At 34.7% G+C, this 134,083-nt stretch overlaps 1 long non-coding RNA gene across 1 annotated transcript; it reads left to right on the top strand.

Annotated features, from left to right (window-relative positions):
- The first annotated feature begins 73,096 nt into the window (after positions 1–73,096).
- LOC147822788 (uncharacterized) lies at positions 73,097–120,677 on the top strand. The gene is made up of 3 exons (XR_015444971.1): positions 73,097–73,442; positions 75,123–75,575; positions 119,007–120,677. It is a non-coding gene; the product is annotated as an uncharacterized LOC147822788 (long non-coding RNA).
- The last annotated feature ends 13,406 nt before the right edge of the window (positions 120,678–134,083 follow it).

The raw sequence follows: 134,083 nt of genomic DNA, 5'->3' as shown, positions 1-134,083 counted from the left end.
ACTAGTCGCACTGTGTAAATTTCTGTCCTATCATATTTGGTAGTAATCAAGCCTAATTGCAAGTTCTGTTAGCAAATCATTTAATGAATGAAAACGAGATATTTTCCTGCTTCATTGTAATAAGTTCCTCAGAGCCTTGTCCATAAATCAAAAGCACTTTGGTTACAAGCCCCTTCCAGGTATCTTCTCAGCGAGAAAACACCTAATCACCATTCAATAGCCAAAGAGAACAAAAGCTGGTTGGGGGAGGAAAAGGTCACATGTTAGAGGAAGGGTGCACATACACATAAGCACAAAAACACACTAAAAGAAAACCAATATATAGACTAATTTCTATAGACGACCATGTAAAATCTAGTTTGCAAAGCAAGTGCTGTATTGGAATCAAGGAAATTTCTCATGAACAGAGTAAGACATGAGCTGGATCCTTAAGGCATATACATATCACTCAACTCCAACCAAGTTCCTGAAGGTTTTCTAGATGATACCTCACAACTGAAAGCCAGAGAATTATATCCTTAACAATGGAAGAGAGTCCGTAGCAAAGCCAGCCTGGTTCTTTCTCCATATGATATTGCCAGGCACCCTGCAATAACCCACAATTGCAGAAGTTTCTGGTCAAATAGTCAATACTACATTTACAAAGTTTGCTTCAACAGTTAACTCACGATATAGTTTCTTACTTTTGAATGCAATTCAGGAGAAATCTCACTGACTCAAGATGCACCTCCATTTTAAGATGCACACATTTTAGCACAAAGAAGCCAAATGAATAGTAAGGGAGTTTCAGTTTGGTGTCTTGAAACACACTAGTGTTTTCCTCTATCGGACAATGAGTTTAGTACTTTAAAAAAGAAAATTAACACCTAAAAAATATTGACTAAACAGCCAATTCAATTTTTTAAATTTTTTCCTACAAAAATAATCCTCCAACTAACAGAGCCTCAGCAGCTGTCTATATAAGGTGCCATATATTTCACATTTCTCCATAGGAACATAATTTGTACCCTCCCTTTAAAACAGTAAAGCTCTTTATCCATTCATCCATCCTAATCATTGTATTTAAAATGTACGCTACCCTCATAACACTCTTAGGGACAAATTTTTGAGGGACTCTCTCTCAGAATTCCGAGATTTATTCAAATTTATTTTGCCAATTTGAATATATTCTGTATATAGATATATTGGATGAAATTTGATTAAATTAATGTGATAACTAGAATTTTAAACAGATACTTTTTCCTTTTACTCTACCCCCCAGTGATATGAAGGTACTTATTCCAATCTAAATCCACTGATTACTACCTTGAATACTATACTGGGAGTTAATTAGATGTCTCCTACTTTCAACTATGGAAAAAATACATACCCAAAAGCTTTAAGATACCTGCTAACTCCTCAATCCAAAGCATTCCTAAGAAGAGAAAAAAGAATAAAAGTACCTAGATCTTCTTTTTGTGTCAGGGTAGGTTGCAAATAAAATTACATGAAAATAACAATTGAATGAAAGCTTTGAAACTTGATAATGATTATTAAGAAGGAACCATTATAAGTAAGAAGCCATATAAACTTTGTACATTGAATCTATTCCATGTCGCCCATCACCATCTCTTCCTTTCTAATTTGTTCAGTATAAGCAACAGGAGGAAGTGCCCTTTTGAGAAGCTCAGCATACATTCAGCAGTTATGAAACTATGCATTTGTACTATTTCTTTACCAGTTTATTGACAACTGAGCTATACATAAAATATCAAGTGAGTACAAAGGAAAGTATAATTAACACTACCCTATGAACTAGGTCTTGAAACATGACTATGAAGGAAATATTAAGGGAATTTTGGTGACAAATACTTGTTCTTACACGTTAGTTTTAGTAGATTATTTTTATTATGGTTCAAAAATAATAGGCAAGATTTTCTTCCTCATACACATAATGACCCATCATAACTCCTTAAAGCAGTCATTCTTTTCTCTAGGTGGCATTTCAGGGACCTGGAACTCTCTTAACTTCAGGTTCTGTACATTTCCAGAGCTTTGGGCTAAGGTTAAGATGAATCCAGAAGTTAAGAATCCTGAGTCAGCTTTCCGTGTTGTTTGTAGTCATGATTAAACCTTTAAGTCAAGTCTGAGTTTTAATTATCCCATTATAAAATAATTTTTAATTGCTAAAGCATATATTTTAGCTTCTGAGAAATCAGGTGATAAGATAGATCACATTTTATTCCAGAAAGTTTCTTAAAAACTAAAAAGATCGATTTTTTCAGCTAGGGTCATGATCTTACAAATAAATTTTCAAGTACCGTACTTCTATAAGAGAGAAATGTTAAAATATATTAGATTTATTTTTATTTTTTTCACTCTTAAATACATTCACATTATTCCTTTTTCCCCAGTTCTTGTGCTGCTCATTTTAGGTTCAGCATCCTTGTGAAAGTCATTAGCTAGGCAATCTTGAACTTTTCTCATTTAATAAAAAATATCTGTCCTAATTTCCATAAATTCTTTGCTTCTTTGAATTGTTCTGGTGTAACTAAAATATAAACTAATAAAATGATTCCAAATGTATGTTCTTGATTAGTATCTTTTTAATAGTCTATACATCAACATATACATCTTGTAGTTTCATTTACTGTATAGACTTCCATACCTTAAACTCTAGACAGCTATATAGTCGAAAGGAGGTTTCATTTTGGACCATTTGTCACTCAGAAAAATTACATCATGAAGAAAAGTTACTAATCTAACTCTCTGTAGAGTTTTCTTGCTCTTATTGGCCAGCAGTTATGAAATGATAGATACCTGAGTGACTAAGATGTATGTTACATAATAAGTACATTGATTTTTTTCAATGACATTATTTATAGAATGCAATTCAATTAACTTTATAGTCTTTGCAAACTTTGGTGTATTACTTAATCCAGTTTAGAATGTTTAATTTTATATTTCTTATTTCACTTAGAGAATTGAGAGGGTTTTCTTACAGTGAGAATACCACGGAAATATTGCTAACAGAATCTCAAGAACAGGAGTGTTATTTGTGTACATTATTATTCATAACTATGTTTGTATATAGCTTCTAAAGTACTTATTTTAAAAATATTTCTAAAAATATTGCTATTCAATTTTCCTTCATAAAATTTCAAAGTTTGTCCCACAAAACCCTCAGGATTTACTCATTTAAATAGGTTAGAGTTTGTTCTAATTCCATGCAATTGCATTTCTCACTTAATAAAGGGAAAAATTATGAGAAAAGAAAAAAAATGGAAACAAAGTCTATGTAAATAGGGAAGGGTGGAGGGGGTAAAGGGCACACAGGTAATGGGAAAAAAAATAAGAACCAAGATACATCATGTACAGGTACAATCACCCAATGATAAATGTAAATGTGGTTTTTACCTAAAATGTACCAATAAAAGAAGTTAAGGGGAAAAAAAGGTAATGTAATTTTATACTTTGAAGTTGAAAAGTGTAAATGAAACTGTTGACCTTTAATCTGAGTTGTTTACCCAATAATCAAAAGGGATGATTGCTTACCTACATGTTTTAAAAACATGCCCTTCATTCTCAGACTCATCCCTAAAACCTTCAAGCGCATTTTTTTAGTCACTTTCTCTTTTGCTGAGACACAATATCTAACACCCACAAATTGAAGGAAGAGAGATATCTTTGCATTCATGGTGTTTAGAGATTGCAGTCTACACTCAGTTGGGTCCAAGGCAGAAGAGAAAGACAATGGTGGAAGGATACTGCCTCACCTCACGGTTGGTAGGAAGCAGAGTAAGAAGGCAGGAGCTAGAGAAGGAGACATCCTCCCACCCAGATCATGCCCCCCAGGCACCTGCATAATCTAATCATCTCCAGCAAGCCCCATTGCTCAGCATCTGTGTATTTGCGGGCCAGTCTGGATCCAAACCACAGCCCAAATTATTGCTACAAAACCAAGGGTGATAAAAGTTTCTTCATTATCGCTCAAACGTCCTGGTATTGCCTCTCCATGACCTATTTGCTAGACTTTAATCAAATATCTTTCACTGAATAAGTCTTTGTGGCCACAGGAATGGGGTAAATTTACACCCCACGCTTAAGCTTTAGATGAGTAACAAGTAGTTCTACTAGAAAAAGATTGTGAGTGGGCCTGGGTTTAGGTGGACACTGGACAGAAATTGTTGTAACACTTAAGTAAAAAGAGAGATTTTATGGTGGAAAAAAAAAATTAGCACATATCCCAAATAACTTATTAGCTAGATATTGAGATATGGTAGAACATATAATGTTCTTTTTTTATCACTGTGGTCTGAATAACAAAGCTGCAAACTAATGAAGCATGGTAATAATGGGAAAGATATAACTACCTCCTCCAATAAGTTGCAGCTATGATTTAAAAGAAGCCAAAAGACAAAAATAGCAAACAGTAAAACCCCCATCTTATACTACTTTCATATACTGAGCTTTCCTTCATAAGATACTGTGGCACCAAATCTGGGTCTACTATTATATTTCCTAATTAAAGAAAAAAGATTCTATTTGACATGGTAGACATAATGAAAACCAGCCTCATGCTTTGATAAAGGAGTGGAAATGTATCTGTTCTGCTCATATTATGACTGAACAACTGAACACATTCATTTATCTCTGTTGACACCTTCCTTTTACCCCACTCCAATGACTTTGTGTCACAAAGCAAATATTTTTTGCAAGGAAAATATATTCTTTATTCACAAAATTATAACTGATGAAAAATGAGGACTCCAATCGATATTCCTTTTCAATTTATTAATACCATGCTTTTTTTGGTACCGGGGATTGAACTCAGGATCTTGCACTTGCAAGGCAGGTGCTGGCACCACTGAGCTAAATCCCCAGCCCTATTAATACCATTTATAACTGAAATTGCTAAGTTGTTGTCCACATGGCAATTTGGAAATGGAAAAAAAACAGCTGTGCAAATTTACAGTGAAATTCTAACGAAAGTAACAGGAATTCTAAAGGAGAACATGTGATTGTAAATATGTCTTTCATGTATTTTTAATACCCCTGTACTTACTGTATAATAATCTTATAATTGGACAGAAAGATAATATTGCTAATGTTAACTGTCTGAGAAGAATAAAAGGAAGTAATAGACTAGCAAGTAGAGAATAAAATGCCATGTATATATATATGTTTATATGATCTTTTATTTAAGAACAGTATCCAATGGTATTGCACAGGCTGGTCTTAAACTTCTGGGCTCAACTGGACCTCCTGTCAGCCTCTCAGGTACTTGAGACTGTAGACATGCATCCCCAGGTTCAGGCATGGTAATGTTATAGTCAGAGAAGACTTCAAATAAGTAAGCACATTTGAGCAAAATTAACTAGATTAACTGTTTGCCTAATAGAAACAAACTCCCACATCTAGCACAGGGCCAAGGACCACACAATGCAGACTGTCTCTGAGCTACCTCCTGGCCCGTTGAATGCTAACATCTCACAGATGTTTCTCATATCTGGTACCTCGGTGTATTTTTAAACCAATTTCCACTCGAAAGTCAGATATGTGAGTCAAAAGGCCTGTGTGTGCTGTGCCAGGGATGGAGCATCAGTGAGGTTGGTGCACAGGACTTTGAGTTGCATAATTCAGCCCACAGGCCCGGAATGGTGATGGCTCTGGGGTATTTCCCAGCTTGTGTTTTTCTGCTTGACTTTCCTGTAAATGTAAATCAGAATTAAGAAGGAGGGAGAACATTACCTTCAATGTTTACACCAATTTGTAGCATAAGATGCATTTTTAAAGAGAGTAGGGCAAACCTCAAATGATGTGAGGTTTACATTAGTGTGCCAAGGCAGGCAAGGCTATCAGTTGGAACCTTTTGCAAATTCAGGAACTTTCAGATGCAAAGCCTCTCTGGAAATCTCAAGAGTGTAGGTTTTCTTGCCGCCTCTTTGTAATTTCCTATTTCAGCTCTCGCCTGGAAATGACCCAAGAATAGTTTCACTGCTGTTCCTGTACATCTATTTTTCTGTTTTTATCTGGAATCAGAATCCATGGAAACTAATTTATGGAAAAAGAAAAATCAAAATCATAACGATTATTCAGTGCAAAAACTTCAATTGTGCATATGTTTCATCTATTGTTTATCTTTTTAAGAGTTGAGACCTGAGCACATTCACAGAGCTTGTTTATGTCGAGTCCTAGCTGTGATGTTTAGTCTGGTTTGATCACTGTGTTGTTTCTTTATAAAAGAAAAATTTCAAATTCCTATACTTTAAAATCACACTGCAGTACAGGATTCCTCTGGCTTCACTGCAGTAAGGCAGTGTATCTTTAACCCTGGTCTGCACAGTCATAGTGCAGATACCCTTTACAGGCCAGGGCTCCTATAGTTCAGGTTATGACAGGGAGAAACTAGAATTCTTTTCTGCACCTGTTTGCCTATGGCTTTGCTATGGAAATTAAACTAGGAATGCATTCTATAAGTCTGGAAGCTAAAGTTTAAGTTTGTTCAATTTTGAAAATGTACAAAGAGTATAAAGATTTTGCCAATTTTCCCTTGACTAAAAGTTTTTATTACTTCTGACTAATGGCATTGTTGTCCTCAGGGGAAATGCTATTATGAACCTCTTTGAGACCTGTCAGGGAAACACACTGGAAAAAATTTATTGATGGATTACCCAGTATGCACTGAGGTTCCTTTGTTCCCATTCTTGTAAAGATGGTGAAGATGAGGGTGTGGAAGGGGGTGAAGGAGGGTGGAGGGTGAGAATGGAGAACAAGTTAGAAGTGGCATAGTAAATGGACAGAGGACATCATGCAATTCTCAATGATGATTTTATAAGAATTCCATTTATGGTATAAAATGAAAATTGAGAGGAGAGAGAGAGAGAGAGAGAGAGAGAGATGAGAGAGATAATTGCCATCAATCACATTACCTCTAAGGCTGTAAGGCTGGGATCTCTCCAGGAAATAAACCCTTAGAAAGGTGTTAGCAAGAGGTAGTTTATTTCGGGAGTCTCTAAGGTACAGAGTTTGAGGACTTGAAAGTATCAGACAAGGATGGAGCAAAGCCAATCCAAAGGTATTTTACTGAGCTACTTCCCTGCTGTGGGGAGCCTGGATTTAATATTTCTGAGGCACTGTGAGATCTAAGTAAAATATGTACTTCAGAATTGTCACTGGAAAAGAAGCAGGGAATATTGATTCACCAGCTCCTGGCTCGTTTTGGTCAGAGATCTCTCTCCTTCTTTACTTCTGAGCATGTTCATGCATCAGAACGGCTAGATGGTTTCCTACAGTTCTTCTTCTATACAGGGAAGACCAGAGCTCAGGACTTCAAAGAGGAAAACAGGTAGTGAAACTGTTGCGAGCTGAAGTGAGGATAGCCTAGTGTATCCCATTGCCTCACCAATGAAGTGAAAGTGTGACTTTCACATTAGAAGACACAAGAACCAAAGGAGTCTCATTCAGAGTCTTCCTAAACAATGAACAGTGTAAATAGGTTATAGGAATTTGAAAATCTTCCATTTAGAAAGAGCTGATATAGAAGGACCACAGGGATATAGCAATAAAGACTACTGAGTAACCACTGAATACATACTCCTTGAGATGTGTTGGGTGAGAGAATGCAGGCAGCAAGAGATGAGTAGGTTCTGCTTTTTCTAGAGAAGCAATGGATTTCCAACAAGAGTCATAGACAGTAGCCTTCATTGTTAGGAGGAGAATGAGGAATAAATATCTCTCTGGTGACTCTCAGTGGTTTGACAGGGATTTCTTATTCATAGAAACTGCTGACCAAGACAGCTTGAGAATGATTGATGTTGTCTTTTCAATATGTCATCCCTCTGAAGGAGATAGCAGGAAGACTAAACTCAGAGAATCAAACAAAGCTTTCTAGAGCAATAATTTCATAAACATATTTGAATGAATATTGTATACCAATCTTTTTTGGGGTGGGTATTGGGGATCAAACTCAGGACTTTGCTCTTGCAAGGCAGATGCGGTGGCACTGTGCTAAATCCTCAGCCCTCAAATACCAATCTTGAGTAATATTGACCAATTCTACAGAATACAACTCTGCTGGAGATAAAGCACAACTTTAAAGTCTTGTTTGAGAAATCTTTCATCTTTCATCATTAAAGAAAACTGGAAATTTGGTTAATAAAAAAGTTTTGCCAAAATAAAAAGAAAAAATCACCCCTAAAACTACATTTCAGAAATAATCACTGCAATTGAAGTTTTTGTGCATTGATATAAGAATGCTTGGTTAATTACATCAAATATTGTAAACATTACATCATGCTAATTGACTAAATATTAATTGTTTATATCAGTAAATAATTTTCAGAGTATGATTTTTAACATATTGTTCAATTTATGATTTTTACTTTTGCTCATTTAGGTTAATTCTAATCTTTCCCTATTTGTTAATTAATAAATTTAATTGGTATTTATTTTGTACTCAGGGAAAAATAATTTCCTTCACTGATGCTAAACCCTAGTGAGAGAGAAAATAAAGAGATAAATTGATCCATATGTTATATTGTAAAACTTTGGTTATTTTGTAAGCTAGGAGAAATATTAATGCAGAATAAGAGGGTAGAGTCGGGTAACAGTGACTCTCCGAGCAGTACCTTTTTCAACTCAGACATGACTTGGGTTGGTCCTCAGCATTTGGAGTTTCAGCCTTTATGGGTTCAACAAATCAAGGATCAAAATTGTGCCTGTACTTTGCATGTAGAGACCTTTCTCCTTGTCACAATTTCCTAAATGATATGCTATAACAACTACTTACATAGCATTTATATTTTGATAGGTACTATAAGTAATGTGCATCCTTTATGTGTGAATACTACATTATTTCTAGGAGGACATGAGCATCTGTATATTTTGATATTCATGACTACTGGAACCAACTCCTAGGGATACAGAGACAGTGAGGTATAGGTGTATAGAGGGGATTGATGCTGGAGACTGAGAGAAGAATGGTAACAATTACTCTAAATTTGTGCTCACAAGTCTGGAAGAGGACCACTGGGCTGGTGTGTCAGGAACAAAGAAGTCAATGGAAATGAAGTTAATGTAATACACAGAAGAAATTCAGGACTGAATAGTGTAGATCCTTGTTATTAGACTAAAAATTGAGATATACTAAAGATTAACTGTGCCATTGTGTGATTTTGAATACAGGAATAATATGACCTGGATTCCACTTATTAAAGATTGATCTCTTTCTAGATGGAGTAGAAGAGGACTAGCACTAGTAAAATTGTAATTACTGGCATCAGATATCTTCCTATATAAAATTCTAATGCAATCCTATTCATGAACTTGAGGCAGAATCTCCAAACAAAGGAAACTGACCATGAATGAAATGTTGTTCCCCAAAGCAATAAAAGTTAGGCTACTATTTCCAAGATATAAGACACTATGGCTGTAGATTTAGAAAATGGCAAAATACTCTAAGAAATCACTAAAGGCATTAAAGGATTTTTAAAAGAAAAGTTGTATAAAAGAACAAACCTAAGCAAATGCATAAGGATAAAACATCTGAAAAACTGAGGACTATGAAGAATTAAACTGTCAGAAATATTCTGGAATTGCCAATGGATTTCTTTGGTCTCACTGTCAATGAAATTTTGAGCTTCAAGAATAATTATTTGAATATCAAGAATTATAGCATTTTTCAGATAATATCTGTGTTCCTGATAATGATATTTTTTAACTGGTTCAAGTCCATTAACAGCCCTATAATTTATGTAGTATTTTTTTTTCTTATATCAGAAGGCTTAGGTCAGTAATTGAAAAGCTAAAAAGGACATACATATGCCTATTAAAAAAGAAAATTTCAAAATGTTTAAACATGTGTAACTGATTTAAGTTACACATGTCCTTTTATCTACTATGCTTTTAAACTTTGAATAAGTAAAAGAATATTCTTAAAAAGAAATTGAAATCAAGCATATAAAACAGGAACATTCCTTCAGGGTATGATCCGGTGCTACTAGTACTATATATATGGTATTTCCCTCTAATTCCTAGTGAGATGTACCCTATAATTCATTAAACAGCTATGAATATTTAATAAGTGATCCAACATTCAGTGTATATCATTGTTTTACAAGAAATTTAAAACTGAGTCAACATGGATAAAATAAAGGTTTACAGCATAGTTTGTTTTACCAAGTGATGGAACTGTGTCTGTGTGCACATGAACATGTGTGCTTATTTTATTTCTATTTTCATTTGATAGTCATGCAAAATGAAGATATGTAAAAGTCATGTCTGTTCACTGAAATTTAAAACAGCTACATAGAAAGACACAAATGTAATGTATAAGTGAATTTTGTTTGTAGAACCCAGGTCTACACTAATTCATAATAGAAAAGCAAATAGCAAACCTAGAACTGTGCCATCCTCTTCTCTACTTTTTGAAGTCAGGAAACTAAAGCTCTACTTTTTATGGCCTACATCTCTCTTTCTCTTTTCAGATCCTTCTGGAGCACATTTCCACATCTTAAGAAGAACCATTTATTACATTTTCTAAGAAATCATTTAAAAACGGTTCCTAGAATACCAAGCCACATTTTATTTCAAAGATGGTGACTGTCTAACCAAAACAAGAGCATTTCTGTTTTTGTAGTCCAAATCTAACACTCTTATAGAAGCTTATCATTCAAGGAGAAAACTGTTACAGAATGTTTCAGAGAATATAAACATCCTTCTTGATTTATGGGATGTGGAAGATATTTGTCTCAATCATTTGAAATACTGGAGTGTTTTGGTTGTTCTCTTGAAAAAACAAATGTCCACTCTGTTTAAAATAAGAACACTTCAACAAAGTTAAAGCACTTCTTAATTTTCTGCACAATTATGAAATTATCTTACTTCCCAGCCACAGGAATCCTTGTTTTTACATTATATGCTTCTATCTACATATAATACTTTGCAGTTTCTCAGTCCAAGCTGATATTCTTTCACACCAAACTTATATAAGCTTTTCTACTTTTACTAAAAATAAAGCAGATTTAAAATGAGTATTTTGGGGCTGCCATTCAGCCCAGTGTTAGAAAACTCGCATGACATGTATGGGGTCCTGGTGTCCTTTTGATGTAAAAGCAGAAAGGAAATAAAGATGCCTGAACTCTAGTCCTCATTTCATCATGCTCCTTAAATAGGCACCACTCCCTCTCCTACTGTGAAGAAAATCACTGGAAAATGGAAAAGAACACAGTAATCAGAGAAGGAAAGGGAATGGAAGAAGAAAAAGGGAGAAGAAGAAGTGTGGCACAAATGTTCTCCTTGTCTCGGATTTGATTTCAGTGCAGCAATAGGCTGAGTGTGGACCGAGGCTCTGACTAGAGGATAGATTCCCTGTGGCCCACACTGAACAATAACTTAAATTACTTCCCTTCTGCTGGTACTTTTGATGGGTTAATGTGAGGCAAATGACCTAAGTCTCTAAAATTCAGTTTACCAATCCAATAGTATTTTTCCTAAATTGAGGGTTATTTACAGCAATATTTCCAATTTTTTGAATGTACGTGACCCAGGAGGCCCTGCAGCCACTTTGTGGATTAATGAAATAATGCCATGTGTTCCATGTACTGACACTTGGTAAACTCTCACTAAACGAATAGAGAGCATCTTGCCATTGCTTTGGTTCAGTGTTTCTACCAGCTGACGAGTCCCAGAACTGACCTTCCTTCATTGTAGGTACAGTATCACTGGCTCACAGGTTATTTTACAGCTGGTGGAAAGAACAATTTCTCCTCAGCCCCTCATCTCATATTTTTCATTTTTCTGATAATTCATCTTTGGTTGGGATCTAGAAAGGAAGCTATCAAAACAGATGACTGAAATGTTGCATAGTTGATTCCTCTACTTAGCATTGTCCCAAGGATAACAGAAACTATCCAGCAAGCCTAGAATATGTATGTTGGGTACAGGAACTTTCTCCAGGCAAAAATATGTTGCTGGACACCATGAAAACTGAAACTGTGCTATTGCCTCTCCTTAAACCAAGCCAGGAGGAGAGTTGAAGCCAGAGGTGGCTTGATTGGTTAGAGATAAGGAGGAAAAAATGGTGACATCATCATGGAGGAAACATATTCTGAGGGTGAGAGCTGGTAGATGGAATGACAGTTGTATTCATTCCTGCTCTCCAGTGCTATGAATCTCATTTAAAAAGGCATAGCATTGGGTTACATCAGAAAGTTTATTTTTTAGTCTTGTCTAACACAGGCTAGGAGAGATGTCTACAGCTCATCATTAAGCAAGTAAAAGGTCATGGATGAGACTGAATGAAAATCCAGAGATGAATCTGTCTGAGAACCAACCTCATTACTCCAAATTACATAAATATACCACATACCAGGCACATCCAGTGACAATATCAACTGCAGAAAAACAGCAGAGTGCCTGGCGATAAGCACAACTTTTTTCCTTGTTTTGTTTGTTTGGTTGGTTTCTTTAGTCCTGGGGATTAAACTCAAGGTCTTCATGTTAGACTATATCCTTAGCTCTTCTTTATTTCTTAAATTTTGAGAAGGCCTCATTAATTTGCTAAGTTGCCCTGGATGTATTCAAACTTGCAGTCCTCCTGCTTCCATTTCCCAGAGTGCTTGGATTAGAGGCCTGCTCAGCATCTCTCTTCTTTCTTATTTAAAATATGTAGCACATTGGGATGTGATGATAGAAATTGCTCTTGGTGGGAGACTATGATATTCCCACCCTGCCACTAGATAGACACTTACCTTCCTTCCCTTCTTCCTTCCTTCCTTCCTTCCTTCATCTTTCCTTTTCTCATTCCCTCGGACTGTCCTCTGTCTCCCTCCATTCTTGTCCCATACTTTTTTTTTTTTTTTCACTAAAACAACTTTCTTCTGACATTGTGGTTAGCTTAAATGCTGGGAATCCGAAGCCAGACTACACAGATAGAAGAGAGATGTTTCCCCCGAAATCTCTGAAATCACTCGTTTTCCTTGGCAGATACTAAGCTCATAGCTCTCTAAAAGAGATGAAAGTCATGGTAATAATCATAAGAGAGGAAATCAAAGACTACATAAAGTTGGTTTCACATATAGCTCTATTGCATTCTTTTAGGGAAATTTGCTTAGAGACAGACAGGATATTGTTGATTTAGATGTTATGGGAAGGTCACATGTTTAATTGTTTCTCCCACACATTAAAGTACATACAAGAAAATATCTTGTTCAATTTCATTTCCCAATACCTCAGAAAGTCTGATCTCCTTACTTCTTCAGTCTCTTGTCATATTCTTAGTACCTCAACAGCCACCAAAAAGCAACAGCTGCTTTAAATGAAATTCACAGACAGCTGCCTGGGATAGTTTTCAACCACGAAGTAATGTAAGTTGAAAAGTTCACAACAGTTTTTCTTATTCTCAAAAAGGGAAGCTGTAGTACTTACAATTGTAATTGAAATCTTTAGCCCTTTTTAACTGGACTATTTGCTTTTTTGTTTAGTTTTTTTTTTTTTTTTTAGCTCCTTGTCTACTCCTGATTCTAATTCTTTGTTGGGTAAATACTTTTTTCCCATCTTGCAGCTTTGCTCTGAGTTCTGTGGGTTGTTTCCTTGGTTATGCCGAAGCTTGCTACTTTGATATAATACCATTTGTCTATTTTTGTTTTTGTCATTTGTGCTTTGGGAGTTTTAGACAAAAAATATTTGCTTATGCCAATGTCTTGAAGTGTTTCCCCTATGTCTCATTGAGGTAATTTCATAAATTCAGGCCTTTCATTTAGGTCTTTTATTTATTTTGAGTCATCAGATAAAACTGATATTGACAGCATTGTGTGTTTACATGTTTTTTCAATTTAAGTTTTTTCTTGATTGTATCTTTAAAAATATATTAAATGTAGCTGTATGGTATGTCAAAAGTTTGAGGAATAGCTTATAAAGTTTAAGAAGATTCAAGGTCTTTTTATTGAAATAATAGAATTCAAAAAAGATTTATCTAAAAAAATATCATACAAGGTTGAGATCACCAGATATGGACAAATTTCTTTGAAAGTGGGAATACCTAGTTGTCAAGTACCAAATTACCACATTTTTGATATAATGTGACACTTTGGTTTATGAACTTAATTTGTTTTACAGTTTTGGTAAAGATGGCCACATATGTATTTGTGTGGAAAAGATGGCTGTGTTTGTTACCTGATTCAGAATTTGCAAACAAAAACAAAACTTTGCCAAATGTTTCTGTTGGCCATCCAAATGGTTTGCAGTCAAAAGTGTTCATGAACGGAGGTACCACTGTACATTGCTCAGTTGTGGTGAAGCTACTGCTGTGAGAAATATAAATAGGAACATTTATTTTTTCTTTCTTATTTTCTTCAGAAAGTACTTTTGAGACAGGGTCTCATTATGTAGTTCAGGCTGGCCTTGAATTCACTACATAGCCCAGGCTGGCCTTAAACTCAAGGTGATTCTCCTGCCTCAGCCTACCAAGTGCTGGGATTACAGGGATGTGCCAGCCTACAGGCAAGAATATTCTTAAATTTAAAAATATTTAGATAAGTAGAAAATTGAAAAAAAAAATCCTGTAATAATACTTAAAGTTTTGTGTATAGATAGGTTAAATTCTGTGTAGTCATAGATACAATATTATAAAATAATGTTTGAAGATTCTAATAATAATTAGATTCATGATATTAAATATTCATAATATTAAATAAAAATTCATAGTATTAAATAAAATAGTTTATAAAATATACAAAAATTACATTTTGTAAACACACCCATACACACATATGTGGATTTTCTTTTTTACTTGCTTGTATTTTTGTTTTGTTTAGTTTTGTTTCAGTGCCAGGGCTCGAACTCAGGATCTTGGGCTTGCATGGCAGGCAGAGGAACTACTGAGCTAAATCCTTAGCTCTTCTTGCTTGTATTTTTAAAAACTACAATGGCATCAAAACACTTATATTCAAAAGAAAATATCAATGCAAGACACAGGAAAGGTATATCTGAAACCAAGGGTAGAGGTGAATGTTTCTGATTCCTGTGGAATCTTGAGATTTAAGGTTCATGGAGATTTAAGATGAGGTGAGTGACAATTATACAAGTTATTGGTGTAGTTTTACTCCTTATGAGTGGAAGTAGGACATTTAGAAGAGAAGGAAGGACAATCAACAAAAGGGAGAATTAAAGACTGGAACAAAGGTCAATCTGACCCCCTCATCAGGTTGTCCCCCTTCCAGCTGCTCAAACTGGAGTCTCTTTCTATTTTTCTTACTCTTCTTTCCTGAAGGCCAGCCCAGTCTTTGTCACTTTTCAAGCTAAAGTCCCTTACCATTTTCTGTTACTCTAATTAAAACGTTTTCCTGTAAATTTGTGTTTTAGTTTTATTACTAAAAGCAAGGACCTGTGCTAGCCAGCAACATATTTTGTAACCCAAGTTGGGGCTGTTGTAGCCTGCTACAGGATTCACCTAGATCCCATAATCTACTGAGCACTCACAATACTGGGCACTGTGGATGTGGAAGCAGAGCTCCACATGCCTGAAATCAGCATGAATTGAGATGATCATTTCACAGCAATGGAGCTTTCTTCCAGCCATGAGGATACTAGCATTATCAGACCAGGACTAAGATAATGATCAACAGGACCCCAACCTACCAGCTCCTGCTTTTGTACGTGGTCCAATTCAATCCCCTTCATCAAAGTGTGTCTCAGTCCAGATGCTGAAGCTAGAATCCTTTTCTATTTTTCTTACTCTTCTTTGCTAAGGGCTGGCCTTATCTGTCAGCTCCCCATGCTAAATCTCTATTTTCTTTTAGGTTCTAATTAAAGTTTTTTCCAATAAGATAGATGATAGATAGATAGATAGAGTCATTATTTTAAATAAACAGTGTTCTATCCATTATGGAAACTTTGAGAACCTGTGATAAATGTACATTGACAAATTGCTCCAGGAGAGGTGAGGATGCTGGGTACCTCTCCAACAACTGCTGCCCCTCATTAGTTCATGCCAAGATGTGAACATTCATTTCCAGTCTGTGCTGCAGAGAATGTCCACAGATGACTGACAAGCAGAGTGTATGGGGCACTAATCCTCTACAAAACCTGGTGGAATGCCTGCATTTACATGCGAATATATTACAAAGCAGGGGTAAATATTCCTGCATCAGACTACTGTACTGGGGGAAGCACAGAAAGTAAATTTTAGGTTTCAATTCTTCTCATTGGAAGAGAACCCCTTGTGGGCTTTAGCAAGAACTGAACATCCTTGGATCTTAATGACCTCCTTTTTGACATATTACAACACTGGCCACCATCTTACCCTATAATGATACCAAATACAACTGTGTTTTGGGAAAATGAAAATGAACTATAGCCTGCCTTGTGTTTTCAATTCCATTTTCCAAGTAGGATTAGAAAATATAGACCACAAATTTAAAATGAAATTTAAAATGTGTGACTGGGACAGAATCTGAATCCGTACAGTGTCCTCAAATGTCTTTGAACTTCCTAATTTCACATTCTCTGACAGCGAGAGGAGATTATTACTTCTGATCCTAGATATTGGTGTTCTGTTCTCAGCAGAGTCCTTAAATTTACAATCACTGTTGTATCTGAGGTTTACAAAACTGAAATCCTTATTAATTTTTTTATGATTAATATAGCTCTATCTCTTCTTTAAATAATAATAAAAAAACTATTCCAAAAGGCTGATATTTCTATGATGGTTATACCTATTCAAAAATATTAGTTCCATTTGTTTCCAGCAGGGGGAGAATGTAACTGTCCCAGGTCTTCAGAAACCCAGCCAGCTGCCTTCTCCTGGGAAGCTCTGAACATGCAACCTCTCCCACCTCACCCCCAAGCTCCCCGGTGCACGAGCAGACACACTCACCACATTGGGGTTCAGTTCATCTTTCAAGCCTGGAAGACTGCCAATGCTGCTTTGAAGTGTGGAAAATCTGAGAAGTGCTTGATAGCTTTTTATACAGCTTGGTTTGATACCAATAACTCTTGAGTGTGAATGTCAAGGTAACAAAGCTGCAGCTCACAGAGAAAGAAAAATAATAAAAAAAGAAATCCCTGCAGATTAGAAGTACATAATCTGTGAAATGCTCAGAAGAATTTTCCTTTTGTTTCTCAGCGTGTTGCTGGGAGGGTCTTGTTAATTAAGGTTTGGGACCGAGAAGCCAATCTGTCAACACCTCTCCTTTCCTCTTGCCTGCATAACAAATTGCTCACATAACTGTCCCCAGATTTCTTCATCTCTCACTTTCCTCCTCCAGGAACTTTAAAGAGTTGCACTGTTATAATAGCATGCAGTTACAGAATGTGAGAAAGACAATTTGGCTTTAGCTCCAATTTTCAAATATTTATGAAAGCAAGATTTGGGGCAAGATGAAATGGTACCAGTGAATATACATTTTGACTCAATAGCTTTAGTCTAGAATGAGGTTAGAGGAGCAGAGAGATAGGTGAGGAAGAGGCGGGAACACTGACTCCCTCCAGGCATATACATTAAATTGGCATCTATTGTTATTAAAAAATTTCTTGACAGAAACTGCCAGGACAGAGGTGCTGGATCTTGGGCTTAGCTCACATATCTTCTGAAATCACAGCCTTTACAACAGGCCCAGCATTTTCTTCCCCCAAAGGACCCCAAAGAAAAGCATAGATGAAGATTAAATAAGTGGAACAATGGCAAAGAATTCAGCATAGCCATTTGTCTTTGGTACTTAGAGCAAGGAAAGGAGTTCTTGGAGTCAACTTTACATGGTGCAGAACAATGTCAATTCCAAATAATTGGAATTTATTACCATAAACTAAATAAAATAGAAAAGTGCTCTCTTACTCTCTCCTAAGCTTTACTTTTGTTTTAGTTAATCCTTGCAAAGCATAAAAGAAAATCTATGTATTACTAAATTGAGAAGCATCTTGGGGTCATTTTGCAAACTGTATTCAACCACAAATACATGGGGTTTTAGAAATTTTTCCCCGCGATTGCTCACCTGGACTCTTTTCTCATCATTAAGGTTGTTTTTGGTTCATCCTGCTGATACTTTTCTATGCTTCCCTGTCTTTCTTAGCTACAAGGTGTGGCAGTGGGGGAACTGAGTAGTCAATTCAGCTATGTGAGTTTTCACAGTATTCTGGGCTGAATTGTGTCTCCACATAATTTGTATGTTTAAGTCATGACTCTCCCTTAACTTTATAAAGAGAACTTATTTGGAAGTAGGATATTTACAGAGGTAATTGAGTGAAAATGAGGTCATTTAATTGAACCCTAAGCAGTCTGACAGAGGGCCTTACAAAAGGGGGAAATTTGGATATAGGCAGGAAGATTGTCACTCCAATGTGAAGACAGCCGTACAAAAGCCATGGAGGGGCCTGGAATGGATCCTTCCCCCCAGAAGTGTGAACAATAAGAAGCTGTTATCTAAGCCCCTCAATTTGTTGTCCTGTGTTATAGCAGCCATGGAAATCTAAAGCCTACAACTATCAGTTAATTCCTATGTAACCTGGGCCACGCCATATTTTTTGCCTTCTCGCCTTTGTATATTAAATATAGTACAACAACAATTATGCTGCTTCAACTACTTTAACAATAATAGGAAAATTCAAGTGAGACAATGATTATTTATTCTATTGTGTATACTACTTGAGGTGTGTATCATAACTAGATATTAGGGATAAACTGTATGATGTTCAAAATGATCATCTTACTACTTAAGTATCTTGCATTTTTAATGTTTTTATGGTCTGGAGACTTCATTAAACTACAAATGAGAGAGAGAGAGAGAAAATGTAAAGAGGGAAGAAGGGAAGAGAAAGAGGAGGGGAAGGAAACCAAAGGGAAAGGAATAAAGGAAGGGGAAAGGAAAGGCAGCAACATTGATGAGAAGGAAGGAAAGAAGCAAGGATTATGTAAACTCAATAGTAAGATGGATTTCCTTGGGTTCATGTCTCCACTGAAGGTATACTGGTTTCTTCCTCAAGCCTCAATAATTATTTTGAGTCTCCCTAAAATGCAGTCATGGATTCTTCCTAACAAGAAGTTTTAGATAGGAAGACTAACATTTTCTTGCTCAGATTTTTTGAATACGCGCACATTCACTGGTGCTTGGTGTGTTGTATAATTTTTCAAAAGGAGATAATATTGCATATCCTCAAGGGTTTTAAAAAAAGTAATCATCACTGTATTTATGAGAAAATGCTCATAAATGAAAAATAGAGTAGTACAATTATATGTATTTTGAGCAGCACAATGATTTCATTAATGAACACCGAGGTGCACAACACTGTCCTTCTGAACCATTGCCTTGGGAAGCAGCATGCTGGCATAATTGCAGACCTGGAGGGCCAAACTCACTGTGGGAGGGTGTTCTAGGGCACACAGTTGTAGGTGAGGAAGCTGGATGAAGATGCTGGGTAGAGAACAGAAGAACCAGGTGATGCTCAAAGCTTTCCTTTAAGCTTGATGAGAGTAGCATTAGAGAAGACTAGGATGGTAGGGACGTTTATGCATGATGGATAAAGTGCCGAAGCTCATTACTGGTCCTTCCCTCTCTGGTTTAATTCATTTCCTACACTGATAAATGCTGATTTTGGTACTAAACCTGCTTGCCAATGCTGAAATAGCGTGGATGCTTTCAACTGTCATGTTAACTCAGCCAAACTGTCATTTGCAGAAACCTTTGCAAATTCACTTTGTATTGAGCTGGTAACATCTGACTAATTTCTACTAATACTGCATAACAGCTATAACCACTTTTGCAGAGCACATTAGCCTTGTTTAACTGGCATCATAAATAATAAATTCAAACTGCTGGGAATTGGCTTATATTCTGAGTTGCTTTTTGACGTGCTTTTGGAGTCAGGTACATTATTTCACACTAATGATTCTGCTAAACCCAGAGGCTTTTGACTGTTATTCTTACATCTCTATGAAATTTATTTTTTATGTGATGCATCAGATGCTCTTCTATCATATTTTCACTCTTCCAAACTTATCTGCAGAAAGTAAAAATGTGTAATTATCCAGCAGTTCTTCAGCTGATTGTGTGAATTGATCCCTGGGCTAATTTTTCAAACTCTATCGGCCCACCCTCACCCTACCTCTTTTTTCTGGGTTAGAAGTGCAGGTTTGGTGTTCAGGTCTAGAGAGTTCTCAGTGTTGTATCAAAGAAATCAAACGAAGGCAGTGGGGAAGAGATATGAGAGAAATAAATCACTTCCAACAGAAGAGGTGAATCCCATCTACCAACTAACACTTGGAGGGGAAGCTTTCTGACTTCTGCTCTTAGTGGCTGCATGCTGGGAGTAACCCTGATTTGCACATTGCCCTTAAGGAGAGGAGGAAGAAATGAGGAAAAGGATTCATCACAGGTTTGATTAATTAACATTCAAACATGGGCTACAGCTACATGAGAGGTTGGAATCCATAGTGTAGAGGCTTTAAATGACAGACAATGAATGTGAACATGCATCCAAATAAAAATAATTTCGAAGTGGGCCGCCTTCATTAATTTACTGACTATACTAATTCTCCCTAATGTTTGACCACAGTATCCACTATGGTAATTCTTTATATGATGCTTTTACATGGGGCCTTGCTGATTCAGGAGTGAGTGCTTCTCTCTGTTCCTTCAGCCAATCCATAGAGATAACAAAGCACTCCCTTGTAAACATGCCTTTGATATGCTAAGAAACAATGTAGAGACCATAGCCCCATTCCTAGCCACCTGCTTTATCTTGGTGTTTTACACTTGTGAGACACTAATTCCATTGATTCATCACCCTGGACCCAATCATAAAGAAACTATAGCCAGTTCTTACAGACTGGAGGCCTAAATAATTACAGTAAGTCCCCAACTTAGTAACATTTAGGTTGAAAACTTTCACAGATATTACCTCGCGTTATGAAGATTCTTAGATGTGAACAAATCATGGAAGTAGTTCACGTGTCTGCCAGACAATGTAACAGTTGTGCTGCTGTGTGCTTACTGTACAATGCCATAGTGTACAGTAGTACAGTGCTCAGTGAGAGCCCAGGATATCCAGAAGCAAAAGGAAAAGCAGCAATGACATGAAAGGGACTGCTAGGAAGCATAAAGCAATAAGCTTGGAAACAAAAGTGAAAATAATTGAGAGATTGGACCGAGGCAAAAAAAAGGTAGACCTTGCTCATTATTTTTGTGTGTTTTGTTTTTATTTTATGCTTGACATTTTATATTTGTGTCAAAGATATATAAGATTCACTTTGTTGGACTTGAGAAAAAAATCCAACTTAAGGACATTTTTTCGGAATGGAACTTGTTGGTAAGTCAGGGACTTACTGTTTTCAAACTAAACTATCCTTTGCCCATCCTCTTTAACTTCTGCTGCCTGTTTCTTCCCTGCAAAATCCCAAGAAGGCGCTCTGATCTTCCTCCTTTCTCTCTTTTACTGCTATGGTCAATCTTGGTATTGTGTTCTGTGGCTCTGCATAAACAGCATTCCTTCTTTAACGACAATCATCTTCAGTTCTGTGGCCTTCACCATGAGTGAATAAAACCAACATTTCAGGTACATTTTTAAAACAGTAAGTCTTATGTTTTTGTCATCCGAAAATACCAACTACTAGGTAAAGAATGACACTTTTTAATATTATTAAGTAAAAGGGCAAAAAGAGAAGAATAGGAAATAAAGGTAACTGTCTCTTCCTCTAAATTACTCCTGGGGATGAGACAGGAGAGATTGTTGTCTATAGATCTGAATTTCACTGCCTCTCCAGTTGTTCAGTTTCATTTGGGTCCCTTTGAGTTCATGTTTTTGTCGTTTGAATTTATCTCACAAGAGGGAACTCTCAGGGTTGAACTGGTCATAAAGCATCATAGCAGCTCCACTGTCTGCCAGTGGGATAACCTCACTAAATTATAAGCCACCATGCCATGCTCTTTCCCTCTCAGCTCCTGGTCTTTAGAGAAGATCTTTAATTTTTTTTTAAGAGTTAATCATTGAAAAAATGAAAATTTTATCTAGATACATAAACTTACTTAGACTAGATGTAGTAATTCCAATTAGACTATGTTTTGAATTTTTTGGTGTAATTTCCCACTGACTTCTGCAGATGATAGATTGTGTATGAAAATTTTGGTGTGTCTGTATAAACGTTGGGACACTAAGTTGGAGAATTAAGGGTTCTGAATACAGAGCGTCCCATTTTCCTTTGTCAGTTGACTTACTTTTAGGTTAAATAAATGTGAGTGAGTATAAATTGGAAGGAGAAAGTTTTTCTTCCACATCTTATTCATCTTTTTTTCCACCTTCATGATGTCTCTAAAAGTGGCTGGCTGCATAAACTCCAAGGAGTGGGCTTCCTTTCCAGATCTCAGTGCTACAGATGGTGGCATTGAAGGAAAGGAGGACCATTTTCTACTGCCCCTTTTTCTTGTTTCCACCACTTTCTGCCTTTGGTTCTCTGGTCTTCCTGGAATTAGTAATCTTTATTTTACCTCCCTCTGCCTGATTTGATCTTTAAGTTTTGTCCCATCCATACAATCAATCTTTGTACTACCTCACTTTTTTGGGATATTCTGTAATCAATAATTGTCCTATAACACATTTATTTGAGGCATTCTAATCTTTGTTTTTTTGACTAGACCTTGATTAGTGCAAGGAATAAGATAAAGGAGGAAAAAAACCTAGGGGAATATCTGTTTTGTTCATGCATGAGGATGATGTGCACAGTGGAAAATATGAGGTATCATGTAAAATAGAGAGCCCATTTTAATCTTGCTATCAAAACTTCCATAACATTTTTGACTGGTCAGTACTTATATTGCAAAATAATTTCATTGCTGAAATAATAAAATAATCAATACATACAAATAGCAAAAGACATGTAAATATCAGAGTATAACGAAAGAAAACTCTATCCATTACCCTTATTAGGATGCAGAATAATGTTCAAGTTCATCATATTCTTCTAATAGCAAATCACTATGTCAAATTTCATTTATCATTATCTTTTATGAATATACTACATGTTGGTCAGATATTTATATATTATGGGTTTGTTCATTATACAAGTAATATGATTCAAAAAATTTTCATGTGTTTCTTACTTATATTCAAAGATTTTTTGGAATTACACATTACTATGTTTAGCTGTAGTTCTAGTGCGTGTTTTCCAGTGCACAAGTACAAAAATTTCTCCTAAGTATACACCAAGGAATCGTATTTTTAGTCGTGGTTTGGAAGGCATATGTCCCTCCAATGTTCAGTTTGGAATCTAAATTCCATAGAATGGAGTAGGAGATGAGGTCCTTAGGAGATAATCAAGTCTTAAGGGCAGAACCATCATGAATGGGATTACCCAAGAGGCTTACCCAAGAGTCTTCAGAGAGCTGTTGGGCCTTTGGTCCTCCATTTCCCTGCTATGTGAGGATGCCCTGTTAAATTCCTTATTTGTTTTTTCCCTTCCACTATGTGAACATGCTGCCCTCCTCAGAAAGCCAACTCGTCAGTTTCTCGATCTTCAACTTCACAACCTCCAGTATTGGAAGAAATAAAATGCTATACTTTATAAATTCCTCAGTGTAAAGTATTTTGTTTTAGCAACACAAAGAGAATAAGACATGCATCTTACATTTTACTAGACATTACCCATCCCAATGTAGTGGTAAATATTTGTTTCCCTTCTACAAGTGTACATGTGTTCTGATTTCTTCATTAATCCACATTATTTCCATAATTTTATATAGTCAGATTTTATTGTCAATTAGATAAGTGAAAAATGATACTTCATTATTTTATGTTGTTTTCATTACTTTAATTTCTTGCTAATGAAGTGAAGGATTTCATATTTGTGGGCCCTGAGAGATTTTTTTTCTGTTTAGTACTTGTTTATCTGTTTTAACCATTTGTCTATTATCATCTAATCATTTAATGTTTTTAAATGATTTTCTTAGGTTATAATAAAAATTCATTATATATGTTGAAAGTATTTACTTCCAGTATGTATTTAGTGTTATCACCTTGTAGAATCTAGTGAGAAATAAACTAATTGCTAACTTTAAAGAAGCTGGATTTATCATTTCCTTTATTATGAGTACTTTTTGCCTTTAAGTATGTTTGTCTTTTCCATATAATTACAAAAATGTAATGGTGTTGATCTATTCTTTTTTCGTAACAGTTTAAATTTCTACATGCTTGTTCAATATTTGGAGTTTGTGTGCATATACAAAGTAATGCTTTCTATTTTATAAACAATGATATTCTATACCACTGGCTCATTTCCTGTCCTATTCATGACTCCCTTCCTGTCTTATTTCATTCCTATTAATTTACAGTGATATCATATGGCACACGAAGTCTATCACCACTTTGGCCTTCAGAATTATATTAGCTATATTTGCTCCTTTGTTCTCCCCGTAAATTTCATAATCCATTTTAAAGTCCATGAATTTTTTAAAAAATTTTGACTGAGAATACACTGATTAGTGTGGAGATAGCTAATATCTACGGTAGATATGAGAACTAGATATATTCAATTTCTGCTCTAATCTTTTTTGAAAGTGAATTTTTTGCTCACACCTAAACTGTGCTTCACAAAGAAATGATATTGCCTGAAATTGTGTGCAGTCATTACCCTGGGCATAACTCAGTGTTGTCCATAAGATAGTCATGGCCAGATTAAATTTGAAACTAATTTATTGGGAGGAAAAGCAGCTTACAGGAAACATGCGTATCAGTGGTGTGGAGTTCACAGGCATGTGTGGCACTGGAATCCATAAATCTGTAAGCTGCTGCTTAACCTTTGATTCAGAGCTGAGAAACTGTAACCTTCAGTCAATACCCATGACTCTGGCTTCTTCATGCCTCAGCTTTCTTGATGGAGCAGTTCAGCACTTCACTAGGACAGTGCTGAATGCTATTTAGAGAGTAGTTCCCCAAAGCTTATCTGGAGATAATCAGCTTTTCTTATAATGGCATAAACATCAAAATCCTTGCTTTAAATGTCCTTCTCCTTTGCTGAGGTCCTATTCTGAGCTCCAGTGTAGAACCTTTTTAAATCTGAGACTGGGTCAAGATAACAAGACATGAAAATAAGGAGAGGTCCTCTTTGGGGCCCAAGTTATGTCCGAAAACTGAGAGTGGAGTTTCTAAGACAGAGCCACACACCAAGCAGAAGGCTTTGTCAAGATCATTTAAATCCTGAAGTGTAGTGAGAGATACATAGGTGGAGAAATTGCAAGCCAGCTCCACACAGGAGGTTGACTCTGACACCCCACAGTAACTACCCTAGAAGGAGGGGCTTCATTTCCATGTGTGACTTTCTTCTTTGCTGCAAGATACTTAGCACACACAAAAACATATTAAATGTATTAGGTGGTAAGAAGAAAATATAAAAATTGAATGAGAGCAGATAAAGGTTTCTTTAGTAGTGTAGACATCAAAGAGTAACTGGTTACCACTTCAGGAAAGCATTTACTTAGGATTCTATTCTAGACAAGAGTTAGGAAGACTTAGGACAAGACTTCCAAAACTTATAAGCTGTAAGTTGGGCCAACCCATTGAGAAAACACTGTCCCTGCCACCAAGAAAAAAAGATTTACTTAAGACTAAAACTAGATCAGGAAACTGAAGGATCACTTTGTCCACCAGGCTAGATAAGCAATAGTTGTCCAAATCTGGGTAAAGCACACACATGGAAAGAGAACTGTATGACTGAACTCCAGCAGTGAATGAAACATGAAGGATGGAGCAGGAACACTGAGGAAACCCCCAGATACCTCAGCCTTTATGTGGGGCACAGAGCATGCAAATTTTGTGCTAATGGGGCAATAAACACCACCATGATAGCTACACAATACAAACTACAGTGAGTTGTTCAAAAACACAAACAAAATAGAGAAGATGAAATTCACAGATTTTAAAAATTTAAGTGCACATGATGAAGTCAGACATGGTAGTGATGTAGTGTAATTTCAGTACTTTGGGAGGCTGAATTAAGAGGCTCATGACAAGTTCAAGCCCAACCTGGGAAACTTAGTGACTTAAACAAACACTGTTTCAAAATAAATTGTAAAGAAGCTGAGGGCTGCACCTGGGTAAGAAGGCCCTGTATTTGAACTCCAGTGTTGCCCCCCAAAAATGTATATGCTGTTTACAAGGGTCCTATAACACCTACAAAACCCCATGTAGGATAAAATAAAAGGATGCAAAGGGATATGTGCTTCATCTTTACTGAAAAAGAAGCTGGAATAGTTATGCTGTCAGAAAAAAATAAACTTTAGAACAAGGATTACTACTCAAAATAAAGACAAAGAATGCATAATGGAAAAGTGGTTATTTTTTCCACCCATGTATAATAATGCTATGTATGAATGGATCATATAACAAAGCTTTAAAATAAAGAAACAAAAATGTTAGAACATAAAGCAAAAATTAAAAGGTAAATTCATTTTTATAGTTGGACACTCCAATACTTTTCTCTCAGTAAGTGACTGAAAGAAAATAAATTAAAAACAAAAGCAGTCAGCAAAATCAGTGAAGAGTATCTGAGACAAAATAACACTCTCAACTCATTTGAACTATTTGATATTAATAGAAAATTCCACATACAACATAAAAATTAAAATATTTTCTAGTGTATGTGGAATATTAACCAATATATACTAAAAAAGAAACATTCATGCATTTAAAGTAATTGAAATCATAACAAGTTTTTCTTACAAGGCAATTAAACAAAATTAGAAAATATCTGGAAAATCCCCACATACATGTAAATTAAACAAGAAAAAACTAGTTGCAAAATAAAGTAAATAAGAAAAAAGATGGTCACAAAATAAAGCAGCAAACATTTTGAATTAAACACAAATGGAAAGACAACCTGTGAAACAAGAAGTGAAATACAGCTAATACAATGGTTGGGGGAAATATGTAGTATTAAATGTATATATTAGGAAAACAAGAGACAAATTGCAAATTATGATCTAAACTTCCAACTAAAGAGCAAAAAAAAGAGAGTTGTTATCCCAAATCCGTCCCAAGGAAGGAAATAATCATTCTAAGGGCAGATATCAAGGAATTTGGAAGCAGAAAACAACACAGCAATGACCTCTGAGATTCAAGAAGACAGGCCCTCTTGAAGTCAGCCTAGAAGCAGGCTTCAAGTGATGAGTTAAGGAAATGCAAACACTTAAGAAAGAGAAACTCTTTAAATTTGGGAGGTCTGACCTTTTTAAGTTCTTTATACATTCGAGATAGTAGACCTTTGTCTGAGAAACACCAGGTGTAGATTTTTTTCCCACATTGTGGGTTGTCTCTTCACACTGCTGCTGGTTTCTCTTGCTGTGCAGAAGCTTTTTAATAAGAAGAGATCACACTTGTTGATTGTTGGCGCTAGTTCACAGGCAACTGAGGTTTTGTTCATAAAATCTTTTCCTACACCGATGTCTTCAAGAGTTCTACCTAACCTCTGTTCCAACTGGTTCAGCGTTTCTATTTTAATATTTAGATCTTTAATCCATTTCGATTTTAGTTTAGTGCATGGCGAGAGATATAGGTATAGTTTTAATCTTTGGCAAATTGAAACCCAATTTTTCCAGCACCATTTATTAAAGAGGCTATCTTTCCTCCAGTGAGGGTATTTGGCTCCTTTATCAAAGATAAGATGGCTGAGTGTGTCAGGCTTTGTTTTTGCATCTTCTAATCTGTTCCACTGGTCCTCAGGTCTGTTTCTTTGCCAGTACCATGCCGTTTTTATCACAGTAGCTTTGCAGGATAGTTTCAGGATGAGGATAGTGATCCCCCCTGCCATGTCTCTGTTACCTAGAATTGCTTTTGCTATTCTGGGTCTCTTCTTGTTCCAAATGAATTTTTGGATTGTTTTCTCAAGGTCCATGAAGTGTGCTGCTGGGATCTCAATTGGAATTGCATTGAATCTATATAGCAGTTTTGGAAGTATGGCCATTTTCACTATATTAATCGTTCCTACCCAGGAGCAGGGGATGTCTGTCCATTTTCTGATATCATCTTCAATCTCTCTTTTCAGATTGCTAAGACTCAATCCAAAAATGGGCATCTGAAATGAACAGACATTTGTCAGGCAAGGAAGTAAAAACAGCGAATAAATACATGAAAAAATGTTCAACATCACTGGTCATTCGAGAGATGCAAATGAAAACAATGCTGACATTTCACCTCACTCCAGGAAGAATGGCTGCTATCATGAAATCAACCAATAACAAGTGCTGGCGGGGCTGTGGGGAAAGAGGAACCCTGCTCCACTGCTGGTGGGAGTGTAGATTGGTGCAACCACTGTGGAAATCAGTATGGAAATACCTCAAAGAACTAGGACTGGAAGTCCCATTTGGCTCCACTATTCCACTGCTGAGGATCTCCCCCAAAGAATTAAAAGAATTATACCACAGTTATGTATGTGCACCCATGTTCATAGCGGCACAATTTGTGATAGCTAAAACATGGAAATAGCCCAAGTGCCCATCAACTGGACACTGGATAAAGAAAATGTGGGTTTTTTTATAAAATGGAGTACTACTCAGACCTAAAAAATCAGAAATTAGGGACATTTATAGCTAAATGGATGCACATTGAGGTGATACTCTTAAGTGAAATAAATAGGACACACATGTATAAATACCAAATAGTTTCTTTGGTGTGAGAAACTGAAAGTGTAAATAAGGACTAAAATGTATAATAGATAATGTGAAATAGGAAGGAAAGGGGCAAAGAGGAAAGAAGTGGGAGGGGTAGGGTAAAGGAAAGAAACGTATGGAATTAATATGAGAAAATGGAAAAATAGGAACAAAATCTTTGTAAATAGGGAGGAATGGAGGGGTTGAAGGGAGGGCTGGGCAAGAGTGAAAAATAAGAACCAAGAGAGATTATGTAAAGGTGAAAATTTCCAATGATGAATGTCATTATATTGTATACCTAAAATGTGCCAATGATTAGAATGAATAATGGATAATGCAAAATAGGAAGAAAATGTCCAAAGGGGTAGGGGTAGTGGGAGGGGTAGGGGAAAGGAAAGAAGGTAAAGGAAAAATGCTGAGAAATGGAAAAAATGGAAATAAAGTCTTTGTAAATAGGGAAGGGTGGAGGGCATGAAGGGAGGGCTAGGAATGGGGACAAAATAAGAACCAAGATGCATTATGTAAAGGTAAAATTTCCAATGAAAATGTAATCATGTTGTATACCTACAATGTACCAATAAAAGAATTTTATAAAAAAAGAAAGAAAGAAAGAAAGAAAGAAAGAAAGAAAGAAAGAAAGAAAGAAAGAAAGAAAGAAAACCCCAAGGAGTAGAAGGCAGGACAGAAAAGGGCAAAACTGTAAGTGAAGATGTATTTTCAGGCAAAATTCAAAATTTGTTGACTCTGCTGAGTTCTCGAGAGCAAATTACACTCAGAGTTTGTTCAGCCTCAAGGCAAAATAGCAGAAATTTTTTTTTAGACTCCCAGAGTCAGCCATGGACTGTATGTGTGGATGGGCACAGAATTGCTGAGAGGAATCCAAGGAGATATGGGCAGTGTCTGCTGTACTGAGTATGATTTATCCTCTTTTTCAAGGTGGAAAAAAAGTTTGATATCTGAAGGAGATAATAACAATGTATTGATAGACACATGCCATATTGCTCCTGATTTCAAACAAAAATGTCAGGCTTTTCAGTGCCGGCTGCATTAGCTCACCTTTGATGTTGCCTGTTGGTTTCCCAGGTGACTGTTATATGGCTGTTTTGTCACTATGTTCTTTTTAATTCCTTGTATTTGCTGCATCTGTCTCAGTCTAAACACAACATTGATATCTATTTCATAATCTTAATCAGACCTCACTAAGCTCCATTCTACTTCCTCCTAATAGTGTCTGCTTCAGTTTGACTTCCTTCACACTTTCCCTACAACTATTTTCCAGAGTTCTCTGTTCCATGGATGATGTCAGGTAACAAATCAGCATCACACATTGAGTTTCTCTCAAAAAAGTTGATTGATGTTAAAAAAAAAACCTAGGAGACTTTTCCCAAAGTGAATTAATTCCCCCAAGCTTTGCACACCTGAGGAATTATATTTGAAAGTTTACTCTGTTTACCCTAGAGAATAATATTTTAATCTTGACAATGCTGACATTTTGACTTGTATAATCCTTTGTTGTGATGACCTATCTTGAGCACTGGGAGGTAATTTGCCCCATCTTTGTCATTTTTCTTCAATCTGTGAAAATCAAGTCTACTTCTGGACACTACCAAAGTCCCCTGGAGGGAAAATTGCTCCATCAATCGAGGATTAAAGAATGCTTTTATTCAGAAAAAGAAAGAAGGAAAGGAAAAAGGAAAGAAAGAGAAAAAGCAAGAAAAGAAAAGAGAAAAGAAACAGAAAGAAAGCCCCTGTGATAAAGAAGATGAACTGAGTATATGTGGTCTAATATGGTAGATGCTCTCCATATGTAACTATAAAGCACCTGAACTGTGGCTATTATGATATAAGAACTGAATTATTAATTCAAATTCATTTTATTAATTTAAACCTTATTTTTAAATGTCAATATGTGATTCATGATTACTGTTGAAAGAATAATGCCAGAATTGTGATGCATGATATTGGTAAATTGTTATGCACCCTATTTCTTCTTAGCTCTGAGCACCTAAAGTAAGTCCAATTTTTTATGGCAGGTAGACAAAGTCCTCCTCATTCTGGAGCCTTGACTTCAATTGTAATTAATCTTAATATCTTGTAATGAATTATAACTTGGACATGTTTTCATTGTATTAATAAAATTGAGTTCCACTGGCCTTTTAAGGATGTAAATGCCTGTATACTCTTCCATGTTTGGGAGGAGCTACCCTAGAGTCCATGTACCGAGACTCAGAGTCCCCATCATATAAGACTCCATGTTTCCTTTTCTTAATAAACAACAATCTGAGTACTGCCAGTTTTTCTCTCATAACATTTTCCCACTACAATCTGCCTTTCTGACTGCTCACTGCTCCCTTTGAGTTTCTGTAACTCTACTTTGGTATGACTTTATCACATTCCTATTTATATACTGATCTGACAGTTTATTTACTTGATGTGTATATTTCACCACTAACTAGATTGGGTATTTGTTTTATGAAGACAACTGAATACATGAAATTGAAGAACTTATAAATCTACAAGAGATAAATCCTACTGTTGTTTCTCTTGTGGATGGTATCAGTGTTCTTCCGGTAGAAAAAAAAATTTGTAAGGAAACAACAAATAATCATTTGGTCAAATTCAGTCTATATTTTTAATTAAAGTGCTACTTGAAAATTTCAAAAAAATAATGAGCCAGTGTCAATGAACTATGGACTCAGTTATGCAGAGAACTCTTCAAACTGTTCTGTTATTTCTTCCGAAGTGATGTGTTCTGTATTGTAAGCAAAAAGTCATTAGGATCAAGTCCCACACCCAAAGTAGCAAAAATAGCACAGAAAACTAGAGCTTGGGGTATTGGACACTGTGAAGTCGACTTGAGTAAGGAATGCCCAACTCAATTAGATCACCATAATTCTAGGTGTGCCTGGAGGGATTTACTGAATACAGAGGACCCATCCTGGGGTGAGTGGTATCCAACATTAAGCTTGTAGCCTGAATGGAATAAAAGAAGGAAGGCTCCCTTCTGCTTCTTCAGAGGAGCCCCAGTCTTCACCTTCACCTTAGATGCAGTCTCCTGGCTTCCACTGCAGACTCTTCAGCCTTCCACCCTAGTCCCTACAGCCTCTTGATAGGGCCACACATGGGACACTAAAGTGAACTTCAGCCCTTTGATCTTCTATTGGATCCTTTGGATCTCCAGTGCCCCATCAGCCCTTTCACATTTTCTGCACCTGACTCTATGGGCAGCCATTGTAAGCCTATCTTGTAAATCTTTATATATTTGTATATCTTGCTTTAAGTCTGTTTCTCTAGCAAGCAGACTGATAGAGACTTACTGTTGATTCAGTCTGTGACAAATTTTATTTCTCATCCAGTGTGATAAAAGATGATATTTTATTTTGACCCAGGGTATATTTTCCACTTGAAAAATGCTACCAAAATTTACCACACTATGATGTGATAAGATACTAGTAAAATTGTAATGATTGCAATTGGTAGTTCTTCCAAACTATCACACAGTGTTCTCAATACCCTTTGGACCGTTATAGATTGAAATAACCCTTTTACGCAAAAATAGTTAATATCAAACCTTAAAATATGCCTAATATGACCCATCTCTAAACTGCCATTTGTTTTATGCCTCTTATAGTTGGTTGAATCATCCTCTGATAAGGTAATGGGCTTATAACTATCTATTATATTAATATATACTGTTTCTTCAGTGAATATTTTGCTCACCATCAAAATGTTTAATATCTAGGTGACTGGACTTACCAATTAGATTTTTTGTATCTAACAAGTTGAAATGGACTTCAGAGTTATGAGTAAAGTATTAAATGAATGAATTAAGGATAAATGAATGATAAATTAATAATTGTGTTTAAAAACCAGTGACATACTTTTCTATGAGTCATATATAAAGTATTAGTTGAAAAATAACACCAGATTAACATAATGTTTAGTGTGTGGAGATTATAAGATCACCTACAGAAATACATTACAGAGTATGGTATTTTAGAGTTTTAAAAGTAATTTTTTTTTCATTTCCCTATATTTTCAAATTTGACAGTATCTGGAATACACAAACATTCAAATCTTAGTTTAAAAAATATCATCTCAACTAGTGTATTAAGCCTTCACTGATACTTCATTTATCAGAACATATTTTCATACTATCTGTTAGATATTCCCAGTGCCTTTTTCAGTAAATGAGAGAGTTCTTTCTTTGGATGGGGACATGACAGTTTGCTAACAATCCATAGCACATGGTTCATTTTCTCGGAATCCAAAATAAGACTGCAAGTGAAAGAGCCTTCCACTTTATCCCCAATGTGATCAGAAACTTTTCACAGCAATGCACGCCAGAGGCAGGCTCCACTCAGGGAGACTATGATTCAGGATGCAGTGTGTAGGGGTTTTTTAATTGAGCTGATGGAAATGGTTGACAGAGTAATGGTTGTAATTGTTCACCATTTCACATAGAAAAGAATTTGCTCAGTAAATAGGAGGCTTTGTTTCCAACTTAATTTAATGGAAACACAGAAGGTATAAGAAAGTAATGTGCCAACTGAATCTGGGTGTAAAATAAGGCATTTCAGAGACTTTTGTGTAAATGTCCGTCAGCTGACATCTGTCAAAACAAACTCCTGGGATGGCTTCAGAGCGTAGCCATTTACCAGCAGCAAACATTCAGTGAGTTTCGTTCTCTGAGGAGCAGAGTGTGGGTTTGTTTTGCGGTGTAAGCTTTTGAAATAATCCACTGTTTCCAAAGCCCCCAAACTACTACATATCTCCATGTAGCCTCCTCGTTGTCAGGTAAAAAGAACAGACTTTTATGCATATGAAAACCAATCCTTTAGATTGGCTGAAATAGGAGCATATGAAGAGACTCATTATATGGCTAGTTTTATGGTAGCCAAGACAGAGGCTTTAAAGCCTAAGAACATTACTTCCATCTAATGCATAAACTTAAATGGGTTGTAAGCTACTTCCCCTGCATTGCACTGGCACATCTCATGTCTTTATGCTTTCATTGGTTGGCCTGATTTCCATTGCAGTTTCTGCAAGTGTTAAAATAGCTACAGAATGTAAAACTACAAAAGTTAACTGTATTCTATAATTTTGAATTCACTCCTCATAATAGTCAGAAGAAAATGATTTTGGTAATGTATCCTGAAGGTCAGATGCAACTATATTATTCTATATCTTTTTTTTACAATTATTGGCCTATGGAAAATTCATTTAGTGGATCATCTTAGGAAAATTTCCAATGTTCAGCAGAGCAGAAAAATCTACTTCTGCCTCCCCACCTCTCCAGTCCAATGTCATTCACTAACCTGCAGGCATAGATTTAGTCAAATGCCCAGAGAGTGATCTAGCAGTGACTTTCTCAACTAGAACTTCAGGGCGGTGCCATACATATCTCAGTACATTCAGTGGTTTATCATGGAACTTCTAAAAAGATATCTAAATTTATGTCATTTTTAAAGTGTTGGTTTCTGTTACAATTCAGGAAAACCATTATCGTGGAACTCATTTACTAGTCCCCCAAATTTTGAATGTTCTATCACCATGCCATTTTAGATTCGGCAAGTGCTTCTATTTTATGCGATCTCTTCAAATAGTACATGAAGTAGCAAAGCCAAGATCAGCTAAGTGAGTGTCTTGGTGCAAGGTCATGCATTAAAATGTACAAAGCTTATCAATATTTTATAAGAAGGCTTGGTATCAGTAGAATTATTAATATTACATTTCTCCATTCTTTTCCATTCTTATTTGAATTCAGCTTCAGTAAGTCCAAACTAATATTAAAACAAAAGGGCTACAGAGGTAGCTCAGTCCAAAGACCTTGGGTTCAATCACCAGTACTACAAAAAATAAAAAAATAAAATAAAATAAAACAAATCATCACTGTACATTTTTTTCCAAACATACTTGATTTCTAGCTTAGTGCTCTTTTTAGATCATTTCAAGTCTACTCCCACAATAACACTTGTTCCTAACAGGGAACTCAATTAACATGCAAATGATGGTTTCCTTTTGGGGAACCATTCACATTATAATTTTGGGGAAAAAATATTGAATATTCAAACTGATAATCACCATGGATTTGGGATTTTTTTTTTAAAGTATTGTGCCAGAAACTTTACACTCACAGAGTTTAATTACTGAAGCTCTACTTGTTTGGAATTTTGTGTAAAAATAGATGAATACATTTAAAGGATAAGAGAGTCTTACTTTCAGAATGATGAGCTGAAAATTTTACTTCATGAGGACTCAAAGGTTTCCTTAGATGCTTAGAGCTACTATTATCCCAAATAAGTTGGTGAATCTTTAAAAATCATGGTGTAAGACCACAGGAGGGTTATTGTAACCACTGGCTTCAGTCATTATAGAGTTACTTGGTAGAATGCAAATTTAGAATTCTATTTCTAAATATTCTAATTCAATAAATGCACCCACACTTTTTACATAAATAGCATAATTCTAGTCTTAGTAACTATACTGCAGAAATCTAATTCCTTTTATTGATTCTTAAATTTCTTTACTTCTTTCTAAAATTTTTCCTTTTGTGTGCACATAAAATTCATGTGTGTCTATTGCTTAGCCTAGTGTGTAGAGGTCGTGCCTTCAATTTTATGGTCAGGTAGCAACACTTGGATCTTTGATTTTGGCAGCTGTTAACCACAGAAGAGGTAGAGTGAGGGAGTTCAGCCCAATGTCAATCCTTTTGCCCCCTGGTCTCCCAGGAGAATATTCCAGAATGTGTACCTGTAATCCTGACCTACATATGTACAAGACCATGGACAGTAATGATTTTACAAAACAAAATGTTGAAAGACCACAATCTCAATTCTCATCTTTCCTTTTTGGGAATTGAAAGTAACCAAAAGACAGATCTCTTGCTGGCCTCTATGTGAACTCTCTGGGTCACATTCACCACAGTGACCTGCATTAAATCTTATAAATTGGGAATTTACTCACTTAATACACTTTTTACCTGTGATTTTCTTTAAGTTTACAAATAAGCTTTGGACAAGATTACAAATCAGCAAATAACGAAGCCATATCCAGGTAGAGGATGATTAAAGTGAGTTCTGGTAGCAATACGTATCCTTCTCTCCCATCTTGACTTGAAATTACTTGAACATTAAGAAAGATGGGCCTACAATAGCTGTGAAAAAAGAGCCACAATATCTGTGTTTCAATGGTGTCATGAATCCTTAGTAAACTAGTTTCCACATATGTATTATAACACGACCCTGGCCTCATTAAGTGCGTCAATGTTAAAAGGAAGAATGATTATGTAGTATTAATCATGGCAATACCAGGAAGCATGCACCCCAAGAAAGAATAGCATCACCAATTCAGAAACTTGGCTCAGATAATGAAACCAACCAATAGTAGTGGCCTCTCATTAATTCTATATAATTGATGTCTGCTTCAGAAAATTAAACCTTGAGAGAAAATCTCACCACAGCAAACACAAGTCTGCCTTTTCATACCCACTGGGGAGGGAAAGTCTTCACTGGGGATGGAACTTGGATCCTTGCGCTTGTGCAGCAGGTGGCGAAACCACTGAGCTAAATCCCCGTCCCTAGAAGGGACATCTTTTATATGACTCTTATATGATTTCTCATTTCCAAAAAGTCACCCATGTGACCTACTCCCGAGCTGTATATTTTACCACAAGAATTTCACATGAAATCTGCTTTAGTAGAAAAGGATGAATAGACTATAGGCTGGCAATAAGGAGTAGCAATGATGGCTCCCTCAGACTTGTAGTAAAGCCAAGTGAATTTGACAAAGGAGGGTGAAGCTATAAAATGTATCTGATCAAAATTAACTTCACTCCACAGATCAAAAGCACAGGGTTGAGATAGCATATATACTGGCCCATGAACTTCACAGTTTACATGGTACTTACATATATATTATCTCATTTATCTTAAACCTCACAGCCACCTAATGTGGTGGGGCTTATTGTAAGAATGTAAATCAGATGTTGGATGAGCCTCTCATGGTACTATTTTAATTTTCTGGGAAGCCACTAATTGCATAACTTGGGTTGATTCAAACCCTGCCTTGTAATTTTCTGAAAATTCCAAGCAGTTTATTTCCCTATGATGGCATTTGAATCACGAACTCTTGGACGGTATAGCAGTTGTCGGTTTCACCTTATGAACTCATATTTAGGTTCAGATATACCGGGAAGCAGACACTGAAGCAAGAATTTGTGTGTCGATAATTTATGTGTGGGTTCATTGCAGGGAACACTGGGAGAGGAGTGAAAAGAGAGGCCAAGAAAGGAGCCAGTGAAAGCATCCCATCAAGCCAGTTCTTACTGTGGACAACTTGCATTCCATTCTGCTGAGGAACCCAGAGATACTGCGGGATAGGCCTGCAAAGTTGGCTTTCCGGCCAGTGGTACAAAGCCAGACCTTGGTAGTCAAGTCCTTGGGTTACATGTATTAATTCTCCAGCCCTCCTTCCATTGTGCCATTCACAGTGTTCCTTTAAGAATCTCTCGGGCACAGTGGAAGATGTTGGCTTATTTCCTCCAACCTCTTTTTCCCTCTGCTTTCCCTGCTCCCTAGTTTTTCTTTTTATTGATTTCCTTCCTGTATTTCTTGGATGCAAAGCCACATTTTCTTACTGATGCTAATATTTTATGACTCTCACAATTTTTGCATGTATTCCTGTGGAGTTTCTTTGTTCACCAAAATAATTTTAAATGAATTGAATGATCCCCTCAAGAGGAATTCTGCTTTAATAATATCTTATTCAAATTCATCATGGTATTTAAGCAGATAAAGAGAATAAGGCTGAAGTGACTTATTATTTTGTCTTCTCTTACAAAACTAAGAAATATCAGGGGTATTCTATCCTATAATCCAAGACTTTCTGTTCCCTCTCTCTCAAAATAGAGCTGCATGATATACAACCACTCAGAAGAAGTCCACATCCAGTTTCTCAGCAACGAGATATACGGTAGCCATATGTCTGATTGCAATTATTTATCCCCATTTTTTAAAGTCTTGTGCTTTTCAATGTGTCAAATAAGGACTGGGAACTTGGACCCCTGTCATTCTTGATCTCACTCTAAATAATAAACTGTTTTAATCTAAAAGTGGTTTATTGCATCCTCACCAGCCAAATCTGGCAAGTCTTGTTATTGACCTCATCTTCTGTGGCATATGTAACTGACAGAGTCACAGAAAGATAGGGAAAGCCTCATATGTAATCCCAAGAACCTTGCTGAAAAATAACGTATCATTTTTAGAATTCCTGTCATGTGGTGATACTCTCAGAAATAGAATTTTAAATAGATTCCTGAATTGGGAAGGGAGAATTTTAACTTTACTGAAATCTTCAAATTTGGCAAAGATTTGCATGGATCTTTCCCTTTCACCAAAATTCTCCTTAAAATACCATATTATCAACTCTGAGAAGTCTCATATGAAGAAGTTGATAAAAGACGACCAAGTACCACACAAGTGTGCAAGTGTGTACAGTAAACGTCTTTTTAAAAGAATAGTTTGATTAAAGACATTTGCACACACATTAACTAGCCATTTTCAAACTATCTCCTCTGTCTGTTTTCTCAAAATGACTAATCTACCTTGAAATTCCTTTTCTATAAAAAGGCCTAGCTAGTTTACCTGAAATTAATATTCCACATACTGACTTGGATGATAATGCACATGGAATTCAGCTTGAGTTCATTAAGACGATTTGAATTTGCTTTCAGTCTCCGTCCCTCGAATTAACCCTGTGGTATAAAACTAAGATATATTCCTACAAATCCAATTGTGAATGTATATTGATTTGAGCACTTACTACACAGTCTGTATAGTATGTAATCATTTGTTTTTGTTTCATGAAGCTGTTCAACAAATCCCTCGAGGTAGAAATTATTATTTATATTACTGTACAAGGAAACTGAAGCCCAGAGATGTTTGGGGTCCTAAACTGAGTCCTACGCTACTTAGGGTACAAATGGACTTGCAACTCCAACCAATGAGTTTGTGTTCCTCCCACTTGGCTTCATTTATATGCAACAACTTTATATGCAACAACTATGCTTAGTGAAGGTTCTTATAATATTGAGGAGGAAATTTGCCTTACTTTGAGTTTAGTAACAACGTTAAAGGGAGTCTACTAATTAAAAATGTTTAAGTAATGTATTTATATTTGATATAAACTTTATTTCTTTGAACAAAATGTCTATATTTAATTTTTCTAAAATGAATAATCTGAAGATCTAGGCTACATAATGTATCAAACAAGGACTGAAATCTGACATTTAATCTCAGATGAGGTAAAGGTGAATGTTTATTAAAATGTATGATAATATTCTTGCTGTATCTAGCTAAACCTAAGATGGCTGAGGCTAGACTCTACGTATGTCTTAATTGTAATATACTCCTGCCAAAGACTTTGGAAATAGTACCTTTGCAGTAACATTTGTAGACTATTCAATGTAGAAAAAATACAAGGAATTCATGATCTCAAAATAATGACATTGAATTTTTTTTAAAAGCTACATATTCAAATTATCTCACTTATTTATTGGCTCCCTGCATTGGTCTCTGTAATGATCCATGGAGGTACTAAGAGTTTATTTAAAAATGAGAAAATTGCTTATTTTTTAAAAAAACATCAGAGATGCCTGAAATATTTCTAGGACCATATTTCAAATATTTTCCTCCAATTCATGGGAGGTATACTTATTTGAATACCTGTCATCATGCCTGGTCTCTGTCCTTTAAAGCCAAATTTCATTTTCTCGTACAAATAATCTTTCATACATTTTTGCAGACTCTGGCAGAGGTCAGCTACTGCTGCAAGCTATTGATGGAAAAATATCCTTCTTCTCTCTGAGACAGTCGTAAAGATCATCGGTTTTGATCCTGCATCGTTAGTTGAGATGCCTGTTGAGTTGTGATATAGAAAGGTAATATCCACTTAGTGGACGGATCACTTGAGTCAAGCCTAGCAATAAATAGGATGTCAGATTTTATATCCTACGTACCTGTGATTTGTGTCTGAGATTTGAAATTGAGACATGGTCTAAAATCACTGGAAGTAAAATCTACAAAATGAGGTGAGAAATGTATTCCAAACACAAATATTCTTAACATATGCATTATTATCTGACTGACACTATTAATTGGACAATGTTATTAACTGATCTCTTGAGTAATTTAATAAAAAAAATATTTTGCCAACATGCAGCTGAGCATAGATTAGGAACAAGAATATTGCTTTTTAACAAATAATCTCTGTACATCACTCTGTGTAAGGACTAAAATCCCTTTTTTTTAGAAATATCTTCAGGAGGAAATTTCAGAAAGTGCTTAAAGCAGTAACAACTTTTTGGAATAAGTTGTTCCTATTATGTACCACTGACGTTAACTTTTTTCCTTTACCTGGTTTCTTCAGTAGTAAATCTCCTGGTATATACTATTATAATTATTTGATAATATATTGAGGTTTGGAGCATATAAAGTTTACCGGAGATACACTTTATTTAGGATATCAGTCCTATCTGGTTCCATGTGCTGATTTTTAAAAACAATAATTGTTGCTGAAGCTATATTGAGTGTGGACACACACACACATTTTTTCTAGTTTCTATTTTGAAAGTTTATTACTTTATGCATCAAACATATATAAATACTACTTGAGAATCCAGATGTAGAGGGTTTAGGTTCCTACTTTTTTTTTCTATCCAAATGAAATTCATTCAAAAGTAGAACATATTTTATCTATGCAAATATCTTCACACTTAGTACAGAGTAGTACCCCCCGAAGTAATGCGGAAAATCATTATTTTCCTAAATGCTTCGAAGATTGAGTGCCCTCCTATTGCAATGCGTTCCTTCCCTCCAGTCTCAGGCTGTCAACTATGTTCTGTCACACACAGCCCGATTCCCCATGACAGTCGGCATGGCTGCCCGGCACAGACTCATTTACAGTGGCTCCATTTAAGCCACACTTTCAGAATTGTTCCCAAGAGACTGGGCTCAAATGGAGCGGAGGCCTCTGCGGCAGCCACCGCACACAGCCTGGCTGACTGACAGGCACGTTTAAACTGTTCATTCTGAGGCTCTGTAGTGCTTTGTCTCTTAACGATGGCACTGCCCATATAAAAAAGGCTACGAATCTGTAGGCTGGGTTTAGTCTAGGGTCGAGACAACATTTAAAGCAAACCAAAGCAACACACCATTTCTGCACTGAGTCCTTTAGTTATTTTTAATTTTTATTTTTTAAATTCTATTAAAAATTTTTATGTTAACGTAGTAAAAGTAGATATTAATAAATAAAATATAAAAGCCATTCTATGAAAAAATGTTTTCATAACAAAAATTATTAGAGAATAACAATGGTAAATACACTGTGTATCATGACCTAAAAAGAATATATTTTCATTTGCTAATCTCTCCGCTCATGTCCCAGTAATACTATAGTATTTTTTTTTGCCTAAAACATTTTAAGTATTCTCAAAGCATCTCATGTTCTGTTCTTAATTTTGAACCATTTCTTCTTATTTCACTATACTTAATATTATTTTTTGCCTTTATTTTTAACTTTCCATTTCTCACACCAGGAAGACAATGCAATATTTACCCATATGTATTCAGTTTATTTCACTTAAAAGTATGTTCTTGAGGTGCATCTATTTTCCTAGAAATGTCTCACATTTATCCTCATTTAAGGCCGAATAGTACTCTGTTATATTAAAAAAATACATCTTTTTTATCCATTCATCAGTTGATTTCCATTTGGGTCCAAGATTTAAGCATTACAAACTGTGCTACTATAAACATGGGTGTACATATACTGCTGTGGTATGATGCTTTTAATTCTACTCTACCGAGTTCTGAACTCACTTGTTTTGGAAAATAATCATTTTGCCCCAGGCAATGAACCCAAATAGCATGACAACAATTTGACATCGCTCTATATCCACCAATAATCCTCCACTCCACATGACTTTCTCATGATTCCTGTTTTCCCCATGCTTTTTCATTCTTGCCTTCACACCTTGGGCTGTTCCCATCTATGTTCTTGCAGTGAATGTCATTTTGGTTAAATGACCTCAAAGGTTGTTTCTAAGGTTATGATAACATGCTCTTTCCTGGCTTTCATTGCCATTGATCTATCCCCATGATGCCATTTCCAAAATATCAGGCTGGCGATGTCTTTGAGAGGACTCTGAAAGACATGCAAAGGTTGGCAACATCACCTCAGATATCTCTTCTCTATAAATTCCAGACTATTTGAGCTCTATGTACTTAATCTTATAATGGACTCTATTTTGAAAGGACTATTGATTTTATACTCACAACAGATCCCTACAACAGGACCAAAAACACCTTCCAGAGTAGTGAATGTCTCATCTGAGTTTTTGCATTCCCATGCTACTCCTTATACTTCCAGGAATTGGGAATTGAGCAGATTTGAGACTAGTTTTGATTTTTTGTCCTTTCTCCAAATATTCAACATAGCACTTCTGTTTCTGTATCTTATTTCTCAAAGACGTCCAATAACTTCAAATTTCATATAATGAAAAGTATATTTTAATTTGAGAAAAATGGGAAAAAGAAGCAAGATCTTGAAATTTACTAATTTTACTTACTATATTTTAAGCCATTAGAATGTATATATGATATCAAATGAATGCACATATTTAAACCCCACTCTCAAATCTATTAGATGAGAGAATCTTGGCTAAGAAAAACAGTGAGTCATTACTATATGCTAAGACCTCATGAATCCCCACTTGAATTTCTTCAGACTGAGATAAAATAATTGCCACAAAAATTGATCAACTGTAGCATTTTCAATAATCACCCCTATAAAATGTATTGATATTTGACAAGCAACTGTCATAAGAGTGGTGTACTTAAATTTAAAAGAAGATTAATTTGATTCCATTTATGACATTTGAAAAATGCAAGATTTTGGGTATGTTACCTATCTTCTTTCTCTTTCCTAGTTCTGCCATTTGTAAGACAGACATTGCAGTAGTATCTGCCTCCCAGGATAGTTCCGAGGGTTGAAATTAGTATGCTAGGTCATGTGCTTAGTCTGCACAAAAGAAGAATTCACTCAATATTAACTATAATTTATATTTGTCTCCTGCAAACATGCATTTACGTAGTTTTGATCTTTCCATTTCCCAGATGAAAATACAAGGAAGATTAGAAGATTAACTATACAACCCTCATTGAATGATTATGTGTTACTGAAATACTTGGGTATTTCTTGACTCAAAATCTCATGTTTATCACTCACTGGATGAAACTTGACTGAGTTTTTCCTTTTTCTATTTTAATAACAATTACAACTGTCTAAAATTTTTCACTATTTACATGCCAATTCCTATTGTCCCCACATCTGTACTAAGATATAATATTGCTGATGTCATATGTTATATACCATAAGAATTTCTAGGACCAGAAACAGCACCTACCACATAGATATTTGTAGATTAAATGAATGTTTAAACTGTAAGGTGTGTAGAGGCCAAGGGGTGTATTCATTCTTTTCTCTCTTTACAAGGGAACTCATCCCACTGCTTTCAGATACTTCTTCCTAAGCCCACAGGCATACTTGAGGGGAATTTCTGCACTGTGGTTGGTCAGATCTTGAAACTTTGAATAAGATGACAATTACTCAGGAGAAAGTTTCTGTTCGTTCCCCTTGTTCCTGCCTTTCGTGTACCAATAGACCAGATGAATCAAGGACTCTTTCGATCTTGCATTTCCTTTCTTTCTGGTGATTCTTTGTGAATATGAAGGTGAGTGGACTTAAGTAGACTAAGATGAGGGTACTAAACTTGCTCTAAAGCTTACAAAATATTTATAATAAGGTTAATGGAAAGCTATCCATTGGGCCTGTAAAAAAATTAGGCAAGAAACTTTCCTTAAGCCTGAATCTTGTCACAGTATTAAACACTGAAGCTGGTAACAAAATAACCTTCAGTTTCCTATTTTCTCAATTCACATTGGATTTAATTAACTTTCATCATCATCAGAGTATAAAGACATATTGGATGGAAACAAAAACTATAAACAGCCCTGTCATTATTCTTACTGTCTATCAGGTTGTAGCAGTTAAACTGTATTGTCAACATGGTTGGCTTTAGAGATATTTAGGGAACTAGTAAGGCACACTTGTGGGTATGTCTTGGTGGACCATGGAATTGTGACCTGGGGGACTGTAAGCAGCCTCTGGCTCTGGGCCCCTTCTTTGGCATTGTTTCCCTGCTTTATTTCCAAGTTGCCATGACCAAGCAGCTTTTCTCCAGCATATCCTCTGCCTTAGAGTCAGGTGACCATGGACTGAATCCTCTTAAATACATGAGTGAAAATAAACCTATCCTCCTTTAAGTTGAAGAAGTTTTTTGTCCAGCAGTAGGAAAGCTGGCCAATACACAGGTCTTCTCTGTAGCATTGCTACGATTCACCTCAGAATTGCACTATTGAGAAAACATTTAGACAGTGTTATTCCTTTTGATGAATTTAATGTTGGTTTTGGTACAACTAATTAGTCACACACATGCACTCCTGAATTGCAAATGTCTCCACTTTGGGGAACATCTGTGTGTATCCCCACAAAGGTACTTTGTATATATGCGCAAATACAGATATTCGTTGTTTAATGAACTACCTGTTTAATGACTATTTGGATTTATACTGCCAAGATACACTGTTCAAATGTGTGACCTCAAGGCTTGTGACCCGTCTTTTTTATTGTACAGTTATATGCATCTTTTTTTGAAAGCCTTTATGTCTTCTTTTCGTACAGTACACCATGTTTATATAGTGCTGTAATTTTTACTGATTATACTGTACAGTGCAGTACCATAGTTTTATATTCTGTTATAGATTACAGTATTGCATATGAAAATAAAAGCAAAGTTATGAATTTGGAACTTCCTTTCACCATTTCTTTGTTCTGAATATTGCAATGCACATATTATATACATTTCCTCATTTAGTGACCAAATAATTTAACAACCTAGTACTAGGAATGGAACTCAATCATTAAACAGGGTATGTCTGTAAACAAGTTAGTGATTAAAGTTGTAGGCTTTGATATCAGGAAAATGCACATTGGAGGCTTGATGCTGGACCCACAGCAATGGAACCAACCAACCATGGACTGAATCCTCTGAAATGGTATGCCGAAATAAAAGTTTCCTCCTCTGAATTGATTTTTCAGGTATTTTGTCACCGCAACAAAACCACTAAAACAACACTGTTCTTTTAAAATCATCAATCACTTTTACTTTTCTACCTGGGAAAGGTAAGATATGTGCAGAGGAATGGGCTGCCCCGATTTGTTGTTCAGAGAATGAAGAATGGAAAGAATTAGAAAACAACATAAACTGAGTCCAAAGTGCTCAATGTGATATAAGAAGAAAAGCAACTGCCAACTGTGGGATCACTGAAACTTTATTCTGGGAAACTCAGGCTTGTTTTGCCTCCAAATCATTGACCTTCTGGTGGGGGTGGCACTGTTATCAGAGGCACACATTTTTTCAAACTCCACTGTGCACATTTTGTCCTTTATGCTCTGTTCCCAATTGTTTTTATTTCATGACCAAAGAATTTTGTCTTTTGAGTATGGGTAGGATTTGAAATATGTGACCAAAGAATTTCATCTTCTGGGTGTGAGTAGGATTCCAAATTGGTTAAACAAATCTATTGAGTTCCTACATTTCAAGAGGCTGGCTATGTTTGTTTATACTTTCATACTTGTTGTTTCAGGGACATGAGGTGTCAGCACCTCTGAGTGAAGGTCTTTGAGGGATTTCTGTGAGTGCAGTTTTGAGCTTAGAGGTGGCTTTTCTGGAGAACTGTTGATGAGCACTAGAGGCTTGTAACCTGCTTTTTGTAGGTTTGACAAATATTTATAGAAACAGTCAATGTGCCAATCACAGTGAGAGATGTTTTAGAACAATTTGTCATTCATTTATTTTCATAATCCTGTGCTAGACTTGTCCTTGTTTTCTGAAATAACAAGGCAGAGAGTGTCTTAGATGGGTCCTGCACAATGTCAAAGGTCTGGCAGCAGGCTTGCACTTGGGCCACATCTACTACTAAAGTGTTAGTTTTCTAGGCTTATTTTATCATTGTTCACCTAATCTAACTGAAGATTTGGCTATAAGTAACTGACCCATAGCTTTTCCTGAAAATATTATACGGATGTTTACTGTTTTTTCATCTTAAAATTTATAGAATGATGAATGTTTCAAAAATGTGTAAACTAATACAAGAAGCTCAAGGTTATTAATACATCTAGCCTTGAGGCTCTGGGTCTCCTATAGGTGGACATTAGGATGTGGAAATTATTTCCATACTGTTTCAACTGTGCAGATGTGCACTGTGGGAAGGGAGTATCCATGGCATTCTTCAAATATCCACAAACCTGTGATTTTAAACTGTCAAAATTTAAAATAACTAAATATTTATTTCCCTATTAAGGATTTCTGATTTTTTGACTCATTGTAAAGTGTTATTTGCATAGTAAAGTATTATTTGCATAGTAAAGTAAAACATATTGTTCTCATTACATTTTTGCATCCTGTAAGGAACATGAGTCCCAAGGCAATTGGAAAGTTAGGTCTCTTTTAAACAATTGCTTATAGAAGCTCATTTAAATATGAATCACATTGATTTCTTAGTCAAACTTAGGAAGTAATTCAAACCATGGAGTTGAACCAAAACTCTAGTCCTGGACACACAATGAATGATTATAACTTCAACTGGAAATAAGATCTGTTACATATCAGGATGACAGTTGGTTAAAATTTATAACATCTCCTATCTTTCTGGACTCTTTAAAGTTGGAAAGTTCCAACTGATTGTTATCATGCCATTTTACTTCATAAGATTGAAATGTTGGGGAAGTAGGAAAATAAAAGCTATAGATTCAAAGAAGCACCTCAGGTTAAAGGGTTGAGTCACTCCAGATCGATTAGATGTTAATACTTTAGAAGTTGGAAGGCTGCTAATTTGTGAATTTGTTGATTCATAACTGATACAGAACAGCGCCTGACAGACGCTATCATCCAAGAAAAACAGAACTCTTTTCAAGTTCATTTTAAACTAATTGGTAGGTGTTCCGATCCAGCTTTATTGTTCTGTACTTCAGCTATCACGTCTTTGTTAGGTTGTAATGCTTCAGTTATAACCACTAAAAGAACAAATTATGATATTTTCTCTTCTTTTTCTATTCTTCAGTAGGCATTGTTTAACACTTAAATATTTGATGAAATGTACTCCAGACCTCGAGGATTTTTTATGTTTATTGATTATGAAGGCTTTATTTAACACATTGGAGCTATTCATTTTACCTATTTTATCTTGCATTAGTTTTGATAACATGTTTTCTTAATGTCTATTTTGTCAGAATTATTGGATTAACTACAATAAAGTTTATATGTACATCTTTTTCTTTTTAATTCTCTGTAGCTGTTACAGCATTTTCCTTACTCCTCCTGGTGTTATAATATTTTTCTTCTCACAATTTTTTTTTAAGATATGATTTTACTATGTAGCCCAGCCTGGCCTATGACTCACAATCCTCCACTTCAGCCTCCTAATTACTGGAATTATATCTGGTTCTTCCTTCTTTCTATTGCTTTCTCTAGTAAGTTTGCTAGTGCTTATTAATTTCAAACACTTTTAAAAAGTACACTTGGGTTTTAATTTTCTTTATTTTTTATTACCAATTCCATAGCTTTCTATTTTTATTTAATTATTTTGTTTTCTTTTACTTACTTTGGCTTTAGATAACTTTTCTAGTTTGTTGGGTATGTAATTCCTATTTATTTTTATTTATTTAGTCAATAGCTTGAAAATAAATTTTGGAAGAAGGCAAAATGTCTCTTACTTGAACTAGATGATCTCTGAGTATTTTATGATTTTAATGATTATCCCCTGCTCCTTTCAAATCTTGTCTAACTGGTGTTAGACAATTGCCTCCTGTTTGCTCACTCACATGAAAATATAAAATACATTTTTAAAAGATCCATTTATAATATATCTTTAGGCTTATTATAATTTTAGTTATCAGAAGATGCCAATTGTTTTTGTTCTTTTTATGTCTTTATTTTAATATATTAATCAAATCAAGAGCTAACTCTGTTCTATTAAAATATATTTTACACAATTTCAGTAACAATAAAATCCTAGTTAACTAGTACAAGTTGAAAGTATTATCCTTACAGAGTAACTAGCTAAAGTTTAAATTCATGATTTTCAAAATTTATTCTATATGAAACTTACAAAAAAAATAAGGGAAAATTGGTTCATGAGCTCTTTTCTTCATTCGTATCTATTATTTCTAAGATTCACTCCAATGTTTCAAAATGACACTTCAGTCAAAGTAAGCATTCAGGAGTAAATCAAAATTATCTCCCTTAAACTATCTGAGGTCTGATTACAATACTAATATGTTTCAGAAAAACTTTACACTGCAAATGAATGAATATAGCTGACAGTGCAATGTGCAAGAGATATTTTTTTCTTTACCAATCATCTAGGCTTTATAAAAATCAGATTTGTGAGCTAATATAGTTGGGTCACTCCATAGTATTAGGTTCTTTTATTTTTCACATAATTTCTGTAATTCCATGTTTTTTGCACTCCCCATAGATATATAAACCACTGACTATATATACTAAGGAATTAAAAAATGTGTAATTGAGGGCCGGGAATTTAGCTCAGTGGTTCCACCGCCTGCCTCGCAAGCTAAGGACCCGATGTCAATCCCCGGTACCAAAAAAAAAAAAAAAACAACCAAAAAAATGTGTAATTGAAACCCATAGACAAATTTAGAGATTTCATCAGCAAAATTGGTTTATGAATTTTTTTTATTTCTTGGCCCAGTGTTCACATGCAGGTAGGGAGTGACAACAAAAAATAGTACCTTATCTAAAATATAGAATGTAGTTAAAAAGAGAAGGGAGCATTTTGGATAATTTGAAAATTGAATCAATAGTTTCCAAATAATATATTTTAAATATATTAAAATGATCTTGTATGTTTTTTTTCCTATTTTTATATTAATTGTAACACTGAACTCATTACCACTCAGAACTTATTTAGTTAGTTAGTTAGTTAGTTACCTTTGAGACAGAATCTTGCTATGTTGTTCAGGCTGGCCCCAAACTCACTATGTAGTCTGGGTTGCTCTCAAACTGTCAGCGATCCTCCTGCCTCAGCCTCTTAAATGCTGAGATTACAGGCATGTACCACCACACTCACCTCCTCCCAGAATTTTAGAGCTAAGAGAATTAACGAATTTTTTACTACAATCTTTACTTTATGTTAAAATCCAAATGTCAGCGTTTCCTCACAGATCATATTGTGAAATCCTCATTCCTAATGTGAAGGGATTAGAAGGTAGGACCTATGGGAGGAATCAACTCATCAGTGTGGACATAATGAAGTGGGATGAGTTGCCTTCCAAAGGAGACCCCAAGGAGTTCATGTGCCATTTTATCATGTGGACAGACGTGAGAGAGTGACCATCTGGGTGAAGAGGGTGAAGAGGGCCCTCAGCAGGCATTAATTCTGCTACCGCCTCAATTTTGGCTTTCCTTGCTTCTAGAAAAAGCAAAATAAATCTCTGTTGTTTATATGCCACCAAGTTTATAATATATTTTATATCAGCCTAAGAAGATTAAGACACCTCTTAAAACAAACCAATAAAATTAAAAACAACATTAGAGATAGGTATTTTTGGCTGAGATTAAAATTTAAATGTGTGCATCTTGGCAGAAACATATTGCTCTATATAATATGTGTGTCTTATCCCATTAAATGATGTCCGAAAGAAAACAAAAAGACTTACCTTGTTGTACAGAAGGGAATTCTCTCGCTTGGCAGCCTTAACACTAGAACTGAAGTACTGGCTGCCCTTGGTCACTCTAGCCTGCCAATCGCATTGCAAATTTGGACTTGCCATCATACATACTCATATAAATCAATTTCTTATAGTGATCTTTCTTTTTCTTCTTTCTTATTCTCTCTCTCTTTCACATTCTCTCTCTCTCTCTACTGAAATAGATATACAGAGATAGAAATATAGATATAGGTCTCTCTCTCTATATAGGTCTATTTCTCTATATATGGAGAATTCTGATTAATAGAGTGGATTTATGGAGCAGAACTTTATAGCAATACATATGATTAAGCAGAACTATCTTTTAGCTCAACTTAAAATTGTTGACTTTGTGAAAGAGATCAGATTTACATTGTCAGAGAAAATCCTTATTTTCAGAATGTCCCCTCAAAAATCATTCTATCTCCTTGACAAGTCTATGCAGATGGCTTGGTCAAGTTGATTTGTACTGTCATCAAGCAGAGAGTTAGAAATATTTTTAAAATTTTTAGGGATTTGAACAAGAATACTCTTTTACTATATGGGGGCAACTATTTAAGTTTTGAGGATCCCTTAACATTTGGCAACATGAACTGATTTCAGTTTTTGCTTTCAGTACCTCTATTCCATATTCATGCTATAGAGCTTGAAGAAATTAAATTTTACTAACTTAATTTCAAAAAATAGACTCTGTGTGATTTGGAGCATTACATTATTTGCTCATTCCTTATACCTTAGGCTTTGGCCATCCAAACCAAGACTCTCCAGTTCTGAGTAGTCAAAAGATGCAAACAACCAGCTTATGGTCATTTTGTATGCAAGTTTGACCACCATTTCTAAAGATGAAGAGCCTCCCAACAAGCCAACTGTACCTCTGAAGGTAAAAAGAAAAAGAGAAAAATGGTGGCAAAACCTGAAGATTCTCTGGCAGTTACTTGTCTTTCCTTCTTCCTTTCTTGATGGAAACAGAATTAACCTACTATGAGTGTATTTTATTTTCATTAAACGATGCAGTGCAAAGTTTTATGAATTATTTTTTTGTGAGTTTGTGTATTTGTGGTTAAGGGAGGAAAATATATCTTGTAAAAAATATATGGTGTATTTTCTACATTTCCATAATGTGTTAAAATGTCTCTCAAATCCAACACAAAATAATATTTATGTAGATATTGCCCTTGACTGGTAAGAGTCTGTCTCCAGAGAGTAGGGACCCTTTCTGCACACTGTGCCTAAATACCAAAGAATTGAATCAACACTAGGTTCAAGGGCAACAATTATCATAGGACTGAAAAAGACTCCACCTTTTTGACAAGGTCTAGAATTCATAACTGTAAATTTTAGCTTTCATTTTCAAAGATAAAAGGGCAGTGAGACAATTTAGAATGATGTTTTTCTTTTGGTTGCCTTAAGAATTCCTTTTCTCTTGATTAAAACAAAAACCTAGATTCTAGAGGATAAAAGAGTCATGTTGGCACTATCATTAAAATGTACATGTGTGTAATTCACTCAGAGAGAAGACCAAGTAGTGTCTGCTCAATACACTTTGTGTATTTCCTGGATAATGGATTTGATCATCAATTCAGAGAAAGAGATTGTTACAGATGAGGTAAAATGACATATCCAAAATTTACAAAACTACTTAAAAGGTCATTGATATACAATTATTTTTCCCTCACCTTCTCTCTGGAATTTTCTCTCAATAAAGTTACTTTTTTGGATGAAATCTCCAGAGGCTCACAATTATTCTGTGGATTCTCCATTCTCTTAAAGTAGATTTTTAAATTGCAGTTAAAGTCTCAATTAGAATGTTTATTCCCATGCAATTAGACTGGCCCCATTCAATAAGAGTGCTTCATTCCAGGCAATAATTAAAGTGTTCTATGTCTTTTCATGTGCAGAAGCTATATATTAATTTTCCCTTTTCCTACCACTGCAGGACTCCTTCAATGAGCTTAATATGGTAGATATCCCTTACTCTCCTTCATTTTGGAAAGAGCACTGTTCACTAAACTTATGTCTTCTAGGTATTTCTGTATACTACTTCTGTGCTTGTGGAGGACCATTAACAAATTTAAAGTCATCTAAGTGTTTCCTTTGGATGTTTGTGTTTTGTTCTGGCACCTAACATTGATATCTATGTCTTTTACACCCTAGAATCTCAGCTAAAAATTCACCGCAGTTGTTGCATTGGTAGTAAGAGATTATCTGAAAGTGAACACGACCATTGAAGTTGATCATTTCTCAGATATGAGTAGATGGAAAATATTAACCCATGAAGTTTTCCAGGTTAGAATCCTGGAAATGTGCTTATTTATCTTACAGTTGAAGCAAATTGCAATTCTCCAGAAGAAAGAACTCTGTGGAAATATGAGATCAATTTTAGAGTCAGATTAATTCCTATTATAAAGCAGACAGTCGCTACAAGAAGTCCCACATATGGGAGACACATGGAAAAGCACATTAAACACATTTCATGTCAAACTGAACATCAGAGAATCTATGTCGGCAAAGTTCCATGGAAATAATGAATGTGGGAAACCCCTCACTAAGAAATCATCCCTTGTAACATCAGAGGATTCATCTTGGAGATAAATGCAATGAATGCTGTGAAAATGGGTAAGACCTCAATCAAAAGAAGCAGCTTCTCCAACATGATAGAATCCATTCTGGAGACAAACCCCAGGCATGCAGCAGATCTAGAAACGTCTACATTGTTAATTTTTTTTCTCATTAAAAGCCAAAGAACCTATCAGAGATGAATTTTATTTTCATAAAATTATTTCACCTTTTTAAAATGAGAATTTGGTGCAATATGCTCCCTATCAATGCTAAGGTGATCGGAATATTGATCTGCAAAACACTTTACCTGAGAATTAAACTATATTCTGGAATGATGCTAATGTGGTTGCTAATTTATCTACAAAACAGATTTGGGACATTAAGATGTTAAACATCCTTTCTTAATTTTGAGTCATTGATATGGAAAAATAGAAGTGAATCCTTGCCATGCAGTCGAAATGTGTCACACTAATGAAAAAGAAAGGACTGTTACTGCATCTCAAATTTAAATAAACTTCTGATCAGGACTTGAGGTTTTTTTTGGCTTTTCTTGTTTTTCAGGGATGTCTCAAGTCATTTCTGACAATCAGCAGTAATTGCACAATTAGGCGTTGATGAATCAATTCAAGGTCCTAAGGAACAGCAAGATGAAAATGATTTGGTTAAGAAAGCAGATTCTGTCACAGTTTGATTGTAGGTAGTTTCCATGCTGGATTTACCAAATTATAATCTCTGATAACAGCACCAAAAAAACTATATTTTGCAAGCAACGCTGGTAAGACTGAGGCAAGGAGTTGGTGAAAATCCCTTAGAGCTTTGCATGTTGTTCGAAGTTCCACAAACATTTGTGGAAATTGGTGACCCTGCCTATCTAAAGAAACCATTGAAACTTTTTATACATTGTTGTATCCGTGATTCAGAGAGTTTCTTAAATAGTTAGACAGACTAAGAAAGAATTACAAGTAAAAATGCATTCGTCAGTATAGAGGGAAATTATGGTATGGAAATTATAATATGTGTTCTGTAGTTTTCAATTAGACCTCTGCAGCTAGCGTGTTAGATTAAAGTGCTTTTGGTTCTTGTTTCTAATCTTAAAATTTATATAAGGAAGGGCTGGGGATTTAGCTCAGTGGTTCTGCTGCCTGCCTCGCAAGTGCAAGGTCCCAAGTTTGATCTCCAGTACCAAAAAAAAAAAAAAAAAAAGGAACTTCCAAGAGTAAAATAAACGTTTATAGAAATTTATACTTATTTAAATGTATTATAATAATGTAACATGAAAGTTGCCCCAAATACAGTCGAAGAGCATGAAATCTACCATCTTGCATTCTAATTCTCCATTTGAGTCCCCCTCTTGATCTCCTATCTTTACGCTATCAACCCACCTGATGAGAAATGGCTTTCTGTTTCTATCCTGCCTTTCTAAATCCTCACATTCTGAACAGACTGTCAGAACAGGCTTCTCTGAGTGACTGCATATAACTCTCTTCCTGCTTTGGAGTGTGGAGCCCACATTTTCCCATGTGATTGTATTCTGTATTGTATTGTACAGAATCCCTCTCATACACTTCTTTTTATGTAAAGCGCTTTAAAAAAATCATTTTGGCTTCTATAGAGCAGAAAGGACCCTGTCTTACAGTTCCTTCAGATTTCTCATAGTTGACAGCATAATATCATCATATTTGTCTAAGCAAATAAGGTATATATTCCTCATTTTCCCTGTTTTCATAATTGTAGTTTCTAATACAAATGTTTGAACTTATTCAGACCCCCGAATCATAAAGGTAAAAATCTATTGAAATATTAATCAAAATAATCATTAATATTATTAAGTAATCAAACCATCCTCTTCAATATACTGTATACTCATTCTCAAAAGTTTCAAAAACCAGGATGGAAGAGTTCATCAGTAACATTTGATAACATATATGGTCACTTTCTTTTCAATACTCATTATTTTAAAACAAAGGAAAGGTTGATTGGTACAATTGAATATAAGTCAGTCTTAGAAAAACAGGGTCTTTCTAATAGATCTCAATTAGTTAGTGGTTTCATTCATAATCTAGTTTTATAAAATTATTTGGAGATAGAAAATGCAAGCATATAAGTATGATTTGATGTGTTATTTAATAGTGAAATTGATCTACTGATATAAGATGTGAATGTTCTGGTTGATGAATGATAAACAACTGGATATTGGCCTTAGAAGCTCTTAATATTTATTTTATCTACTATATAAACAAGAGGTTGTTTTTCCTCTTCTGGTAGTAATTATGGAGAATAAGATGTTTACAAATGGTCTATAGAGGTCTTTATTTCAAAGCCATGTATCATCAAAGCTCTAGGAAGGCTATCCTCTGAAAACAGTTTCCTGTACTTTTTGAAAAGCAAAGTGAAGGAATGAAGTAGGGACAGCATCCAATACAAGAAATCTGCATTTCACTTACTAAGAAAGCACATATCTATTTGCATAGCCTTAGCATTTAAGATCTGGCCCAAAGATTTGATTCTCCAATCAAAGGAAACAAGAGACCTCCAATGATGGTTTCCTGAAATGCGATACAAATAATTTGTGCCAGTGAGTAGACATTGAGGCAAGACTCTGAGACGAGGCAGTGCCACTGAAGTTAAGTGTAGAGGAAATTCAATAAGAATGCATTCTGACAAGAAATTACTTTTTATGGTATTTTAAGTTAGGAATAACATTGGAAGGAATGCAGAACTAATTAAGTATCACATTGTGGATTTTTTCCTCCCCACCCAAGTAAGAAGAGTATAACTAAATGGCAGATAAAATAAGTACAGACAAGTGTTTAGAAGTGGTAATAGGAGACAAGTTTCTAATAAAACAACTTCTGAAGAAGAAAAAAAAAGGAGACAGTGGAATTCAATCCCCTAACCTCAAAAAGTCTGAACATAGTATTGGAAAACAAATGGTATGAGAACCATACTTGCATCAAAACGGAAAATCAAGGACTTGGTGGAGTGCACATATCTAGACCTGGAAATATCAGTGTCATCTCAAGAAGCAAGCCTCACGTCCACAACATAAAATCCCTGCCAGTGCCCACTGTAGCCTAGACCTTGAGTAGCTGATAGTTTAGTTGAAGCATAGTAACCAGGCTGAACATTTCTTTATGAAATCATTATTAAAATACTTTGCAAATAGCCTTACTTTTAGCTCATCTTTTAGGATTGATGAAGGATGATACAGTGCAGTGGTAAGGCAAATCATAGTGAAACCCTTTAAATGTTAGGTAATGAATCAACTTAATAGGTGACTATTATTTGAAGATCAAAATCTCATTAAACTTTGTAAATGTCATCTTTGATTTGTAAATAACTTATAAATCTCAATTTTAATTAAAAGGAATAAAAAACCCTTTAAATTCTGCTTAGAGGTGGTATTTAACACACTGGTGAACTTTGAAACATAAAATTAAATGATCCAAAACTTATCCAGGCAGGAACAGAGTCTTCTTTAAGAAGGGAATGGATCTTTTTCTATAACTTCCTTCTATATTTGAGAACAAACAACCAAGTCTGGGATCCTAGAAAATTTCCTTTGCTCTGTTTACCTGCAGCTTACCCTCTAGTTCCTGGAGCTATAGAGAAGGAAGGCACATTGTAAATCCACAGCATTATGTCTGAGTGTGAGGGGCCACAGAGCTGTCAGGAAGTGTTTCCGAAGGCCAAGGCCATAGTAAAGAGAGAAAACTAGAAATGAGCTATCAAGTTTGGAGGAGCTCCCTCCCTTTACCTTACCTTCACACAGAGGGAGGCTGTTAAACTCTGACAAACAAAATGGTTTATAAGCATCAGGCATTTTAGATTCAGGAAATCCCATTTCTAAGCCTTGGAACACATTGAAAAATGCAGAGATGAAATCCCCATGGTCCCAGCTGGGTAGGCATATTTCTGAGGGAATAGAAAGTTGATACTCTTTTGTAAACCTTTCTGTCTCTATGTTATTCCGGCTGCTTAAAGTCTCTCAGTGAAATGCCTCTGGACTTGTAGTAATGTGCAACTAGAACACAAATGGTGTTTCCCTACTTTCCTTAGAAAGTCACTACTTCTTGGCTCTGTGAGAATTCTTATTGTAAGAGAACTCCCTTGTACTTTATTTGGGGTCACTGAGGCACTAGAGTTGCCAAGTTGATTTTGACATAAAGGTCGAATTGATCATAGTATCCAGCAGTTGTTTATCAGAGAATTTGTGACCTTCACTCCAAGAATCTTCAGTTTTGATCAAAGTACAGCTTGGTTTTGCTATGAGAATGCTCCAAGCATTGGGAAACTTCAAAATAAAGTTTGTAACCTAAAAGTTATGAAACATCCTCTTGATGAAAGACTGATGAGGAATGAGTCACCAAGTGGGTCATGGAATACAGAAGGGCGATGATAAATGGGGGTAGAGGTATTTTATATTAGACTTCGGTGACATTCATTTAGAAAGATCTAAAGAATGTTCAAGTGGCAATGGTCTTGAGATGATGGGATATGTGTTCTGCAGCTCAGGAGAGCAATTTGTGGTAGGCTTTATGTCATAGAACCACTGATAACAGATGGAAATAGAGGGCATTTAGGCCATGTATTTGGCTGATGCGTCCAGGTGATGTTATCCATAAAATCCATAAAATCCATGAGACCAAGAGGTAAGCTAGGAAGGTTGAGTAAACCTGGCCTTTAAGGGATAAACAGAAGAGAATTACAGGAATAAATCAATAAAAAAGAAGAGTATTAGAATTTCTTTTTTTAAAAAGTCACAATGTAAAGGCCATAGAATTTCAGCAAAAAACAATATGAATTTAGCAATAAGGCATCTTTGATTATGAGACTGGTGTTGATAAAATGATACATGGGGAGAAGCTAGACTCTCAGGACTTGGAAAGTAAGTGGGGATAGATTTTCATACTCATCTGAGAAAAATAAAAGAAATGTGAATGCTCATTCAAGTGATAAAATGTTTAAAGATTAACATTGAGACATAGATAACTGTAATGTCTGTCTCATATAGGTTATAACTAGTAAGAAGACTTGAATCTTGGTACAAAGAAAAGAATTGATTTTTTCTGAATTTTAACTGTAGAAACATTATTTCTCCCTTATATTTTTCTTGTAGACAAAATTTGAAGTGCTTTTTCCAATTGTTAAACAGACATACTTCATTGTCTTTTGCTTTTCTTTAGAAAACTACCACATAATAAACAAAAGGGAGAGGTACAGATACTTTAATCAGGTACTTTACTTTTAGTGCATTCAAGTTTATAGTTAGAGCATTAATCCATTCCATCTTCTCCATATTCCTCTGACTAGATTTTGCTTTACATTATCACACAGGCTTTTTATGCCTTCTGAATTTACATTTTACAGATGCTTGGATTTATTTCAGTTCTTCCATTTGACAGGTCACTATAAGATGTGATATGGCAGCTATTGATTTTATGAGAACATATGTTTATCTAGTTAATTTTCCCCAAAAGATAATGTATACTCTCAGTGTGAGTTCAAGGTCACCAAAATTGTCTGTATTTTGAAGATTAAGCCATTTTTGTCTTTAGATATTAAAGACAATTTCTTTAAACAGATTAAAAAGAAACATTCAGAACTCTGCTGCTTATGAAAATAGCCAACATGGAGCTATAAAAGTGTGATTTGGTATTGCATGAGAAGAGACAGAAGGACTCAGCTGGGAATCAGTAAGAGCAAAATTAGAACACAGAAGAGAACAATCAGAGAAAACTAGTGGTCTCATGAAACTTCATCTGGAAATCCACACTACCATATTGCTTTGATCCCATGATTTTTAAATTTTCTTTGCTTTTCATTTATTCATTCTATTGTGATACTTGGATTGAACCTAGGAGTGTTTTACCACGGATCTATATCCCTACCCTTTTTTATGCATTATTTTAAGATGAGTTCACATTTAGTTGCTCTGACCTCAAATTTGCAATCCTCCTACCTCAGCCTCCCCTGTAGCTGAGATTATAGGTGTGCACCGCCATGCCAAGGTAATCCCATGATACTGAGTAAAGTTATGTTTAGTACAGTACCAACAACCTGAAATTGTTAGATATAAATTCAGGCCATTGCTCTCTACAGTGCAGTGGTTAATGCCACTTTTCTACTGACTAGCTGAGTTCACACTTTTGCTCTAAAACACAGGTTAAGTTGCAGAAGCTTGTTGAACTTCAATTTCTTCAGATATCATGTAAGAGAACTACTTTATAATTTAAAAAAATTATGAGGGGTAACATTTACAGAATGCCTAGCATTTAGAACATCTCTAACAAGAACCTACTATTATAACATACCTCAAATACGTAATTTACAGTTCATTGCACAAATAAAGCAGTTCTTACCAAGGTAACAAGCCAGGCAGTGCAGTAGACACTACATTCATAAAGATAAATGAATCAGGTCCTTTCTTCCAAAGAGGCTTATGATCTAGTGGGACAGACAAAGCACACACAAGCACACCGTTCTGTGTCAGCTGAGCAGAGTGCAAGGTATGCGTAGCACATTACAGGTGAAAAGTACATAAAACTCATTCTGGGAGACTCAGTGAAGCTGAAGCATGAGAGTTGGTAACCACTATATAAAATGAACCAGTGTGGTGCAGTAAGGTGGTGGTTTGAGAAGCCATTCAGACTAAGAAAGCAAGTGAATAAAGTGCAAGAATTTGCAAATAATGAAGTATCAAAATTAGCTATGGCTGATGTGTAATCTGCAAGCCTGACTATGAGCGAGATTCATTTTCACTTATAAGCAGGACCTTTCAATTCCATGTTAAGGCATTTGGACTTCATTTGGTATACAATGGGGAGTCACTGGGATAATTAAACAAGATAGTGATGTGGACTGGTTGGTGTTAAATTTTTAAAAATCATCCTGAAAACCATGAAGAAAATTAACTCCAGAATCTAAAGCAAGGTTACTTTGAAAATCAGAATAACAGTTGAGATGAACGGTGCATCTGAGATGGAGAAATACTGATATTAGAAAAATCTGTCCTGCAATATAGGCGTTGAGGAAGCAGAATAGGCAAAAGCTGTTGTATTAGGGTCATTTAAACTGCTGCAAAATAAATACCACATATTAAGAGGCTTATAAAAAACAGATTTTTTTCACACAGTTCTAGGGAGTGGAAATCCCAAGATCCAGTCGAATGCAGATTCAGTGCCTTTTGAGGAGCCAATTTCTAGCACATAACCCCTCTTGCTTTGTCACAGTGGCAGAGGCACAAGCCTTTCTGGGGCCTCTCTTAGGGGTGCAATAATCCCATCCCCGAGTTGCTAGCCCTATGACCTCATTACCTCCTGAAAACCTCACCTCCTAATACTATTACCTTAGAATGTAGAATTTCAACATACATACTTTGATGAGGAGGAAACTAACATCCAGACTACACACAGCAGGTGGGGATATCTTAAATGTAGGAGGAAGGAGAACACTGGTAATGACTTCCAGGTCTTATATATGGGTTGCCTTTTATGTTCTTAGTGCTACTTTTTATTTAGCAGGGTTCAATAAATGCTAACGATAGAGTGGAGAAGGGCCAGGAAAGTCCTTCTGTCAATCTGAGACTGAGGCTTTATTAAACAGGCTTATTTGTAGAATTATCATCACATTCAGTATAGTTAATATATAATGAGGAATTTGAACAGTAACTTAATATAGCTATATAGAGAGGAATATCACTGAGAAAAACCTGTTAATTATGAGAAATTGTTCATGGAGCTAAAGTCTTTGAAATTACAATAAATAAACATACATTTATCATCAAATTACTTTCCCAGAGTATTTGAAATGCTTAGGGCTATGGTACTAATTAACTTTGGGCCTTTCTTTGTATGGAGGCAGCTTATTTAATTAAATCAAGACTGCTGTATATTAATTATGGTTCAGGCTTAAATAATTTAGGGAGCACTTATTCTTCTTTCAGAGCCTTCTTTCGGGACTAAGGTGGCAGGATTAGTTAGCTTCAAATTTTACGTAAGCTACTGACAATCCTCCTCCCTTTCTGCTGTTCGTTACTAACAACCATCTGTATATAAGTGTGTAGTTCTCATGTGACAAGATTCGATTTAGTTTCAGGATAGCAAAGTGTCTGACAGAATAATCATGTCTTTTGGCTATACAAAATTCTAGAAATTTTACACATGTATCTACTCTTAATGCTCGTAATAGTACAAATTCATTTGGCTTTGCTGTTGTTTGCATATGGTTTGAGACTACCCCTAAGGTTCATTTGTTAAAGAGTTGGACCCTAGGATGTCAGTATTGGGAGTTGTGGAATGTTTAAAAACATGTCGGCAGTGGCAAGTGGCAAGTCCTTGGGTCATTGAGGGTAAGCTCTGTACAGGGGTGAACGTTTCTCATGGAATCCTCTCATTCTGTTCTAAGGAGTAGTATCAAAAGGAATCGACATGATTGCTCCCTCTCTGTTTCCTGATTAGAGATGCAATTTTTTTTCTCACACTCTCCACCATTACTATCTACCCACACTAAGCCATTTGGACTTTCAGTCTATGGGCTTGCAAGCCAAATAAGCCTCGATAGATTGCAGGGAGGCTGTGTCAGGCACTTGTTTGTGGTGAAGAAAAGTTGACCAATACAAGCTCTATTCCAAAAAAAAAAAAAATACTTTAATTTGGTCTAGAGGTTCCTTGAATTAAACTTCAGTCATAAAGCAAGAATTGTATAAAATAAACTGTGATTATCAGAATTCCTAAATCTAAGTAACCCACAAATATGATTTGATCTGAAGAGTGTTCCTTACACAGAAACACACTTTTGGTATTAAATAATACATTTTCTCTGTCTTGAAATGAATTAATGCATCTATGTATTTTAAAGACACAATTTAGCTACCTGGCATAGAATTCTTCCACAGGCTCTCATATATATTAATCATTAATTATCCATTGAATAACTACTCAACAGGATACTCTAGTAATTGTTAAGAGAAGGCAAAGCAATCTATGCCTCAAAACATTTCTAATCTTAGAGGCAAATAAAATTAAATAATGTTCAATGTATTGTAAAAAAAACCAACACACAGATGCAAATGCTGGAGAAAAGAGAGAAATTTATTTGGGCAGAATTGTCAAAGATACATAAGACAGTGTGTTAAACAAACTCTCTAACTTTTTAGAATGATCAATTTTGGAGAACTACAAACATAATGATCAATGTTGGACATAATTAGTTAAGATGTGAGAAGTAGTCTCATGGCAGTTTAAGCCACCACAGGTCTTAGAAAAATTAATGAAAATTAACCTCAGATTTTGTAATAATTCACTCTGATTTGCTAATTACATTGCACTCTTAAATATATTGTTGCATGGTTGAGGATATAAGAACATTTGGGCAGGTGACTGGGCTCTTTGGAAGCAATTGGCTCCTAAATCAGCAATGAATACATTGGGAACAAAGTGTGTGTGTGGGGGGGAGTGATTATTTCTGTGTATGCTGAGATCTTTGCAAAGAAGTCATAATCCAAATGCCAGTTTTTATTATTGTTCTATTTGATCAGCAGAATTTCTAAAAGTGAGCTAAAGAGGGGAGGTTTTGATATCCTTGCTTGTCTTCTAACACAGTCAAACCTTGCTGGATTACCTGCCCTATTATCACCTTCTAATAGCAGAGGAAGCAAATATCAGACCTAATAAAGGGAGCACGCTGCTTACGTTATTTTCCATGAAATGTGTTCTTTCCTAAAGCACTCTAGGCTGCAGCTGCTTCCCAGCTGAACTCTAATTCCGCAAGTAAACAGGCAGGCTTTACTGATAGACTGCTCTGTTTATAATACTCCACTTAATTGCCCTGCTGATAGAAGCCAGGTCTATTCTATACATCTTCAAACTACAATGGTCCCAAGAGAGAATTATAATAATACCCAACATAATAGTTTTCCAAAGACAGATAAGGCCGTGTAAAAAATATTTAGTAACTACATTATGATTATGTTAGTGTGGTAAGACATTGTATTGCTAGAAGCAATTACAGCTTGCAATACATAAGAATAGTGACTTTAAATGAATAGAGTAAGCTGAAGGGTCTGCCTGTGTCTTTTTGTGAAGGAGGAACAATATGTGTTTCTCAAGGAAAGGTGAAAGCTGGAGTTTATCTTAACAGATCAGATAAAAGTGGCCATTTTTATATGTAGTACTTTGACTTTTCAGTGACAAAAATCATTACAAAGAAGCAACAGAAAGCCAAAATTAGTTTTAGAAGAGGACTGTAGGATGAATTTTTTTAAATAAGAATTCTTCACTGATAAATAAAAATTTTTCATGGTAATTAAAACAGTAACAAGAAAAATAAAGTTTTATAAAAGCCTGGTGCCTTAAATTTCAATAATGGTCAGAGAATTGTTTGTGAAAATGGAGTTTCAGATACTTCTTTCTGCTTTTTTGTGATCTGGAGAATGTAGACATGGAAACTGAGGGTAAAGTTAGTGCCAGAACTTACAGTATATCTGACTCTTCCTCTACCCAGTGAGTAATAAAGAAATAATAAAGATTTTCCCAAACAATACCATCAACTTATACTGTACTAAAATATCTGATAACTTCTCCCAGAAGTGTTTCATTTATTATTATTATTGTTATTATTGTTGTTGTTATTGTTATTATTTGACCTAGTCCCTAAATACCAATAAACGATTCACACATCTGATAGAATTCATTGTTTTCGTGTTCTGGGCACCGTACTTGCCAGACTCCCCCCATTCAGCAGCCATGTAAGCCCTCTTAGTTTTCAATGACTTCAGGTATGGCCTTGTTCCACTGTCCCTTCTGCAAATGCATCTTCAAAATATATCCCAGTTTGTGATTCAGATATAGCTCGGGTTAGTGGCAGCCTTATTCAAGGATTTAGATAATTATACATCCCAAATTAGACACAGATAAAGTATGGATGATAGTTGAGCTGTAGTCAGTTTAAAGTGAGTCAAGCAACTGAAAGGAAAATTTTCTCCCAGAGCTAAGCAGCCTTAGACATCAGGCACAAGTATCCTTCCCTTCACCTCCCTGTAGTGCAGGTGAATTCTCTAATGCTACGGTCTTTTTGACTGCTTTGAAGTAAGTTACTAATTTACTCTTGTAGGCTTACAAAATGCCTCATATCTACATTATTAAACTAACCTTGAATATTGTGCTCCTTCAACTTTGTTTTTTCTCCTTTTATTTATTGGTTTTTAAAAAAATTTCCAAGTTATTGTCATACTCGAATACATTTAGGCTTTCTTGCAACGCATAATGCATTATTTTTTTCTAAATTACATTAAGCTTAGTTTTTAAAAATTAACAAATTCTACTAATTCAGCATAGAACTTTATCAGTTTGAGTTACATTTTAGATATTCTAATAGTAAACCCAATTGAACAAAACATCAAATTACACAATGTTGATAAACATCTTTGAGATATATATGCCAGAACATATTTGGAAATGCATATTAGTCCAGTGAAAATGTAAAAGCATTCAAACACAGTGAGCTCCTCTGATTTTAAAATGTTGGCTTTATCTCTAAATAGATGTGTGTCTGTGGGCATGATATTTGAAATCTCTGTGTCTTAAGAACCTCAGTAGTAAAGTGTGTACCTATTTTGAACCTAATTGATAGAGTTGATTAAAGTTTTAGGTGAGATATTGAGAGTAGTCAGTGCCCAGCATATGGTAAACATCTAAGAACAATAATCTATTGGTATTGTTAGAATCAAGACAATTTAACAAGTATAGTGGTACTTGAATATATACTTCTAGAGACTAAGAATATCACTACCCCAAGCTTTAAAATACAGATAAAGAAAGCTTCCACTGCTCTCCTGATGAGATGCTGTCTGAAAACATTTAGTAAGAACTACTGCATCTCCCCTGGGCTCCGTTGCACTGAAACAACCTTTTCGTGAGTTCCCAGTGAGCTCTGATGAAGTTTTAAGACATCCATGGAGGTCATCACCTGCACGTTCAGGGATTACCTACATTCACCTTTTTTCATAAGCTTGAACAATACCTTCAAAGTCACAAAATGCAATGCTTCTTCACTTTTTCATTTAACAAATATTTTTTTGAAAGCTTTCAAATCCTTGGCATTGTGTGAAAGTGTCCGGGCACAGAATCTCTTATGGAATGGTCATTGTTAATTAATCAAAGATGTGAAAAAGCATGAGAAGCCACAATTAACGAGGGAATTTTAAGGGGGCGATCATCGTGGAAATGTATTGTGTGATATGGTAAAATTGAGAAAAGAAAGACTGAAAGATATTCAGGATCCAAATGGAGATCTTTATGTGATTTAATGGAAAGTTTTCCTGACACTAATATTTCTCACACCACGCATACTCACGTTTATCTTCTTTGTGTTTTACCTGGAGAAAGGGGTAAGCATTTTTTGAGGCTACCTCCTGAAACCCTGCAGATGAACCATGCTAACCATAAAATGGTTAATAGACAAAACTGAGGCAATAATATCCTTAACTTTAAGTACTGTACATTAAGATTCCTGTGGATTTATTGAATTATGACCCTGAGATTGTTTCTTGTTATACACATGAGAGTGGTGAGTCAAGGTACTTGTACACTTGTGTTGATACTGATACAAATGCTGGAAATTTTATGACTGGACCACAAATAAAAATAATTATGTTAAGAAGAGCCCTGTGCTCCATGCCCCTTCACTCCTTCCCATTTCATCATCCATGTGCCATGGCTTTCCAGGAGTGATGATTAATTACCATTAAACCACCTTCCTTGGGGCAGCTCTTTTGACCTTCTTCTCATACATCCTTTTGCTGTGGACCATGGGTTGGAAAACAAAGAAGGAAAATTCCCTATTTTTTTAGTTTAATTCAGTTTTGTTTTCTGCTTTATTCTTAGAAAGCCTCATTAATGGCCCATCTGGAGTCCAATTGAGAAAATGTTGAGAGGAATAAATTTTGGGATTCTCTTTTTATGTCTGTCACCAGTTATGTGATTCTTATTGGATATCTAGGGCATCTTTTTTTTGAACTTTTCCTCCTTGGCTCAGATTCATTCCAGTGGGAAAACTAACATATCAGATCTGTTTGAAATGTGTGTATTTCCATGTGTTTGCCCTCAGGAATCCAATGAGCCCATCGAGAATAAGCTTTTGTTGGAGTAATAACTGTAGCAAAATAATTCATTTCCTTAGGCTTTGTTCTTCATCTCACTAGATTGTAAGATTCTTGCAGGCAAGCTGCATTTTTAATCACCCCAGTATCTGCAAAATCTAGCAGGGCATAATTACACAAGTAGCAAGTGTTGAAAAGCATTTAAAGATGGGCCAGAAAGTTTTATCAGCCTTGTGCTAAAAGATAGTGTCTTCTCTTACTTCTTACTCTTGTAGTCTTTTCATAAAATACAATTTTTCAGTGCCTTTAAACCAAGTAAAATGAATGAAGTCCACATGTCTATGATTAAATATTATAAATTTTATTTTCTGGGTAGAATTTGTTAAATAACATTTTAATGAATTATAATATCCATAAATGATTATGCGGTAATAGTGTAGCTTGATGTACTGTCACATGCCTCCCAAAGATCAACATCTATAAATACCTCTTGTATTCTTCTTTAGCTGTTACTTGCCAGTCAAGGCTACCAGTACAATGATCTCAAAAGCTTAGATTAGTACAAAATGAAATCATAGCTTATAGACTCTTTTGAACCTTACTCCTTCGGCTTAATATTATGCTTGTGAGACTGAATCATTATGATGGACTCAGACTTGACTTTTTAATCATGTGATAACTTCAATTCCCTTTCCATAAAGGAGTCAATAGAAAGTTAGATTCAAATTTACACTTAGAATCCACATATAAATATAAGAATGTCAGTTATATATGTATGTATGCAAGTATATGTACACTATATCCACATATAAATATATAGTGTTATAGTAATAATATAGGAAAGAATTTGAACACAGGCTGAATTACTGATTTTTATTGACTTGTCTTTTCTTCACTTACAAAATAATCTAAACCTTCATTTTTCTTTTTCTGTCTCATTTTCCCCAGGGTAAAATCATTTTCAAGAACTACAAATGGGCATGTTAGGGATGGATGGCACACAAAGTAAGAATCTCTAACCTGAGGCAACAAAAGCTGACAAACACAGCACACATTTCATATGAGATTTCAGTGATGGAGAAGTGAAAGGCACGCTGGTTTGCCTTTCAGGAATGTTGCAATACATTTACGATTAAGGTCAAAAGTTCCTCTTGCTGGATATCGTTTACAGTTCCTGAGTAGCAGGATTAGGAAAAGAATAGATCAGGCATTCATTAAGATGAACATTAGGACAAACATAAATAAACTGGAGGAACAGTTATGTACAGAGCAAAGTAATGCCAGCTATTTCACAGAACGTTGACAGGCTTGTGGTTATGATTAGGAATGAAAGAGAGCAGTATTTTAAGAAAAATGACACCAGAAGCACATCAGTTCCTACTCGAACTCTTCATCATTATAGTGTGATTCCAAGGTACATGCTAATATTTTTCTGTTTAAATACTAACTTTATGTAACAAACTATGTGATTTTTTTTATACCTGAATAGTTATTTTTCTTTACTTTTATATAGGATTAAACCATTGACATGGAATACTGACTTTCCCAGAATGTTCAGAACTAAAACAAACAAATTTTATTGCTTTCTCCCTCACATCACTTATATCATATCAGAAAAGTTTCTCAGAAAACTGAAAACATTTTCAAAATGACTTTTTACTGCCTAGGAACATTCTGTGCTTGGTGCCTGATTTTAAGTGGGCCAGTGTTAAAGCATTGAAAAAAAATGAGTATTCCATTGGCTATGTCACTAAAGAGATATATATACACAATTCAAAACTGTAAATCAATCGGTATTTTAAATTACACATTTATTTCAAATGGATAAAATATCAATGGTATAGACATAAGTGCATCTTATTGAAATAATAATAGCCACTATCAGTTATTATTATTAGAGTTATGTATTATTATCAGAGTTATTAGCAATGGAAATTATTACCTTTTGAAATTTTAGAGAGTCTGAGTAACATGCCATTAAGTGTTAGAGAGCCTGTTTTGTAGGCTGTTTGATCTCAAAACCTATGCTCTTATAACATAACAGAATAACTCTATTAAGTTGAATGCCAAATATATGACCAATCTCTCAAATATATTATTTCTAGTCCTGACAGTCCTACCTTCACAGGTGTAGAAGCTGAAATTTTTGATACATTATGCAGGATCACAATGAGAGCCAGTGACTGATCTTTGGTGCTTAATTTGAACTCTTTTTGTTTTATTTTTAACTATGCCAGAATTGAAACATAACAAAGATGACATATCCAAAATTAACGGTAGCCCTCAGTTATTTTCTTTTCTGAAAATGTCTATATTGAACCTTGAATAAAAGGCTACATTTCATGCTGGTGGGAAATACATCATCAGAGTGCTATAGAGTTGGCAATGATTTTCAAGATAATTGAGTATGAAAGCTTTAGTATTCCAGGTAAAGAAACTGAGGGTTGGAAAATTTCTAACTTCAGCAAAACACTCAGAAATTTAGAAGTTATGCACCCAAGTTCTGATTTGGCACATTAGTCTTCTCATAATATCACATTCTGGTTTCGTTTTTCCTCAAATTTTATTTTTAGCAGTGCATGTTTGCCATTCATAATGGTTGCATTCATTGTGGGGAGTTGGTACATGTACATAACACATCCAAATTCTTCCCTCCCTCCAAAAATGTCCCTCCATTTCATGGTTGTCTTCCCATTTTGAAAGAAAAATTATCTCCCTGTTTCCTACTACCTACCTTTTATCTTGCTCTTTAATTTATTCATACTTGTGATTCTCATATAAGAGAAACCATGATTGCATGGTCGTGTCAGTGGCAATGTTACATATCCAGAGTAAGAGGGATTGCATGCTTGTGCTGAAGCAGAAGGTGTACTTATAATTCATGAAAAGAAGGTAAATCTGTTTAAGGAATCTGAATAATAGAAATATGTTTCTCTTGTTCATCATATACCATGTCTCTGCTAAGAAGCAGAGATTAAGTTATAATAAAGGGGTAAGAATGGTAGTTCTGTGACTTTAGACAGTAATTTAATGTTTCTGATAGTCAGTCTCCAGGTTTATAACATATGATAACTAGGTTTATCTAGTAGTATGCATTTATTTTTAGTTTAAATGGTCAACATACATAAAATGATAATGATATGTGTATGAAATATTATGTAAGTATTAGTCATGGAACGGATTTCATTAAAATGGTATCAGTATATCTTGTAACAGAAGTACTGCAGATGGTTAATGATATCCCATAAATATAATAAGCAAAACAATAGACATAGAGCTACTTATTGTTGAAAGAAAAATAATTGCAGAATCTGTTATCACAGAATTTCAAATCCCCAGGCCGGAATATTAATTATTCCAAATACCTGGCTTCTTTTTCCTCATGAGGAAAAATTCTTGTATATTGTACTCTAAGGACCATCTGATGTCCCCTCATCCTGATCAACACTTTCTTTGGTCATGTTCTTATTAAGATATAAAGCTATCAGAAATGTTCTTTAGACCTAACATTCCACCTCTTCTACCCCATCTTTATACTAATATTCATAAGACTAAAAATTCAATCTACTATGTAAGGTCTAGAGAAAATTTTACTTTATTTCTGAACATTATTTCCTAATTAAAAATATATTCCTTTCTCCTGAATTCTCATATACCTCCATTTATACTTTATCAATTTCTTGCAACATGGTAACTTGTGTCCCCAATATCTTATAAGTTTTGTGAAAATAGACATTTTTTCCTCTGGTAATATGACTCCCTATTATAGGAAGAGTACCTCCTTTTATTTATTTATTTATTTATTTATTTATTTATTTATTTATATTTTTTGTACCGGGGATAGAACTCGGGGCCTTGCCCTTGAGAGGCAGGTGGTGGAACCACTGAGCTAAATCCCCAATCCTGGGTACCTCCTTTCAAATCAGAGTTTAACCCACGCTTCTATAGAATGGATTTATCAAATACTTTTCACAATTTTACATCAGAAGAATACAGCCAAGTGTGACTTCATGTAGAATTTGAGAGAATGCTATTTTACTGTCACCTATAATTTGGGGCCTGTGCATTTCAAATCATGACACACAACATGAAAAATTATTTCCAATGGGGTCAATCTAAAAAATATTGTGTTTTAATATTTATATACTTATAATATGTAAAATGTGAATTAGAATATGTATAATTGTTTAGTTTCATTTTGTTGATTTAATGGAAAATTAATAAAATCACATCACTGGAACAAAATAAATAACTGGATTGCAGAAAATACAGTTTCAAGATAATTTAGTTAGAGATGAGTCATGTGAAGGAGAGAATTGATGTTTCTGTAGTTACTTTTCTCATTGTTCTGAGGCTATTAAAGTGATTGAAAAAATACACTATTGCTCAGTTTCTGTGGCCAAGGAATTTGGTGACACATCGAAGAAACTCTTTACATTGGTTATATGGTGAGCAAAAGTCAACAATGTGTAGAAATGAGGCTAATTCCTAGGAAAGATACATTTATCAACCTGTAAGAGAATGATAGTAAAGGTTTCTTCTGAGTCAAAAGCTAGATTAAATTATTTGGTTATTTAGTTCCTTTCAAAGACACCACCCTGAAAGTGAATTTTAGAAAATAACCTTTTAGGAGACCTTTTTATAAAAATTATTCAAACAGTAGTTTTCTGGCTATGATCCTTGCACATCATTATTTCAATCTGCAAAGAAGTATCATTCTCTCACACTGTGTGTATTCGCACACACACACGTAAACTTTGCCACATATATGTATAATATATATTTAAATAAGTATACAAAATTGAAAGTGTAAACAAATTTGATATCACATTGCTTTTCCTATCTGCACAAAAACATTATACTGCTTTTAGTGCTTTTCTTCTAAAGATTACAAAGTACTATAAAAATCTAGCACCAGACTTCCCTATTTTCTTTGTTTTTTGTTTTCCTTTTTTTGCAATGATCATAGACTCTAAAACATAGCCTTGTTGAGGAATATACAGATACATAATAAAGTTTTCTGCTAGAAAAGACATTTGACTATAGAAAGTCCTTGTGTAACACCTTATCTACTAAAAAGATAATGCCTTAAACAATGGTTTAGAGAACCTTCAGTTAAGTTAATGAATAGTGAAAATAAACAAAGAAGTACTTTCGATTCATTCGTCTGTAAGTTTATATAGCTAATCACATCTAACTAGGAGAAATCTGAGTGTTTGCCTTTTAGATAAATTAGAAGCATCAGTGACATTGTAAATAGAAGAAAACATGCCTACTAAATTAAGAGATTAGTTGCACTTTTTTAATGGTGAGCAAATTATCCAGAGATTGAGTCACCAGATTATTGAGAATAAGATGTTGGAAAAACCAGTGGTATATTTCCAGTCCATGTCCAAAGTCCTGAGAACCAGGGAAGCCAGAGGTGTAAGTCCCAGTCTGAGTGGGAAGAACTGAGAACCAGGAGCATCGATGGCTAAGGGCAGGATGTCGCAGCTCAATCACAAAGCAAATCTGTCCTTCTTTTCACCTTTTTGTTGAATTCACACCCTCAACTCAGTGAATGATTCATACCCGCATTGTGAGACTGATCTTCCTTACTCAAATGCTAATAGTTACAAACCTTAAATAATTTCCAACTTAACTTTTGGCAAACATCTTTGCTCCCATAAATAGCAAGTACTCTTCTGCTTATGCCTTCCCATTTCCCGCAAACCAAGTCAGGGAGTAACTTACATTAACAATAGACCCTACAAAAATTGCCCACTGCTTGAATTTTTTTGCCGTATTTTTTTTATCATTCTCCAGATACACACAGTGCTGCGGCACACTGGTCTGTTCCCTGTTTCGTGAAGAGAAGCAAAATAAGTATCTCTGTACGGAGGTCATTGCCCTGTGTACACTGTCTACCAAGGACACTCAAGGAAAATTCCTTCATTGCTCACATAACGCTTTCTCAGTACACCTCATCCTGTCCATCCGACTAAAATCATAACCCCATATAAACCCAGCACTTTCTATCTAACCTTAGCTTACATGTTTTTCCATAGCACTTATAACTTCCCAAATATGTTACTATTTATCATATTTTTAGTATTTATATCCCCTATTAAAATATAAAATACACAACAAAATGCATTTTTTGTCTTTTTAGTCCATTGCTATAACCCCATTGTAAGGAACAGAAACTGTAAAGGGAGCATACCTAGCCTTTTATTGTAATAGCGTGTTACCTTTTTACATGCTTGTTCAAGTATCAATAGATAAATGAGTTATTTCTAAAGGGAGAGACTTGGTGCACTCTTCATAAAACCCCACTACAAAGAACATTACTATGCCTTAAACAAAAAAGACATGATTAAAATATGTTAATTAATGGATCTTGTGAATGTTTTTGTCTTTGGAAACTCTCCTCATAAATTGGACTGTCTTTTTGAAAGTCTGTATGCATCATACCTTATCTGATTGGACAAATCAAAGGGAGAGCTTTGCCAGAATATATAGCATATGATGATAATAAACCACTGTGGAAAGGAATGGAGGTAAAATTTGTTAACAAGAGGAAGTCATCTTGTCTGTTGGTGAGTAATGAGGATTGGGTAAAGGACCACTGGAAAAGAAAGATAAAAGTTATTCTAGACGACAGTAATTGCCACAGACATGTTCATGCTGAAGTCCAGTTCCAAAGGCTAGAAATGAATAAAGGGTGAAAGTAGTTGTTTTTTAAGAAAACTTAAATGACAAAAAGTCTCACTTTGCCTCTTTACTTTGGCTATGAACACTGGAGTTGTAAAAACATCCGCAAGCTTCAGAGAGAGAAATGAACAGGAAGACAAATATTTTAGATTTCATGAGGCTTCTAAGCACCTGTTCTCAGCATTTCAACTGAGAATTTGCTTAGGCCCAGAATTCTTTAAATTTTTTAAATGTGCACACACTATTTGGAAAACAAAATGTATTGGATAGATTTTACTCTATCATAAACAGTTCAGTGTTATTGGAAAATAGTGTTAGATATCTAACATTTATATCCCTCTTTGTAAGTTACAGATAGAAACCCATGTGTGTTGGTGGTAGGGTTGTTTTAAATTTCAACATTTTCAATAAATACAAAACGATAAGCACACAAAGGTGATTCTCAACTATTTGTCCACAATCATGATGTCATTATCTAAAATGTGGTATACCCTCTTTTTATTCTTTTGTCCTCATCCAACCATAAGAAGCAGAGAAGTTTAAGTAAAATGATCGAACAAATCCAATCTCTATGAGAACTGAATGCATTTTAAATATAATATATGAAGGCAAACTTTTCATTTGCCAGATTGACTCAATATCTGGTTTGTATCCTTGTCCTTTCCACAGATTTTGTTCTTGTAGCCTGATCCTTCTTTTCTTCTTCTTCTTCTAATTTCCTCTGCAGATATTTATAGTAAATGAATTATAGATGTTTAACTCTGCCATATACATGTGTAGTCGGAATGCTAATTTTTCCTAATCACATGTGTAGTCAAGTGAGTTGGATATATTAGACTTTCCTAACCAGTATAGGTTTGCATTTTTAATAGATAAATTTGAAGTGAAATTGATTAAATATAGATAAGGTGTTCATTAATTAATTCAGTTTGTTATTTATTTAATTCTTCCAAATGCTACTGCTCTGGTAGGTTCACTGCCAAATCCTGAAAAATATCTGATTGCTGATATTGCACAATCACGGTATGATCTAAGCAGATTTCCACTCTAAAGAGAGAGAAAAGTAGGCAACCACCAACGACAGTGTATGCCGCAAAGTGTTTACTGTACATTAAAGCACAGGGTGAGGTGAACACACTTAGAATGAGCCTTGTTCCCCCACTGCAAATGGGATTAAAAAAAACCTAGTGGAAGAATATTCAAAAGGAAAAGCAATGCCAAGCATGAAGAAGTAGAAATGTTCATCTTGATGGCACAGACTGCGTCATTCTCTCTCCGTTGTCTCCTAGGCTGTTAAAGGGGTGACAGCCATGCTCTTTGCCTCATGACTTCACAGTATTTCCCAGTAGAATAGACAAGTAGCTTTCTCTCCCTGGGGACTCTACGCTTTAATGTGTTTGGCTATGATCAATTAAATATGAACAGATGAGCATTTTCTACTTGCAAGCTGAGGCCTGAGTATGCACTGTGTGGTACTGTTCTCTCCCTTGTGAATCTGCGTTCTGCTTGGAAGATTATGGCTGCTTTGCTGTTGACTCCAGACTCAGGACAATTCTACAGGCAATTTCAATCCAACCCAAATCTGGACACTTACTAAGGTCAGTGGTACCTCAGCTGATCTGCAAAATTATGGGTAGGACCAATTTTATTTTTACTATAAGCCATTGAGTTTAGATATTGTTTGCGATATAACAATTATTTTAGCAAGGCGATTAAATTGCTTGTAGATAAAATTATTTATGAGAACGCTAGGTTGTGAAAGACTGGATTGCAGTGTATCTGAGGGATTCAAATAAAACAGCCAGGTTAAGTGGCGTGCGGTTATAATCTCAGTAAATGGAATGCAGAAGCGGGAGGATTGCCACAAGTTTGAGTCCAGCCTGTGCTACACAGTCAGGTTAAGACCAGCTTATCTACATAGCAAGACCCTATAAAAAAAAAGAGTAAAAGAAAATATAAATAAAATAATATAAGAGAAAAGAGGGAAATTTTGGATTTTGAAGAGCATGCTATATGATTTAGAACAGATAAAAAACAATTCAGACCCAACTCTCAATTTTAGGAAACTGAACAAACTGATTTTAAGAAGAGAGTCTACTAGAAATGTAAAACAACTATTAGAAAGAATAAGGAATAAAATTGAAATGATGAGAAAGGAGTCAGAGGAAAAATGTGGTAAGCAATAAAGAAGACCTAATAACTCTAAGTAGTAGCAATTTTGATAATGAAAAACGTGTATAAAGTTATCCAATATTTGGAATCAATAGGATTTTTTAACATATTTGGAGAAATTGAGGATTAGGAAAATTTAAATTGATATTAAAGTGCACTTTTATCTAGAGATAGACTACATGAAAGGGTCAGAATTTAGAAATAATTTAAACTAAGGTAAATTTAAGCTATGGATATAGAGATTTCTTTAGATAGGCACGTGAGTTTGAAGTTGAAGAGTAATTGTTAGGTCTGATAAATAAAGATATTATCAACAGCTAGATTGTGGCTTATAACCATCTCCTGAAAAATATATAAAGATTAAAAGAACGTTTAAAAAGTAGTACCTTAAGTTTATATGATTGGATATAGGTAAATGATATCATAAAGAAAAGCGCAATAAAATCTAGAGAATAAGAAATAATGGGCAGAGTACTATTCTTGAAACCAGACAATAAAAGAGTTTCAAAATACAAGAAAGTGATAATATGTTCAAATAATCAATTGGATTAATAGGAAAAAATGGCAAGTGCCCTTGAGATCACCTATTAAAAGGTAGTTGTTGTTTTAGTAAGAAGAGTTTTAATATAGTGACCCTGTTTAAAATCAGGTAAATCAAGATAGGGACAATGAGGAGACTTGAAACCATCAAAAGATTTTTCAAGTAGTTTGATTATGAATGTTAGAAAAGAAATAAGGTGCTAACTGAAGGATAGCACTATATGGGTTGATAATCTCATTTAAAAAATGATTTCTCTGCTTTATATGATCCTAGGTTCTGAGTAAAACAAAGAGTTATGGAAAATATATGCAAGGAAATATAGGAAAAATTATAAATGGGGTACAACAGAAAGACATGATTAATGGCAGAATAATCAGCTACACAAAATAGGGATATTTCATTTAAATAATAAAGAAAGAAAACAGGTTATTCATTTCAGATTCTCTAATTCTGTTGGTGTCTTTTGCTGTTTGAAGAGGAGTCAAACATATTCATTGTGCTTTATATGTACCAATTTTGGCTTGTATAATACTCATTGTGTTGATATATACCTTAATCTGTTTAGGTGGCTAGAGAAAAATACCTTGGAATGAAATTCTACACAAAGGAAATTTATTTCTCATTGTTCTGGAGCCTGGGAAGCACAAGATCCAGCTGTCAGCTGGTTTGGGATTAGATGAAGACCAGCTCGGCCTGCTTCAAAGATGGTCCCTTCCATGTGTGTCTTCACGTGTAAAAATGAGACACAATCACCCTTAGACCTCTTTAATAAGGGCACTCATTTTTTTCATGAAGGTGGATCCTTTGTGACTAATCACTCTGCCTGGAAATTGATGGAGCACATTTCTGGGTGCATCTGGCTGATTATGCAGGCGTGGCTTTGTGGTCTGTATCTCTGGTCCTTCTCCTTCCGGGAATCCCTGCGCCCCTGAACTAAACTGCTTGACCTCACAGCGCCCTTCTGGGATGATGTTTCTGCCTTTGAATCACCTGACCACAGACTGAATCTCTTGACATGGTGAGTCAATTTAACCTCTCTTCTTTCAGATTATGGTTGTCAAGTATTGTGTCCCAGGGATGGAAATCTCATGCCAATACCTCTAAGTTTTATAGACCACATGTGTGGTATATATCTAAGCATAATCAAATAGATCAATGCAACCAAAGAGTCTTGAAATACATTCCCATGTATTTGGTTCATTATTTTTCAAAAATGATTCTAAGATAATTTGGTGGGGAAAAGAATGGGGCTCAACAAATGATTACAGAATCACTACGTATTCTTCTGGAAAATTATTTGAAATACGACAGTATTTCTTACACAAAAAGATGGGTCATAAACTTAAACATAAGACAAACTTTAATTTAGAGGGAAAATCTGTAACAGAATAGTTTTGAATCCTGGAGGAGGCAAAGATTTATTGGAGGCCGGCATACCTGTAAGCCTAGCACTTGGTAGGCTGAGGTAGGAGGATTGCTGAGAGTCCAAGGCCAGGCTGAACTACATAACAAGACCCTGTCTAAAAATATATATATGTATATATATGTATATATATATATATATATATTGGAAATGAGGAAACAAGAATGACTCATTGTTTTAGTCTCCTATGGGTAGAAACATAGTAGCACAAATTGGGGTGCTTAAACCACAGAACTTTATTTTCTCACAATTCTAAACTATATAAATCCAAGATCAAGGTGCCACGTGGTTTTCTCATTCTTTGTCTCTGTGTCCCAATTTTCTCCCCTTACAGAAAGATCAGACTTAATGAGTTCGGCCCACTCTAATGACATAATTACATTTCCAAAAATCCTGTCTACAAACACAGTCATATACTGGTGTAGTGGATATTAACATTTCAGTGTGAATTTGCAGGGAACACAACTTAACTTGTAACACTTTTTTATATAGATAAGCCAGACTTTATCAAAAGTAATGATTTCTAAGCCGGGGATTTAGCTCAGTGGTTCCGGTGCCTACCTCGCAAGCACAAGGTCCCGAGTTCAATCCCCGGTACCAAAAAAAAAAAAAAATAAATAATGATTTCTGTTCTCTAAAGTCACCATTAGGAAAATGAATTTCAAATACTGATTTTAAGAAACATGAACAACGTAATAAAGTGAAAAATAGTCTAATAAAATTCACAAACCATCTGAAGAAACTCATCAAAATGATGTATATTATATTATAGACATTTAAAAGTGTTCAGTATAATTACTCAGTAGAGAAGTTAAAATTAAAACTACAGAAAGTTATTAATATGTTAATATTTAATAAAAGAGTGAAAATACCAGTTGTAATGAATGAAGCAATAGGTACCCTCATTCAAGTGTTCTCAATGTGCATTCACTTTAGAAAATTGTTTGCCCTTTTTTAATACAAGAAAAAATAAAAATATTCTAAGGAATATTATACCTAAATATTTATTTAGGAATGATCAAAACTTGTGTCCAAATATGATTGTACAAGGATGTTGATTACAGGTTTATTTATATCTACAAATATTGGAAATACCCAAATATCCATTAATAGTAGAATGATTAAAAATTTTTCGTACTGTCATAAAATAAGATACTTTCCAACATTTAAAAATAAAGTGCTGATAACAGTGCTGATAAACATTAGTTTATCTGCAGTACGCTCTCTTAAAAAAGTGAAGTGACAAAAGACATAAATAATTATATATTGTATAATTGTGATTCTAAAAATTGCTAGGATACACAAAATAAGGTGTGAGAATTGAATAAAGGAAAATAGGTGTGGGGGATTAACTTGGTCCAGGTATGAGCATGCATGCTAGTGAAGCAATGCTCTTTGACTCCACTGAGTGGTAGTAACAGGTATACATTTATCTGCTTCATTACACTGAAAACTAGAAATCTGTGTATTTTACTATTTGCAAATTAAACATCTATAATCATTATTCATATTTGAATCATTCCATTTCTTCCTTCTTCATATTTTTTTAATCTTTTGGCTGAGTTGTAAATTGTAACTGAGTGAAATGTCAGTAGTGAAAAGTAATATGAAGTTTGTCTCACAAGAAGCTTGTTAAAAGTCAAGGCCATAAAGAGATGGGGTTAGCAATACATCAGTCATTTGAATAGACCTCTATGACATCCAAAGGTTGAAAGGGAATAAAGATATATTTACAACTAATTTTACTGTTGTGTCAGTAGTCAGTTCATTAGGATAATAAAAACACATGCACATGGTATTTTTAATGTTTGAATTTTTTTTTATGTGTATAGTACCACTCGTTTATCAAAAACACAAGGGAATGACTAGAGACAAAGAAACTAGCAATCCAAAAAATGGGAAATACGGTTATGGTTTTATAAAATGAAACATTTAAAGAGAAAGATGACCCACATATAATTGCATATTAGGCATTCAGGACAACTGAACTAAATTCTGATACTTTAGCATTTAGGTTTATGTTTTTCAAGTAGTCTATTTTATTTGAATTACATTTTCAGAAAAATTATTAGACCAAAGACATATTAGCACTACTCATGTGTTCTCTAAAAGAAAATTATCTGAGAGAGAATAGAAAAACTAGAAAGTTTTAAAAATGATAAGAGTGCTCAAATGAACATCTGAAGGTTATTTTTTGATAATCAAAAAAGCTACCCTTTTTTTTTTTTTTTTTGGTACCGGGTGTTGAATTTGGATCCTTGGGCTTGCAAGGCAGGGGGTGGAACCACTAAGCTAAATCCCTGGCCCCAAAAAGCTACCTTTTAGAGATAAAATTACTTTTATAAGTTTGGAGAGTTAAACAGGTTTAGAACCTGACAAAGAGATGTTTTAATTTTAGAATATATAAAGAGACCATATATTTTCAGATATGCCTAGCTTCATTTTGTGTGTGAGAAAAATGTGTAATACTGCCAAGTATAATCCTTCATGAGTCCAGAACAGATTTTATGTCATATGTCTTTCCTTACTGCCATTGTTCACTTATAATTTGACAGTTGGCTGTCACATGTTGACAAGCTGTTTCTGCCTCCTTTTTTCTATGCTTGTATATTTAGATCTAAAGAATTATTGTCTTTACACTTGGCGAACTTCGAGGTGCACAATATAAAATTGTCTTTAAACCATAAAATTAGAAATCATAGTATTTAAATTTTCTTTCTACATCACTCAGTCCATGAAAAAAAATTGCTCTCTTCTTAAATATCTCTTCACTTCTTCAATGCTATGATTTTTTCTGGTATGTTCATTAAAATGTTTATTTAAGCTTCATAATTTATAATAAAACTGGGAATCATTTTGGTTTATTAATGAATATTATTGATCATTATTATTGATGAATATTTTTCAAAACTCCCAGTTTCATTCTTACTGATTTATCTGAAAAGTAAATCAGATAAACTTGTTATATTTTTTATTATTCTGTTGTGCATAATCCAATTTGAGCAGCTATAATCTTTGCTTTGCAAACTTTTCCTGACCCATTGCATACAGAGCTTGTGTAAAAAGTTCATGGAGAGATTTATCACCTGTCGACATTATGACTGTAAAATAATAATTGATGCAAATGATTGAGGCTTCCCCTGAGCCGAATCTATTTAATGTATTTTGATATATAAAATTGAAACTGACTCCAATGTGGTGGTGCACGCCTTGCGATCACACAAAGAAAATTTAACAGGAATGTAAGAAGGCATGATTTATTATCCTTGATTTATAAAATTAAAAATTCAGAGAGAGTTCACTGAGGCCACACAGGTGAGAAATAATTGCACACAGACAAAATCCCAGGTCTTCCGACTTGCAGAGTTAGAGTTCGGCAAAGTCCTGTGGGCTGCGCTCCCTGGCGATGCCCTGTTCTGGTGAGCAGCTCCGCAACTCTGCGGGTCCAGCGTTGCCACTCAGTATAAAGCCTGCAGCCCCTGCCCAGGTTGTCAAACACCACTGCCGGGTCTTAATTGTTTCCAAACCTTCTCCTCCCAATTACTATCAGGAGGCCAATTCTTTCTTACAGTCTGCCCGACCTCAGAGAGCCATCACTTAAGCTCTTGGGGATGCCAAGGCCTCTCCCTGCCTGGGGGACGCTTGCCAAAAGCTGTCCAGTCAAAGTTGTCCTCTGGTGAAAGCAAGGTCCTGGGAGTGTAAACCCCACCCACAACGTCTGTTAGAGGAAGACCAGCAGGAAGTGCCTGACGTTGACTAGGTCAACTCTGCAGATGAGCCAACTCCTGAAGCCCCACAGCTGAAGGATCAAGTGCGTAGGAGCTGCACAGTTAATATTTAATAAATGAGCAATTGCTAAAATGAAGACATGATAGGGACCTTCCAGAAGGTAAAACAGATTAACAAAATAAAGATAAACTAAAATTTTAAAAGCCATTTCTACCAGTCCTTTTCTCCAGAACTCCTTATTTGAAATACCAAAAACATTTCCCAGCTAATACAACCATTGCTGTTGTCATGAAAAGACAATGATTGAAATGAAACATTCAGTGAGTCATTTGAAGGCTTATCAAAAACTGCACATCTGTCTACCTGGGCCTCTTTGTAAATGTTGGGTTTACCATAGTTCTTTATCGGGCTGTTGTTGCTCACTGTAGCCACAGCTGTGTAATTCTGCTGGAAAATTCCAACTGAGAACACTAGATAGTGAAATTCTTAGTTTCAAATAAAATACTAAACTTCATGCCAGTACTTCATAACGTTTCTAGGTGACATTTTAATTACTGAAACTTTTCACAGTATATTTATCCTCCCTTGGTTTCCTTTCATTGGGAAGTAGCTAAAGGCAAGTGAAAAAAAAAAACCGTGGAATTAAAAATGATTTCCATTTAAAGCTTGTGTTTTCACAGGAGTGTCAAATACAAATTGTCATTTCTTTCCAACTCAAAGTCATTTTCACAGTTTGATAAATCAACTTTCTTTTTTCTCTATTGGGGATTGAACTCAGGACCCCAGGGTCTTCCCACCGAATTACATGGATAGACTTTACTCTCAAAATTTTGAGACAGGGTCTTGCCAAGTACTTAAATTGTACAGGCTGAGCTTAAAGTTCTTCCCCAGCCTCAAAAAAGTGCTGTCTTGTGCCACTATGGCTCTGAATCATCTTCTTATACTTTGACTTACACAAGTGGGCATTTGTGAAAATGTGTCCCCTCATAGATCAATGTTAACAAACTAAAAATGTTGATGGGAATAGATGATAGCAGGAATTGGGGATCAAGAAATGGAGGCCGGGGGTAGGAGGAGAGGGGAAGAGGATAAAATACATCAAGATGTGTTACTCACATGGACCAAATCCCCATGAAGAATGTCATCGTTATGTACTGCAAACATGGACGATAAACAATAAAAACTGAGAAAAGGGAGATGTTTAATTTTTTAATGGTCAAAGATTAGCACAAATTCCAGAATATTCTCCACAACTACCAAGTATTGGTCAGTAGGTTAATTTCCCAGGGGTTTCGTAACTAAGTACCATAAATTGGATGCTGTACAATAACAGAAAAAGTATTGTATCACATTATTTGGAGGCCATACGTCCAAGTTCAAAGTATTGGCAAGGTCATCCTCTTGCTGCAATCTCGGGAATTTCTAGTGGAAAATCCTTCCTTACTTCCTTCATTTCTGGTATTTTCTGGCAATCCTTGGCTTGTATGCAAATGTCATCAATATCTGCTTTGCTGTGGTTCGAATGTGTCAAAATTTGTGCCTTTTAAAATCTAATACACAGGTAAGGTGTTAAAAGGTGGAAGCTTTGGGAGATAATTGGACTCCTAAGTGGAGCCCTTCTGAAGGGGATTAAAGCACTTACAAGATACTAAAGAGACCAATGGGAAAACAGCAAGGAGGCATCATCTATGAGGAAACAGGCCTTCACCAGGTGCTAAGTCTGCTAGTAACTTGATATTGGACTTTCTACTCTGCAGAACCTTAACAAACAAACTTCTGTTGTTTATAAGCCATCTAGTTTCTGGTATTCTGTTACAGCAGCCCAAATGGACTAACACATGCTTCTATTATCACACAGCTCTTTTGCCTTTATGTCTTTATGTCAATCTTTCCCTTATTGTAATTACACCAATCATTTAATTAGGACTCACATTAATGTAATATCTTCTGAATGGTATCATTTTAACTTCATTACCCCTGTAAAAATGCAATTTCTAAATAATGTCCTATACATAGTATGATTTTAAGACATGAATCCTAACAGTCTACTTAAAACCCTTAACATTTAAGTATAAACAAGACACATCCTCTGCCCCAATGGAACTCCCAGGTTGATCAGGAGAAAATGTATCAGTTATGATCAGGAGCTGAGCACATGGCAGAACCCTGGGTTATTTTAGCACCTTTTAATGTTGCCCTTCAGGGAACAAAGTTTTTAATTCTGTGCCTTCATCAGCATAACTGTCTAACAAAGGATGATTTGGAGTTGGTTAGCTATCAGGCTGGATGGTTTACGTAAAGCAGTTCATTGCTCAGATAAAAGGTCAGTCTAACTCGCAATAAATATACAGCCTCCATAGTTTATTGCTGATATGACAAGGATGACAAGAGTGTATAGAGATGGTAGCAATATGCAGATTTCCTAATTTGATCACTCTCTTGCCTAGCTGATAGAGTTAAGATTTAGAAAATAACCAATTTAAAGATCCCTCTATGCAAAACAAAGATTAACCATGTAAACAAAATTTTGTATTGATTTTGGTCTCCAGGATGTGTTTCCTAATTTTCTTAATCCCTTCTCAGGCACAACTAACTTCTCAAGATGATGACCCCAATCCTGACCTTCACAGGTTCTTTCCATAAGATCTCACTTTCTCTATTCCTTGTTCTCAGCCCTGAACAATCTTGAGGTGTATGTAGTCAGTTTTATCAGGTGGATAGTTAGCTTTATTAGTAAATGCCAAAGTCCAAAGTCAAAAGAAAAATAGTGAAAAGTTAAGTTATATTTCAAAGGTATTGCCTAACAGAATTTGACAACATTGGGTTAGGTGATATTTGCAGTATGAAGAATCATGTGCAGAAATGATACCTGAAGCATATAACATTTGCTAACTATGGAAGGTATTTCAACAAGCTCTCTTTTACAAACATACTACAAACAGTAGGTAAAAGATCTGCATAAATCATTTATCATTTTCATTGCTAATTATACCTGATACATGCATTTTAATAAGGTTTTTTTAATTCCCATTTTAGAAACATAAAAAAGAATTTTTAAAAGAGGCTTAAAGTTTTCTAGAGGTCACAGAATAAAGAGTTAGATCCATGAGTCAATTTGTAGGTTCCTGGTATTTATGACAGTAGAAGCTTTTATCAGGGTACCATAACTTCTCTCAGGCTTAGAATTAATGGTCTAATAAAGTTGCCAGTATATGCTCTTTTTGTAAGGGCAAACAGAAACTGTTCTGGATGAGAGAGAGAGGCAAAACAAAAGACTGAATTTTAGTTACTTCTGCACTTTTCAGATGCAATGAATGAGAAAGTGTTTAGAAAAACGCTAAACTGGAGTTTAAGAGGATATTTATACCAAGACTTCTGATGAATAAGAAATTACCAAATTAATACCAACAAAAAAGTGGAAATCGAAGTAAAATCTCAATATGAACTATCAATTAATATGAAGCAATGGAGTCAAAGTGGCTGAAAAATTGATTCAGCTGGACAGTGGCAGACACGGGGAAGACTCTGATCTCCTAAGTCCAAGAGCAGTGTTTTTTTTCTCCCAGCCCATGTAGGAGAGGTACAGCAGTGGGATGGTGACCAATGTCCTCCAGGAGTGAGCCACCATCTGAAGGCTGCTGCTCACAGCACAGCAGCACATTTTCTTCCTTTGAGGATGCAGATAGCTTCAAATTTTTCTCCAGCTGTGGTCCACTCTGAGTCTGTGGTTCCAGCCAGTTCCAGCCATTTCCAGCCTGTGTAACTATTCCATTCTTCCTGTTATAAAATAAAGGCAGAAAGTCTTTGCACTGCAAGATTTGCTAAGACACTCAAGCCCTATTCCTTCAGGAATGAAGACTTAGCACTCCCCAAAGTGGAATTTCTAAGAGCAGACCATCTCTACATCTTAGATCCTTTCAGAACTGCTAAATAGTGCCTCTAGTCAAAGTTTTTCTACCTCTCCGGGAAAATGACATTCAGGAATTGATGAATAAAGGAGGTAAAAGACTTGTTCTTCTTACCTGAGATACATATGAAGAGATAGCTCATCTTCAGAGATCCCCTCTGTTTGCCAAGGCTTTCCTTGAGCTAGCCTGGAGCTTCAATTCTCCTGCCCGTTCCTGCTTCCTTCTCTTCTGTTCTCTTTTGTCTTCTTCCCTTTCCTACTTACTTCTCTGAAGGGTCCTCACTGACAAACTTGCTGCACTCTGATCCTTCAGTTAGCCTTTTGGAATTCAGCTTGTAGCTGTATAGGTGACACTAGTGGACAGTGAGTAAAGGAGGACAATCCGTACATTGTGAGAGGTTGATTATCGCTCTATTTCTATTAAATTACATATTCTCATTCCTGGTTGCACATGTTAGGTTAGATGAAGTCAGATTTACAGTACCCTCAAAAAGCTACAGATGTTTGCTTTTTTGTGTATCATGAGCAGAGCCACTCCTTTGTAAAACTAGTAATGTACACATCTCATGCTTTATTTGGGCCACAGGATAGGATGGGCAGGGCTCTTCTATCTTTTATTTTCCTTTTTTCCTCTTCTCAGTGTTATTTTTCAGGTCTGCCTGATCAACACTATTGTTCCTTCCTTCTAATCCTTATTACACAGTGTCCTCCACTGAGACTGACAGTAATGCTCTTTGCCTCTCTTAATCTTATTCAGCCACCAGCCCTGGTGACCCGTGGTGGGCTCTGTACCAGCTAGCAGCAACATACGTGAAGAACTCTGATCTTGTAACACACACACACACACACACACACACACAGAAGTCTCAGTGTTGGAGTCAGACAAGGAGAGGACAGGCACATGTAAACTGAGTCTGAGTAAGATAAGATGGGCATGTGGCTTGCCTGGGCTGGGACCCCAGACTCCTCACAAGTCTCAGTTCTTCCTTACTCCTCCCTCTCCTGCACTCATGTTTCTGGATTTCTATCTTTAGTACTGTGACTTATATCTTTTCCTTTACCTTTTTTCATTCTTTGTTCTAGATTCTAGTTTAGTTGTCTGGACTCATGATTGCTCTACTTGAAAGCACTATGAAATGGAAGGATAATATCTGCTTTTTCTTCCCTCATTTAACTGCGTGAAATTAGTTGATTTAGATTTATTGAAACTTTGAAGAATATTAGAAAACATGTACCTGATTATGAATATCATCTTAAATATTAGTTAATGTAGTATTCTCATTTGCCAGCTTACACACAGCCCTGATAGAAGTGTAATTTTTTAAAAATCTGATCTTTCACTTCCCACAGAATAGTTCGATAGTTATATTATATTTCATAAATTGTCTTCCCTTTAGTCCTGTATTTATAGTTAACAACATTTATATTATTAAATTATTTATATCCTTAGGTTTATAACATTAAAGATTTTCATATTTGTAGGTTATAATATTTATAAATGCTTATATTTCATAACAAAATATAAATGACTGATATGAATTTTATCCACTTCTGCTTCCAAGAAGGTATATATTTTATATGAGAGTGTTTAGGTCCTGGTAACTCAAGCAGAAAGCTTTCCCTTTCATGGGTAGAATTTTAAAGTCACTGTCAAAGCATATTATTGCTGGGCATGGTGGCACAGGACTGTAATTCCAGACCTCTCAGAGGATGATGCAGGAAGATTGCAAATTCTAACTCAGTCAGGGCAACTTAGTGACTTAAGACGATCTTGCCTCAAAATTAAAAAAAAAAAAAAATGAAAAGGGCTAAGCACGTAGCTCAGTGCTGAAGTCCTGGGCTCAATCTCTAGTGCAGCAAAAAGGTGTCTTTGTGTGTGTGTGTGGGGGGGGTAAGTTGCAAATGTTGGGTTTGTTGCAAAAGATTACACTTCATAAAAGGAGTCCAAAATACAAGCCTAAGAGAAATAGGTATGAGAAAGAAAGAAACGTTTGAAATTATTGCTCAAATGCAAAAGTATCACTAATCAAAATAGAGTATTTGCACTTAATGAATAATGCTAGAGAATCAGTATGTTGGAATGAAAGGGACAAATCTGTATCCAGTGAAAGGTAAAGTAGGTAAATGTGGCTTCTGCCTGAGGGAGCTCTTAATATAGACAACAGTTGCCTTATTTCGATCAGAAAATGTAGGTCAATAATTTTAATCAATACAGTAAAGAAGGTACTTCATACAGGTCTAAAGTGATATTTTCATTACTTCAGCTCACGGGTAGTGTTGAATTTAGAGAGATTTTTTTGTTTATTCCTTTGGTTATAAATGCTAAAAAAAGGCAAGACATACAAGGATATTTGTGAACATTTGTGAGGTGTGAGGAATTGTGGCAAAAATATTACCAATAATCTCATTTCTTGTTTTTAAAAAATGAAAGAAAATATTTTGTTGGTAATGACCTAGAAGTATCCACTAGTTTGAGTCTAGCCTTTGTCCTTTTTGTAATCACAGAGGCTAATATTGAAGGGGAAATAAGTGTAACATGGGAGCTGAAAATCACACATTTTTCCTCATGTCTGTTTTGGAAGAGGGAAATGAAATCTTGAGCCTAATCTGGACTCCAACACCTTCTCAAAGAAAGCCGAATTTGCATAATTACACAGACCAGAGCAAGGGACATAACCAGTGGAGTGCTTTCCTTATTTTGTGTCTACTCACTGGGAATGGATAAATATTTTCTGTACCGTATCTGTAAACTATTCTTTCAATGTCTGGATTTCTAGAATTGTGTCTACTATGGAGTTCCAAACATTTTCTCACTTTTCTATGACCTGGCACAGTAAAGGAAGCTGACAGAGAATGAGTCACCAGTTTGTGGGGAAAGGAGAAAAAATCAGAGAACACAACATGGAAATCACTTCAGTAATGAAATGATAGATCAAGGGTGAAACTCTCTATAAGAGAAAATTACAGTTCCAAGGGAAAACACAATGCCAAAGGAAAAAAGTAGACTTTCAAAGCTTAAGTTAAAAAGATAGATTGATAGATTCACATGGCCACAGCCAGCACTCAGAACAGCATATTAGAAAGAAGGCCACACATACACACAGACGCATGCGGAAACATGCACCCTAAAACATAATGCAGTAAAGCAAAAGTGGAAACAGATAAAGGGCTGTGTAAAAGAAATATTCTCAACCTATACAATGTGGTCAAAAGCAACATGGATTTCATAGAGAAGTACTCAGTGGAATTAAAAGTGATTGTTGATAAACTTGCATAATTGTCTGTCATGTTCACCACTGGTTTTTATGAATTTATCCTTGTTTTAAATCTCATTTTTTGCCTTCTTAGCTTTTAATTAACCATTTTATATAATTCCATATTCTCCTTCTCTTAGCGTATCAATTATAGTTTTGAGAAATCCTGCCAGGTGTGGTGGCACACACCTGTAATCCTAGCACCCTTAAGTTTGAGACAGGAGGCTTGCTGCAACTTCAAGGCCAGCCTGGGCTCTATAGTAAGTTCAAGGTCAGCCTGGACTACAAAGCAAGACCCTGTCAAAAAACAAAACAAAACAAAACAAGAAAAAAATCTTTATAGTTACAGCATTTACAATAAATACTTTCAATTATTCAAAATCTAATTTCAAATGACACTATATCAATTCACAGGAAATGCAAGTGACTTATAAGAATATTTACATTTCCCCCCTTCTGTATTTTAAAACATAGCCGTCAATCATTACAAATGACATTTGCACAATCTCAATAGATCAACTGAAAAGCAGAGACTCTTACTGTGGAGAAAACATGAAATGTAACTATAGATTTTCTATGAGAAACTCACATTATGTATATAAATAGGAATAAAAATTTTAAGACAAAATAGTGATTCATGCTATCTATGAATGTAAAAACTAATCATCAAGTATGTCAGCAAACCTGGTAGAACTGAAAAGAGAATTAGACAGATCCACTACTAAAATTATAACAACATTCAAAAGGAAATAAAGGGCATACTGGAAAAAAATGAATAAATCACTTTTGTTCACAGAAGACATGGTTATCTTTATCTAGAACTTCAAAGAATTGACAAAAATCCCCCACTTGGAACTAATTAGTGATTACAGCTGGGTTACAGGATACAAAGGAAACAAAAATAAATTGATTTCTTTTATTCCGGCAATAAACAATGAGAATTCATATGAAAACATAATACCTTTTACATTCATCTTATAATAAACACTTTGTTCTAAATAAAAACAGACAAGTTCAGGGTTTGCATGTAGAAAACTAAAAAAAAAAAAAGAAATTTAGAGAAAAATCTCAAGAAAATCTAAATACTGTAAATGGAGAATTTCATGGTTTGAACACTCAGTGTCATTAAGAGGTTAGCTTTATTTGCTCAAACTAGCTCAAACACAATTCCAATAAAAATTCTGCAAATAATTTTGGGGGTGTCAACAAATTCATTATAACTTTTAAATAGAAAGTAAAATTTTAGCATTCCCAGTAAACAGTGAAGATGAAAATAAAATGGTAGTGTTGACATTATCTAACTTCCAGAATTACTACAAAAATACACTGATCTATAGAGGTTGATGTTGCTGAAAGAATTGATGCGTCAGCACAGCTGTACAGAGAGCTCAGGAATAGGCCCACACAAATATAGCAAATTGATTTTTTTTTTCAAACAGAGTAAAGGCAATTCAAAAGACAATGGATAGACTTTTCAACAGATGACACTGGGAAAGTTGCATGGTCATATTTTTTTTTCCTTTGTCTCCTTTCTACCTATCTTTATTTCCTACTTTTAAATTTGTTTTATTAGTACATGTTACCACTACATAATGTTTACATTACTTCTGGGGAGGTGGGATAGGTTTTAAAAAATGTTCTAGATAGTTGTCATCTTTCAAAAATTTAACTCAAAACTAATAATCTACATTTAAATGTAATGACAAAACTATACATCTTCGGTAATATACCAAAAGATATGCGACACTGATTTTGTTATTTATTTACAAAATCAAATACAAAATTCATAAGAGAACAAATTATGTTCGATTATATGAAAGTTTAGTATCTAGTCTGGGAAAGATAAGGTTGGGAAAAAAGATAAGCCATAGAGTGGGAAAATATTTGAAAATATTTATCAGATAAAACATATCAGAAAGAATTTTCATACACAATATACAAATAAATTTATTTAAAACATAAAAAGAACCCAATTAAAATGCACAAAATATATGAATATTTACTTCACCAAATAAGATATAAAGATGGCAAATAAATATGTGAAAAGATAACATCATACTAATCCCTAGAAAGTTTCAAATAAAGTAGGTATGTACCATTACACATCTATCATTTTACATGAATAAAAAAAACCCTGACAATAACAAAATCTGACAAGTAATGGAAAGTAGTAGAATCATTCATTCACTTCTATTAGTGATAGAAAATATTGTGACACTTTATCCCTTTCTTACACAACCTATCTTTTCATGCCATTCAATAATCATGTGCCTTAACCTATTGAGTTGAAAGCTAATGTCCACCAAATAGCTACAAATGGATGTTTATAGGAGCTTCATTCATATTTCCAAAGACAAAAGCAAAAGAAAGAGAAGAACCAAGTAGTTCTTTTTTTGTGAATCAGTAAATCAATTATGATGTATTCATTCCCTGGGATATAGAAAATACTATTATTTGGCTAAGAAAAGCCATGAGATTTCAAGCCTCAAAGACACTGGAGGAGTTTAGTGAGAGGAGTAATATATAGGTGAGTCACAGGGGTGGTGAAAACACCCTGTATTCAACTGTCATACAGATGGGAAAAATCTATAGATTTTATACATTAATAATACCTATATATTGATATGAATTTTAGAGACCCATAGAAAGAATGGAGACTGACAAGTAACTGAATCATTGCATTGAAAATGTATGGAACAACTTTCTTGAAGTAGACAAAACTAAATGTGCTGATGGGAGTAACTGAAAATAATGTGAGTCAGTCTCAAGGCAAGAGTAAGTGCATGTAAGTATTATAGTCTTGTCAATAAAACATGAGCAATTCTGTTATAGATTTACATTTATACTGCGTAGGTTAACAATTTTAATTTAGCTGTACATATAAAATTGTATAATTAGATGAATGAATGGTGAATGATAAAAGCTGTTTTTCTAATTATTGAAGTGAAACTTGTCCATCAGCATGGAAAGGGAACTAACCTGATAATTGATTAGAGATGGAAACATCAGTGAGAATTCATATTGAAATTAATATAGATACAGATGGCTATGTATAAAAATATATATATACCTTGACTTTTTACAAACATATATTTGTTTAGTATAAAATATGGCCTAAAAATTTGACTTCCTACTAACAACAATTATACCTAACTCTCAGATACTCACTTATCATATCATTTTTCAATTAAAAAAAGCAGAGGTCTTTGGAGAACAAGACAATTACAGGATTGTATAGGAAACATACACAACAAACCAGGAGAATGTCACAATGCCAGAAAGCAAGGAATTGCTATGAATGAATACACAAAATACAAAACAGAGGAGAATCACCTGTGTTAATATTGGATAATCCTCTAGAGTGTAAAATATATCCATGCATTCATATTAATGTAAAATAGTGAATGAAGGAATTAAAACTTGAGGAAAAGTAGACAAACTTACCATGCAAATTATTTCTAAATAATTTATCTAGAGGACAGAAGAGCATAATTCTTCAATCCTTACGTGCGGCCATGTAGAGTGATTTCCTCTAAAAGTGTTTAGAATGAATGTAGAAAGAAAATAAACTTCATCATTGAGGAAATTGACAAACATTGTTTCAGTCAAGGGATAAAGTCTAAAGTCAAAAGCCAACGTCCTGTTGATATGATGTCACTTGGTGCGAGGTAACTGACAATGCCTGTTACTTCCATACTGTTCCCACTCAAAATCCATAGCACCATCCTATGAATGGGAACAGCATCAGACAAAAATCAACCAAAAAGCAACTTGCAGTGCACTACTCCTCAGATCTATAAAGTCCATCAGAAACAGGGCAGGTCCAATACACTTTCATAGCTAAGAAGAGGAAGAGTCTAAGGAGACATAAAAACTAAGTGTATAGAATAGAATCATGGAACAGAACAGGAAATTATGTAAAACTAAGGGATTTTGAATACACTATGGAACTTTCAACAGCAATGTTTCAGTATTGGTTTATAAATTATAACAAATTTATGTTACATAATAATATAAGGTATTAGAAAGAAGGGACATGAGCTTGGGACATATGGGAATTCCACCCTGTCACTCTAAAATGGTTATAAATCTAAAATAGATGTAAGTATAAAGTTTCAATAAATAACTATAGGTACTTAAGATAGTCTACATTTATTAGTGATAGAAAGAAATGCATATATTATGATAAAGTATATTTTAAAATACTAGAAACATTAATCAATGATAAAATATTAAACATTTATCTCTAGTGTCAAGAAGATAATAATATTTTCCGTCATGACATGTAACAATACACTGGATGTCTTAGGTAATATAATAGGGTAAGTGCAAAAAATAAAGCATATTAGTATTGAATAAAAAAAGTAAAATTGTCTTTTTTAAACGTAAGAGAAAAACCTCTGTAATAACCTAACATAAACTATTAGAGGTTCTGACTTTTATTTAAGCAAATGGTTATATGCAAGATCAATATCTAATATTCATCCACAAACAAAATTAAGCAACAGAGAAGAGATTCATGAGGTATTTTCTTTAAAAATTACCATTCAAGAAGCATAATAAATATCAACTGAAATCAAATGCATAGAGATAACTGCAACATAAGGTGTGCAGGATATAATCTCCCAAAATTTCAACTAATGGTGAGAAACATAAATTAAAATACTCTATGTTTATAAGTAGAAAGATTTACTGTTTTTAATATGTCAATTGTCACCAAATTGTTCTCCACTTTTAAATGTAAACTCTATTCAAATACCAACAAGGTGCCTATTAGTCTGTGAAAATGGAAAATATGATCCTAAAATTTACATTGAAATGCAAATGAAGAATAGAAGAATGCAATTATACTAGTGAATTTCAAGATTTACTGTAAATCTATATTAAGAATTGGTGGCCACCAAGTATCAATAAATCTCTCTCTCTCTCTCTCTCTCTCTCTCTCTCACACACACACACACACACACACACACACACACACACAAACACACACAGTAGAAACAGAATGAATCAATCAATAAAATACTACATATGAAATCACTTGATTTTTTGTCAAGTACCACTGCAACTTAATAAGAAAAAGACATATTTTGTTTATTTAAAAAATAAATGACACTGTGGTCATTTTGTCTCCATGTCCAGAAGAAGGACATTGACCTTTCTATGAACAGACAAACAAAAGCAGTGCATTTTAGTTGGATCTACATTTTAATATGAAGATAAAATAATTAAGATGCAAAGTGAAAGCAGGACTACCTCAATGACACACATTAGAAACAATGTAGTCAGCACATATACAGAATTATTCTTAAAAGAAAAACTAATAAATTTGAATTTATTAATATTAAGAACATGTGATTAGGGGAAAATATCATTAAAAAAACTGAATGAGAAAGCCAGAAGTTACACTAAGATATATACAATACACAGAAGATTTACATACAGAAGTCCATAATAAACCAATAATAAAGAATATCTAAGTCAATTGTAAAATGCTGGATTTTCTAGGTATCATATAAGCACATGGAAATGCTTATACAAATTAAATTCTATTTAAAACACTGAGATGGCACTACATATAAAATCAAACAGTAAATATGAAGTAATAGTGAGGATATGGAACTAGAATCCTCTATTACAGATCAGAGACCCACCCTGGTTGTGGATGGCACCAACCAATAGGTTTGTAGCCTGGGTAGGAAAAAAGGAAAGAAGAAATTTGGCAGTGCTTTTAAAGAGTTCCATAGAGGGTATTTCTTTTTCTGCCCTCGCTTGTAGACATCAAACGTTTCCTCAGCCTTCCAATTAATTGCTTCATTCTTTCAAAAAATATACGAAAAAGATTTGTGTGCTAAATCTAAGCATGTATTCTGCATGGACAAAACTGTTTACTCCTAGTCATATAGCCAAAAGGCACATGTCCACGTACTTAACCAAATTTGTCACAAAACTGTATATTTTATCTTCAGTTATTACTACAGAAAAACTCAAAATAGCTTGCATATCTATCAGTAGGAAAATCAATAAAATGATTGCTATTTTATTCATAGGATAGAATATTGTACAATGGCTGAAAAGGAATATGATGTTATGTAGAACAATCCTAAGATGTATATTGAGTGAACCCAAATGTTATACATACGTTTGTGTGTGTACCATTCTACACATATCTTGCCTTTCTTTTCATGTGAAGTGTGATTGTTAATTGTGATATATCAACTTGGCTGGATTTATAAATGCCTAGCAAATTAGTAAAGCGGAGTGTTAGGTGTGTCTGGGGGGAATTTTCCAGAAGTGATTGGCCTGTAGCCCAGGAAACTGAAGGGGGACTTACTTGGTGGTGAGTGTCTTGGGTGAATGAGGTTGTGACCTTGATGGAGTGAAAGAGAAAAGAAAGAGCCAGGGATTTAGCTCAGTGTTTCTGCCACCGGCTTCACAAATGCAAGGACCCGAGTTCGATCCCTGGTACCAAAAAAAAAAAAAAAAAAAAATGTGAGAGAAGAAGACAGCTGGTGTGCATTTTTGAAGAACTGCATTCTTCTTGAGAGGATGTCTTTTGTTTTCATCTCCTGTAGGTATCAGTCTCTAGGTTATTCACCCTTCTTACACAGAATCATATGAGCAACTCTCCAGGAAGTTTCCAGGCCTTCAGTTTTGGACTGGTGCTGTATCCTTGATCCTTCTTGTTCTGTGGCTTCCAGCTTCTTGGACTGAGCAACTACTCAATTCTCCAGACTTCCTGGTCCCAGAAGGCCATTGTGGACTCTCCCATCTCTGATCTTATCAACCTATCTTTGCTATATATAGAGAACACCTATACTAATACATGAGGTTTTTAAGGCTCGCAAAATGAGCTTAGGCTAGAAAAATTCAGAGTAATGATGATTGCTGGGCTCAGGAAATTGACCTGCAATGGATATCATGGGTAGGCTTAAATTATACCCTGTCTCCTCTATCCTTGGGGGTGGATCCCCTCATCTTCTGAGGAGGAAGTAAAACTGCTTCTCACACAGAAAAGGAAAAGATTATTCACAGGGAGAAGAGGAAAAGGATTCAAAACTAATCAAAATAATAAAGTCTTTATGGTTACTTTAGAAAATTACCCTAAAGAGAATCATTTTTAAATTCAAAGATAAGTTATTTAGAGACAATAAGCCTGCTTTCATAAATACTCCAATTTTGAAAATTAGAGTGGAAACTTATTGGGTCATTGTGTTGAGATAATGTCTTGGAGATCATTAAATTGGTGTTAAATTGAATTACTTTTTATTTCTGATAAATTTATCTTTACCTTGGAAAGTCTTAAACATAATTTGGCTTCTAAAAGACACTGAAATACACTCACTTCCACCTATTACATACTCTGGTACTTTTTCTATATCTTCGTTGAAACTGTGTTGGTTCTATTTCACAAGAAATCTGAATGACAACATTGGCAGTTGTTCTAATTGTCCAGCCTTCATAGAAAATATAAATGTGTTCTGTGGGCATTTAGTGTGAATGGTGACTTCTAATACCAACTCTTAGCTATTAGAAGCCTATTTCTTCATATACAAAATAAAGATGAAATTTTCTTTCATTTTCCTTGTTTTCATTGTCATACACAAAATGTCCAAGGATATCCATTACTCCTGAGAACCACATACTACTACGATCTGGGATATCCATTCTTCTACATCACCATATTCTGCTATGTATTTCAATAACACCAGTTAATCCTTGGAGTATGCAAGTTATACTCATTTCCAGATAGTATGTGCCACAGCTAGAGCCAATTTGCAGTCTCCTGAAAAACTGTTACATAGTATAATTCTCTGGGCTTGATTTTTGATATGCTTTCAGAAGCAATAAGTAGGTTCAAGTCTTATTACAATGTCAATCCTACTACTACTTATATTAAAAATCTAATTTAATTAAAATAAAAAGATTTTAATTGGCCCAAGGTATACTTTAAAATAGACAAGAATTTCAAGGTCTGCACATCTTACCTCCACAAGTATTTGATTATTATACTAGTGGAACAGCTTTTATCTCATTAGTGAACTGCTTAGTAAACAAGTATGGCAATAAGTATTGGTTTAATCCTCTCTTTCTAAATGTTCTTAATTAGGAGCTTGTTTACCTGGAGTTAAATCATTGTTTTTGCTTTAAAGTCCTTTCTACCTGGAATTATGACTACTGTGGCTGGGTTCATTCCTTGAATTTCTCACAAATTTCTTGATTGTTCACATATGTTGTTTCTCTTCCACTGCACTTGGTGAATATAATTTTGTGTGCTATTCTTGTACTACCAGTAGAAAATATTATACAAAGATACTACCAAAGTGTCATTGTCACTATTACCATAACCATTCTATTAAGTAAGAATCCTTCAGTTGCATAGCAAACATCTTAAGACTGTACTAGACAGAATTTTAAAGATTTCCTCCCAAATCTCTATCATTTAGTTCTTTAATTCTAACCAAATACTGCCACAAAAAGATTTTTCAGGTGTTGTTAATGTTACTCACATTTGACTTTAAGATAGGAGTAGTGTTATGGAGTCTTCTGATGGGCCCAGTATGATCACAGGAGAAGTTATTTAAACCCAGAAGATGATGGCAAAAATCTCAGAGAGAAGCAGCACAAGAGAAAGTCTGATGATATTAAACTAAAACAGAGCCTTGACCTATGATTTCTGGAAGATAATGTGTAGAAATGAGAGGAGGGTGGGAGGAAGGGAGAAAGAGAGGGAGAGAGAGGGAGACCACGACGACGTGGAACAAAGTGCATTTAGCTAACAGAAAAACTATGCTTCAGCTGTAGGGAAATGAATTCTCCTAATAAAGTAGATGATCCTGAAAGCAGATTCTGCACCAGTCCCCAAGTTCGGAATGCAGTATCACTTAGGCAGACACAGAGCACCTAGCTGAGGCCAGCAGCCTCCTGAACTATAACACTGTGAGCTAATACATAGGCATTGCTTAAAGCTTTTAAATATGTTGTAGATTGGTGCCTAGCAGGAACCAGTACTATCACATCTAACTACAAGAAAGGCTTGTCCCCTAACCCCTTGTCTTCCTCATCCTCTTCTGACAGCCACTTCACACTTCCTTCTGTCATTCTCCTCTTAGCCAATCCTGTGCTAATTTGCCCTGACTGGAAAATCTTGACTTCTTCAAATAATTCATTTCTGTCCATTCTTCAGATCATAGCTCAAGACTGAAGCCTCAGAAATGGGATATTACTAAATTGAATCATTTAAAACATTGAATATCCACATTATATTGTCATTATATTTGTGGTCTAGCCCTTCCAAGCATGTTAACAAATTGTCCCAGTATATTCACTAAGCAGTTATTTTATTGATTTCTGCCCTCAACCACACAGAAAGTCTAGAAAAGTGATCCACTTTTAAACACCATTATACCTCAGTTTCTGTTGTGGGCTGGTAAAATCTGAAGTAAAATATATAAGTGGGCAGAAGATCTGAGGTACTGTATATAAAAACTGCAAAATCAGGTGTTTCTGGAGTCATTTTAAATTGAGCTTTTAACATGCATACTCGTGTAGTTAAAAAATGTGAGAATTCTACTGGGTATGATTTGCTAAGCTTTGCATCATTTTGTGAATATAATTTGAAAGGAAAATCCAGGTACAAATTGGACATTTCAGTTTTTCCTTCTGAGATGACAACACAAACATTGACTAAATGCAACTTCATTTTTCTTGTTATTGGGTTGATATTTATATCCCATACATAGTCTTTAGTAAAGGCAATGGTAAGAGTTTGCCATCCTGAACATTCAGTTTCCTTCTCAGTAGGGAATGTGATGACCATAGAATGATATAATGCAGAGAGAAGGAAGAGCCAAACTAAAATATTGAACTGATGTATCTGGCAAAGTGTAAACACATAAACAACAAGATTTCTGTGTATTATAACTTAAAAATACAATAAGGAGGAGACAGAAAACCATCTAGAAATTGGCAGCAACAGAGTGGAGGAATTAAGAAAAGAAAGAGAACTCCATCATGGTGGGTTTCTAGGTGTCGGGTCATGTGGTAGGAGCTGAGAACCATGGCAAGATGGTTGTTCCAAGTGACACAAAGCAATGGCAGCTTTGCTCAACTCTTCCACATTCCAATATTGTACTAGTAGCTCTGAAAGTCCAAATCCAGTCAAGAGCAAGCTGACAAGGAAGCATGCGGATTCTGTCTTGTGTCAAAAGCAAAGCCAACTAGGTAGACGAAGAAACATAGATGCCATCTAGTGGGTCAAGCTTGGAACAGATGCTCAACGCCTGGCCTTCTATCTCTACCTGAAAGAAAATCCACCAGCTAAACTATAAGAGAAAGATGAAATTAACTTGAAAATTAGTGTTTTTACTTCCTTGCAAATGATTAATCATAATCTGTCAAATTATAATGATGTCACATTTATATTAAAACCAAATTTGTTGAACAATAACTTTATTTACCAAAGTATATTTTGAACTTTCATGAAATGAAATATGCAGGAATAACTTCTGTGAACACTGGTAGTTATCACACTAGATTAGATATGATTAGTAATATTTCAAATGGGTTTTATAAATAAACAAGTTCATTTAATTTTCATATTTAGCTTCTGAGTTAAAAAAAAGAAAGTTCTCTGCCATTATGAGTAAACTGAAGCAAAAGGAGACTCAATCAAACTAGAGAAAAGGTTCTTCAAATCAAGATATACTGCTTTTTAGATTGGGTTTTTTCTCTTAACACCTTATATAGTATGATATTTATATGATTATTTTATTTTAAAATATTTACTTTAGGGACTGGAATGTAGCTCAGTGATGCCACCTGCCTCACAAGTGCAAGGTCCTGAGTTCAATCCTCAGGACTAAAAAAAACAAAAAAAATAAAAAAAAAATATATTTACTTTCAAAATGACCTTCAGGAAAAGAAATTTTTACTTATATACGACAATTGAAATCAGAACAATTTTCCTTTTTCTACATGCAGGTGATAAATAGGCTTATATCATTTACCACTTTCAAATCTATGAGGAGATTATGTAATTTTTTGAAAATAAATGAATGAAGTACATCACAAACACCAGGTTTTTTTCTTAGATTCTTTTATTGGGACATTTTAGGTATACAATACATTTACATTTATCATAGGGTACTCATTTTTTCTTTTCCCTTCTTTCCTTCCCCTTCCCCCTTTCACTTCCTCTCCCCCTTTGGACCTTTTCTTCCTATTTTTCATTATTAATTATTCATTTTAATCATTATTTACGCTTTTAATTGCTCATACCAGAGAAACTATTTGGTATTTACACATGTGTGTCCTATTTATTTCACTTAAGAGTACGTCCTCAATATGCATCTATTTAGCTATAAATGACTCTAGTTTCTTTTGCTTTTTTTTTTTTTTTTTTGGTAACAAGTATCGAACTTGGGTATTTGTGCTTGCGCAGCGGGTGGCGAAGCCACTGAGCTAAATCCCTGGCCCTAGTTTCTTGTTCTTTATGGCTGAGTAGTACTCCATTTTATGCAAAAAACCACATCTTCTTTATCCAGTTTCCAGTTGATGAGTACTTGGGCTGTTTCCAAGCATTCGCTATTACAAACTGTGCCACTATAAACATGGGTGCACATATACGGCTGTGATGTGATTCTAATTCTTTTGGGAAGATACCCAGCAGGGGAATAGCTGGGTCAAATGGGACTGCTAGCCCTAATTCTTTGAGGTATCTCCATACTGATTTCCACAGTGGTTGCACCAGTTAGCACTCCCACCAACAATGGAGAAGGGTTCCTTTTTCTCCACTTCCCTGCCAGCATTTGTTATTGGTTAATTTCTTGATAGCAGCCATTCTTTGTGAGGTGAGGTGGAATCTCAGTGTTGTTTTCATCTGCATCTCTCAAATGACCAATGATGTTGGAAATTTTTTCGTATGTTTATTTGCTGCTTTTACTTCTTTGTCTGAGAAATATCTGTTCCTTTCAGATGCCCATTTTTGAATTGGGTCTTTAATTTGTGGGGTCTTACTTTTTAAAGTTTTTTGTGTATTCTAGATAGTATTCCTTTGTCTGAGGTACTGCTGCTAATTTTTTTTTCCCACATTATAGGTTGTCTTTTAGCTGTGTTGGTAGTTTCTCTTGCAGTGTAGAAGCTTTTTAATAAGATGAGATCCCAGTTGTTGATTCTTTGTGCTAGTTCCCGTGCTATTAAGCTTTGTTCATACAGTCTTTTCCTATGTCATTGTCTTGAAGAGTTCTAATTAATTTATCTTCCAGCATGTTTATTGTTTCTGTTTTAATATTTAAATGTTTAATCCATTTCAATCTTAATTTAGTGCATGGTGATAGATATGGGTCTAGTTTTAATCTTTGGCAGGTTGAAATCCAGTTTTTCCAACACCATTTATTAAAGAGGCTATCTATCATTCCTCCAGTGAGGATGACTGGCAACTTTGTCAAAGATGAGGTGGGTGAGTATGTCTGGAGTTCGTTTTGCATCTTCTAATAAATTCCACTGATCCTCAGGTCTGTTTCTTTGTCAGTAAAATCTTGTTTTTATCCCAGTAGCTTTGTACTATAATTTCAAGGTGGGGACTGTGATACTCCCTACCATGTCTCTGTTGCCTAGAATTGCTTTTGCTATTCTATGTCTCTTCTGGTTCCAAATGAATTTTTGGATTGTTTTTTCTAGTTCTGTGAAATATATTGTTGGAATTTCAATCAGCATTGCATTAAATCTATATAGTAGCTTGGAAAGTATGGTCATTTTCACTATATTGGTTCTTCCTATCCAGGAGCAAGGATGTCTTTCCATTTTCTTATACCCCTTTTTCAGAGTTCTGTAGTTTTCAGTGTAGAGGTCTTTTGCTGCCTTTGTTAGATTGATTCCTAGATATTTCATTTTGGTGGATGCTATTGTGAAAGGAATTGTTTCCCTAATTTCTCTCTTAGTGAGTCTGTTATTTGTATAGGAGAAGGCTATTGTTTTTTAAGTGTTGACCTTATATCCAGCTACTCTACTGAATCTGTCAATTAAGTGTAGAAATCTTTTGGCAGAATTTTTTGGGTCTTCTATGTAGCTTTTCATATCATCAGCAAATAATGACAATATAACTTCTTTTACTTCTTTATTATTTTATTTCTTTCTCTTGTCTAATTGCTGTGGCTAATGTTTCCAGAACTATATTGAATAGGAGCGATGATAGTGGACATCCTTGTCTTGTACCTGATTTTAGTATGAAGGTTTTCAGTTTTTGACCATTTAGTATGATTCTGATTGGTGGTTTTTCATATATAATCTTAATCAGGTTGAGATAAAGACCTTCTATTCCAATTTTCAGGAGGGATTTTATCATGAATGGGTGTTGGACTTTGTCAAATGCTTTTTCTGGATCAATTGAGGTGACCATATGGTTTTTGTCCTTGGCTCTGTTAATATAGTGTATTACATTTATTGATTTATGTATGTTGAACCATCCTTGCATCCCTGGGATAAATCTGACTTGGTCAGGGTGTATGATCTTCTTGATGACCCTCTGTATCCTGACAAACACCGGTTTTAATATCTCTTCCTTTACTAACTAATGAAGTTCTTAATTTCCATATTTCTTCTTCCTTAGATCCACTTTCTACATAAAAGCCAGAATAATGTTTCAAAACTATATAGTAAGTCATGTTCACCTTTGCCTAGTCTTTTGATGTATCCTTATTGCATATAATCCAAATCTATAATTCTTACCTGAAGTTTCCATATCTGTCTTTTAAACCACTCTGGTCTAATGTCTCACCACCACTTATTACATTACTCTCATTTTGCATACATTTTGGTGGTTTTCTTTTTTAAAAGAATAAATATTTACTGTATTGCCACAAGGAATAGTACTTACTAGCCATTCCCTCTACTTGAAATATTCTTTCCTCAGATTCTAAATTCTCTGTTGAAATGTCTTCTTTCTGCTGCAGTCAATACAGTCTCAGACAATCCCAGTTGTATGGTTGTTTTATTCTTATCATATTGCGTGACTCTATCTTTTCATCCTAGTAGTTTTGACTACTTCATTATATTTTATTTACATCTACATTTGTTTGCATCCAAAAATACATGAGTGTGGAGATTTCTATGTCTTTAATTCTTTTTTTATTTTAATTATTTTTTTTTTTTGGTACTGGGGATCAAACTCGGGACCTTGAGCTTTCAAGGCAGGCACCAGAACCACTGAGCTAAATCCCCGGCCCTTTAATTCTTTATATAGAGTTGAAGAACAGTATCTGACATACCATACACTCTGAATACATACTGTTTAAGTGTTTACATGCATTAAAAATTCTGATATTTTACTTATAACTCATCAACAGCTTGATCAATACATTTGAATGAAAATACAGTGTTTTTTCTTCCTTGAGGGAGAAAAATATTTTTATTATTTATTTTTGAAAGTCACCAAAATTTACACAAGGCTACTATGTTTCTCTATGCCCATATGTCTATTTACTAAGGATAAGGTAACAATAATAATTTCTTATTATTCATAAACTATCAGTAGGTTTAAATTTATCTCTCATCTGTGGTCATCTTGGAAGAAACAAAATACTAACTGAAAAGAATGAATAGAGAACAAGTCATTATGTTTCTCCTTCTTCCTCTATTTCTACAAAGTTAAGGAGCTTTTGATGATACGTCTGAGAAGATGAAATGAAACATACTATATTACACTAAGATAAAATAGATGTTGTTTGAATTCTCCATGAAGACCTACATACTTTCCTCTTTTGCATCCTAACATTTCTAAAGAAATTTTTGAGGTTGATATATATTTGTCTGACATATTGCTATTGATTAAAGTGTTCAACAATTTACTTCATCTACACACTGGAGTTTATTGTTACAAAAAGCCTGTGTACCTCGCAAAGGAGTTAAAAGAGTTTATAATCTAAAATAGTGTTTAGAAGTAGATAATTAGAAAGGAAATAGAACTCTTCTTTTAAAAAATGGGTTTAGGCATTTCTAGCTTCTTGAGATGAAAATATTACTCATTTTGTGTTCTGCATATATACTCAGTTTCCTGGCAATTAGGAAAACCTTTTGGTTTTAAACAAGGAAGCATCTTGGTTGACAATGTTCCTCTTTTTTGATAGTAGCCTATCCATCTATATTCTCAGCAGAGTCAGTATTTTCTTTTAGTGCTACAATTTAAGCAGAAGTTGAGCTCTGTACTAGATTGAATTATTTGGTTGCATTTTTCACCCTGTTTTAGGATTTAACACTCATCCCATTTCTTGTCCTCATGATAGGCAGAATATAAATTTTGAACACTTCATTCTGTGTAACCTGCATACCTCAATTTGGACTTAGCCTTATGACACATTCCATTCAATGGAACGTTAGGACTTGGCAGAAAAAAAAATACTTAGAATTGTTCACTTGTGCTTTTGTGTCTGTAATGGGAAACACATGGGAACTACTGCACCAGCATAGATCCAGATAACCATGGACTGAAGCATAACATGTCAAACACACAATGTATAAGAAAATGATGATTCTACTAAGAGACAATAAAAGTTACTTCCTTGAGAAACAATGGAAACAATTTCTACACTTTTATGACTCAAATTAATCTCATTAGATAAGCAAAAATTTCTATATCATCACTGAGTTTGGGATATATTGATAATGATAAGAGTATGTTTCTACTATTGTACAATTTACAATGTATCAAGACCATGTTTAGATTTAGTATAGATTCAGTTAAAGAATGAGAAAGATCTTATCCTACAATCCCTTATTCTCTAAGCTAAAATATTGTGTATATCATTGTTACAAAGAAATCAACATTGGAAAAGAGCATGATGTGGTACACTTCTGAGATTGCATGAACATTTGTTTCTGAAGAACAACACTGAAGTTTAGCATAAGAAATGAAATGGGAATGCAATCATGCAGCACATAATGTTTTAATCGATGAGCAAACACAAATATGTCAGTGGTACATAAGATTACAATAAAGTTGTAAAATTTATATAACCTAGTGAGGTTGTATCCATTACATATTACAATGGATTACTCGCATCTCTATGATGATGCTGGTGTAAAACATCAACTGTGCCACCAGTAGTATCAAAGAATAGTACATACTGTACAATCATGCATAATCCCTAATATTTTGTAATGATCTTTAATGACTATGTAACTAGTTTATGTATTTACTACTCTTTAAATCATTATTTTAGCATACACTTTTTATAATCATATAAAAACCTGAGTGTACAATGCTATGCCATGTTTTGCCACAGCAGCTTCATATGTCTCTTGGTTATATGATCAGAGGATGCCACTGAGTGTTTGACCTATACAACTTAAGTGTGTGCAAGTACATTTTATGATGTTAACATAATGACAAAATTGCATAATAAAATATTTTTCAAAATGCATCCCACTGTTAAGTGACATATAATTCTACTGCAAGAAGCGAGCATAAGAACATTGTATATATTGGTTTGAGCTAAGCTAAAGCTTGTAGGAGGTAATAGAAAGAAAATATTAAATAATGATTTACAGAAAGTGAAAAATACAAACATAGGAGTTCTTTCATCCCCAATAAAAAATGAGGACCAATGCAAAGAAAAAAACCAAGAAAAATGACTTAGTAAAGCTTCATATCAAGAAATTAACTTTGTCTCCAAATTTAAAACATCAAAGAGAGCCATTTGTAATGCCATATTTTATTTATGTCTTAACCTGTTCTTTTATTCTCATCACAAAAGAACACTATAAATATTATAATTTCAATGTTTATTCAAATGGATACATAGCGACATATTTCATTTATTAACCAATCTAGAACTCTTCATTGTATGCACAATGCACAGTTTCTTTTTCTTTTCCCATGCCAATATGTACTAAGGTAGTTTTTAAATTTTTATAAGATAAAGGGGTTCAGTAAAGCCCTCATATAATTTCTTACAGAATTGTATATTCTTACAGAATTATAATGCTTACACAATTATATATTCAATATAAAAAACTTTAGGAAACTTTAAAAATAAACCACAATATAGTTTGTTAAACATTATCTCAGGTTATTAAATGTACAGTGGAAATATTATAATAGATGATGAATGAAAACATTATTTTATGGGTGGTCACTTCTGGGAAGCAGGAAAGGGGATGTAATTGTTCCAGGGAACAAGATAAATTTAAGTAGTGACAGTAGGGGTCGAAATTTACTTTAAAATACCTGAAGTTATAGTACTAACTATAAACAATAGCTAAATCAGCATTAATAAGTACACATTGCCTGTCACATTGCGCCTTAAGGTTTTCTTCTTTTTACATTTTGAGATATATTTAAATCAAAATACAGCATATGTCTCTAGAAATGTCAAAATTCACTGCTTTTGTATACTTGCAGGAAGCTTGGTCATGTATATAAGAAACTTTACAAAGTATATCAATTGTCCTTAAAGGTTTTGAAATGGAGGAAAAAGCAAAAAAAAAAAGTTCATATTGTTAGGTGGTTTGAAATACTAATGCATTACTCAGGGCAGATTGATCCCTTACTCTTCAAATGCCTTCTTAAAAATGTCTTCATTCTTATTAAATAGCAGCCCCTACCCTATTTTTTCTCACCTTTTCTTTCTCTGTAGATCACCTTACTTCAGATTGGAACCATCCATCACCTAATTACCAAATATGTACAGGCAGCCTTCTTATCATTCTTACTTTTTGCAGTGAAATTGATGTTGGAAAAATCTATCTGATGTTGATTCTTCCTGGCTTCAGAAATGTACATCAGTAACTCTATCCACTTTTTCCTCATGTATTATACTTTACTTTGTAACATTGCTCTAATGGCTGTTGATCCTAATCAAATATCTCACTTAAGATGAAAAGTAAAGAAGAAGAAAAGAAAAAGTTAAATTCTTTTTTTTCTTTGGTACCGGGGAGAGAACTTGGGTCCTTGTGCTTGCGGGGCAGGCTGCGGTACCACTGAGCTAAATCCCTGGCGAAAAAGCCAAATTCTTCATTGATGTTACTACTGTTTTATGCACACATTCTAATCTTTGTACAAAGCCAAGCTATTCAGAAGATCCAAGTTTGCTTATGTAGCGAAGTGAAAGATTCTTATGTGTTCTCCTGTCTGGATCTAGGAACCTGATTAAAACAAGACCTAATTAATAAGAAAAACATCAGGTGTCTGACCCTGTTCACTGAAATGACTGCTTAACCTGTCTAATCAGCTGTAACAAGTAGGTTACTCATTTAACTAAGTACCAAACTTATGACACTATATGTTCAAAACATCTTGTGATATGCAAAGTCTTTAGGACTATTTAGCCAAGGAATAAGTGTAGTATTTTAATATAGCAAAATTGCTTCAATATCTCTCCTAAAGTTCAGAAATTTTTTTGACAGCTATGACATACAAACAAATGAAACTGTATATTTCAGGAGGTTGACTCACTTTCATCTCTTAGACTTTGTCGGGACTATTGTCAGTTGAGAATTTGCTTTTCTCCCTTGAAACAGGAATAAGCCATATTCTTTTTTTGTGTGGAATATTGGACTCTCCATAAAGTTGCAAATCACACTCTTTCTAGGCTTATCCTGAGCATCTTTTTAAAAAAAAAACTTTAAGCAACTATTAACTGCTTAGTGTTATCCACACATGTATTACTCTGTGCATCATAAACTCTGTCAAGGCCTATTTTCTATCTTTATGACTCTGTCGTCTCATGTTTACCATTAGAACTTGAGGATATTCCCTATCAAACATGGATGCTCAATATATATTTACCATGGAAATAAAAAAATATGACTCTCATTAAATTCTGGGTAGAAACAGTTGTATGATTTGCTAAATTTATATGATATGGATAAACAGATCCAGGAATATAAAAAGTAGTATGAACTTAAGCATTAGATTCCATATTTTTTGAATATTTTGTTCTTATAATAATATTCTGACATCTGCTGCTCTACTTTATTTTTTTGCTTAAATTCTTTTATTGGTACTTTTTAGGTATACAATATGTTTATGTTTATCATTGGGTGCTTGTACCTGTACGTGATGTATCTTGGTTCTTATTTTTTCCCCATTCCCTGTGCTCCCTTCACTCCCTCCACCCTTCCCTATTTGCAAAGACTTTGTTTCCATTTTTTCCTTTTCTCATATTTTTTCCTTTCCCTTCTTTCCTTTCCCTTTGCTCTCCCAGTTCCCCTACCCTTTTGGACCTTTTTTTTCCTGTTTCAAATTATCAATTATTCATTTTAATCATTTTAATCTTTATTTACACTTTCAGTTTCTCACACTAGAAAAACTATTTGGTATTTACACTTGTGTGTCCTCTACTTTTCTTAGTCATTTTTATAGTCCTTTTTGAAATATCTGAGAGCTGATTTACTAATATTTTATTATATAAACTAATCCTCCTATGTTGTGACACTGGGTTATTAAGACAAAAAATAAAGAGGAAATACTTGGTGTTCATGGAACATCAGTTACATAGCAGAAAATAATATAGCTTAGTGATTGAGGATAAAATTTGGAATTGGGCTGCCTGATTTTTACTGCCAGTCTTACCCCTAGTTCGTTGTGTAGTATTTTTCTGATTTTAATCTCATCTCTGCCCTAGTTTCCTAACTTCTTAGAATACTTACCCTTAGAAAAGTAAATCTTAGTAGAGATCCTAAAAAAGACAGCCGAAATAAACAGCTAATTTTATTTATTTATCCTCATCTTTATTAACCATTTGTTCATTTGTTAAATTAAAATGAGCCATCATTTGCTATAAAAAGTCTATTGGATAAGGAAGTTTCATATCATTTTGTTCTACACCAATTTTAAGTGCTATTTGTGACTTTCTGAAATAACTCCTACTTTAATTCAGCATCCAAATCTTTCTTTGGTGAAGAAATGTTACAGAAAAGTTATGATTAGGACAACAGAAAAAATTAATTAAAACAGAAATACTTTATTTGCCCCAGGGAAATAAAGATGAGAAACTTGAGAGCGAGACTACCTGGATCATCCTGCCTGATGCGTTGCACAAAGTGACTTTGGCTAGGTCACCCTTTACCTCCAATGTAACTCCCTGGTTTTAACTGTGACCATGTGTCTTGTTAATTCATGCTATAATTTGACCTGTTTTAAATTATCTGCTTTAAATTATCCAATTTTCTTCTTTAAATTATCCAACTGCAGCTTTTCTAGAAAGATAAAATCATCTACTAAATCATAAGGATCTCTCCATTTCAGACAAAAGCCTAAAGAGAATAAACAGCTTTGGCTTTTATGCTGAAGGAAACAATTAATTTGGTGTGCTATGGTTCTTAATAAGCAGATCCTTTTTTTATACCACTAAAGCAAAAAGAAATCAGAAATTGTAATAGTAGCTACATAATGAGACACAAAGTTACCCATATTGCGAAAATTTAAATTAGTATGTTATCTAAACTGGGATGGAAAGCAGATATCTTAAGTTGCTTTAATGCTGCCACGCTGGTTTGCCATGCATTAATGATAAAGGTGCTGCTACCAAACAAATAAGAGAACCTCAATAGCTCATGCATGTATGTTTATTTTGTTGAAATGTTACAGTACCTTACGTAGCCTAGATCTACTTCAAATATATTAATTTCTAGCTGATAACAAAATTGTATATATGTAAAGGTCAGCATTCCTGTTGTTAGACATAATAACTAACATCCACAGGTTCAAGGAGGTGAGATTTAACTGAGATGAAATTTCAGGAGATTCAATATGTGGTCAGCAGGCTCCAGGGCAGAAAGATAATGGCATGAAACTGTCCTCCTCAGTTCATGCCAGCCAGGAATCAGAGCAGGGAAATAATGGTAGCTGGACTGATGAGGGACTATGAACAATATCTAAAACCATATCCCCATGATCCACTTAGATACACAGGAGTTTTCTGTGGTAATCTGCTAGGTGTTTCTTAAACTAATGAGGTGAAAACTTCTGGAATAATATTTACAATCTACTCACGTCAATTGCATACCCAATCAAATCTCTTTAAACCATACTTAGCCTCCACATAAATACAGTACCCCAATTCATGTTATATAATGCAGCTATCTCACATACAACTGAAAATGCAACAATTATTTCCCCCAAATCTCAACAGTTTCAGCATTTTTTCCAAAAGTTCATGTCTCTTCTAAGAATCAAGACAAACTCTTAGCTGTGAACCATGGTAAAAGTCAAGAACAAGTTATATAATCCGTAGGAAAAATGGAAGAGGGTAAACATTCTCATTCCCAGAGGAAGGAAGAGAAGGGTAGGAAAGAAGCAGAGGAAGGAAAAACAGAAACCCATCACAGCACTCACTAAGTCCAGTAGCTTCATGTGCAACATCTAGGGCAGATGTAGATAAAATATGAATCTCAAAGGGGACTGGTTGTCTTACACCCAATGCCTTTCAGGTTGCAGTCCACAACACTTCTCTCTTGGACTTGCTCCACTGATGGCTTGCAGCTTTTCTTGGCTGACATCTCATTTCCTGGCATTTCCTTGTGTGTCCACTACACCTTTGGCTTCTTTCTCATAGCTTCATGTATCACCCTCTGACGGGCTGTTTGCCTGGCTTCCCAGGCCTTCTTTTGAAATCTGGATGGAATCCTTCCTAACTCCACAACTCTTGCAATCTGCATGCCAATAAAACCAGCATCAGGAAACCATGGTAAGCTGTCAGGAGAAACAGTAGCCACACCCCCTTGGACCATGACTGCAGTTTCTGACTGGCACAGCATGGTGAAATGAATCCCATGGAAACAACTCCCTAGGAGGCCCTTCTTGAGCATGGAGCACAGGCACTGTCTTCTCAAATAATTATTGACAATATTGTGCTCTTGAACTTGCCTTGGGTAGAGTCTTGCTGATTCCTGAAATACCTCCAAGACTTCTTTCTTCCTGTACTTATACCAAGTACTTTGTTTCTTTTTAATAGTGCCAATCTCTTTAGCAGTCAAACTTTCATTGGCCCCAAATTTACATTTCCTCCTGTGCCCATAAATAAATTTTTCAAATTTTATCCTTACCTTTTTACATCTGATTGTCACTAACAGTTCAGTTAAAATCATCTAGCACTACTCATGGAACAGCCTGACTATTGGTTTTTATTGAAATTTCCTCTACCACATCAATTAGTCCACCACCTTTAATCCCAGACTCCTATAAAATGTCAGAACTTTGGCAAGATATAGACAAATATTTGTTTGCTGGAATGTAACACAAAATCCTCCAGTTCAGTGGCAAACGGAGTCTTTGTTCTCAACTGAAACCTCCTGAGTCTGGTCTTTTAACTATCTGGATTCTTGTCTGTATTCAGTTCTTTTGAGCTCTGACCAGAATTACGCATCTGTCTCTGTTTATAGCATTTGAGGACTTCTCTATCTAGATTCTCCAATATTTCCCAAATCCTCTTACAAACCAGAACATCTTATACCACATGGTTACGTTCAGTCACAGCAACAATAACAACAATATCCCTTCATTTTCAAAATTTCTTTTATTTTTTTAAGATTTCTTCACAGTATATATTTATAATTAATATGGAATATATTCATCATGGTGTGTTGGTACATATGACATATTTTGATCTTTTTTTACTTCTCGTTCCCATTACCAATTTTCTTTATTAATTAAATTTTCCATCAGAGATACACAATAGCTGACACTTATAATTTCTAGAACAGGTTTAGTTTAGCTCATAGCTTCAGTAGATTCAGTACATGGTTGGCAGGTTTAGTGTAGCTCATGGTTTCAGTAGATTCAGTACATGGTAGGGAATCTCCAAGGAAGAAATACTGTGGTAGAAGGATATGGCAGAGCAAAACCGCTTAGTTCATGGTGGTCAGGAATGTGAGAAGGGGAACAGTGCCAGAGAGAAACTTGCCATGAACAACATCTTTATAATTTCTTTCTCTGTACTAGATTTGGTTTTGGATTCTTCTTATTTTTCTAGGAACTTGAGGTAGATACATCATTACATTATTTAGTTTTACTCACTCTTATTTTTCTTTTTAATATGGGGATTCAAATCTATAAACCTCCCTCTTATGACTGCTTCCACTGTGTCACTTAGGTTCTGCTATGTTGTACTGGCATTATTGTTTGATTTTAGGAACTATCCAATTTCTCCTATGATTTTTTTCAGTGACCCATTGATTACTCAATAGTTTATAGTTTAATTTACATGTTTTATATAACTTCTGTCATTTCTTTTGTCATTAAATTTTAGTTTCATTGTGATATGATTTGATAATATGCATGAGATAGTTTTGATTCTTTTGCATCTATTTAAGCATGATTTATGGGCTGCTATGTGCTCTATTTTGGAGAAATTTCTCTATGTTGTTGAAAAGAACATGTATTCTGTTGTTGTTAGGTGAAACTCTGCAGATATATATTAAATCCATTTATCCAAAGGTTTGATTAAACTCTGATATTTCTTTCTTGATTTTTGCCTCTTGTCTGTCTGTCTTTTTGTGACAGTAGGTCTTCAGGTCCTCCATTATAATTTTGTTGATGTTTACCTGATATTTTATATCTAGTAATACTTGTTTTATAAAGTTGGTCCAGAAATGTTGAGTGCATATGTGTGTATAATTGTTATCTGTCCCTGTTGAATAGGTTCCTTAAGCAATATATAGTGATTTTCTTTTCTCTCCTGATAATTTTGGCTTGAAGTTCACTTTATCTGAAAATAGGATAGCTACCCCTGCATGTTTTTGGGTTCCTGTCACATGAAATATGATTTTTAATCTTTTGATTTTTGGTCTATGACTGTCTCATAGGCTTAAATGTGATTCTTGAATAAAGCATATCCTTGGGTATTTTTTCTTTATCAGTTCTGCCAATCTATGTCTTTTCATTGAATTGAGACCACTCACATTCAGAATTGTTATTGAAATGTATCATTCATGTCATTCCAGTTCTTTTCTGTTGCTGATTTCCATTTTTTTCCACTCTGTTTAATTGTCCTCCCTGCCATTCAATTGGACTTTTTTCTAATGAATAAAGTCATTCTTTTAGACATTTTGGGAATTCTAGTTTCATTGTCATTTCTCAGATATCCTTGAGAAGCTTTTAAAATGCTGCCTTGATGGTCATGCATTTCTAAAGAAGGTACTCTTTGCCATGCAAATATCTTATTTCTCCACCAATTTTAAAGATAACTTTACAGGATATATATCAGTTAGGGTTGGAGGTTGTTTTCCTTTGGGTCTGGAAATACTTCATTACAAGCTCTTTTGGCTTTTAATTTTTGTATTGAGAAGTCGGTTGTAAGTCTAATGGGTTTACCTCTCTAAGTGATTCATTGCTTTTCTTGTACAGCTTCTAAGAGTCTCTTTTTCTGTTAAACTTCTGGGATTTTGTGTATGATGTGTTGTGGAGAGTTACTTTCCTGACTGTGGCTATTTGAGCTCAATATACTTGAGTCATCTCTAAGTTAAATTATTTCCCCATAGTTCCAAACTTTTCTGCTTTTATTTCTGTAAACAGATTTTTTTGCCATTTGTGCTGTCTTCTGATTTTTCACCAAATCCTATTGATATTAGATTTGTCTTCTTTCTGTGTTCTACCAGTTGTTCAATCTCTTTTATGATCTCTTTTGTTTTTAAGAGACCTCTGAGTAACTAGTCACCAATATCTTCCCTATTCTCTAGTTCTGACACTCTGTCCTCATACTATCACTTCTGCTGTCCGTAGTTTCAACAGATTTTTTAATTTCCTGGATTTTTTGGGGTACCCTTCCTTGGATTCTAATTCTTCACTACACTGTTCATTTGCATTTTATATCACTTTGTTTAGCTTAGCTAGCTTTTTATTTGTGTCTTCTGTGAACTCACTGATGATCTAGTTTATTAAGTCCATTTTCTGTTTATTTCTGTATCTTCTCTGACCTCTTGACACATTATTAATCTTTTAAAAAAATCTTCTCCTTTATAATTTCAAGTTATTCATCTGTGTGGATTTTGATTTCTTCCCCTTGACTACCAATCAGATTTGGGGGACTTGGGAGCTTTTGGGGGCATTTTCTTGCCTTGTCTTCCTATGAGTTTTTTTTGTACTTATATTTGCAGGTTGATTACAGTAGAAACACTTTGTTGCTAATATGATGACCTCCTTAGGTAGTGTCTGCTTTTCACTGATGCACTCTGAGTGCAACTAAATATAGGTTTTTGCCACTGTTCCATAATCCAACCTTTTCTGTTAATTTGGGAGGAGAGGCTACAGTGTAATTGGCCTATCACCCAGTTTTGGAACAGACTCCTTTGTTGTTAATGACTCAAAGGCACCTCAAACATGCTCAGAAAACCAATTAATAAAACAACTATGATTCTGTAGCAATAGCAACTAAGTCAGTCACAGTAACAGTGTCAAAGACAATCTGGACATCGTCACACCATAAGAACAAATAATATACCACACTTAACCATAGAAAAGAGATCTACGTGCTATTAAACCTATGACAAATCAAATATTGACATTCAGTAAACATTTACTAAAGTAAAAAACTATACCTCCATCCATAAACTGTTGCCCCTCTGCCACGTGCCACTCTGCCTTGGAGCCAGCCATTTATGGAGTGACACCTCGATGAAATAATTTGAAGATGATCCAATGAGGATTTTACATGACCGTCATTCAGAAGTCTGGGCTCTGAAGGGTGATGTTAATATTCTTCTTGATATAGCAAGATTGGAAAGTCAAGGAAGCATTGGTTTTATTAAGGCAACAAAACTATTAATGAAAAAAATGCAACTGATATCATAAAAATAAGATAGTTTTTTCAGAAGTATGAATATAATCCACGTGTCAAGGAAAATTCAGTCTCTGAACAGGAAATCGCTGATTCTACCCCAGAGATGGCCAGCAGTGATCATGTTTAAAAGCCTCATCGGAAGTCAACCTGCTATTCCAGAAGATGGTCTCCAGATTTTGTCAAAATACAACTCAAACCGAGCTACTCCAGTAGCAGTGAAAGCCATGCCTCCCAGGAAAGGGCTCCTCAAAATCGAAGGATGGAACATCCCAGAAGTTGGCAACAAAGAAAACTGACAAAAAACATTCTACTGGATCCATCCATTATAGAAACAGAACAGAATAAGAATGAAGCAGAGCTGGATTTGCTATTTATATTCCTTTCCTGCTACATGGGAATAAGGATTAGAAAGGTTTAATATAGATGGCAATAAAGATTTTGGCATTGGCTTGCCTGAAAACAAAACAAAACAAAACAAAACAAACAAACAAAAAACTATACCTCCACTTACAATAGAAAAGATTTCAGGTAAAATAGCATAATGTTATCATTTAATGACTTCATGTGAAAATGATGTATGTTTTTGTGGTAGGTTTAAGACTAATATTTTGTGGCAGAAGCATCATTCTGATTAAATTAAATGAAACAGCACTGTTGCAAGCAGTATATTAATGCATATAGATGAGGTGTCAGCTTAAATCTGGGATAATGGTAATGAGTGTGTTTATTTTTATATAAGATTTGCCGCTATACTTAATGGATGTCGATGTTTTCTACTGGGACTTATATTCTGAGGTTCTCTTTTTCTTTGACAAAGTTTTACTTAGAATACATTATTCTATTGTTATGCCAGCATGTTGCTGTTGGCTTACTTTATGCAAGGTATTGTGAAGATGTTTTGATCTGTAATTTTGCATGTCTACTCGGAAGATATAAAAATGTGCTAGACTCAGTATTAGTAGAGTTGGAAATTAACACCCACTTTTTTTTATTGGACAAGAGCTGTGGGAGATAATGTATAGAAGAAGACTAGATTTAGAATCCAGATGCTTTACTGTCTGAGGTACTTGTCACAACTAATTTGATACCTCAACTGTTACAGATATGAGAATATACTCTTCCCAAATCTTTATGATGAATTTTTTCACTACCTTTTTTTTGGATGATGTGCTGTGGATGTTAGTTTAATTTGAGCTAATATTGTTTATAAGCAAACAATAAAATAGTGCAGAACTGCAAGTAAATGTCACATTATACCACATAATTTTGAATGTAAAGGGGTTTACGTACATCTGAAATTTTTAAATAGATTCTTACAAGGCTTTTTAAATCACAGAATCTGCTAGGGTTTTCTTCTATCATATCCACTCAAATTTAGGCCAAAATTTACCAATAAGACATCCATACTCTGGATCATCCAAGTAATCCCAATACATTCTCATGTAATTATGGTTGTCACATATATTTTTCTTGTGTTGGATATAAACATTATTAATTTTATTAGCACTGACTAATAGTTATACCCAATGGTGGACACAATGTAGAAATGTGTTAGCTAAGTGATTTCAGAAAGTTTGAAGTGAACCAAGATACCTATGCAAGAGTTGAAAGAAAGAAAAATGTGGTAGAACCTTAGTTCAAATTGGTATATTGAACTAAATTGATCTTATAAGGCATGTTTGCACACACCTGTGGTCCAAGAACCCAGGAGCCTGAGGAGCAAGGATTGAGGAGAAATGGAACCTAGCTTGGGCTACCTAGTGAGTTCAAGGCCAACCTGAAATATTTACCACGACCCTGTCCCCAAAACAGAAAAAGAAACAAAAAACAGAAAAAGCAAAAAAAAAAAAACAAAAAAAAAACCTAAAAACTAAAAACTAAAAACTAAAATAATCTCCAGCAATGCTGTCATCATATTTTCTATCTACTTAGAATAAAAAAGTATCTGATCCATTCATTCATTGAAAGTACAGCATTGAACCTTGCTCCACTGCTGGTGGGAGTGTAGACTGGTACAAGCACTGTGGAAATCAGTATGGCGATACCTCAAAGAACTAGGACTGGAAGTCCCATTTGACCCCTCTATTCCACTGCTGGGGATCTTCCCCAAAGAATTAAAAGAATCATACCACAGTGATATATGTGCACCCATGTTCATAGCAGCACAGTTTGTAATAGCTAAAACTTAGAAACAGCCCAAATGCCCATCAACTGGAGACTGGATAAAGAAAATGTGTTTTTTTAATAAAATGGAGTACTACTCAGCCATAAAAAATGAAAAATTTGACACATTTATAGCTAAGTGGATGCACATTGAAGCAATACTCTTAAGTGAAATAAATAGGACACACATGAATAAATACCGAATAGTTTCTCTGGTGTGAGAAACTGAAAGCATAAATAAGGACTAAATGTATAATAGGTAATGTGAAATAGGAAGAAAAGGGGCAAAGGGAAAGGAAGTGGGAGGGCTAGAGGAAAGGATAGAAAGGAATGGGATTAATATGAGAAAATGGAAAAATAGGAACAAAATCTTTGTAAATAGGGAGGACTGGAGGGGTTGAAGGGAGGGCTGGAGGGGTTGAAGGGAGGGCTGGGCAAGGGTGAAAAATAAGAACCGAGAGAGAATATGTAAACATGTAAATTTCCAATGATGAATGTCATTATATTGAATACCTAAAATGTACCAATGATTAGAATGAATAATCGATAATGTAAAATAGGAAGAAAAGGTCCAAAGGGGTAGGGGTAGTGGGAGGGGCAGGGGAAAGGAAAGAAAGGAAAGGAAAAATGATGAGAAATGGAAAAAATGAAAATAAAGTCTTTGTAAATAGGGAAGGGTGGAGGGCATGAAAGGAGGGCTAGGAATGGGGAAAAATAAAAACCAAGATAGATAATGTAAAGGTACAATTCCCAATGAGAAATGTAATTGTGTTGTATACCTACAATGTACCAATAAAAGAATTTAATAAAAAGAAAAAAGTACAGCATTGCATGAATTTCTTTGTAGGTGACCACCAAGAACAAATGTAAAAAATAATCAAGCATCAAAATAACTGAAGACCAGCCGGGGATTTAGCTCAGTGGTTCCAGTGCCTGCCTCGTAAGCGCAAGGTCCCAAGTTCAATCCCCAGTACCCCCCCCCAAAAAGAAAAATCTTTAGCCTCTTTAGGGCCGGGGATTTAGCTCAGTGGTTCTGCCGCCTGCCTTGCAAGCGGAAGGACCCGAGTTTGATCCCCGGTACCAAAAAAACAAACAAACAAACAAAATCCTGAAGACCATAATAAATTTAAAGTCTATAATAATCATGGTGTGGCTATACTAATACAGAGAAAGAAGATCTCTTCCTTACAGAAGAATGCTAAGCGGTAGAGTAGAAATCTGCTTGGTTATCATTTATATTTAATTTTTTCAGTTGAAATAAAAAATCTTATTGCAACTATCAGTAAAATTGTAATCCATAAATAATCATAAGCAGATGCTTCATCTAGAAGAAAATATAGGCGAGAGCCTGATATTTACATATCTCAAATCACTTTGCATTTAAACTTTAATACAATTGTAAGAGTTAGGCATGTGTAAGATAAAATGAAAGACATGTTAGATAATCTTAGATTACTAAATTTTCATTCATCCATTTACTCAATTTAAAATGTTTACTGAGTTATTTTTGTGTATCACACCCAGAGCTAAATAATGGACATTAGATTTTGCATGTGTAATGTCCTATTTTGCAGCCAAGTCCTGGATTAGTCAAGGACATCTTCTTTACCTCCTTCAGTAAGCGCTTGGAAAATATTCTTTGGGGAGGCATTGCGTTGTTTTAAAAAATGAGTATTCTACATTTCTTTAATTGGAGACAAGGTATGAACCTTAGGTAGTATATTGATGTGTAGTAACAAATTCTGAAAACAAAAAAGATCAAAACTATTAATTTTCAGTGAATAAAGCGATCCTTATTAGCTGTAGTGCTGAGAACTCTGAATACCTAGGTCAAAACCATTCCAACCTTTGAGCTGCGCACAGCAGTAACCACGGTAAGATCAGTCCACGTGCCATGACCAGTGCAGTGTGAAGTTTGTACACAATTGCTTGCAACTCCCATTGCTTTCTCTACATGGCATGAGCTTCTCTGGAGGTGTCAGAAGTCATTAATCACTTTGACTGTAAGTGCATATATGGGATTTATAAAAAAGTTACCATAATGCAAAGATCCAAAAAGCAATATTCTTTCAATTAGTCTTCATATTTAAATCTGAGTGATGATCATTATCCAGCAGGCATTAAAATGACTACTGCCTGAGCACAACATTTCAGAAAGAGGTTGTTGAGCTGTCATCAGACAGCTAATATAATTAAGCAGCAAAAAAAGTATAATAAGATATACTATGAAACACATGGTTACATTTTGTTTTATAAAAACCATCATAGATTCCTGATTTAGAAGAAAAGAAAGTTCAGATTTCTGCTGTGTTAATGTTTTGCTAATGACCTTTTTAGAAGACATCCTTAGCTTACCTCTTTCAAATTTTCCTCTTCATTTTTCTTCACTAACAATCCACTAGAATACATTTATTATCTAACAAATTACACAAAATATTGTTTGATGTCCTTGGCATATTTGTAGAGACGTTAAATATCAAGAATGTATCAGATTCTTTCTAGACATTGTGCTATGAATAATGAAATATTCTAATCTCTTCTACACAGACAGGTTTAACAGACTAAATTAACTAATTTTAAAAATGAATAATCATATCAATATTACTCACGGTTAGTCAGAAATAAATTTGATAACATTTATATTTCCATGTCATTTATTTGTGAATGTACATATAATTATTTTAAATATTTTAAATGTTGTTCAATTGTACATATATTTTCTTGTCCTCTTCTTTCATTTTACATTATCTAGTACCCTTCCTCACCTATAATCCATGAAAGGATCACTCATCTATTCTACTGCACATTTAGGTTTCAATTCAATATTGTAATGATCCAAAGACTAAATAATTTTCCATGTGTATTTCCCATAGCAAATCCTTTCCTCTTTGGGGTTATATTTAAAAACAGAAAAATAATCAACAAAGAAAAGTATTGACTTAACAAATCATGAAGCAAAAATGTCATTTTCATCTAGTGGAAATTGGATTCTAAGCCATAAATTTTGGAAGTAGAAGATATCAAGTGGATAAGAAAATAAGAGAAAGTTCAATTATAGATTTTGTTAAATATGACTTTATATGTTGATTAAAAGTAATATTCAAGGAGGCTTTATATACTTTCACAGAGATGTAAAGTTTAGCTCCAAGATAAATCAGAATATTCTGGATTGTTCTTTTATCCGTAAATACAAAAACAGTCAATGTGAGCAGACACAAAGAATAGAGTATTTATGTTGGCTTCAGGAAAGTTGTGAAAAAAATGTCTCAACAATGTTACTAAAAATATCTACTAATTTTATCCTCTACTCTACATCCTTACAGACACTTAAAGTTGTTTTTATTTAATCTAGTAGTCCCTGCTTTTCTGTTCATGTCTACTAAGACAGGGAAAGATTATCTTCTTCACACTACCTTCAACAATCATGTGATTCATTGGTGAATATTGGGCTTGACCTGTACAGGATCAAAAAAAGCCATCAGGTGACATTATGAAATATATTGATGATTTTGTCCCAACTCTCTTCCTCCCAGTTGGAATTGGTGGACAATTCCTGAAACTGCACTAGTGTTGCAATGAAAAAAAATTGATTTGTTGAAGGAAGAGGAGAAATAATACAATAAATTTCTCTACTACATGCTGATTAAGAAATATGCTATTTGACCATGTCCACTTATAGTAACTAAAGCACAACTTAAGCACATTTCATTCATAAAATGGACACTTAATTCATAAATCCTTTATGAATTATATTGTATGCTGGGTTCCAAGTCACTGGGCTTGACAAAATGTTAGCAATCCTCAAAATATGTCACATTAAAAATGAAGAAAGGAATCAAGAGTAATGAAATGTCTTGCCTATAGAAGCACATATAGATGATGGCAGGCTGGAACGTGTAAATGTATTACAGTTTGCTAGTCTTTATATTAATTATCAACAAAAGTTAGTAATCTAACTGAGAGTTAGTAAGAAAGTTATCTGGAAGTGTTCAATCCATCTTTTACTTTTGGCAATGAATGTGTGTGAATGATCATTAGAAGTCTACAATTTTCCATCTCTCTTCATTTGATTTTTCTGTTTATGAAACAAACACCATATGTTTATTTTTTATAGCTATAGTTTACTAATTTTCTGGTTATATGAAGTATACTACAAATAGTGGATCTATCTATCATCTATTTATCTATTCATTTTCAGATTCTGGAGCCTGTAAGTGCTACATCAAGGAGCTGACTAGTTTGACTCCTCCTGTATCTCCTCCCCTTGGCTTCCGGGTACCTTCTTCTTGCTGTGTCCTCACTTGGCCATACTGCTAAGCATGTCCATGCCTAAGGGATCCTCTTCCTCTAAGGATATCATGCCTATTGGACTTAGAACCTCACTATTGTGACCTCCTGTGAACTTCATCATCTCTTAAGGGCATCAACATAATGACTGCGGATGAAACACGATTTGCCCCCAAATTCTTGATATTGTCCATTTTTAATCTTTGCAATTTTTGTATGTTATGGGGATTAATAATGAAAATGGCATCTTTTCATATATCAATTGACGATGGGACTCTTCAAATTTATGAAGTTTTTAATATCGGCCAACTTATATTTTAATTAAATTCTCTTGTTTTCCCTTTGACGTGCTAGAGTTCTTGACTTGTTAGAATTTGACGTGTTATCATCATTGCCTTTATTTTATTCCATTTGGAGACTGCTTCTCTTCAGAGTACTATTGATAAATTAAGTCTTCATTTAGTTAAATTCATTCATTTTTTTTCATTATGATCTTTGATTTGTGTTCATGAGGTAGAGTCAAGTTTTAATTTTTCTTTCTGGATATCAGATTGACCAGCATTATTTAGAGAAAGACCAGCCTTTCACACTGGTCTGCTGTGACAACTTTTTTCACAAATTAAGTTCAAGTCATTGGAATTATTGTGTGTCCTATTTGAGAAATGTACCCTATATTAAATTACAATCTCTTGGAGAGAGATGCCTCTTTAAACTTGCTCTTAACAACAATCAGTACACATCGCTAATGTATTTTAAATAGCAAAATTAAATAGAAAAATTTGATAAATTAATAAGAGATTGGTTTTCTTTATTTTCGTTAGTCTCTGAGCTCAGTGTTCTGCTTTCTGTCAAAAGCAATGGACCAAATTAAAATTCTAACAATTGGAACCAGTATGGAAATTCCATCCTCACAGTAAAGGAAATCACTATCAGTCAACTTACAAGTCTTAAAAAAGTTCATTTGAAAGAATTATCTGCAGATCGTATTACGTCAGATACTATAAAATTAAGATTGATTTAAAATAATTTTAAAATTTATTAGGCTCCTACTGTGTGTCGGCTTAGTAATAAGTACACAGTTTTCTTTTTAATCCTCAGATTGGTGAATAATTAAGCCACATTATTAGCACTATTTAACTAATAAGAAACTTGTGTACTCAGGTTTCTGAAGGAGGGTTTGAGCTCTTTCCCGTCTTAACTTAGAATCTGCTTTGTTGATTCTAGTTTTATCTGAACTGATCAAGAAAAGACTAAGCAAAGTCACAGTGTTTTCAAGTTATTAGAAATTTTATGCTATTTTTGTCTTTATGTTAAAAAGCAGATTTAATTGAAGACTATTCTGATGAAAAAATAAAACAGCCCCTCTGACAGTTTTGGTGTTTATATTTTAAAAATAGTAGAAGAGATTTCTGCAATGAATGGAATGTTGAATAAGACAAGTTCTAATTGTTCCTCTAAATAAATGATACTTTATTTTGATATTAATAGTTACTTATTACATAGGTAATGTTCTACATAACTCAGCTTTGAGAATGACTAAACCTTGTATAAAACAGATGTAAAATCTCTACTTTCCAGATTACAAATATAAGAAATAGATTGCAAGTTTAAACTAAGAAAAATTGATGTCCTTAACATCTCTTTTCAATGATAATTTTTCACTTATATTTTTTATGTTAATAGGGGATAATAGATTTTCTTTGTTTTGTTTGTGCAATTTATAGAACATTTATTAGTTTAAAATGCAAGTCCCAAACTCATGGATATTTTTATCCATGTTAAGCTGCAAAGTTCATTTTAATTAAGAGAGTTGATCAATTGTAGATATTATATAAAGTATAATTCTTGTTCAAAAGGAGTATAAGAAAAAAGTTCCAAACAGTTTTTATGTAACCCCTATGTCCCTAATGATGAAAAGTATGACATTAGTAAAATTTTAAACTATGAAACATTTCAGAAAATTGGTATGCGTCTCATTGTTCAATAATTGTAATCTGTACATTGTTCCCATATTGGTTACACCATCAGTGGCTACAAATCTACAGGAAGACACTGATAGGATTAAAATAAACTATTCTGGTAATACAAACAATTCCTGAATCTAAGTATCTTCATTTAAAATTACGATTTTCAGAGTCTGGACTTCTGTTTGAGGTGTTTGTCTTCTTTGCAACAATAGAGAGATTAAGTCTGCATTGCATTTTTGGTTCATTATCTCAAAGCAATGCTAAAGCAGGTAAAGTGATGAAAAGTACCCATTGATTACAATTCTCTATCCATTTCCATGTTTAGCATCAAAGCATAATAACAATAAGCATTTTACAAAAGAAGTGTATCTATGTATTCTATACTAATCTCCTAAAATATGGTCAAAAGTGGGGTTTTTTGATAATACTATCATAATATAAATTTCATATGTATCCCATTGTACTAGAAAACTAAAGGAAGTTATGGCAATATTTAACAATTAAATTTCATGCATTAAAATGAATATGACCCCATTAGTAGCTAAAGAATTATTCATGAAATGTATGCATTAATGCTTAGGAAAGGCATATTATATATGGTTATGTTCATTGGTTTGTACTTATGTTAAATAATAATGACATCCATTAAAGTCAGAATTATTAGATTAAATCTCTGCACAACAAATTTAATTGTTTTCTTATTCACTGTTCAGTTAAACTGACATTCAGTAATTTTTCAGATATTCTAATAATGGTAGTTAGATTGTAACATTAAAATGTGATTTAGGTACTCTTATTTTTATTCCACAGCAGGCAATCTATTTAAGTTCAAGGTAGATGTTAAAGTAGAATATGCCACCATATGAAGCAATGATCTGAGAGATTATTTTGATTATGAAAGTACCAATTCAGTGGAGTAAATTCTAGCATAGGAGAGAATCAATAAAATATGAGTCCACAATTCCATTTCGGAGCCCACACGTAAAATGTTTCATAACTTAGACTTTTTTCTGATTTGAGTGTACAAAGCAATCAAATGCTTAGAAATTTCCCCAGCAAAAATTTATATATTCAATCTAAAAATCATACACAATGGATATGAACAGACTCATGTCAGAGAATAACAAATTTACATCTTGGAGCTAAATCTGGTCACGTTTGTGGCCCAGTGAGTTTAAAAACCAAATATAAGTGGATTAGTTTAGATTTTTTGATATTAGAATAATGGAGAAAAATTGCAGGTATGCTGATGAGCTGATGAGAATCGCTCCTATTGTGCTGCATGTTGACATAATCATGGGCATCTGAGAGGGACCAGGGAGCGTCTGTGTAGTCTCAGGGGAATCACTCTCCCCCAGAAGTGGTAGAGGTTGAGTTCCTTGCCAAAAAGCTCTCTGAGAGTCTGGCTGAAGTCCTTGCCATGGAAATGTCTGAGTGACTTGTTTACCTGACTGAGTCCTGGGAGAGCCGAATGCCCTCAGTGACAAGGAATTAGTTTTCAAGTGGCCTAGAAGTGCTGCAATTTGTTTTAATTGCCTTGGAGTGTTACTCAAAAATAAATAAACTATGTGTGTGGAAGTAGTAAAAACCACCACTAATGCATTTCTAATTTTTCATATCATTGAACATTGTCCAAGGAGTTTAAACATGGATATTTTCAGTCAGGACCCTTTCATACATAGAATATTACTTTGCTATAGGTTTGTGGAAGACTTCCAAAAATATATTTAACATATTGTGGCATTTCAATAAGCAAGACATTAATTAAGATTGAAATGCTGCTTCCTCAAGACATGTTTTCATTATTATTATGTCCTGATGATAACTTAGTAACAAATCTGTACTCTTGTTGACCTTTATGACAAAATCCAAATCAAAGATGACTGTTACTGGTCTCAGTAAAGAAGAGTGAATGACTACAGATGAGAATTTCTCTGAATTTCTTCCTTAATCATTTAAATTTAGGCATTTACATAAACCTCAACCTGCATTTCTTATTTATTTTGTCTTCTAGAAAGATGCTTTATGTGTTGCGCTGGTTTCCAAAATGGGAGTTTATAAATTAGAGTATTATCTTTCTGAGTTAAATGCTTTCAGTGGTCTCCATGTGATTTTGCTGCTAATTTCAAGATCTGTGTTACTAAATATGTGCTGGCTAATAAACCCATTTTGGAATGATAACTCGACAAATGATTTGGCATAGGTACAACTTTTCACAGCTGCATGCAAGATGGCACTAAAAACACATGACATAACTACTTGTCCTTTGCATATAGTTAACTATTTCTTCTCAATAAAACAATGTGAAAAGGATCCATTCTTTCATCTTTGTTTAATAACTTTAAAAAGGATAAGAGTAGACTACTGAACTGTAGCTCATATAAAAAGTGAATATAGGGCTGGGGATTTAGCTCAGTGGTTTCACCGCCTGCTGCGCAAGCACAAGGACCGGAGTTTGATCCCTGGTACCCCCCAAAAAAATTAAAAATTAAAAGTGAATATAAAAATATGAGCTAAATATTACAGAAATATTCAAGAAACATACGTCTGTGTTTCAGGAAGTTGATTTTGATATTTTTCTTGATAGTTGGGATCAACTCTGAGGTGATACTGACCTAATTTCAAGTAAAGAAACTTGAGTAATAAAAAAGCTATACCTCTCCTCTTTATGATACATATTAACTGTGCTTATTTACTTTTAGAAGTTAAAAGTAAAGTTAAAATTTAATGATAGCAGAAACTTTCTGTGTTTTCCCATCTCTAATCAACAAAGTATTTTTGGTACAGAAGACTTCATTAGCTTTCAAGAGTTACAACAGTTTTACATATCTTCTCTTATTAGGCCAAATTCTTATAATGAATGTAAATTAAATGTCTAGGTAATACTTGGTAAGCAATTAACTGAAACACATTTAATTCATAAGACTTTATATACTTTACAATGTAAAACATATACAAGAAATTATTATTGAATTTCATATAATATCAGGTCCCTCCTACATTTTTATGATTTAGTTGACTCCAGAATATTAGATTGACTGGGGTACTTGCTACATTTCTTAGGCCTTTTTTATTTTTTATTTTAGTTTATTAGTACATGTATGTAGTACATAATGTTTACTTTCCTTATTTGGATTTGGTACATTTACATAACACATATTAATTCCTTTTTTCATCCCTTTCTCTTCTCTCTTTCTCCCCTCCTCCCACCTATTGATCTCCATAGATCTTTTGAATATAAATATTGAAACCAATATTGAAATGGTATCTAAATAGCTCAGCATAAATTTGGAATTTTTGAAAATTCATTCCTACATTTGTGATTACTTGAGAAACATCCTTGCTAATTTGGAATATTGTCCAAATATACTACACCAATTTGTCTATGAAAACACAATCTTTCTTTCTTTAGAGATACGTGCTGGGTTCATAGCACAGGAGTAAAATTGAACCTGAGATTCGGAACTAACAAAGATGTATAAATCAATCTCCTTGTATTCTATGAAGAAAGCAATGACCATTTTGTATGTGCACATTTTTCTGAATATAGAAAAGATAGTTTATGTTAGATTTTTAAAGCAATTTCTCATTAAAATTATTTTAATTTAGTCTTATAATTTATTATTTTCATTTTCCAGTATTTTGTCAAATATGAATTATTATTTAAAAAGTCCACTTTTACAAGAGGTATTATTAGTTTATCTGAACAAAATCATTCTATTATCTCATGCAGTATCACACCCTCTCAATAAATTTACTCAACATATATAATCCCAAGCCTAGCAATTTTTTCCTGTAGTATCATCTATGCATTTCTCTATTTATCTGTGAAATTCACTCTAGCTTTTAAAATATATGGAAAATTTTTCAGTTGAGAAATATGTATATTTTACTGCCTTCCTGTTGTTTGACTTTTTCTTTTTCTAAACTTCAAGTTAGAAAATAATTCAATAATTTTAGTGTATTTTAAAGCCTTCTAACTACTAGCCAAAACCACATAAAATAAACTCTAAACAAACAATGACATTTCTTCCTGTCACTTTCAACTATGGTTTTTATTCAGAGAAAACAGATGGCTTTTGAAATCTGAATCGTTTAAACATCTTTCAAACTATTGTGTAATTATTATATTTTCAGAAAAATTAGTAGCTTTTTCAACATAATATCATTCTAAAAATTTCAGGAAAATCATATAGTAATTATTTAAATTACACATAACAACTTTAATATCAATTTGGGCCCTGTATTCTGAGTGCCTACCTTTCTTTGGTAAGGTGATTTGGAGTTTTTGGAAAACAAAACATAAGATAAAAAGTAAAAAGACCAAAGATTTATCATGATATTTTGGGGTTAGACAGAAAACAAAACAAGGCCTATTAGAACTACCTTGTTTCCAGTGCATTAAATCAGCAGAACAGAATAAGTGAAAACTGACAATAAACAAGTTGTTAGGGCATATTGTAGCTGAACGTCATGTTGCTAGTTTCCTGAAAGTAATGAACACTGCATTGAAAAAAAAATAAACAGTTGTGAAAAACAAAGTATCCCATATCCAAATTAGATTTTATACTTTAAGAAGTCATAGCAAATAAAAAGATGTCAATAAAAGAATGATTCTTTTCTGTCAGTAGAAAGTTCTTTCCTAAGAAAGGCATTTTTTTTACAAAGTGTAGCTTGTGCAGAAAATAAGAAAATAACATTTCTCGGGATTTAGTTTAAGAGTCTTACCATGTACACATAAAATGAGAAGAGGATTATTAGAAAAACATAGGCTTTGTTACATGAGACTCCACCTGAAAGTATTTTTCTTTAGACCCAAAATAAATTAATGAATTTAGCATTAAATATGAGATGAGAATTTTGTGTGAATATTAATTATTCTGGGTAAGCAACATGGCTACAATTAAATGACTGTGCATGATGACAGTCTGGCCTCAAAAGGTGTTCATTTGGGTTAATGGGTTAACCTTTGAATGGATCTAGTATAAAGATGAGTTCAGCCAGGTCACTCATGTGCTCTCATATGTTCTGTGCTATTTTGAGACTTAGCCAGAAGCCTACCTTCATTAAATGTGGCCCTTCAAGTTTGGATCTTAAACATAAAGCAAAATAACTCTCTTTTCTCTATAATTACTCCGTGTATTATTAACAATTGAAAATTAACTGAGATATAAATTTGGTACCAGGAGTAGGGTTTTTGCTATAACCATACTGGAAATACAGAAGTAATTTTGGAACTGGGTAGTAAGCAAGGGTTGGAAGAGTTCTGAGGAATAGACTATAAAAAGGTTTACATTCCTTTGAAGGAGAGTAATTGAGCAATTTTCATTAGACTCAGAGGATGAGCTTACTAGGAAAGAGCTAGAATGCCAGAGGTCAGCTATTGGTCATGACCACAATGTTAATGCTACTATGCACAGTAAAGGCAATGCTAATAACCATGAAAATGAGGACTATTTCATTGGAAATTAGAGTTAAGCCCATACATTTTATGAAGTAACCTACTTGACTAAATTTTCTGTCCCTATAGGGCCTTGTGGAAAATAGAACTGAAGAATAAAAAACTAATATATCTGGCAAAAGAAATTCTACAATCAAAATAAGTATTCTGTGTGGGTACTTTTGGCTGCTTTCAATGTGAATCTTGCCAAAGGAAATAGAGCATAAAGATTTGGAAAATTTGCAGCATAGACTGGGAAAGATTGAAGAAAAGACATGTTTAGAAGCCAAAACCAAGTATGCAGACCACTGCTGGTTACTAAAGAGATTAGCACAAATAAAAATGAAGCAGGTGCTGTGCATCTGAACAATGGGAAAAATCACTGGAAATTATCTCAGAAGTCTGCAAGGTCACCTCTGCCATCACAGGACCAAATCTAGGAGAAAAAAATGATTTCAGGATATGGGCCCAGAGCATTAACCATGGGATCACTGCCGAGGGCTCCCAAAGCCCTCTGCTACTCCTATCATGGAATAGTGCCCTGCATCTGTTCCAGCCATTACTCAAATGGGCCCATTTGTGACTCATGTTATCTCTATGAAGCTAGCAAGTGATAGCCTTGGCAGAGATCATGTGGTTCTGATTCTGGGGAAATGTGGAATGCAAAAGGACGGGTTCATCAAAACTTCTACTGAGGTTTTAAGTTAGAACCTAGGTAGATAGCCAAAATATTGCTACAAGAGTGAAGCTACAAGAAGAGGTGTCCATTGGGGCAAAGTTTAGTAAAGTTACAGGGGCTGGACCCCCACTGAAACCAGAACTGTACAGCCACCAGCATGCAGTGCTAGCTTGGAATAGATGATGTCATGAATCCCCAACACAAATGACAGGAAACATGATGTTGTATCAGGGTTTGGGAAAGGGAATACATTAATCACAGGACACATAATTTATAGGATTATTTTACGATTATTACAAAAAAAGTCAAATGTAAAGGATTCCAAGAGATTAACCACACACTAGTAGGCCCAAAGAATCCAGCCAAGGGTCAGGATCCTAGCAGTGTCCCACACAAGTCCAGTTAAAGGCTTAGAGTCCAAGGCATAGAGTCCAAGGCAATGTCCTTCAGGGGTCCAGCCAGTGTCCTAGAGCCCACAGTAATGTCTCATGCTTGTCCATATTGAGGGCCTAAAGGCCAGTGGTGGAAGCCAGAAAACTTATGCCAGTGATTTGAAGGATTTGTCCCACCAAGCTAGGGGATCTACACTGGATCCAGTAAGTGATGCTCACAGTGAAGATCAGAGCTCCTCTGATGAAAACAGCAGCCATTCCCAGTGGCAGCAAGGCCCTGAGTTCCACCTCCAACGCGAACAGCAAAGTTCGCATCAGGGAAACCATCTTCATCGAGCTTCTCCTAGAAAATCAACAGGCCACAATCTTCCCCTCCAGTTCTCTTTTTACGGCTATTGGCAACAATCCTCAGGTGGATCTGATTCAATTCAGCTGGGCATTACAAGTTGACCATTAGTTAATCCACCATACATGGGCTAAGTTTAACAAAGCCATAGGAACAGAGATGCCCAAGACCTTGAGTACCCCCATCTCCACCCTAGTGTGCCCAGGATGTCAGACTTTATTCTTCATACTTTAGTGCCTAACCTGCTGGATTTCAGATGAGCTTTGATTTGGTTAAAATTTTATAGTGGCCTTTTTCTCCTCTTTGCAGTCAGAATATATATCCTGTACCTGTTCCACCGTGATACACTAGAGATAACCTATTTTGATTTCACAAACTCACAGTTAGAAAGAAGTTTACCTGAAGACTCAAATGAGATTTTAGACTTCTGAGCTAACACTGGAATGAGTTGATACTTTGAGATCATATGGATGGAATGATTGTCTTTTGTATATGAGGAAGACATGTGTTTTAAGGGGTAGGATACTATCATTAAAATTGAGCTATCCCCCTTCAAAAATCAGGTTGAAATTTAATCCTCATTATGAAATATTAAAAGACAGGAGCAGGTAAGACCTTTAAGAGGTAATCAATATCCTGCCAATATGAATGTATTAGTCTTTTAACCTGATTAAAGGAATAATGTGCTAATGAGTTATCTCAAAAGCGGAGCTACTATAAAAGTAAGTTATCCTAGGCTTTACGCACACTCTGTGCATTTTGTCCCCTGCCATATGACACATTGTGGCACCTTAGAACTCTGTCAGCAGGAAGGCCACCAGCAGATGTGACCTGTCAACCTTCACTCAGAGCCATGAGTTCAAAAAATAACCCTGTTTTCTTTCTTTCTCTTTCTTTCTTTCTTTCTTTCTTTCTTTCTTTCTTTCTTTCTTTCTTTCTTTCTTTCTTTCTTTCTTTTTTTCTTTCTTTCTTTTTTTCTCTCTTTCCTTCTTTCTTTCTTTCTTTCTTTCTTTTGACAGAGTCTAGCTGTGTATTTTAGTCTGGCCTCAAACTCACTATGTAGCCAGGCTGGCCTTGAACTGAAAGCAATCCTCATGCCTCAGCATTCCAAGTGCTGGGATTACAGGAGTGTGCCACTACACCTGGCCCTCTTTCCTTTATAATGTACCTGTGTGAAATATTGAAATTGTTAGCAACAGAAAATGGGTGAATATGATGTTCTTAGTCACAAAATCTTGTTTGTCCATGCAACAAGTGAAGAAACAGCCTTTTGTCTCCAACTATGAAGCAGAGAAATGGCCCCCACTGGACAGCAAATCTGCTGGTGCTTTGATCATGTACTTCCCTTCCTCCAGAATTGTGATCAATATTTTTCTGTGGTTGACAAATTTCCCTTTTTTATACTTTTTCTTCTTACACTTGCCTAAAACAACCATGATAGTATTACTAGATGTCATATTCATGATCAGCTATCCATAAAACAAGCATTATTTTCTCCTGTGTTTTAACATCTCTAAATTCTGTTCCTAGAGAGAACCAGGATTTGATAATTATACATGTTTTTAGTATTTTTATTAAAGCTCACTGTAATTTCAACAGTGTGTTGGTAAGTAAATAATATTAAAGAGATGTCAGTTGTAACATTGATGAGTGGCCTCTTTGGGCAAAGACTGATGTCAGGATGCTTTCTGCAGCTTTTGAGTATCACGTTTTCCATTCATTATATATTCTAGTCAACCAATCTTTCAGACATAAAGTTCAAATAAGAGATAGATTCATTTATTTCCTTCTAATTAGCATTTACTTAGTTCTTGATTCTGTGTCTGCATTTAGGGTACGCAAGTTAAATCATCGCATCTCAGAAGAACCTCAAACCACACCTAGCTAGATGAACTTTCATCACAGGGAGTCCTCTCTCCACTCTCTGAAGGTCGTTACAGAGTTCCAGCTGGAAGGCATATGGCATCAGCGCATGAGCCTCCTCACAGAGTAATGTGCTCCTCATCCTAGTTACTTTCTTATTGCTAAGACACGGTACCAAACACCTATGATTTAAAGGAGCAGAAGTTTATTTTGGCCCAGAGTTTATAGAGGTTTCATTTCATAGTGGGCTGGATGGAAGGCAGGATGGCGTGGCCCAGGGAGGTGAGGAGGGAGAGTTGAGGAGAGCTGCTAATGTCAGGGAAGCAGAGTGAAAAGGGAGGAGTAGGTGAGGGAGATAAATACTTCGAGCCATGATGGGGGTGACCTGCCTCTCCCCACCAGAATCTACTTCCTCACAGCAAGTCAGCTAGGAGACTCCAGCAACCAATCACCTTTCCAAAACCCCACCTTTGAGGGCCTGAGGCTTTGGGGGGACATCTAGATTTAAATCATAACACTCTCCCTTTTATTGAAAATATGGTATTGATATTTTATTTCTGTATGCTGCACTGTTACCTTTTGGTAATTTTTAGTCATTGGTATGTAGTTTGATCACATGTCACAGTCTCTCATATTTTGATGATTTCTATATTTCTGGCAGCCAACTTGTAATTATCTTTTGCCAAAAAAAATTAGAAAAAAAAAACAAGAAAATGATTAAACATCAGCTCAAACCAACCCAAGCAAGGCAAGGGTGCTAATATTGGGGAATTGTGGGAACAGAAGGTGGACACCAGCAGAGACCACTAGGAGTGTTTGTCTGGCTTCTGCTTCTCTAGTAGATGAGCTTTTTTCTTATATTTCAGCATTTCAGAGGAAGCTTGAACCCTACTACAGCTCATAGCATTTCTTGGGTTGATACTTTCCCAAAATTGCAACCAGAAAACGAGATCTATGCTTTATCTTAGCTCTTTCAAATCTATCATTCAGATGGACTGTAACTTATGGTTACTCTGATAAACCGTGCCAAAGTCAGAAAGCAATTGGTACATTGGGAATTCCCAGAGTACAGATGAGATGGAAAGAAAACAGATACAGTCACTGTACACACATGCACTTCTGCTTAAATATACCAGAACACTCTTACTTCTTCATTAATTTACTGAGAATTTTTACTCAACTAAAATCCCAGTCTTTTTTGCACTTAAATTAATGTGGATTTTGAAGTGTGAAATTATTTAATTTAAGGTAAGAGATTTCATTTATCCTTTTTAATAATTTGCCTGTCTTGATTGGAAAAAAATCAAAAGAAAGTAACATTGAGTAATATGACATTTATTTCTCTCCATAATAAAAGAATTCCAGAAGTCACTGATGCAGATGTGGTGTGATCAATCTGCATTCATTAGAACCATAGATTCCTTGTCCAGTAGTGGCTGCTGCCTGCCTATCCAGCCATCTAAACTGAACTTCTGACAGCAAGGTGGGAGCACAGAGAGAAAAACACGTCCTATTTGAGGGAGAATCTTCATAGATAGCATCTGCCAGACCTTGGAATTACAGGATAGTTTGATAAATGACACATTTCAGTTGCAGAACAATATTCCAACTATAAATTGATTTCCTGTTTCTAAGAAGAAAAAGGGAATAGATGTTTTATCGATGAGTGTTGCCTACAATGTAAAAACATATGTGTGCATGCATTCCCTAAATGTTTCTGATCCAGTTTCCTATGATTTACATCTAGATGTCCCCAAGAGCCTCGTGCACTCATAGGTGGGACTTTCAAAAGTTGGGTGTCTCATGGGAATTTAGCAGGTGGATTCTGGTCAGATGACACTGGTCACTGTGGGCATAGCCTGGAAGGCTCTATCTCCCTTCCGGTCTCCTCTCTTGACTCTCTCTGCTTCCTGGTTGCCATTCCGTGGGTGCAGTTTCTTCTTTGCCACTCCCCTCTGCCATTCCATCCTGCCTTCGTTCCAGATGACTAGGGACTAAAACCTCTACACACTGTGAGTCAATAAATTTCTCCTTTAATTTGCGGGTGCTGAGTATTTTGTCTAGGTGACAAAGAAATTGACTGACACAGTTCTTCTTAAAATGTTGTAGAGAAAATATATACATTAATTTTCAGTGGTTCTTTGAGAAACTTTAATTAAAGCAACTCTAAGAAAAGATTTTGGAGAAGGCAAAGCACTGTGATCTTGATTAGTTTTATTTAGAAAAGAAGGTTAGAAAATATTTACATTTCAGTTTACATAAAATTTAATTGAATCTATACTTCATTTTATATTTTTTTTATAAACTTGAATTTTCAGATATTTTGAATATGAAATATCTTTTCTATAACAATTTTAAATAGTGTTTACTTTCAAGAATTATTGATTTGTCGTCTTGAAATTGAGACATTAACTTTATTAGACTACTTCCATTAAAAACTTTGAATATTCATTAAAATTTGGAAAAATATTTGCTATTGAAAGATGATTTTACTCACTGATTTTGTGGTAATTAGCTTGTTGATTATAACTTCATGGTGATGACAACTATAAATAGTACCATTATCTCAGAATGAGGGATACTTTTTTTCCAAGTAAAATAAACATGATTTACTATTTCAAAAGATAATAGAAAATCTTGATTACCTACAAAATTTACTTTTGTTTGGAACCATTATTATGAATTTGATTCTGCTGTCAAATATGTTAAAGATCCTTCCACGTGTCACTTCTCTCCAATCAGATTGTCAAGAGAAAGGAAGAATCAAGTTTTCTGAGATTTATTTTTCAAGATATGTTGAGTATAATCAGTCAACCAGCTCTGCCTCTTTTCAATTGCATTATTCATTCCTCACATCATTCACCACTTCTGATTCAATAGTTGGTCATGACTTACTTTATAAAATATCTTGCTGAATTAAACATGATCTATAAAAGTCACTTTTGTAATAAAATATTAAATATTTCCAAAAGAGACTTGGTTAATTTGACTTTTTGACTTTTTTCTTTGTGAATCAATGACAACACCCAGGAATTGAACTTTATTTTAGAATCCTCATAATGTGTCAGCTCATAGTCCCATTTCAGAATCTTTTCAGGTTTCAGTGCCCATCAACTGCAGGGGACAGAATTAGAGAGCTGAGTGTCTCCTGCTTTGGCACCGTAGTACACACTTTGCTCAAATACCCAGAATTCCTCTTTGAAAAAAATGACTTAATCTGCCTGTTGCCAGGAGTATGACAGGATAACAGTTACAATTTTCAGCTTCTCATTAGAAATTACCCTCAACTGAAGAAGGAAGAGTAATCTAAAGTCACCCTTTCATTTCTGGGGGCAGCATGTTTCTAATGGCTGGTTGATGTGGGACTGCAAAAGCATGACTGTGTAGACCCACATGCCCTATGTGCATTCAAATCTGAGGAAGTTTTCATGCTTCATAAAAAATGTCTGAGGCTTTGTGAAGATCAGCTGCTCTTTCTGCTTCTACTTCCAACTCTTGTACAATAGGTACTATTCTGAAAATCACTCTCCAAAAATTCTTTAAACATGACTCTTAGTCTTTGCGTCTGCCTCCCAGAAAATTCAACTGCGACATCTACCTTGTCTGATTTACTATGATTATAAATTTACCATTTTTCATTACTGAAGATTTAATATTCTTGGATCTGAAAAGGAAAACTTATTACATGTAGTAGCAGCTTTATTTCATTAAAATTATGTCCTTAATATTATGATTTTTAATTTTCCTTAAAGATGAAAGCAAAAAGTAGATTAATCTGTTCTACATTACTTAAATAAGAAATCTTTGTCTTCACTCCAGCATGCAGTATATTAGGAGAATTTCCCAATGAAAAAAAAGTTTAACATTTGAAAATAATTAATGAATTTTAGCATAGAGTAAAAATTTTTAAAAATGATTTCCATACATCAGCAAAAAGGTTGTATTAAGATGCAATGTCTATTTCTGGTGCATAAATATATACCAATAAATGCTCCCAAAAGCCATCATTAAAGTAAAAATAACAGGGAACTTCCCAAACTTGATCATGTGGATATTTAAAATCTTCAAACTAATATACTCAACTGTTTTTCTTTTCAACTTGAATAAAACTAAGATTCCTTTCCATATATATTTTTTTTACTACTAGTATTAGACATCAAAATAAGTCAAGTAAAGGAAATAAATCACTTTCTGCTTATAAAAACAGAAAAAGGAATATCATTAATTTTCTACCTAGAAAATTCCTTTAAATCTATAGAAGAGCAGTAACAATTGAGTTTATCAAGATACAAGATCAATAC

The sequence above is a fragment of the Heterocephalus glaber genome, unplaced genomic scaffold (genome assembly GCF_053883595.1).
Source record: "Heterocephalus glaber isolate CG9 unplaced genomic scaffold, H.glaber_assembly_v1.0 deba00001608, whole genome shotgun sequence".
NCBI lineage: Eukaryota > Metazoa > Chordata > Mammalia > Rodentia > Bathyergidae > Heterocephalus > Heterocephalus glaber.
The sequence above is the reverse complement of the archived record's forward strand: the minus strand, read 5'-3'. Positions and strand labels throughout refer to the sequence as shown.